Raw genomic sequence first — 144,179 nt, forward strand, 5'->3', positions numbered from 1 at the left:
ACATCGAGATCGTCGAACCCTACACAGCATGAAACAGCGAGTGTCTGATTTATACAATGTCCAACAATGAACAACATCGTGAACCCAATAGTGAACCCAACACTGAACAACAACGTAAACCCAACAATGAACAACATCGTGAAATATTCCCTCAATCTGTACAATGCCGAAATTGCAACGTTTCAATCATCGAACCCCACACAACATGAAACAACAAGCCTCCGATTGACGGGTGAACCAAAATCTCGATCTGCGATGCCTATCTGATACAGACTCTTCCTCTGCTAGAAGTTCGGCGTTTGAATTCCGGCAGTACAGCATCGAGATCGTTGGAGGCCCAACTGGGTTTTCTCAAAGCCCATAAAAATGGCAATTTCGATGACTCTGCCCCAGAGGCTATCTTGTAAGTCTGGTCTCTGTTGAGTTTACATTCACTTCCGAATCCAACGAACACCAAGGATTTGGGTTTCTGTTCATCCAGTCATTCAAAGATCTTACTCTTCGAGCCATCGTATACAGCGGCGATTCGGGTTTTGTTTGGTTTTTCCGACGGAAGAAACCCAGTGGGAATCACCGGCTTATCAATATCTTCCTAAACAAATCGAAGTACTCACCTTCGATCTTCAAAGTTACCAAAAGTGGATAATTGTAACAAAATGTAAGGCCCTTCACCACTGATTCATCTTTCCAAATGGGAGATGATTGCCCATCTATAAATATGAATGCAAAAAGTAAGTTGGATTTCTGGGTTGGTGGGTTGAGTCACATGAAAACACACCCCCCAACGTGACATAACCCTACTCACTTCATCTATTTCACATCCCACATCACGCAGCTGTAACCCACACCATCAAAAAAGAGTACTATTACCTTTTTTTTGGAACGTGAATCTCACACACCCCTTCCTATAAATACACACGGGTCTACAAACTGAAATTAACATTTTAATGGCAAAATAGTAAACAAATAATCCTAAGGACTAAACGGTTTAAAAGAAAAAAAAAAAAAATAGGACCACATGATCTACAAGATGACAAAATGGGATTTACTGGTCAATTTCCCAAAATAAACAAACAAACAGCTGAGGTTAGGGCCATGATTGGAGAGTTTCTAACGGGTTGTTTGGGGTGTTCTAAATAAGTGTATTTTTTTTTAACTTTTTAGACTAAAAAATAGAGAAAAAAATGGTTGTTTAGGATACTTTTTTGACTTTTTACGAAAAAATTGTATTAAAATATTATATAAAATAGCAAAATTACCATATTACCCCTATATATATAATTGCCTACTGACAGTGATGGTACCGTCATGCATACAGTTGGTAGCAAGATGTATAGGACTAGATTGCCTATGGTGCTGTTCGGACTGGACAGTGTTGTTCGGCCCATGGGGGCCCACCACGTGTCCCATTTTAATATCAAAATCGTTGAATACGTAAAACTTGTCGAGTACTGTATATTTTTAAAAAATTACGTTGATCGGATATCGATAGCTATCTGATAAGATTAGTTTTTTGTCAATTGTTACTTTGTGTACTGTCCAACTTTTTATACAAAATTGAATAGATCATATAGTTGTCGATATCCGATCAACGTGATTTTCATAAGTATATAGTACTCAACGAGTTCTATACATTGAACGGTTCAGATTATCAAAACGGGACCCGTGATGGGTCCCCACAGACCGAACAACACCGTCCTATGTAAATTTTGTGTGCACCCCCTTGACGAGTTCGTACCATCACTTCAGACCAAAACATTACTTCAGCCAAAAAAGTTGGCTTGTACTTTTTTTCAGGAAATTTGTTTTATATATATATATATATTTTTTTTGTGAGTAATAATAACTTTTTAACTTTTTAAATATTTTTTTGACTTTTTGACTTTCTTCAAACATGTCAAACCAATCCTAAATATTTTCATCAATAATACACTTATATGTACAAATATTTTTACTAAGATACAAACTTTAAATATATATATAATGTGAGTGTTTGGAAAATCGCTATTTTAGTAGGCTATTTTAGTTTTTGACTATTTTAGTAGGTTAAAATTTTTGTGTTTGGGAAGATAGTTAGATTTTTTTATAGTTGGATATAATGTTTGTGAGAGGAAAAGTGAAATAATTATGAGTTTAATATGACATTCTATCTTATTGACTATTATAGCCTATTTTACCTATTTGTGAATTTTAACTTAAAAAATCAAAAAATAGCCTTTGCCAAACACCCTATTAGGGGAATTACAGTTCAATAAAATTTTTAAAAAATATTTAAAATTTTAATTATTAATATTTATAAACTAAACGCTAATAATTTTACATTTGTATTACCATTTCATTTCCCTGATCCTTATTTTTTATGCCTTCCATGCATGCATGCTTGCATTTGGAGACATATAATAAAAAATTAAGAAAAATATTATGAATTTTAAATATTTAATGAAATTTTTTATCAAATTTTTTTAAATAAGTGTGAAACTCACAAATTTAAATCCCCCGTTTATATGAAAAGTTTAATTAAAAATTTAATAGGTTATTTAAAATTTCTAATATAACTCTAAAATTAATTTGACATAAATTTAGTTTGGATGTCTGTTCCTCTCACGGGACTGGACGAAGAGAATGAAAATTCCACGTGTAAGTATTCTATTAGTGCAGTACTGCTTATTCCGATAACGCGGTGCGGTGGCCCACTATATTAAAACATGCCAAAGGTGTGAAGTGGGGCTGGCGAGGAGTGTAAAAGTTGGCGGCGAATGACGTGGCGCTAAGGCAACCAAGATCTTTTTGGTTCCTATAAGCACAGACCACTTGTTTTGCGTGGCTGAGACATGACTTTGAGAATTGAGACTCTTCTAACTGACCTAAATCCAACCCCCTCTTCACTCATATTTGACGAAAATTTGATTCAATGGATGGGACTTGGAAGTTGGGATTCCTTTCCTATTGACTGTGTTTTTACCCCCTCTCTCTCCTTTTTCAGCCGGCTTCTTGGATGTCTCTCGACTGGCTAGAGGACATTCGAATTTCACTTGCATCATTTTCATTTTTAAAAATAATTTCTCCACATAATTTTCCTCAACACAATCTCTTCCCGTGAGAAGTAAAATTAAAAATGTTGATTTTCATTTAAATATTTTTCAATATTTTATCTTATCACTTCATTAAAACAATTAAAAAAATTATAAAAATGTAGCACTAGTATTTAAGTTTATACGATTTAAATATTTAAATATATATTATATAAAGCATGTGCATTTACTTGAGGCTTCTTTTATAAGAAAAGGTACTCCATAAATTAGTGAGAAGTAAAATATATATAATTTGGTGAAATATTCTTCAAATTATAATAGAAGTAAGATGAAGAAAATATTATAAATGGATAAAACCTTTTTTTTGAATTGAGTAAAATATACTTTCTCATCTCTTGGGTTCTTGGTATTTTTGTTGTTTTGTCTTTTTTTCAGGTCAATCATTTCTTATTGACTTTCTTCTCTGACAGTAATTTTTTAAAGCAAAATTTAAAAAAATCATATTAACTCTTCACATTTCATGTTAAGATTAGCTTTACAGTATTATGTTGATTGAACCAATATTTGAAACACCTCATTGCTTCACATTCACAACCAAAAGAAGATGAAAAAAATAAAAAGAAGAAAACAAAACAAAACAATATAAAATAAAAAGGTCGTAGAGCTTGAGCTATAGCTAGCTCAAAGATAAGCTGCCTCATATCATATGCCACACGTGAAGCCGGGTTATAATGGACAATAGAAGCATATGCATTGAAAAATACATCAAAAAGTAAGTAAATGGTTAAAAGACTTGGAAAAAATCAACATGCAACGACGTGGAAAAAATCAACATTCAACGTGGTTACACGGATAAAGATAACAACAATTATTCATCTCACTAAAAATATCACTATTAATAGTATTAATATATTAAAAAAGTAAAAAAAAAAAAAAAAAATACAATTCCAAGATCAAAATATCACATCATTAATGGTGAGACCCACTGCCCCCTAATTAGTGGGAGCACTAATTAGTGCTCCCAAACATTTTTCTAAAGATAATATGTCGTTATATTCTAAAAGCGAAAAGACAGTTTATACAGTATATAAAAAAAAAAAAAAAAAAAAAGGGCAAAAACAAAATAAAGATAAATTAAAACCTCAATCTCCTATAAATCCCAAAACACATCAATATGTTCTGAACCCAAAGCCAGAGGACCATGGCCGTCTCTACAAAAAACAACAACAGGATCTCTCTTGCCATGGAAAGGACTGGCCAATGGTAATGCACACAAAAGATTATTCAGCCCATTATCTTCAATCTCCTTAGTTCTTTAAAAAAAATTTCCCTGCTAATTAATCTTCAATTTGCAGGGTATTCTCTCAAGATATTCCAACTGATGTTGTGGTCGAAGTTGGTGAGGCCAGTTTCAATCTTCACAAGGTATGAAAAGTGTTCAGATTCTAGTTAAATTACTAATCTCCGTGTTCATTTGCGTTAATTCCAATTTCATTTGTGGTGTGACAGTTCATGCTTGTTGCTAAGAGTAACTACATAAGAAAATTAATACTAGAATCGAAAGAACCTGATTTGGCAAGAATCGATCTCTCGGACATCCCTGGAGGCCCCGAGATCTTCGAGAAAGCGGCCAAGTTCTGCTACGGCGTCAACTTCGAGATCACAGTTCACAACGTCGCAGCTCTTCGTTGCGCCACTGAGTATCTGCAAATGTCAGATAAATACTCCGACGGCAACCTCGCCGGCCGAACCGAAGAATTTCTCTCCCAAGTCGCCCTCACCAGCCTCTCCGGCGCTGTCGTTGTCTTGAAGTCGTGCGAAGATCTTCTTCCAATGGCCGAAGAACTCAACATCGTCAAGAGATGCGTCGATGTCGCAACCAGTAAGGTACTTACTCATCTTCGTAACCTCCATTTTTCACATATTATTTACCTTTAAAAAGGAAAACAAAACTTTCGGCGTGGTGTTGATGTGCTTTGAATTACGCCGGCATACCAAGATTTTTGAATCTAGGCCAAGTTGTAAAATTTTCACTTAATTGAGTATGGTAACGAAGATGAACCACTGGCTCAGTCAAAATTATCTATGGCAATTCTATCACTCATAATCATACTTATTTTAATTTTTTTTTTTACAGGCGTGTTATGAGGCGAATTTTCCTAGTCGATCGCCGCCAAATTGGTGGACAGAAGAGCTATCGATCTTAGATATAGCTTTCTTCGAGGAAATAATTTCAGGAATGAAATCACGCGGCGCGAAAGGCCTAACCATAGCGAGCGCGATAATCACCTACGCAGAGAGATCGCTTCGAGATCTCGTCCGAGACCACTCCGGAAGCGGCACGAAATCATTAGATTCCGACAACTCTGACGTCAGAATCCGGCAGAGAAAGCTTCTCGAATCGATCATCTCTCTCTTACCGGCCGAGAAATCTGTGTTTCCGATTAACTTCCTCTGCTGCCTCCTTCGAACCGCGATCTTCCTCAGATCCTCCAACAGTTGCGAGAAAGAGCTCGAGAAGCGAATCTCGGCGATTCTGGAACACGTGACGGTCGAGGATCTTCTGGTGCTATCGTTCACTTTTGATGGTGCGAGGCTGTTTGATCTAGAGAGCGTGAGGAGGATCATATCGGGGTTTGTGGAGAAGGAAAAGAACGTGGCGGTGTTCAACGGTGGTAATTTTAGGGAAGTGTGTTCGACGGCGATGTTAAGTGTTACGAAGATCGCTGATGCATATCTGGGTGAGATCGCTCAGTATGATGAGCTGAGCATATCAAAATTCAACGGAATTGCGAATCTCGTGCCTAAGACAGCCAGGAAGGTCGATGATGATCTTTACAGAGCGATCGATATCTACTTGAAGGTGATCCAAATTAGCCTCATTTTTATTTTTTATTTTTAGATACTGTATATCATCAAATTTTATTTTTTTTTGTTACGATTGGATTAAATATCAGCGGACACGTATCGTATTATTGCAGGCTCATCCAAACCTAGATGAAATCGAGCGCGAGAAGGTATGCAGTGTAATGGATCCACTAAAACTCTCGTACGAAGCGAGAGTTCACGCTTCGCAAAACAAACGATTACCGTTACAAATAGTACTTCACACTCTGTACTACGATCAACTCAAATTAAGGAGTGGCAGCGACAATAACAACAACGATCGCCGCAACATGCAACCCGATAATGCTATAACAATAAGGAACCAATTACAAACTGATGTGTCACTAGTCAAAGAGAACGAGGCGTTGCGAACTGAGCTACTGAAGATGAAGATGCACATAACTGACTTGCAGAATAATCAAGGAGGCGGCACGTCGTCCAAGGGCAAGGGTGGTGGCGGTCATCGGAGGCCGTTCTTTTCGTCCGTGTCGAGGACGTTGGGGAAGTTGAATCCATTCAAGCATGGATCTAAGGATACTTCGAACATTGAAGATGCTGTGGATATTACCAAGCCTAGGAGAAGAAGGTTCTCCATCTCTTAGAGAATGTGAAATTTAATTTAATTTGTGCGTTTGTATAAAAGTTGGTGTGTTTTTATCTTCTTTTTTTTCTTCTTTCCAAAAGATGGTTTCGTGTCCTTGTGTTGTGATTTCTTTTTGGATTCTTTGTTTGGTGGTTGTGTTTGTAAACATGACGCAACGGAATATACGGGAATTAAATATTGTTTTAGTAGATGAAAATAGCTCTTGAATCCACGAAAAAATAGAACTTTGAATCTAGAAGGAAGAGAAATATTATTGAATGAATGAATAAAAGTTGTATAAAAGTTGTCTTTACCTTTGCAAACTCGATAATCTTGTAATCCATTCCACTACTTCAATGCAATTTTATCAAGTTTGTAGGATGCAAATATAACCTTCTTTTCATGAGAAATCTTCATGATTTTAAAGAAATTTTCAAGATCAAGCAACCAATCAAGAAAATCTTCTTTTTGAAACTTACTTGAACCGTTAACATATGAAATTTCTGCAAAATAACGTAAGCTAACAGGTTGGCCTCGGGTGAATCCTCCAGCGCAATTGCTATCAACTGTTGGTTGCCTCTGGTTGACGATTAGTCCCAAATCGGCAAGTAGATTACAAATCTCATTGCGAAGTTCGTGCACCTCTAGTCGATGTTCCTCAATCGCATCCCATATGGCTTCCACCCTACAATCAACGTCAATAGGAATTGTGTGTGCTCCATTGTCTTGTGTAATTGAGCTAGGCGAATCCATGCTCTGATACCACTTGACGCAGCAGAATAAATCACACGAGACTAGATATCGTTCTAATAAACGAGAATTCTTGAATCCACAAGAACAATCTTGAATCCACAAGGAAGATAGAAGAAAGCTCTTAAAAATATTATTGAATGAATGAATAAAAGTTGTATAAAAGTTGTCTTTGCCATGAGGCTTACATAGCTATTTATAATAAACTAAATCTAATACTTGTAGGAAAAATAATTCTAAAATAAACTAGGAAAGTTAAATCAACATAAATTAGGAGACCTAAGAGAATAGGAAACTAGAATTCTTAACTATTTAAAATCCTAGTAAAAATCTAATTCTAAAATAATAAAATTAAGAAACCTACTAATTCTAAATTATTTATGCTAAATTACAAGATTCCTAATAAAATAATTTATCAAAAATATTAAAACTAAAAATACAAAAAGTCTTAAAATCTTGTCCTACATCAGTCTCCTCTTCTTTGAAAGAACTCGCCCTCGAGTTCATATTAGAGATCTGCCATCTTCCATGCCAAATAAACAGATATTTTGAATTTTTTAGTTGTTTGCCCCTCTTCCAAAAATTGTATATAGGAAAGTTTTCTTTCTGAAGGTTCTTCTCTATATGCTTCAACTGGTTGACAAAATTAATTAGACAAGCATTGAAAATCAAATTAAATTGCTCTACACCAAGAAAATCAACCAAATTTACTTTGTGTAGAACTTGCATGCTCTCTTGATGTTGCACCATCTCAGATTCAATTGATCCTTCAACTATCAACCTTGGAATATCAAGTGTAGCATCAACCAATTTCTTTTTTGCACACAGCGGTTGAATTATCTCTTCTTCTGTTTTCTCTTTGTTACTGGACTCAATCAGATCTCCTTCTTCTTCAATATTTTTATGATTTGTTTGTAAAACTTTCTCCTCAATATTCAAATTACCATGTGTTGATGCATTATCAACGCTCGAACAAGATTTTGTATCTTCTTTATTAGTTTTACAACCAATATCACCACAAATAATATTTTGATGCGAATTTTTTCTTTTTCAACTACAATTTCATGGCAATGTTTTACCAACTCCATAGAAGTATCTTGATTTGTATATGACAATATATCTTCATGATCATTAAAGTAAAATTTTGTTGCCAAAAACTTTTTCATTGTTAACCATGAATGAAATTTGTCTTTACCTTTGAAAGCCAGTCAAGAAAATCCTCAATATGTAGATTTCCATTGAACTGGGAAAGATCTATCTTCATTCGGTACTCATTGAACCCTTGTTGTTGTTGTCTTCGGGGTTGGTAGTTGGCTGGAAGTGGTTCAAAATCTGGCTCAGACTCCTTCTCACTATCAGATGGACAACGAAGGGGACGTCTAGGAGCATTCTGAACAGGTTGACCTCGGGCAAATCCTTCGGTGCGCACTCTATTCTGGTTAATAGGTTGGCCTTGGGCAACTCCCTCAGCACGAACCCTATCAACCACTGGTGGCCTGTTGTTGGCATTGAGATTCAGGCCAATGAGCAGATCACGAATTTCGTTCAACTGCTCTTGCTGTTTCTCATATGCTACCCACAGGGCCTCGACCCCACGATCACCGCCAGTAGGGTTTACATGATCTATTCTGTCTTGTGCCATTGAGCTAGGTGAATCCTCGCTCTGATAGCACTTGATGCAGCGGAATACACGGGGACTAGATATCATTCTAATAGACGAAAGGGGCTCTCGAATCCACGAGAAAAATAGAACCTTGAATCCACAAGGAAGAGAAATATTATTGAATGAATGAATAAAAGTTGTATAAAAGTTGTCTTTGCCATGAAGCTTACATAGCTATTTATAATAAACTAAATCTAATACTTGTAGGAAAAATAATTCTAAAATAAACTAGGAAAGTTAAATCAACATAAATTAGGAGACCTAAGAGAATAGGAAACTAGAATTCTTAACTATTTAAAATCCTAGTCAAAATCTAATTCTAAAATAATAAAATTAAGAAACCTAATAATTCTAAATTATTTATACTAAATTACAAGATTCCTAATAAAATAATTTATCAAAAATATTAAAACTAAAAATACAAAAAGTCTTAAAATCTTATCCTACATCAGTCTCCTCTTCTTTGAAAGAACTCGCCCTCGAGTTCATATTAGAGATCTGCCATCTTCCATGCTAAATAAACAGATATTTTGAATTTTTCAATTGCTTGCCCCTCTTCCAAAAGTTATATATTGGAAAGTTTTCTTTTTGAAAGTTCTTCTCTATATGCTTCAACTGGTTGACAAAATTAATTAGACAAGTATTGAAACCTAAATTTATTCCGTTTAAGAATGGTTGTGTAGTTCGATGATTGGTGAATAGGAAACCTGTCTATTTGTTTGAGAGTTGGGGTTTTATATATTATTTTGATTTGATTTGAGAGGTGAATTGATGTAATTTTTTAGAATCTTAAGGGCTTGGTTGGTTGTTGTTGTTTTTTATTTAAATACAAATAATGATAAAGTTGAAAAATATTTATTATACTCGTATTGTTTTCATTGTCATGCAAACCTTACATAAAAAATTAGTATTATTTTAAAAAATTAGTTTCTTTTCATAAAAAATTTCAAAAATAGTTCATCAAACAATTTTTTTTATTATTTTTTAAAAAAGAAAGAAAGTAAAACATAACTAAACAAATTTATTTACAAAAACTGTTTTACTTGTCAAATCTTATAATGGTGGTGCTGCACGCACTAATTAGTATATTAAATATTCAAAAATTTTAAAATTATGTTATATTATCCATTAGTACACTAATTAATATATTAATTAGTGCATATAACATTATTCATCTCATAAACAGGAAATAGAGGAGGATCAATGGTGTGATTTTAATGTCAACAAACATTTCGACACCCCACCGCCCAGAGTAAATTTCAACATATGTGTGGTGGGGTTCTCTGCAAATATGCTATAAGTGCTAAGGGGCAATACTCTCTGATGAATATGTTAGATTAGCCTATCTGCATATCCATTTTATGAATTAAAAAAAAAATTCTCACATAAATTACAAGATTGTTGTGATTGTACTTTCTTTTTTTTTTTGATTACTGGGCTCTCTCCAAATCCATTAATCCAGGTGTTATTGGCCCTGTTTGGTAGAGCTGTGGGAAAGCGCTTATAGCTTATGCCTTAACAGCTTATAGCTTATAACTATGAACATAAGCTGATTTCTGACTTATAAATTAAGCATCTCCTGCCCTACTCAAAGAATAAGCTGATTTCTGACTCACAAAAAGCTATAAGCTGTATTGTTAAGCTAAACCAAACACATCAAAATAGCTTAAATTAAGCTGAAACCTGAAATGAGTAGCTTTTGAGCTGCACCAAACAGGCACATTGAGTCTTGTGAGACTCGCAATAATTTCAATAATATGACTCAGTCATATTATTTATGAGTGTATATTAATTATTTATTTAAAAATTTAAATTAATGAAATAATTCTAACTCATGATTTTATTAGATTTGTCTAAAATATTGAACAATTTATTTTTAAAATTATTTTAGTTGTTTTGTTTTGTTTTTGTTTACAGACAAATATTATCAAGACATGTTGATGTGTTTATGTTTCATAAATGATGTACAAATATAAGAAAATAATATGAATGATTCGTATTATCAAAAACATCTTCAGTATGAATATCCAAATCTCTTATTTTTATATTCAAACATATGGAAAATCCTATGGCACACACTCCTCCCATATGCACCATATTATAAATTAGCGTATTTTTATCATTAAATTTTGTAACATTAATTACAAAATGTGTAATATCGCCACAAATTAGCATAACAAAAAATGTTGTAGCAAAGTTACATACTTTTGTAACATGAACCATACAATTTTGAACATTTTATTACGTTAATTTGTGACGAGGTTAAGCATTTTATGGTTGATGTTATGAAATTTTGTTATAAAATTACACCATTTATGATAGGGTGCATATGGAGGTATGTACCATAGCATTTCCCTTGTACTATTAGATATGTGAAGGTTTTACATGGGGTTGAAACAAAATGTCTTTGATTTTTGAAAATGTCTTTATAACATATTTTAAAAACAAAATTATATAGAAAGGAGGCCGGTAAGAGTTGGAACCGAGACCATGGGTCTATCAAATAACACATTCTATATGTGCATTTTTATTATAATATTACTTTGTTTCAAGTTATAGAAGCATCACGTAGTGTATATATATATATAAACATAGTGGGTTTGTAGAGTTCACATTGTATTCATATGTAGAAGTTATCTAGTAGGTTAGACTTAAGGTAGTTGTGTGTCTATCTTATCGCGTGTGCATATAATCAAAGTGGGTGTGTGGAGCTCACATTGTATCCATATGTAGAGAAATTATTTGGTAGGTCGGACCTAAGGTAGTACATGATGTCCGAAGAACTTTCTTAGCCTATCAATATCCTTTTAACAGTGAATTCCTGATCTGCAAAGTTACTACCAGAACACTATTGTGGGATGATGAACCCATGTCAAATCTTTGTCGGAGAATGCGATCCTCAATTTGGAACAATGCATTCTTTTGGTGGGACTTCTGGTAAAGCCATCACCTCTCAATGATGTGCCCACCTCCTTATTTCTTTTATTTTTTGGCTTGTTTGCCTTTTTAGAAGGACTGAATATATCATGTTGATAGTTGCCATCAGTTGTCCGTCGCCACCTTTGTCCATTCATTTCTTTTTTCAATCAAGGAAGTAGTCGATATAAGATTCACTACAACAAAAACATACTTTAGTGGCACTACACTAGTGGCATATTTTTAGAAAATGCCACAAAAATTGATATTTAGTGGCACGTTTTTGAAAAATGCCACAAAACGACAAACATAAAAGGCTCTAGTGACATTTCAATGAACAAGTGTCACAAAACTACAACAAAAACATACTTTAGTGGCACTACACTAGTGGCACTACACTAGTGGCATATTTTTAGAAAATGCCACAAAAAATGATATTTAGTGGCACGTTTTTGAAAAATGCCACAAAACGACAAACATAAAAGGCTCTAGTGACATTTCAATGAACAAGTGTCACAACACTACAACAAAAACATATTTTAGTGACACCATACTAGTGGCATGTTCTTAAAAAATGTCACAAAAAGAATATTTGGTGGCATTTTTTAGAAAAATGTCATAGAGCCACAAACATACAAGGCTCTAGTGGCATTTCAATTAAAAAAAGTGTCACTTCACTACAACAAAAATGTCACTACAACAAATTTACACTTTAGTGACACTACACTAGTAGCATGTTTTTAGAAAATGTCACAAAAATAAAAATTGGCATTAAATGTTTTAGAAAAATGGCATAGAACCACAAAACATATAAGGCTCTAGTGGCATTTCAATAAAGAAATGTCACATCAATTTTATGACATTTTATAAAATAATGACACAAAAAATTATGTTCGTGACATTTACCAACAGATGCCACTAAACTTTAGTTGCAATGGCATTTTTTAAAAAATGTCAGGACACTAGGTAGGTGCAAATTACTTTTTATGGCACTTAGGTGAAAAGTGTCATAAACAAATATTTTATAGTATTTTGAGAAATGCCACTAAGCCAAAAACTTTCCAAGCTTATAATGACATTTTTGAAAAAACAAAAAATGCCAATATATTTTCTAAATTTTTAAAATGCAGTAAATGATTAAAAATAAATGAATTAAACTCAATATACACTACAGGAAAAAGCATATTCGGCGACTAAATTTCCTGACCAAAAAAATTTGGTCGCTGAAAGTATAGCTTTCAACGACCAAAACAGCATTAGTTGCCAAAAGTAAAGCTTTTTGGCAACTAAACAATTTTAGTAGCCAAAAGTCTACAATTGGCGACTAAAATTAAGTTTGGTCGCTGATTATATGGGTTTTAGTGACTAAAAAATTTTTAGTAGCCCAAAGTAAAGCTTTTTGGCGACTAAAAAAATTTAGTAGCCAAAAGTCTACAATTGGAGACTAAAAATAAGTTTGGTCGCTGATTATATGGGTTTTACCGACTAAAAAAATTTTAGTAGCCAAAAGTCTACAATTGGTGACTAAAAAATAATTTAGTCGCCAAAAGTGGTCATTTTTATCGCAAGAGAACTAAAATCCTAAGGCGGGAATAAAATTTTTTGGTGACCAAAATTTTGGTAGCTGAAAGTGCATCTTTGGTGACCAAATCCGATTTTGGTCGACAAAAGTTAAGTTTTTTAGCAACTAAAAAAATAATTAGTAGCCAAAAGTATAGAATTGGCGACTAAAAATAAAAAATATTTTTAGTCGCTAAAAGTGGTCCTTTTTTTTTATTTTAGTAATAAATAGTTTATTTTACATAAATTATGTTCAATAAAATAATTATGTTTATACATATACTTTTATATTAATATGGATGTATGTACTATATAAATAATATATGTTGCATATATAATCATGTGGTGGTATAGAGGTGTAGTGGGAAGAGTGTGGTGTATAAGGTTTATGGTGCGGAAGGTTGGCGGTTCGAGTCTCCGCAAGAGCGGATCAAATTGTTCTACAACGAATTATCGTCATGAATGGCACTTGATAGCGTCACGAATAGTGCCTACCATGACATTAAAGTGTCACTGAAAGGTTTTAGTCTTGATGGTGTAATGACACTTATAAGTGTCACTAACTCTTTTTTTAATGGCGCTTGATAGTGCCACAAATAATATCTACCATGACATTAAAATGTCATTGAAAGTTTTCAGCCATGATGGTGCAGTGGCACTTGCAAGTATCTACCGTGGCACTCGTATCTACCGTGGCACCGATAGAAGTGGCACTTGTTCAAAATGCCACAAGACCAAAAAATGTCATTAGAAGAATAGTTTTGTGGCACTTTCAAATGTCACTAAACTAAGAAAATGTTGTAGTGATTGTAGATGCCCGTTTTGTGTCAATACTTCCAGAAACTGCTTTAATGCTTTGCAATATTTTGTAAGATGTCCGTAATCTTTGTGATAGGAACATCGTAACCTATGATTTCTAAGAGATGGATCCCCGATTATCTTTGGAAGCCAAGAGAAGTAGGGCTCATTCTGGATTTTCGCAATCAAATGGTATATTGGTTCGGTGAAAGTGGTGATGATTGCTCGGAAAGCCTCTTTCCTTGATTTTGATTATTTGGCGATGGCGTTTGATTCCTTTCTTTTGATGTCGGCAGGCTTCTTTTTGTCCTTTCTTGGAACTCTTAGAGGGAGTTGGGTAGATCTTAGCTCTTCAGTCCTTCGTAGGTCATCTTCGATCTTGCAAAGCTGTTCCACTCGCCTTATTAAATTACCCACGCCAGTAGGTGGCTTTTTTTATTAAGGATTGTTGAAGCTTACTTATAGGCTGCAATCTTAACTTGAATAAGGCAACTGCTAACTATTCGTTGTAGTTATCAATCTCGCTATATGTTGTCCAATACTTACTGGCATGCTCTCATAGGCTCTCCATGTCGTCTTTTTTATTGTGAGGAGTACATCTACTGCTTTTGAGGGTCGACTGTTCGTGATAAAGCGTCAAATGAACACTTGCTGCAACTGCTTCTAGTCACTGATTGATCGGGCTTCTAGTTTGTAGTACCATCAAAGTGTAATTTCACCTAAGCTTAAGGAGAACATTTAGTACATAATTGGACCATTATTGTTCCATAATGTCATAACTTGAGTATAATTTTGAATGTGGCTAGTCGGATCCCTTTTACCATCATATAGGTTAAATTTTGGTAGGGTGAACCTGTTCGATGGGTCGACACTATCTATTGCTCAGGAGAATGGAAAAGCTAGTTCTTTAGTGAAGAGCTTTATTTCAATGGGCTTAGGATTGCCCCCCGTTCGTCTATTAAGCTAGCTCCGCAAGTCATTTTTCTGGTAATCCTAGCAGTCCCCTCTTCTGGTGACCTGATGCTTTCTTTGCATTAGATCAAGGTGGCTACTGGTTGTTTGGCTGACGGTCCCCCTAGAGACCAATCTTCCTGTGAATGTTGATAGTCTTTACTAGGGCGCTAGATTTACTTTGGGTAAAGCGTAGTTCTTCTTTGAGGGCTTCCATTTGTGCCACAAACTGATCTATGAGTTGAGTTCGTTGATTGTCATCATCTGGCAGGGGGATTATTTTTTCTAAGCCTTCAGGTGTCACTTCAGAATCATGGTCGAAGTTTAAACTGGCCATATTCCTAATTGGTGCGTTTTGATGATCGCTTGGTATCTCTTCTAGAGAAGAATGGGTACTCATCTTCTTGTCGTTCCCACAGACTGTGCCAATTGTGGAAAGTAGAGATAAAGTTCTTTTTCCTTTACTTTGCAAAGAAAAACCAACTTGTCAGTGATCACTCTCGACCAGGGATGGTCGGGAGGACCCTTAGATGGTTAAGTCAAAATGATGACCAGACATATTGTAATTTGTTAAGAAGGAAGACTAATTTTTGTTTTTGTTACCTTCTCTTGATTTTCCTTATTCCTCATTTTATAGTGCTATTGTCATGGGCCGATCGTTGGATTAATCTAAGGGCTCTGCTTGCTACTAGACTTTGGTTAGGTAAGTAGCTAGGTTGTTTTGATCCTTTACCGCTGGATCACCTTGCTATGGGTGTCCTAGATCAGTTCAAATGTCTGTGGCCAACTTACCAAATGCTTCGTTTGTTGGATTTAGATCATCGGATGGTTGTGTTGTTTGGGTAGACTCAACTCCTTGTTGTCGATTAAGAATGGATCTAAGGGCTTCCATGCATTCTGCAAATCTTCTTCTAGAAGGCGGTTCTATTCAGGCTATGGTCACGTGATACTATCTCCTTATTTGATGGATCTTTTAATGGTCTGGGCTTTTCCGTTGGGCCATCCTGCTTGGCTGGGCTTGGATTTCAGTCCTATGCTTTATCCTTCTACATCTATAAAAACAATTTGTGAGGCTGGATTGTTTCCCATTAGTTTGGCCAATTGAACTGTTCAATAGCTGGTTTCAATCTTATTCTTCTCTATTATTTATTTATTTATTAAAGCAATTTCAATTTATTTATTAAAAATGAGTTTTTTTAATTTTTTTATTTTTAGATAGCTTAGTAAAAATGACTTTAAGTGGTTGTTATTGTGATTTTTTTTAGTAAATGCTTTAGGAAAATATTGGAAAAGTTCTTTTTTTTTTGGTTAAAAAAGTTGATATATATATATTTTATACTTTTTCAATTGGTTTAGTCATAAAAAAGGGGTGAAACACCAATAAATCTCAAAATATGATTTTGTGAACTGTTTAGTCTTCCATTTTTTCTTATGAACCCAAAGGTTCTATTAAAGTGGAAATTACACAAAAGGATAATTACTACATGTTTGGGTTTAATTTTTTAAGGATAAAAGTGGGTTTCTCAAAATGTAAAATAACACATTTGGGCAATCCATACTATAGAAGTTTTGGATTTTCTCTCATTCTGGAATAAATCTCACATTACGAACAAAAACGTAATGCACTAATTTAACACTTCAATATAATACACTAAAAAACTCCTTAATATACTTTTTCCAAATGTAACAACTTAACACTCAAAAAAAAATTCATTGGCATGTATTTTCCAAAAAAAAACTCGTTAGTGTACTTTGTCAAAACGTAATACTCCAATCAATGTAATCTCAAATATAACACTCCAATATAACATACTCCAATATAATATACAAAAACATTAAAAAAACTCCCTAGTGTACTTTTTCAAACGTAACACTCACAGTTTGAAATTATACATTATCCAAAACTTACTAGGAAATATTGGTACTTCTTTTGGAATGATTTGAAAAATCCTACATCCTTTTTTTTTTTAGTATTATATTGGAGTGTTACGTTTAGAAAAAATACACTAAGGGTTTTTTTGTATGTTACATTAAAGTGTTACATTAAGGTGTTTTTTTGGAGTGTTATATTGAAATGTTACGTTTGAGAAAAGTACATGTAGACACCCCATTTTTGACCGACCTTAAGACTCAGACATCACCAGTTGAGCGCTTGGTGATATTGCATAATGTGCTCGTTCAGAAGTTTCAGAGTCTTGGCTGCGAGCCCTGCCTCCAGACTTCCGAACCCTCTTCTGTGCCTTGCCTCGATTTGCGAACCAGACTCGGTTTTCTCTGTTTCTTTTCCTGAGGGGAGGGAGAGGTCCCGTAGACCATCTCTCAGTGGCCGTGGGCTACATTTTGTGGCTGTAGGCCATTTTGCCCATTTCGGAGCCCGGTTCTCGGTTTTCGGTTTTCGGAGCCGTCAGGCCGTGTGCCTCGGTTCGGGACCGCTTAACCATCTCCACTTGCTCTGATTTTTGGCATACATCTTATTTGCTCCCTTTTGAGGGACACTGGGTCTGAGAAACCCACTTCGTGGCCGAACGCCACTTTCGGTGCTTAACAGGCAGTTTTCGGGACCCCGAACTGCGTGTTTCGGCCCCCGAGCATTCGTTTTGCATCGGTTTTCGTTCATTTTTTGCAGGTACCTCTGTTTTATCACCAGGAAGGTCACTGGAGGGTGGGAGGCCAGCAATTATCTTGGCAACCAGTTATATCCCATTTTCGCCCTCCGACACCCGTTTTTCTCACTTCCGAGCCAATGTTGAACACCTTGGGGCCACTTTCTTCAACCCCAAACCACATATTTGTGTTGTACACACATGGGAGGATCCTAATATCATATGGCCGGCCAGAAATTCCATTTGACCCTTTTGAATCCCTCTTAAAAATGGCTTATTCTCTCTCCTGTTTTACAGTTTCCAAATTCGAACCATAGAGTTGTGATGAGGGGACCTTGGAGGACACCTTTTTGTAGTGGCCGGCTAGAAAATCAACTTGACCTTTTTGACCCCTAGCCGGCCGGCCGGCTAGGGGGGGTGGCCTGCCGGCCACCTGCAGCTTTGAAACTTGGCCGGTCATGATCCTCACAAAGTATACTTTACAGCTGTATAGCTGTTGTCCCCCAGAAATATCTAAATCCGGGGGACACCTTTTGGGGGAAAGCCTTGGTCCTTTTCCCCTACCCTTTCCTTCCATGCTCCCCCTCTCTTTGGTCCATATAACCAGCTGCCAACATTGGTCTTAGGGGTTAGAAAAAATTACCTTCAAGCTTGCATACAAAAATCCCCCTCCATCTATCTCTTTCAAGCAAGAAACTTCCTAAGTTCTACCACCATTTCTTCTACACCACCAACCCCCACCCTTCCATCCTCCATTCCAGAAGTTTGAAGGTGTTCTCCAAGGCCCAAGGGTGCTACAAACTCAAGCCAAGAGTTGCTAAAGACTTGTCTTCAAGGGTGAGTTTCATTTCCCCTTTCTTGGGTCCATTTCTTGTATCATTTGTAAGCCATACATGCTTGCTGTTTTGAACTCCGGCCCTAACTGAAAGTGGCCTTATTTTGAGCTCTTTTTCACTTTTGTTGAAGGGCTCAACACTGTTTGAGCCCCCCATCTTTCACTTGCTTCAATATCTCCTTGTATGTCAATATTCTTGCATGCTTCACTAGCCTATCATTTTTCTATTTTTGGACCATGATCAGAACTGAAAGTGGCCTTATTTTGACCTTATTAACATGTTTTATTAAGGGTCTTTGCTTGTTTGGTGAATGCTTTGTATACCTCATGTTATAGCCACTTTTGAGCCTCATTTTGCATTGCATTTCTAGCATGTTTGTATACTGATTTTGGGGCTTCCATAAACTGTAAATGTGCATATTTTTGGCCCCTCTTCAGTGTTATAGAAGACTCTTTTTCTGTTTGAGCTTTGCATCTACCACTTGCTTCTTTGTCCATTTTTCGGTCCAATTCTTGCATAAGAGCTTAGCCATACCTATGTTTGTTTTTGGGGTTTTTACAGTTCTGTAAAGTGGCTTATTTTGGGCCCCTCTTCAATGTTGTTGAAGGGCCCTAACCTGTTTGGGGTCAGCAGCTGTGAGTTGCTTCATAACCTCATATTTAGGGCCATTTTTGCATACTAGTTTTGCCCTATTTATGTTTGCTGTTTGGCCATGCTTTGAACTGGAAAAATGCTTATTTTGGGGCTTTATTACTACTGTATTTTCATTCCATGTACCAATTATGCATGCTTTGTATAGCTGTAAGCCATTTCACGTACTTAATCTTGCATTTCGGGAGAAATTCCATGCATTGGGTATCATTTCGCCTCGTTTCGGGGCTGTTTTGCCCCTCATTTTGCTACTGAAAATTGCATGTTTGCATATCATTTTCCATGTCTTTGCCATGTCTCATTAGAGTGGCATTTCGGTGCCTGAGGGTCGGTCCTCGGTTTGCGTGCACGCGTGCACGCATTTCGAGTTATCTTGTTTTCATCTGATGGCCTCCTATGTGAGTGTGGCTGAGGCTCTCTCATGTTGGTGTAAGCCCATTATTGCATTGCATATGCCATTGCCTCGATTTGCGTGCCCGTGTGCATGCGTTTCGAGGCACTTCATTTTCATCCATCGGCCTCTTATGTGAGTGCGGCTGAGGCTCTCTCATGTTAGTATAAGTCCATGTTGCATTCTACATGCCATTTTAGCCTTATTACATTGCATATGCCATTGCCTCAATTTGCGTGCCCGTGTGCACGCATTTCGAGGCACTTCATTTTTATCCATCGGCCTCTTATGTGAGTGTGGCTGAGGCTCTCTCATGTTAGTATAAGCCCATATCACATTTCCATGTCATTTGCATTGCGTATGTCATTTTCTCGGTTTGCGTGCCCGTGTGCACGCATTTCGAGGCATCTCTTTTTTACAGCATAGTGCATACTAGGTTGTATCTTAGATCGCATTCTGTCATTTTCTCAGTTTGCGTGCCCGTGTGTACGCATTTCGAGACATCTCATTTTCATAGCATTGTGCATACTAGGCTGTATCTTAGTTGCATTCATGCATATCATGCATATTGCATCATGTTCGGGATAGGAGTTAGCCCGGGCACGGGAAACGAGGTATGTTCCGTACTCCGAGTGACGGAACGTATCTCAATTCCCCAGTCACTGACACTCCGGATCATCTATGATGGAGTTAGGTCTTGTTGTGTTTTCATGTGCATTCATCCCATATTAAATTGTGCAATTCGACTCATCGGCCATCATGTCTTGATATGCGTGATTGGTGGCACGAGGATCGAGGTATGCATATATTTGTGAAAATACATTGTTATGCCCCTTTCCTGCTCTCTGTTGCAGCAAAATGAAGAATCAACAACTTTTCGAAGTCTGGCACGCTTTCCAAAAATAACTGCTAAACAGAGGCTAATTGGGGCATCCCGGTGGATTTCCGCGCAAGGCAACCCAGACATGCATCATTCATCAGAAGCAAGGCAGTCCCTGGCTTGCACGCCAGTTTTACAGTTTTTCTTAGTTAATTTGTTAATTAATTAGGAATTTGTATATTATTCGGACTGTAATATTTTGACTGTAATATTCTTTTATTCGGGACTGTATATTTATTCGGACCCTCTGCGCGAGGGCATAACTGTAATAAGTGTGCGCGTGTGTGTTGTATGTCTTCCAACCCCATGTCTTTCTCCCTTTTATTTATCCGCTTATGATGGTTAGATTAGGGCATATTTCAATTAGCATACAGTATGATAGCATGTTTGCATTCATTCATCTGTTTTGCATGCACCGGGCTCGGCGCACCATACTAACTGCATCATACTTTCAATCCCAAATTGAATACATGTTAGTTGTAGCATTTCATATGCCATGTTTAGAATAGCCGAGCCTGCTATAGTTGCATTTTTGCCTGTGTTGCATTAGGCATCTCTGTATACTTAAGATTCATGCATGATTTCTAATGAGTCTTGTTTTGGCTTGGAGTACTCGGTGAGTTTTATGCTTTAGCATCCTTGCATGCGTGTGAGTGACTGCCATAAATAGCATGCTTACCATGAGGCTATATGCTTATGTGATATAACTGCCTGAATGCCTGTGGGTGAAGGTTGGGTTACTTGGATTGGAATAAATTATCAACTGTTTGTTTTAAGCCCACTAGATAGTGGCAAAACCATCTTCTCTAAGCCCACCCGAGGGTGGCAAAATCTGCATTTTAAGCCTACTTGCGAGTAGCAAACCATCTTTCAAAAACAAACATGAAATGTTTTCTTCCAAATCAGGCGATCCAGCCTATACTTGTATGCTGTGCGCATCACATAGTAACCTAGGCTAAAAATCGGAATAAGAACATACAATGTTTTCAAAAATAGATGTCATGGTTAGTAGAGGCCGGTCTCTGACCGGGCGAGCGGGGGTGCTCACGAAGTGACCTTCCCCAATCGTACCCAAGTTCCCGAGCCGAGGCAACTTTGGTGATGACGGACACGTGGCCTTAGGCAACGAGTCAGGGTTTCCTAAATTTCCCAAAATAAAATATTTAGGTGGCGACTCTGTATCTGGCAAAGCAGTCCATGTTTGGCACTTCTTTCAAAATCTGTTTTCTCAAAACGATTTGCCGGATTTAGACTCTTTGGTTCAGATTTAGAACCGTGACACGAATCGAGTCCGAGCTGTAGCGAGGTCCCCCGCGGGCTTGTTACATTTTCTGGCGACTCCGCTGGGGATTTAGAGAACTTGACTCGAACTCATGATATCTGTTTTTGACTACACTTGTGTGTTTCTTTGCATTACATGTGCATTGGTGCGCCTAGGACACCGTGTTTGCCATCTGCTATTCCTGAACGGTTTGCCGAAGGCTTGTCTTGTCAAGGCATGACCATGAGGCTGACCGGTTGTGGGCTCTGCCAGTATGGGAACACAAACCCTGGTTTTACCGGGGCACCCTTTTTGACCATTCGACCTAGTGCATATTCGGATCCATAGTGACCATTCCAAACTAGGACAGGTTGCTTACCCGTTTATAGGTTGTTTGAAACCGCTGCGTGCGTAGTGAAACCCTAGCTCCTGACAAAATAGGACAGGGAAACCTTACCCCAACATAGGGGTGTTTTGGCTCCCACTTATCTGTTATGTGCTTTAGAGTGCGTCTCTACAAGAATGCATGTATCAGTTTACAAGTTTGGGCATCAGGCCTGAGGGCACCAGTTCAGTATTTGGGAGTCAGCTTTACCTGTGGGTATCAGACTCAGATTTGGGGCAGAATTTTGGGACAGAATTCAGTAGAGGGCACACTCATTCAACTATGCTCGTATCTGTTCAGATGGAATCAGGCTGAGATGCTGTCTGTTTTCTCTTTTGCTAGGGTAGTCTGGGAACCATAGCTTTAGAAGGCTCCGATATCCCCCGAGGTTCATCGAACTTGTGCTGATAGGCTTTGTTAGGTCAGGGATTCAGTTCAAGGGCAATCAGTGTTCCTCCGCCAGAGGCAGGGTAAAGAGGGCCAGTCGGGCACAAATCACCGGTTCAGCAGTTACCGGATCAGTGGCCCTTATCCACCCTACCAGTGAACAGTCAGGATGATGTCTCAATTTCTGCTGCAGAGATAGATACCAGTCAGCCAGATGGATCAGCAGAATACGTCAGGGATGGAGGCAATGATGCGCCAAATGCAAGAAAGTATGAAACTCATGCAGCAGGATGCTGCCCGTCAGGAGGAATTTGCCAAACAGCAGGCTGCGATCATGGCTCAGCAGGCCGAGCTCATCATCAAGCTGCAACAACAAAGCGGCGCGTCCGCTTCACAACAAGTTCCTCCCCCAACAGGAGCTCCAACACCTGGGGAGACGCCAAACGTCCAGGATGGTACGGACATTCCAGGCGGGCCGGCTCCGCCCCCAATTTTACCTCAACTATCCAAAACACCTACCAATCTACCGAACTCTCCCTTCGAGTTCGAGGTCGACCCCACAGCGTTGAAGTTGAGCAAGCTTGAAAAGCTGTTCAAGAAATCCCAGGGGGTAAAGTCCATCCCAGGCATTGAGGACGGGTACACCGACGCTGCTGTAACTCTACCGGATAGGTTCAAAATGCCTCACATCGACCGTTTTGATGGGTCAGGAGATCCCATGGTCCACCTGAGCTTGCTTTCAGATGTTTTGCGCCCGATGGGCTTGACAAGATTACAGAAGCTCTCCCTTTTTGGCAGGACCCTGTCGGGTATTGCGGTCATCTAGTACGCCAAATTGGAGGATTCAGTAAAACGAAGCTGGGAGGAGATGGTCGAGGCCTTCGTCGCACAATATTCATACAATACCCAAATCGAGATTACGACCCGTGATCTTGAGACGATGAGGCAGGAGCCGAAGGAGAGCTTCTTAGAATTCGTAGCCCGCTGGAGGGCCAAGGCTTCAATGATAACCCTTAGGCCCACTGACAAAGATCAAATTCGGATGATTGTGCGCAATCTCCAGCCCAAGCTAATGCAGAAAATGATCGTGCTCCCCTTCCCTACCTTTTCAGATTTGCATGAGATGGGAGTACAGATCGAGGACGCTATGAAGCAGGGCCTTTTTGACCAGGAGAAGGAGCAGCCCAGGAGGGCGTTTTCCCGCAGTTCGAATGTGACCACCAGTGGTGATGCAGCGGCAAGATCTCCTGATGTGGGCATGGTTACTACTACCGTATCAAAAACAGCTACCCCATTCACCGGTGCATCCAGAAGTAGCCCACAAGGAACCAAGTACCCACTTCGGGTCAAGAGGGTTTTCACACTTCATATGCCTTTGTCAAAGGCCCTAGAGGTCTTAATCCGGAAAAGACATCTGAAACCATTGGAACAACGGCCCTTACCCGATCCTATCCCTGCAAAGCATGATCAGACTAAATACTGCACCTACCATCAACAAACCGGTCATGACACCGACAGTTGCTTTTGTCTGCGCCATGATGTACAAGATCTGTTTGACAACGGGGTCATCCCCGCACCAGGTCCTGCAAAGCCTATCGGCACTTGATCAGTGAATTTGGGGGATAATGTGATGTGATTGGGGGGATGAACCACCTGCGGGCAGCGCTCAGTTTACTCCAGATATGGTGGATGGCAGGCACTGTTTTGAGCATTTGCGAATGCCAGTTTCTGACTCGGGTATTGGGTCAGTCTTGTTGTTTTGTTTTGAGTCTGTCTTTTTGTTTTGAGTCAGTATCCTTTTGTTTTGGGTCTGTCTCCTTTTGTTTTGAGTCAGTCTCCTATCCACTTATATAGCATATCCCAAACAACCAAGTAGTTTTTATATTCTTTTTGAAATGTTTGAAGAATCCTACATCTTTTTGAAATGTTTGAAAAATCTCGGGTGTGTTTGGTTTGGATTTGAGAGATAAATTTTTTAAAAAAATCTTGAAGAAAGAGTTTAAATTTTTTTTTGGTTTGTTTGGTTGTGTATTTTGGAAATAGTTTTGGATTATAGGAGTTTGGGATAATTTGATACTTTGTTGTAGTTGAGTAGATATGTGTGAGAGAACAAGTGATTGAGAATGAGAGAGGAGAGAGAAAAAATGATTTTGAAATTTTTTTTCAAAAAATTTTCATCCAAGCAAAATTTTGTAATTTTTTTAAAAAAATTATATTTTGAGAGTTAAACCAAACAAGACCTTCATATTTTAAGTCATTTTTCCACTTATTTTGAAATATTTCCCATATAAAAAAGATTTTCATATAAAAATTCATTCCAAATTTGATTATCATCCATTGTGTACCTTACCTTTGTAGCAAAAAAAAAAAAAAAAAAAGAGGAAATATAATAGAAATGAAGTTATAACCGTAAATTTAATTTTTAAATAATATACCAAATCTACCTTCTCAAAATTATTGACGCGAACTGGTTTATTAAAAAAAATTTAGAACTAAGTGGATTACTATTTCTCAAGATGGAATTTTTCTATAAAAAATGTAAAGTTTTTTTAAAATAAAAAAAAAAATTATTAAAGATGAACAAATTTAGATAAAACAATTTTTTTAGCGTCCCCCAGACGACCCTATGCTTCCAAAACACAAATTTTAATAATTTTACAAACACACATTACAAACTTCCAAACACAATTTAAAAAAGAGAAAATAGTAATTCAGTGTAAAATTTTATACTTTTTCCCATATTTGTAAATACATTTTTCAAAAGCCCATGTAATTCCCCCGTTAAAAAACTCGCTTGAATTTGAAGGATTAAAAAGCTTTCATAAAGGTCAGTATTGACGATTATGAGCTTGGAAAGAGCTTCAATGGCGAATTTGGAGCTCTACATTCCACGTTAAATTAGTCGGAATGCTTCGAGGTTTGTTTCCTTGCCTCACTGTATTATCGCTTTGTCAATGAATTTGTATATATATATATGCTTTCTGGGTTGGTTCTTATTTCTTAAGCTTTTGTTCGATTGAAACAAGGTCTATGGCAGATCTAATCTAAGTATATCCTCACAGAAATTTGGGATGTTTACGGTTGTTGTTGAGAAATTTGAAATGAGTGCTTTGTCGAACTGGTGATAATTTGAAACTTCATTAGATTGTAGACGAAGTGTATGACGAAATGTTGGTGTGAATGAATTACGTAGGTTGTATTTTGAAAAAGCAAAGTAAGGTAACTATCAATAGGCCTTAATAGTTAGACTTAATTCTCATCAAGTTTTATTGAAAATAAGTCCTATTAAAATCGTTGTTAAAAATAATTTTTTGTGATGATTTTTTACATTTGTCGCTAAAAATTGACAATTAGTAACGGTTTTTTGTCATGATTTTTATAAATTGTCTCTAAAACTTACAATTAGTAATGTTTTTCTGTGATAAATTTTTCAAGCTATCATTGAAATTTAAAAATTAGTGATATTTTTTTGTGACGAGCTTTTTAAACTATTGCTAAACTTAAAATTAATGACATTTTTTGTGATAATTTTTAAAATGTTGCTGAAAATTAACAATTAATGATTTTTTTTAATAGTATTTGATGAAAAATGCCATTACTTATCGCAGGACCTATTGGACAGTAAGTTCACCTATTAGGACCAATTGGATAATAAGTACACCTATTAGGACTTACATATAAGTCTCTCTCAAAGTAATCCAGATAATTCAATTGTAGTTTAAACTACTCCAACCAATGCGAAATCTAAAGTGCATATATAAGTGTAGGATGATTTGCTATGATTTTTGGAGCTGACAGCAAATTCAATTTCCCACTTAGATTGCAGCAAGTTTGATTTTGGTGAATTTAATCTACTACCCTCATTTTGTTTGTGCAGAGGTGTAGTTTTGTTGACAAAATTTGGGATGATGTGTTAGTTGTTAAATTCTAACAAGTAACAGCTATAATTTATTGCGTAGAACCATATATAATCATGGGTGAGTCAGTCTCCCAACTTGCATTTCCGATATCGCAGAAGCTCAAAGCTGTCATATTTTGTGGTTCACTTAAAAATGTATCCAAAGCTGCTTTGATTTTCCTAAAAATATGAGTCCTGTCTGATTTGTCACATTTTTTAAAAAAAAAAAACTCGGCCTTCTATCCTCAAGGTTGAGGGTTCGAACATCAGGGCAGTCACTTTGTGCAAATTATGCTGAAAGTTAGAAGGTTAGATCTGTATCCAATGTACCCTTCTTTGGCCCCATCAAATGGGGACCGCCTATTTTTTTACTTCTTCATTTAAGAAAGAAAATGAATTAAAGGAGTTAGTATATGGGCCGAGAATTACAGGCAGTTTATTCAAATGTGTGTAGATCATTTTTTGACATGGCAAATAGGACTATGGGAAGAGAGGCGGCGGTTAGCTCCGGCGAAGTTTGTTTGTGGGTACGAGGAACAAAGGGAAAAAATATTAAAGCTAAGGTGTCTAAACAGAAGGGTTAGTAGAGGTAAGAGAATCTACAGAATTTGTAGGATAAAAGACTTGGAGTGTTTTATAAAAAATGGAATGAGGTATGAGTAGCCAGTATTGGACTCCCTTTGCGTACCGCTGGTCAAGGACACCGGCGGCCAGTGGATATAAGCGTAGTTACCGTGGTCGTGCATCTTTTAAGGCGGCATACATTCGCAGATAGTATGTGTTGGACAATTTTCACTGTATTTAAAAATAAATTCTGTTTGTGTACTTAACAACAAACGGAATTACAAAAATCAAACCAGAAAATAAAATAAAATAAATAAAACAGATTTTTATTTTGTTACAAAAACAAAATCAAAATTTGAAACAGAAAAAAAATTGTAAAACAGAAAAGTAAATAAATTACTTACCAAATTAATTTATTGATCAAATTTTCTGATCAAGTCCAGTGTTTAACATTGTGTCCTTAAGACAGATTCGTCCTCTCCACGGTGCTTTCAGATTGTGGACGTCTATCTTCCAGGATAAAATGATCAACTACGAATAATTGCAGCACTACAAATTATTCGCGCAACGAACACACTTTGTGTTTACACTCTTTCTCACAAGAAAATAATACAGCAAAATGCAGAGAGAACAGGCAGAGTTAGGGACAAAACTTAGAGTGAAAAAACCAAATGAGGGACTGCCTATTTATAGATAGAGTGGTGGCTATTCGGTTTGAATTAAACAGGTACAGTACCTGTTCAATTTAAATTAAACAGATACAAATCTGTTTGAACAGGTAAGGCACTGTTTGGTTTGAATTTCAAACAGTTAAAAGACCTGTTTTGGGTGGGTTTGAATTTGAACAAATTTGGATCTGTTTCGACAAATACGAAACTGTATAGAATTTCTGAAGAGGTACAAACCAAAATTTGAATTTATTTCCAAACCAAAATTTGAAATAAAAAACTGACAGATTTAATTTCTACATAAATAAAATAAATTCAAATATTTTTTGCTCAAAAAGATAAGTATTGGGCCGGACAAACCCAACCCAACCTCACACCACGCATCAGCGCCCATGTCCAGCCCAATCCGCCCGATCGACCGGACAGGCGGCGGTGCGCGTGTGTTTATTTTGGGTCCAATGAGTCTAATCCACTTTGCCCATAACCTCCATTTCTACAAAATTTGGGTGCCCTTTGAGACCTACCCCAAGTTCCAAACTCAAGCCATATAAACCCACTCAAAGGTTGCCCACCAAATCAATGTGGAACAAGTCTTAAACTAAACTTCTAGGAAATTTCACCAAAAACACCATTTCCATGGAGTTCTCTTTGGCTTCAATTTCCCATTCACCTGATAATGGTTTTGAGCAACAAAATATACCACGTGAATCACAACACGGCATAGAACGCGTTACCGCTTAGACTCGCCAACTTTGGCACATGGGGGTCCCACCTAAAAATTAGATCAAAGTTGAGGAAAAATTCTGTTTTTCCAAAACTTTCAAAACTCATTTCTAACAGTATGTTCAGAATATTTCTCGATATATTAAAAAGACTAAGAGGGGAGTAAGGAAGTTACAACTGTACGATGAATAATTAAGGGACGTTAAATTTGATAATAAAGGTGTAGCGAGATTACTTAATGGTATTGAGTTGGGTAATAACAGATGTGACCGTCAATCAGACAAGATCATGGTTAAGAGTATAAAATTAATTGAGAATGTTCAATTGGGACAAGACGCTAAAGACAAAGCTGTGGTCCACCACATTTTGTTTTTCGTCATAAGTGATAATAGTTCGTCAGATTCCGTCCCCACACCTGACAAGAAATTTATTAGCGTTGGAGAGGGTAATCTTGAGACCTAGATTGTTGATCCTGACCAGTTCGACAGGTTTCGGATGCTAAAGAAAATGAGATTCAAGCTCGTTGGTGGCAAGGACAAAGAGTACGTTCGTCACGGGATAGAAGTTGTGGACCAGTTCTTCCCAGTTTATGTTTGGCCGAACTACAAAGATACGATGCTAGGAAATGTTGAAAGTATTCAGAAGGATGCCATATATTTAGTGGCTACTACTGTTAGTGGAAAAAAATACAAAATTACATTAAGAAGTCAAATATACTTTAAGACTGTTTAGATTTATAATTTATGTATTTTTATTTGTAATGTTCAGATTTTGAATGGAGGTGGACGATATAAAAACTGGTGTTGTTGATGGTGTTTCAGCAAGTGATTTCAATTGTATTGAACTTGCGTTGCCTAATTTATTTTCTCAGTTGAGATTAAGATACAAACAAAAGAGTATTAAGGTTGATAAAATATTGATAAAATATTTCCCTCTTTGCGCACCCAATGCTAGTGGGTTGGTCAGAGTAAATGTTTATAATCGGAGGTTAGATGGTAATGACAGTCTGCAGGCATGGTTTCTTTTTCCCGTGGATTGTCAATGCGAGTTGGTCTATTATGGAAATGGTTATTGTTCAATTAATGATAAATAGGTATCATGGATGGTGAAGTATGGACTTGAAAATTTGAATATTAAAAGGGGGATTTCATATTGTAAAATGAAGGGGTATCTGAAGTATTCTACGAGTGACATGCTAGAAGATTCGCAAATGAGGGCCGCATCTATTGTTGTGTTATCTAAAAAATATACTAATGAAAATGTTGATGTTTGGCATTGTCCTCCAACGAAGGCCATTCCAATTCTGACACGGACTAAGTCTGTGGGTTTACCGGAGAGGCGAAGAGATTTGTTGTTATGAGGTTTTGGGAAAAGTGGTGCAGTTATTCATGAACACAGAGGTTGGTGTTAGCAAAGATGAAGTTTATCGTAGAGGATCAATTGTTATGGACCCCGCAGAATTTTTTAATGTTTTACGAAATGTAATTATTAGTGTAAAAAATAGTGATGTGACTCACGATGTAATAGTTGATGCTAAGGGAAATGTAGTAAGTAAATAAAACTTTGAGTGGTTTCATAAATAAAATTAATAAATTTTTTTATTAATCATAACAGTGGTTACATTAACATCAAACTATTCTCTCATTTTTTGGGACATTACATCTAACCAACTATTGTCCCCATTAGTTAATATAATACAAGGGATTCATCCTCTAATAGTGAGATCTGGTTGGAATTTAACAAATACATGGTAGTCTCTCTGGCAACCTACTAAATTTTTCATTAATTCGGTAGGGACTGTCGAGTATTTGATGTCATCTATGACGTTGTAGACGGCGTCTTGGTCGTAGTCGTTGAAGCTTATTCTGCCAGAGAAGTAATTGTGTCGTCTGAGACTTCCCACAATCCTACTTGCCACGCCCTACTTGCCATAGTCTTATTCTACCGCCGCCTCTCTTCCCACAGTCCTACTTGCCACGTCAAAAAATGATCTACACACATTTGAGTGAATTGCCCGCAATTCTCGGGATACTCTTCTAAGATGTACAACATTGTATACCAAAACAATCAACAAAAAAAAAAAGACCGAAAAAGAGGGACGAAACAAGGTACTAGAAAACAGCTTCACTACAATAGTTATCCCACTGCAAAAGCATATTCCTCTCTACCATAAAATGTTTTCTGGTACCAAATAAATAGCCAAAGTGGCCCGCATGTAAGGACGAAGATAACCCATTCAAAATAATTGAAACACATTTATTTTCTCACATTTCCTTTATGTTTATCATTCTGCAAGAATATTTACTTTACAATCACGCAAACCACCAGAAAAGTGACAGGTATATAGCACTCTCTGGCAAATGAATCAAAAGTACTCACACCACTCACACTTGGGCCCGGGTGTGACTTCCTTTTAATCTCATCCATACACGTGTCCATAAGTACAACAATGGACGGCCCAGATCAGCAGGAAGGGGGGCGCTGGTAATATTAATACAGCGCCCCCCCCCCCCGGTCACACCACTCACACCATTCACACTTGATTTTTTAACTAATAGGGAGGTCTTGTACAGCTAGTGTGAGTTCATTGTTTATCACTACAAAATGCCTCGCCAAGCCTCGTTCCGTTTCTATGCTAAGAATGTTTTCTTTACCTACCCAAAATGCCCATGCCTAAAAGAACAACTCTTAGAACTCCTCCAATCCCTCCTCTAACTAGCTTGTTAGTCATACTATATACTTGTCGCAAGGGAGCTCCACGAAGATGGAAACCCTCACCTTCATGCCATTGTTCAATGCACGAAGAAGATCCAAACCTCCAACCTGAGATTTTTCGATCTCACTAGAATGAACGGGAGGATTTATCATCCAAATATAGAAAAACTTCACTCTCCAATAGTAAGTTGACAGTATATAAAGAAAGGGGGCGAGTTCGTCGAATGGGGACAATTTTCATTGAAGGGGAAAAGTCCTTCGAAGAACAGAGACGAACTATGGAGGGGAATACTTACAGAAGCAGAAGGAAGCGGAAACAGAGGAACAATTCTTTGCACTCTGCAAAGAAAGATGTCCCACCGATTACGTCACAAAATATCCCCAATTAAAAACATTTTTGAGGGATAATTACAAAAGAGAGAGACTCTCATATACTAGCCCCTTTAATTCACTTCCTTTCTTAAATAAAACAGTAAAAAAATGGGCAGAAATTAATATTTTGTTTGAAAGTCGAAATTTTGTCCAATACGAGTTATGTCAAAATTGTTGTCTCTCCATTTGGAGGGAAGACAACTGGATTAAATTAGAGGGATACACAAAAATAATATCAACAATTTATATACTGATGAAGAACTCTCCTCTTCCTCTGATAACAGGAACTAGAACAGCGGCCTATCCGCCCAATCTGCCTCTACCTCGAAGGACCCTCAAGAGCAGGCAAAACCGCCTGGGCCAGAAGTCTCGGGCAACACAATTACTTCTCCGGCAGAATAAGCTTCAAGGACCACGACCAAGACGCCGTCTAAAACGTCATAGGCAACATCAAATACTCGACAATCCCAACCGAATTAATGAAAAATTTAGTAAGTTGCTAGAGAGACTTCCATGTATTTGTTAAATTCCAACCAGATCTCACTATTAGAGGAGGAATCCTTTGTATTATATTAACTAATGGGGACAGTAGTTGGTTAGATGCAATGTCCCCAAAAATGAAAGAATGGTTTGATGTTAATGTAACCACTGTCATGATTAATAAAAAAATTTATTAATTTACATTTCCGTTATCATCAACTATTACATCTTGAGTCACATCACTATTTTTTACACTAACGATTGCATTTCGTAAAACATTAGAAAATTCTGCGTAGCCCATAACAACTGATCCTCTACCATCAACTTTCTTTTTGCTAACACCAACCTCCGAAATCGACGGACCAAGATCAACATCTCTAGTGTCATCACCACCTTTGTGTACATCAATCTCAGACAAACTCAAACGGCCTTTGCGTTCATGAATAACTAAACCACTTTCCCCAAAACCTCCTAACAAAAAATCTCTTCGCCTCTTCGGTAAACCCACAGACTTAGTCCGTGTCAGAATCAAAATGGCCTTCGTTGGAGGACAATGCAAAACATTAACATTTTCATTAGTATATTTTTTAGATAACACAACAATAGATGGGGCCGTCATTTGCAAATCTTCTGGCATGTCACTCATAGAGTACTTCAAACTAAGCGTGCAGAGTTTTTTTTTTTTTTGGGAATAATTCCTCAATAGTGTGATATCTATTTCCCACTTCTTTGAGTTTCGTAAATTACACTAACAGTTCCTATAGTTTAGGACTCTTATTATTTTGGTTCCTGACTTTTCAATTGTGACGCATTTGACTCTAAATTTTAAATCTTGTTCCAAATAAGGACAATTGAATATATCATTGCTTAATTTCAAAGGTAAAATTGTCAATTTGATAAAACATAAACTAATTTGACAAAAATAAATGTCAAAAAAATATTTTTAAATTTTTAAAAATTATTTCTACCAACCAAAGATAAAATTATGTAAAATTGATAAATCTTTTAAACATTTATTTATTTTTTTACCAAATTAATTTTTATTTTGTGTTTGTATGATGATCATGTAATGGATGGTTGTTAGGATTTTAATGTGTAATCAATATATTTAATATATGAATTATTTTTAGTTTTGAATTTTTTGATTTAATGGATTGGTTTAATAATGATATCAAAGTTGTCGTCATATTTGACTTTTGGAAAACTAGAAACTAATTTAATGAAAATAAAAACAACCACCTATTATATGATCATCATCCAACTACATAATAAAAATTAATTTGGTAAATAAATAAATATTTAAGAGATTTATCAATTTTACATAATTTTATCTTTAGTAGTCAAAAATATTTTTTGACATTTATTTTTGTCAAATTAGTTTATATTTTATCAAATTGATGATTTTGCCCTTGAAATTAAGCAATGATATCTTCAATTGTCCTTATTTAGAACAAAATTCAAAATTCAGAATCAAATGTGTTACAATTGAAAAGTTAGGAACCAAAGTGACACAAGCTCCAAACTACAAGGATCATTAGTGTAATTCGCCCAATATATTTTGTATTTTTTTTTTGGCATAAGTTTTTCTTTCTCAACAAGGTTGTTAAGATCGCGATCCGAATCGTAGGATCGTACGATCCTATGACCCAATATACAGCATTCGATCCGACTCGCACTTTGGATCGACTCCAGGTCAGGATCGTGGTGGGATCGTAATAGGGTCGTTGGGATCGGTGGGATCGTTTTTGGATCGCGACTCTGTGTGATCCAAATTTGAAGCTATTTTTTGCAACTTAAAAGCAAAATCGGGAGTACACAGACAGCGGCGCAGAGAAGCAAAGCAAGCAGAGAAGCATACCTTGCGATTAGGGCAAATTTCGGAATTTGAAGCCACAATCAACCAGGTACGCTTCTTCCTTCTTCTTCGAATCTTCTCTTCCTCTCTCTTCATTGCTTTCTTTGCTGTTTCTTCCTCTCTCTTCACTACTCTTTTCGTTGTTCCTCTGCTACCTCTCTCTTCGAATCTTCTCTTCCTCTCTTTCTTCGTTGCTCAGTTCTCTTTCTTTCCCTTCACTGAGCTGCTTCCCTTCTTTTTGAGCTGCTCTCATTTTGTGGTTCGAATCAAACTTTTTTTTTTTTTTTCTTTCTGTAAAATATATATTAGTGTATATTATATATATATATATATATATATTTTTTTTTGTTCTCATTTTGTTCTCTTTATATATATATATATGTTTATGTTTTTTGTTCTCTTTTTTTTCTGTGACTTTTTTTTTGTTCTCTTTTTTCTGTAAAAATAATCAAACTCTTTGCTGTTTTTTGTTCTCTTTTTTTTTGTTCTCATTTTGTTCTCTATATATTAATTGTTCTCATTTTTTTTTTTGTAAAATATATATTTTGTTCTCTTTAAAATATGTATCAGGACACCAACTTATGCACTTGTGTATTCAACTCTCTTCCTTTATGCTCCTCCAGTCTCCTATTTATGCACTTGTGTATTCAACTCTCTTCCTTCATGCACTGCTGTTTTTTTTTTATTTATTTTTCCTTCGACGACCATGATGACTTTATTTAGTCTTTTATTTGTTCTTCCTTTATTTAGTTTGGCTTGTTTTCATTAAGAAACAATGACAATGGTGTGCAAGTGTTGGTATTTGTTTTTATTATGCTTTTTACTTCTTTTTTTGGAAAAATATGTTTGAATGGTACCTTGAATTGTTATATTTCTTTTTTGGGGGCTTATTCTATATATATATTGATAGTATTACTTAGTCATATAAAAATTATTGCATTTTTTTATTATTTTAGTAGGATCTTATGATTCTCGATCCGATCCTACTATCCGATCCGACAGACCCCCAAAACGATCCTATGTAGGATCCCGATCTTAACAACCTTGTTTCTCAAATGTCTCCACCTCTTGCTTTTGAATTTTGATTACTTTCTTTCTTCCTTTCTAAACATTTCCATCCCCACCCCCAGAACCCACCCCCCCCCCCCCCCCCCCCCAAGAGAGATGTGATATCCTTTGCTTTTCTTCTACAAAAGTTGAGAAAATAGTTGTTAAAATAAATTATTAGTTGAAGATGTTTCAAAGCTCAGTGATTTTGATGCTTCAAATTTTCAGTCCTCTGGCTTGCCAACCTTACGGAAATTACCCTAGTGTGCTTCTGTTTTGGATGTTCTGCTCCACAAGTGCACATCTATTTAAGTCGCAATACGATTATATACATATAAGTAATCTAAGTTACAACTTACAAGTCTTCCCTTTAAGAAAAGTTCTATATTGATTAAATCCTAGCTTTCACTGTTCAACGGAAATCTTCCTTCTGATATCTCCTCCCTTCCTTCCCTACTATACTACCTCCTACAACATAACAACTTCTCTGGTGACATTCCAACCTCCTTTTTCCCCAAACTCAATGTTTCTGATCTCTCAGTTAATTCCTTCACAGTTATCATTCCATTAACAGTTCAGAATTTGACACAGCTCACTGGGTTGAGTCTCGAGAACAACTCCTTTTTTGGACCCATTCCAAATATCACCCTCCCAACGCTCATGCATTTGAATTTAAGCTACAAGCATCTTAATGGCTCTATTCCATCTTTCCCTCCAAACGTTCCCTAATTCTTCATTTGTGGGTAACTTTCTCTTATGTGGTCTGCCTCTAAATGCATGCCCTCTCGTAATTCCTCCGCCTTCTTCTCCTACATACTGTCCTGCACACGGAGTCCCTCAAAACAATGCTCAAAAAAAAAAAAAAAAAATCACTAGCGGAGGTATTATTGTCATTGCAATTAGAGGGTCTGCAGTGCTTTTTCTCGTTGCTCTAATTATTTTATTGTGTTGTTTGAAGAAAAAGGATAGTGAGGGCAGCCGCATGTTGAAAGGAAAGGCCTCTAGTGGATGGGAGTAAGAACCCCAAGGACAAAGAAGAGTTTGTGAGCGGGGGTTCAGGAGCCTGAAAGAACAGGCTTGTTTAGTTTGAAGGCTGTGATTATAATATTGATCTTGAGGATTGATTGAGGTGGGTAAGGGAATGGGACCGCATATAAGGCTGTCTTGGAGGAGGTGACAACAGTGGTGGTAAAACGATTGAAAGAACTTGTGGTGGAGACGAACTTTGAACAGCAGATGGAGATTGTAGGGAAAGTTGGGCAGCACCCACATGCTTTGCCTTTCCATGTTTATTATTATTCGAAGGATGAGAAGCTCCTTGTTTTTTTATTATATCCAGGGTGGCAGCTTGGCTACACTATTATATGGTAAGCATTTTCTTCTCATTTTCTTTTTCTAAACAATACACAAATTACGTTTTAAATGGGGGCAAAAAAAAAAAAAAAAAAAGAGGTCTACAAAATGTAAAAATGTAGCTTCAAGTCTAGGCATAGTCACTTCATGCAAATAATACTGGAGGTTATATACTATGAAGCATGGATACAGCAAAATGGAAGCTGTGGCGGTGTCGGATACGGGGACACGCGGGGGACACGTACGGGACACGGCATCTGGCGTGTCCCCTTAATTTAATTTATTTTTTTGCAGGGGACACGCGTGTCCAAATCTGGACACGCCATGGACACAGCGAGAAGAGTAAATGAAAGGGAAAACGAGTACAAACCTGGTCGGCGACGATCCCAAGCCCTTCGACTTCGATCGACGATCCAGAGCCCCATTCAACTTCGACGATCCAGCCCCTTCGACTTCGACGAGCTCTCTCTCGCCTTTGCCTTCGCAGAACTCTCTCTTTCTCTCTCTCTCTCGCCTTCTCTCTCTTCCTCGCAATCGCGATCGTCTCCCTCTCTCTCGCTTCTGATCACGATCGCCTCCCTTGCTTCTGTCTCCCTCTCTCTCGGTTCTCTCCCGTCTGTCTTCTTGTCTTGATATTATAACTATTATAATAACTATTATTATTATTATATATTCATATATAATATATATAACTAATAACTATTATTATTTTATTATATATTATATAATAGTTATTATATAACATAAATATACTTATTAGATAATGGATAATACATATTATAAGATAATATATACTTATACATATTAATAAATAAAAAAATAAACACATGTATGTAAAATAAAATAAAATAATTAATTACAACACATTATTTAAAAATATAATAAATAAATAAAATAATTAATATGTATTAAAATAAAAATATTTATAAAAAAATTAAAAAATTTGCCGTGTCCCCTGCCGTGTCCGTGTCCGTGTCCGTATGCGTGTCCGTGTCCGTGCTTCATAGGTTATGTATGCGCTAGCCAACCCTCTCATTACCCCCAGATTGGTGTGATCAACATTAGGTAATGAATGAAGTGATTGCTATCACTTTTAATTTTTTGATGGTTTATATATTGTACGGAGGACATTTATACTTGGTGAATTTTTAAGCTCCTATTGGTGAAACATAATTGAGTTAAAATTTCCAAGCGTTTAAATCATTAGAATGCACAATCTCATCAATCTTGTGGTCTTGCCTGAATCTGCAAGTTCTGATAGTTCTCTTATTTTGTATACATAATTGTATTCAATTTGCTGAAAATCTATTACATTGAATTAGCTATTCTTATTGCCCCTTACACTGGATTTTAATGAAATCACAGGAAACAGAGGTGATGGAAGAGCTCCATTAGATTGGACTTCTGAGTTAAGACTTCCCTTGGAGCTGCAAGGACCATTGCTCATATTCATTCCGTGGGCAGCACAAAATTCGCCCATGGCAATATCAAGTCCTCAAATGTCCTCCTCAACCAAGATATTGATGGCTGCGTCTCTGATTTTGGTCTAGCTCCCCTAATGAACTTCCCTCCCACTCCATCTCGGCATGTAGGATACTGTGCTCCTGAGGTGATCGAAACAAGAAAGCACACTTATAAATCAGATGTGTAAAGCTTTGGTGTCGTGCTACTTGAGATGTTGACTGGATAACAACTGCTCCAATCACCTGGGCGTGATGATTGGGTAGATCGTCCTAGGTGGGTACAGTCAGTTGTCAGGGAAGAATGGACAGCTGAAGTTTTTGATGTTGAGTTGATGAAATTCCACAACATCAAAGAAGAGATGGTTCCAATGCTGCAGATTGCCCTGGTGTGTGCAGTGAGGATGCCACGCATGCGACCCAAAGTGGATGAAGTTGTTAGAATGATTGAAGAGATCCAGCGATCCCACTCGGAGAACCAACCATCTTCGGAAGAGAACAAATCCATGGATTCAAATGTGCAGACCCCATGATTACATTGTATGTTCTTCTTTCCATTCCTCCATAATCAATTATCAATGATTTATCTGATTTTGGATACAAGGTTGAATATTTCTAAGCCTACATGCTGAGTAAGGTTTTCCCCCCAAGGGCATGGCTTCAAAGAGTGTGAATCTATTCAATTGTGATGTTTATTTATTTGAAGAGTGGGTAAGCATGAATGCAATGCTATTTGGAGAGACCTCATTTTTATAAGTCACTCTAGTTTGGTTGATATAATACATAAATCTCTCTATTTTTTGCCCATTAATTTTGAGTTGAACGTCTTCTAAAATTCTAACGTAGTATCATGTCTGGGTCTAGCGTGCCAATTGAGTCACCCCAGGTATGATTCTCTCGAGACTTTTCTAACCTTCTTTACACTTTGCGAATCACTAATTAGTTTTGGATTGAATGCATTAAGTGGGATAAATGTCATACACATTTTCAGACACTAGTGAAGATTTTGTTTTCTTAAATTTTGGGGGCATTTTCTCTATTTTAAGTATTCACATTGACCTGGTCAACCATTTAGAACCATTACCAACTATAGATAGAAGGTCATCCTAAAATTCAGAACAAGCAACAAATATCAAACATTGTTAAGTATCAGATCATAGAACCAAACCTCACCTGTCATCAAAAAGCAGAAAACAAGGACCAAACCTCACCCCCTTCTTTCTTCCTCCATTCAACTGGGAGAGAGAGGGGTCCTGCCATCCTGGTCCACTTGCAATGGTGGCTGGGAAAGGGAGAACCAAAGACAGCAAGGGCCCAGTCATTCCAATATCACAGGCCCCTAGCAGCAGTGCTGCAAGCTCCCAAACAACCCCTGACCACAAAGCCTGCTTCTCTAAACACCAGAAGCGGACTCAATGGGAGCCCGATGAGGATCCAAAAGAACGCCGCATCTGTGGATTATGCTGTGCCTGGTCTGCTATAATCATCGGTTGTTTCATTATGGGGGTCTTGGTGGTTGGAGGAATGTACTTGTCGTTCCTCCAGAATGCTTTGCCTCAATTCTACGTCAAGGCAATGAAGTTCACGAACCTCAAGGTTAACACCAAAAATCTGCAGACCATGTTGACTGCAGACCTTGAACTGCAAATCAACGCCACGAACAAGAATGACAAGTATGATTTGTCTTATGGATTGTTGAAAGTTGAGGTTTGGTCGGATGATATTAAATTGGGGACGACTGAGGTTCCGCCATTTGAGCAGAAGGCTCGGAAGATGACGGTGGTGAAACTGAAAACTGGGGTGAAGAATTCTCTTGTGAATGGAGATGATGCGGATGAGTTGGTGAAGAATTGGCAAAACAGGCATCTGACTCTGAATATGGTGTTCAGAGGAAGCATTAGTTTTAATTTTGAAGGACGGCATGTGAATGACTTGCCGCTCACGGTGTCGTGCGAGAAAGTTGTCATATCTGAGATTGACGCTGGACGCCAGCCCGTATGCCATGCCAAAATGTTCAAATTTGGGTAAGTTCCCTCCCGACATCTATGATTATACAATTATTATTCATTCATAATTTTTTTGAGAAATTATTAACACAATGCTTTGTGGATGTGCAGTTGACACAAAAGGAGTTTTGACTTATAGACAATGAGAGGCTCATGGGGGTGCTAGAATGAAGATTTATTATTAGCTTTTTTGTGGAAATCCATTTTTGTTGTGAGAGAGGGCCTAAATTGTGGACCGCCTATTCTGGAACTCGGCTGAAAATCAGCTTTTTGATTTTTTTGGTTTTTTTTGTGTTATATCACCTCTTTATTTTTTTATACTGTTTTTTTAAAAAAAAAAATCAAAAAAAATCAAAAGTTAGTTTTTAATCCACTTTTCAAAAATTTTGGAACTTCTTGTTTGCTTTTAAGCCTTATGCTGTCTATTATCATTTCTGTGAACGGAAATTTGGTTGTATTTATGATTATACCTTGTTTGGTTAGTTTTGGTAATTTGGGTTATTTATTTATTTATTTTTGGTATACTTTTTAATGTTTAAATTATTTTTTTTTCCCCGCAAATTTTTTGATAGTTTAGTTTTTGAGTTTGAAAATCAATCAAGAGGATTGTGTTTTGGAGGTGAGTATATTTTCTCCACAAGCTTCTATTCTAAAAAAATTGTGTCCCAAATGTGTTCACAATCAAATACTACTGTGTGATATAGACAAAGCAACTCTCCAAATGACAAAATAATTTGAAAACGGCAACCCTATCGTCTTCTTTTTTGCATGACAAATTTAATTAAACAATCATTAAATCAAATTTGGTACTCTCTTCAAAACACGACAAATTTATCATGTTAAATCTCAATTAGTATATGAATTTTTAATTAAAATAATAATATTAGTGGGCACGTGACATCTATTCAAAAGTAGGCGAGTGAGAAAAACTTTGATCTTTAAATTTAAAGTTTTGAATTCAAGTTAATTCACGATAATAATGAAAGTTTGTTGTTAAATTCTTATCAGTTAAATTAAATCATATTATGATATAATATATTAAACTATTTAGAACATATTAATTTAAAATAATTTGTTATTAGGTCTGGTATTTATACTTTTTTGAGATTCTAATACATTAATTTATAACAATTGATTTCTTCTTTTGTTTTTTTTATCGCTTTATTTAACAACGCGAGCTCAACTCCAAACTTGGGCTCAAAACTTAGATAGACAAATTATGTAGGTCAAGTGTTAGATTATATTTGGACAAATCTCTCCACTCTTCGAATTAAGCTTTGATGGACTTTGGGCCTGATTAAACTGGCACAGATGCATCTCTATTCGCAATTCCAAAAACCATACGAGGAGTCCATTGCATTTTGATGGAAATAGGAAATAATAATAACATAATAAATTTTACTACAACTGTTAAATAAAAAATGTAATAAAATTTATGATGATCACCATACGCACCTCATAACTAAAAAGAAAAACGACATAATTTTAATTTTCTGAATTATAACTAAAAAAGAGAAAAAATATTATAACTAAACACAGCATAAGGTATAATTAAAGAACTGGTAAGTCATAACTAAAATAATATCATAACTAAAGAAAAATATTAGTCATAATTAAAGAAGAAAATGACATAATTAAAGATGTATATGATATACTCTTTTTAAAATGGTGTATATTATAATTTCCTATATTTTACTACCCATATTGTCTAAGATAAATATTTCTATCAGCTTCATCCTCATTTTTTTTGAAAGAAAAATAATAAAATGACAATAGTAATTGCTTTTCTAGCAGATTTTAATTATTTATTTATTGTTTGTATTTTTTAAAAAATATTTACTTTTAATTCTTATTAAACTAGAAGGATATGAAAAGAAAAAAAAAAACTTGTTACATTTACAAACTAAATTATCAACTACCTACATTAGGAATGGCAACAGGACGGGGCGGGGGCAGGGACGGGGACTATCCTCCCTGTCCCCAATCCCCGAAGGCTAAAAAATTCCAGTCCCCGCCCCCGATCCTCGGCGAAGAAACCCATCACCCCCCGTCCCCGTCCCCTAACGGGGATCGGATTTCCCCGACCTCGAAAAATCCCCGAGCTTCAACACAAGAACAATAAATCAATATATATCACTATGTTAAATACAGATTTAAATTTAAAAATAAATAAATAAATAATCACAGTGAGTACACCACACACAGATCAGATCACACACGCACACACACAGATCAAATCACACACACACACACACACACACAGAGATCAGATCACACACAGATCAGATCACAGAGAGAGAGAGAGAGAGAGAGAGAGAGCGAGAGAGATAACAGATCTATGCGATGACAGTGACCAAACGCGAGATCGATAGTGGCTGGCTGTGGCGGTGGGTTCAATGGTGGTGACAGAGAGACAGACCTTCTGCGACGGTGGTGGTGGCGGTGGCCATAAGGAGTAGAGAGAGACGAAATAGAGAGAGAGAGGAGGTCGAGGCCAGCGGTGGTGGTGTTGTCGCCGTCAGTGACTGCAAGAGTGAGAGTTGAAAGAGAGAGAAGAACGAGAGAGTGAGAATGAGAGAGAGAGAGAGAGAGAGAGAGAGAGAGAGTTGAGATGAGAGTCAGAGAGAGTTAGACTCTACACAGATATATAAATCTATATAACAAGGAAGCTAAGAGTTTTGAATCCGGATGGGACCTTTGTCCCTTTGTCCAAATTTTGACTATTAGATTGATTTTAATCTAAGGGCTAAAAACATCTCACTCTCACCCTCTCTCAACACACATCCTCTCTCTCCCACACACATACTTCTCTCCTCTCTTCTTGTTTTCAAATTTTGAACACCCACACACACACTCTCTCTCTCTCTCTACCTCCATCAGAGCCCATTCCCGTACTTCTCTGTCGGAGCCCAACCCTCACCGTGCTTCCCTTTCTTCATCTTATCTCCTCCTCCCTCCCTCTCTGCCGGAATAAAATAGATCAACAGGGGAACAAGGGTCGAAAGGGAGTCATCACTACCAGAACCGGACCGAAGTCTGTCCCGCCAGAGCGTCACTGTCCCCGGACCGAAGTCTGTATGTATTTGTGTGTATAATATATATAATTTGCATTTTGGATGTATATATATGTATATGTGTATATATGTATGTATATATATGTAAAAATTTAAAATAACTCTTCTTGCTATGGTTAATTTGAAACATTTAAAATTAATTTCCTGAGAAACATTTCCTGTTTGAATGAGTTATGTTATAAACATGTTAACATTTCAAAACTGTTCTTGAGATACATTTGTGTATATATATACATATGTCCCATCTGGTATGTATATATCCAACAATACGTATGTATATATATGTGCATACCAGAACAGTTTAAATAATGTTTTGTTGCCTGTTCTTCTATTCAGGAACAAGGTATTGTTGCCTGGTGCAATTATTCGGATTTGCTACACCTCACCCAGCAGGTATATTTACTTTCCCTTGCTTAAACCCCCAATTTATTTTCTCTTTGATTTTCTTGGGAAAAAAATGTATTCTGGATTTAATTCTTTTCGAATTTGCATGGTTTGGGTAAAATTATTGGAAAAGTGGAAAACTTTAGTTGTATTTTTTTGTTTATTATTTTATAGGAATTTTCGTTTGTTTGTTGGGTCTGATTGGTATAGGGAATTAGAAAGTGAAATTTGATTCCCAATTTGTTGGAATTGGAATTGTGATAGTTTTACAAAAAAATAATGATTGTGTTTTCTCACTATGATGGGATATGAGTGCAATTTCTTTTATTTGCTTTGTATTTTAAGTGGAATCTTGGTATTATAAACATTTTACAACCAATCAACTTGAAATGTTTCTCAAGAATGTTTCTCAAGAACAGTTTTGAAATGTTAACATATAATATCTATATATACACATATACACATACACATATTTCAAAACAGTTTATGGTATATATATGTATGTATATACATATGTGTATATATATATATATATATATGTAAAAATTTAAAATAACTCTTCTTGATATGGTTAATTTGAAACATTTCAAATTAATTTCCTGAGAAACGTTTCCTATTTGAATGAGTTATGTTATAAACATGTTAACATTTCAAAACTGTTCTTGAGAAACATTTTAAAACTCTTCTTGATAAAAGCACACCCTCTCAAGAAGAGTTAACATTTCAAAACTCTTCTTGAAATGTTTCTCGAGAACAGTTTCCTCTAAAAAAATGTTTCCTGTTTTGAAACATTTGAATGAGTTATGTTATAAACATTTCCTGTGTATATATATGCTTTTATCAAGAAGAGTTATATAATTTCCTGTTTCTCTTAATTTGATATGGTTAGTTTGAAATGTTTTATTTTTTACATGGTTTTGATTTATGAAATGGGTTTGATTATTTAAAAGTCAGTATGTATTTATTTGAACACACACTGTACGGGAAAGAAATAAGCCTTCTCGTATGATCCTGTTGGTCAAGTTTGCACTCCTCCAAACAACGTTACTTTGCCACCTGAAAACACAAATGTGAGCTAGCCGGCGGGTGTGTGCCGGAAACCCCTCCGATGCCTAAGTCAGCAACTAGACAATAGACAATAAGCTCTGTGTATTCTAGAATAAGAATTGGGATACCTGTCCATAGGTCTGGTCATGAGCTTTTATAGACTTTACTTTGGCACAATCCTAGTAGGATTCCAACTCTCCCTATGAGAGTCCTCCTAGGAATCACACACCCTACTCACTACCAACCAAGTGAGATGGTTTACACAATCCCAGTAGGACTCTAACTCTCTTTAGCAGAGTCCTACTAGGAGTCTCATTACTGCAAGCCAAGTGAGATGGCTGAACCTTTTACCTCGGTTATACATTCCTGCCCGAACTGATTTATCTCGGTCCCCTGCCCTTCGGACCGTGTGATCGAAAGCCGATCTAACGGATGCCACCCTACCGAGCTATACACAGCTCGGCCCTCGCCATTGATACTACCTCTTTTTAATAAGCTGCTGCAACCACACCGAGTGAAGTTACCTCGGTCACACGCTTAAGTAATGATGTAGATGGCGCCCGGCCGAGTTATACCAAGACCGGCCGAGCTACACCAAGCCCGACATCCTTTCTCACCAATACCTCGGCTAACCACCAGGCCCACTTATTTCGGCTGACATCTTTACCTCGGCTAACATTGCGGTCAGCCAAGTTACTTCGGCTCTGTGATACTTTAAGCACTACTATCAGTCTTGACTTCGAGATGACGCCCTGTAGAGCTATCGTTTAGCTCGGTCCTCTTTCTACCGATACCTCGGTCCATAATTCGGCCCAAACCCAAAATATGAGATGTCTTCTTGGCCTAAAACCGAGCTACACCAGCCCTTATCTCGGCCCATTACGGGGTCTAACTCCCAAAGAAGACTCTTCCTAGCTCGGCCCAATTTGTTTACAAATTATCCTCTCAATTGCCCCTTAATTCCATCTGCGTAGCATGATTGGGATTATTTTTCCTTCAGCTGAGCTAAGAAGTTGTTCGGTTTCACGGCTTGTTCGGTCCCAATAAGCCTTGTCAGTTGCTTAGCATGTCCTTCCACTAATCTGGTACGACGTTATTTCCAGGATACATGGCATGCCCCTAATATCCTTGTTCTCCTTGTTACCATCGTCATGCCAAAAATTTGAAAACCCTGATTTTTTGCCTTTAACGTATATATCCTTCGAGTTTGTATACGTCGAGTCGTTCTTTCTGTGTCTTGTCGAACAGACTAACTCGGTTTATACGAACCTTGCCAACCTGTTTTGGCCGAGGTAACCATTATCCCGGTCAAAGAGTTCCAAAAATTTGTTGGTCAAACCTGCCAACCTACTTTGGCCGAGGTAACCATCATCCCAGCCAAAGAGTTTCAAAAATTTTGTTGGACATACCTACCAACTTCCTGCAGCCTAGATCCTTATCTCAGCTTAGGAGAAGTAAGTTTTGATTTTTCCAGCCAATCTCTTCAGTTTAGATCCTTATCTTGGCTGAAAAGAGCTCAGTGTTGGTTATTCCGGCCAACTTTGAGTGGAGTGTTTGGTTATTCCTGCCAAACGTCCTGTAGCCTGGATCCTTATCCTGGGCTTAGGAGAAGTGTTGGTTTTTTCAGCCAACCTCTAAGTTGGTTATTCCGACCAACCTAGAGTAAAGTGTTTGGTTATTTCGACCAAACGTCCTGCAGCCTGGATCCTTATCCTGGGCTTAGGAGAGGTGTTGGTTTTTCCAGCCAACTTCTAAGTTGGTTATTCCGGCCAACCTAGAGTAAAGTGTTTGGTTATTCCGACCAAACGTCCTGCAGCCTGGATCCTTATCCTGGGCTTAGAAGAGGTGTTGGTTTTTCCAGCCAACCTCTAAGTTGGTTATTCCGGCCAACCTAGAGTAAAGTGTTTGGTTATTCCGACCAAACGTCCTGCAGCCTGGATCCTTATCTTGGGCTTAGGAGAGCTAAATGTTGGTTATTCCGGCCAACATAGAGCTAAGCGTTTGGTTATTCCTGCCAAACTTCTTGATTGCCCCCCAAGTTGGGCAAAGACTTGTTGGTCAAACCTGCCAACTTTCTGCAGCCTAGATATCCTTATCTCGGCTTAGGAGAAGTAAATGTTGGTTATTCCGGCCAACATAGAGCTAAGCGTTTGGTTAGTCCTTCTTTCCAACCGTGCTAACTTTTGCTGAACGTGTTCTGTCCGATATCACTGTTTGTATAGAACTCTACCTTGGTGTGCATCTCATCTTCCTCTACCAAGATGTGTTGGTGCACTCGCTCCATCAGGGCTTCCATAGTAAGAGGTGGCATCATTGTTATTGAATCTCTCAATTTATGACCCACTAACAGACATTGCTTGTACTGTGCAATAGCTAGGTTTGTAGAACAATCTGTTACTTGGTTGAAGGTCTCCCAATACCGATTGTCGTAAGACTTCAATGTTTCCTTCTTGCCCATGCTGATAGAGAGAAGCTAGTCAATCTCCACTGGCGTCTTGGTGTTTGTTCTGAATCTGGTTACAAATGCCTCCGTTAGTTGCGTCCATGAGGCTATACTACCTTCTGGTAACCTTTCAAACCATGCTAAACCCATGTCGCCAAGGCTGGACGGAAACATGATACACATTAAGGGCTCGTTTCGTCGATACACAGCCATAACCTGGCGAAAGTGGCTTATGTGTATGTAGGGGTCTGACTCCCCCTCATAAGTTATGAATTTAGGCTGATGGAAGCCTAAGGGTAATGGTGCGTCCTCAATTGTCGGGATGAACGGTGAGCTCTGCAACCTTGCTAATGCTTTGTCTGCTGGTTCATAGGCGAGGCGTGGTTCTGGAATTCCAACCTCGACACTCCTATGTGTTCTAGGAGCCAATCGTTGTAGTGCGGAGACTCTGCAGGGGTCACGAGCCTAAGTGTCTTCTCTCCTTCGAGCCCTTTCAGTCTTCTTTCTCTCAAGTCTAGAGTAGTGTGTCCTGGAAGTCTTTGATTGTGTATCACCCGACCTGAGGCTTCTACTTTCAGTTTGTGATAGTGTGACTTGTCTGTCATGATCTTCTGAGTGGCAAGAGTGTGTGTTGCCTCTGCTCCTTTCTTTTGTTGCCACCCCTTTGCTTTTTATCTCGCTCTTCATAAACTCTATGTCAGCCGCTATTCTTCTTATTACTTCGTCTTGCTCCCTTACGCGATCTTCGAGAACCTGATGATCCATCTTCCGCCTCTGTCTATCAGGGCTCTGAGAGCGGTGTGGACTTGAGCCCTGTCTTCTTCTTGTTTCTCTCCGCGGATTCCTTCGCTGGGGATCTAATTCCGCCATGGGTAGGATAGAAGGTAAACCTTCGCGCCTCCCACCCCCTTCCGGGGTTTGCCCATCTATAGCAGATTGCGGCAAGTCTTCATTGTGCGCCATTGCTTTCAACTAGAGAGGAAAACTTGATCAAGAGGTTTTGCTCTTTGTGAATTTCCCACAGACGGCGCCAATTGTACGGGAAAGAAATAAGCCTTCTCGTATGATCCTGTTGATCAAGTTTGCACTCCTCCAAACAACGTTACTTTGCCACCTGAAAACACAAATGTGAGCTAGCCGGCGGGTGTGTGCCGGAAACCCCTCCGATGCCTAAGTCAGCAACTAGACAATAGACAATAAGCTCTGTGTATTCTAGAGTAAGAATTGGGATACCTGTCCATAGGTCTGGTCATGAGCTTTTATAGACTTTACTTTGGCACAATCCTAGTAGGATTCCAACTCTCCCTATGAGAGTCCTCCTAGGAATCACACACCCTACTCACTACCAACCAAGTGAGATGGTTTACACAATTCCAGTAGGACTCTAACTCTCTTTAGCAGAGTCCTACTAGGAGTCTCATTACTGCAAGCCAAGTGAGATGGCTGAACCTTTTACCTCGGTTATACATTCCTGCCTGAACTGATTTATCTCGGTCCCCTGCCTTTCGGACCGTGTGATCGAAAGCCGATCTAACGGATGCCACCCTACCGAGCTATACACAGCTCGGCCCTCGCCATTGATGCTACCTCTTTTTAATAAGCTGCTGCAACCACACCGAGTGAAGTTACCTCGGTCACACGCTTAAGTAATGATGTAGATGGCGCCCGGCCGAGTTATACCAAGACCGGCCGAGCTACACCAAGCCCGACATCCTTTCTCACCAATACCTCGGCTAACCACCAGGCCCACTTATTTCGGCTGACATCTTTACCTCGGCTAACATTGCGGTCAGCCAAGTTACTTCGGCTCTGTGATACTTTAAGCACTACTATCAGTCTTGACTTCGAGATGACACCCTGTAGAGCTATCGTTTAGCTCGATCCTCTTTCTACCGATACCTCGGTCCATAATTCGGCCCAAACCCAAAATATGAGATGTCTTCTTGGCCTAAAACCGAGCTACACCAGCCCTTATCTCGGCCCATTACGCGGTCCAACTCCCAAAGAAAACTCTTCCTAGCTCGGCCCAATTTGTTTACAAATTATCCTCTCAATTTAAATGAAGTAACTACTCCCCGTGCCTTGCACATATTGTCCGCTTTGGCAAAACCCGCCTCACGGTTTTGTTCCTCCCCCACTGGGGGAAAAGGCCTATGCAAGGTAAGAGGAGCCAGCCTGCTTATAAGGTGGGAAAGTAGTCCCTCACAGATCGATGTGGGATTCCCCGCACATTAGCCCCCAGCCGCGCTGGCTCCGGTACCGGTGCAATACCTCCAGATGCCGAAGGGAGTTCCCACAGACGGCGCCAAATGAAGCAACTACTCCCCGTGCCTTGCACATATTTTCCGCTTTGGCGAAACCCGCCTCACGGTTTTGTTCCTCCCCCACTGGGGGAAAAGGCCTATGCAAGGTAAGAGGAGCCAACCTGCTTATAAGGTGGGAAAGTAGTCCCTCACAGATCGATGTGGGATTCCCCGCACACACACCCTCTGTTTTTGTCTCTTTGTCAAAATGTTTGAAAATGTAATATGATGGCTCTGTTTTTTAACACACACACACACACTCTCTCTCTCTCTCTCTCTCTCTCTCTCTCTCTCTCACGTACTCCTCTCATCTCTTTCAAATTTTCTTTGGGAAGACACTATGCTGTGTTTGGCAAATTAACAATTTTCTTTGCATTTGTTGCTTTTAGAACTTCAGGATTCAGTACAAACTTTTTCCTCACAGCTCTTCATACCTTTCGTTTGAATCCTCTCCTTCTCTTATTTGTAAGCGCTCTCTCTCTCTCTCTCTCTCTCTCTCTCTCTCTCTCTCTCTCTCACACACACACACACACACACACACACACATCTTGCACGGATTTTCTTTGGAGAAAGTTTTTTTGGTCCCCTATGACTCTTTATTGAAACACCCATTATTCATCTTCTTGATGTAAAATTTTTTGTTATTGCTCACTTTTTCAAATTTTGTTTGTTGTAGTTGGTAATTATCTTCTGAACCAATAGGATATTCTTGATGCTGTGGCTTTAATTCTTGATAATCTGTGAAAGTTTCTTAGACCAATCTTTAATTATCTTCTGAACCAATAGTTGGTAAAATAAACATCTATAGTGGCAAATAAACATCTATTGTGGAAACATCATCCAATGGGTTTGATTCTTTAATGGGAAATAGGTGTTGATTTTCTATGGTTTTGAAAAGCTTTTGATTGATAAAATCATTGGAACGAAGACTTAAGTTGGTCTTTCTGAGTAGAGAATTCTAATTTTGCATAACGAAACAGAGGGTGTTTTTTTTTTAAAAAAAAAATTGGAAATTGGAAGAAGAAAAGAAACATACATTTTTTGTGTTGGATGGGTTTATTTTTTGTGGGTTGAGAAAAGAATGGGTTGGTTTTTTGTATTATTTTTTGACTTTTTAGCTAATATTTCAAATTTAACCAATATAGATAGGAGTTAAATTAATCTTTTATTTTTATTTTTATTTTTATTTTTATTTTTATAAATGATTATAGATGTACATATATCTATATATATGATTCCAAACCCCAAACCCCCTATTCATGTATGATTCCAGTATATATATATATATTATTCAGAAGCCATATCTAAGAAAGCCATGTTTAATAAAACCTGTGCCAATTAATTAACAAACTGAAGTGGGTTTCTGCTTTCTAGGCAACGAAACAGAAGGCTTTTTTTTTTTAATAAAAAAATGGAAAATTGGAAGAAGAAAATAAACATACATTCCTCTGCCTCTTAGGGCATGTTTTTTGTGTTGAATGGGTTTATTTTTTGTATTAGTTTTTGACTTTTTATCTAATGTTTCAAATTTAACCAATATAGATAGGAGTTAAATTATTCTTTTTTTTTTTTTTTCTTTTCTCCTTGAATGGCACTTAGGGCATGTTTGATTAGTAGTATTAATGGTACTATTTTATTAACCTGTTAATCAAATAAGGCCTTAGTTTGAGTTTTATTTATTGCATAAAACACCTGTTTATTAGTTTGTATAGCATTTTGATAACATTTGAATTTTATTAGTTTGTAAAATTAATCTATTAGGAGTTAAATTAATCTATTATTTTGAATTTTATTAATTTTATTAGGAGTTAAATTAAAATTTTTTTTTTTCCTTTTCTCCTTCAAGGACACTTAGAGCATGTTTGATTAATAGTATTAATCACTGTGTTTGGTTTGAATTTTCTGGATTAAGTTTTTTGAAAATTGACTTTTTTGGTTTTTGTGTCTTTTTGTATTTAGTGAATATTTTTAAAATTTTAAACATTTTTTTTTTACTTTTTTAGATGCACCTTACTTAGATGTATTTAAAAAGTAAAAATATTTTAAAAAATATTTTAAAAAATTAATAAATGCATAAAAATACAAAAAATGTACTGAATTCTTGTATTTTTTTTTTTGTATTTTTGGTATTTAGTGAATTTTTAAAAGATTTTTTTTACAATTTTTTTACTTTTTAGGTGTATTTATGTTAGGTGTATCTAAAAAGTAAAAAAATTACTTAAAATATTTTAAAAATTCAATAAAAACAAAAAAAAAACACGGAAAATAAAAAAGTAGAATTTTCTGAAAAGTGTTTTGAAAAACTGGAAACCAAGCAAGGTGAGATGGTACTATTTTATTAACCTGTTAATCAAAGTGGTACTATTTTTATGAAATTATTTGTTGGCTTTTTGACTTTATGAAACAAAATCTTGCAATATTTGTTGTCTAAATATCTCAAAATAGAATGATTATGGAGGATCAATAGATGTATTCCATTCCACTGCATTATTTTCTGTGAGTTAGAGAGGCATTTGAGTGCGACAAGATGAAAAAAGAAGAAGAGAGAATGTGATAGTGCTATTCTTATATATAAGATATATTACATTTCTTGGTAAAAAGTGTCATTGTCCACATGAAATCACTCTAATATTTTAGGCACCAAAAAATGCCATCACACATGAGAAATGTGTTTGGGGCTTCAAGAATATATTTTTTGCATTTGTGTATAAGTGGCTTCTTATTTTGTCATTGTGGCCAACCACAATCACTCTTCAAAATAGGCAATGGCTTTTTTAATTTTTATTTTTATTTTTATTAAACTAATTTTATTGTGTACATTTTTATTTATGCAATCGATCCCATTTGATGGGACTTAAAGCTTGGTTTAGTTTAGTTTGGTTTACTCATCTAAATTTGATTGTTTTATTTTTAGTTTAATAGTGATTACTAAAAAGTTATATTTGTTTCATCTGAGATGGTCCTAGAACAATTTGTGATCAATGTAACTTTTGATATAGTGATCTTCCTATGATTTTTTTGATATACTATTTAGGGCTATGTTTGTTTGGGTATGCTACATAATACATAATTTTTTTTAAAGTTTTACGAAAAATCATCTAGCCTTTGTTGGTTGATTGATTGATCCTAAACATTTTTGGTTGTTTGATCACAACTTTGAGACACTTTTCATAAAACATTTTTATGGTCGTTAACATTTTTGCAACACATAGATTGTAATATAAGAATTTTATTAGATAGTGCATTCAGGCACGGACATAAAACACCTATTTATTAGTTTGTATAGCATTTTGATAACATTTGAATTTATTAGTTTGTATAGCATTTTGATAACATTTGAATTTGATTTACAAATAATGAGGAAAATGAAAAACTGAGTTTTGATTTTTTCTTTAGTATTTATATTTCTATCTTTGGATACAAGTCTATAATTGTATTTTATGTATGTATATGTATGTATGTGATACAAGTCTATAATTTTATTTTATTTTTTTGTGGCTTTTTAAATAGAGAAAATGAGTTGATTTTATGTGTTAGTTTTTGGCTTTTTAGCTAATTTTCCTATTCGCAAACAAATTTAACCAAAATAGATAGGAGTTAAATTAATCTTCTTTTTTTTGTTTTTTCTTTTCTCCTTGAATGACACTTAGGGCATGTTTGATTAGTAGTAATAGTGATACTATTTTATTAACCTGTTATTCATTTTATTAACCTAATATTAATTTTATATTTCTATCTTTGGATATCTTTTGTTTCAATAACTTTCAAAATATTAATGAATTGGATATCTTTAATTTTTGGATATCTTTAATAATCTTCAATAATCTTTTGTTTCAATAATATTGACAACAGGTTTGAAGCGTTGAGTCTGAAGCATTGTGGACTTCCTTAATACCTGTCATATCGAAAAAGGTAAATTAATCTTTTATTTTTATTTTTATATATGATTATGGATGTATATATATCTATACATATGATTCCAATATGTATGTATATAGATCTATATATATGATTCCAAACCCCAAACCAATCCCTTCTCTATGTATGATTCCAGTATGTATATATATTAAAAAGCCATGTCTAAGAAAGCCATGTCTAACAAAACCTGCACGAATTAATTAACAAATTAAAGTGAGTTTCTGCTTTCTAGGAAACCAAACAGAGGGCGTTTTTTGTTTTTTTTTAATAAACAAAATGAAAAATTGGAAGAAGAAAATAAACATACCATCCTCTGCCTCTTAGGGCATGTTTTTTGGGTTGAATGGGTTTATTTTTTGTATTAGTTTTTGACTTTTTATCTAATGTTTCAAATTTAACCAATATAGATAGGAGTTAAATTAATGTTTGTTTTTTTCTTTTTTCTTTTCTTTTCTCCTTGAATGGCACTTAGGGCATGTTTGATTGGTAGTATTAGTGTTACTATTTTATTAACCTGTTAATCAAACAAGGCCTTAGTTTGAGTTTTATTTATCGCATAAAACACATGTTTATTAGTTTGTATAGCATTTTGATAACATTCGAATTTATTAGTTTGTAACATTTGATAACATTTGAATTTTATTAGTTTGCAAAATTAATCTATTAGGACTTAAATTAATCTATTATTAGTTTGAATTTTATTAATTTTATTAGGAGTTAAATTAATTTTATAGATGTGGTAAGTATGGAAATCTAAACCACATTTCGTATTTTTCAAACCCCAAACCCCCTCTTTATGTATGATTCCAGTATGTATGTATATATATATATATATATTGAGAAGCCATGTCTAAGAAAGCCATGTCTAACAAAGCCTGTGCCAATTAATTAACAAACTGAAGTGGGTTTCTACTTTTTAGGAAACCAAACAGAGGGCGTTTTTTTTTTTTGTTTTAATAAACAAAATGAAAAATTTGAAGAAGAAAATAAACATACCATCTTCTGCCTCTTAGGGCATTTTTTTGTGTTGACTGGGTTTATTTTTTGTATTAGTTTTTGAATGTTTATCTAATGTTTCAAATTTAACCATTATAGATAGGAGTTAAATTAATCTTTGTTTTTTTTTTTTTTTCTTTTCTCCTTGAATGACACTCAGGGCATGTTTGATTAGTAGTATTAGTGGTACTATTTTATTAACCTGTTAATCAAACAAAGCCTTAGTTTGAGTTTTATTTATCGCATAAAACACATGTTTATTAGTTTGTATAGCATTTTGATAACATTCGAATTTATTGGTTTGTAACATTCAATAGCATTTGAATTTTATTAGTGTGTAAAATTAATCTATTAGGACTTAAATTAATCTATTATTAGTTTGAATTTTATTAATTTTATTAGGAGTTAAATTAATTTTACAGATGTGGTAAGTATGGAAATCTAAACCATATTTCGTATTTTTCAAACCCCAAACCCCCTCTTTATGTATGATTCCAGTATGTATATATATATATATATATATACTGAGAAGCCATGTCTAAGAAAGCCATGTCTAACAAAACCTGTGCCAATTAATTAACAAACTGAAGTGGGTTTCTACTTTCTAGGAAACTAAACAGAGGGCGTTTTTTTTTTTTTTAATAAACAAAATGAAAAATTGGAAGAAGAAAATAAGCATACCTTCCTCTGCCTCTTAGGACATGTTTTTTGTGTTGAATGGGTTTATTTTTTGTATTAATTTTTGACTTTTTATCTAATGTTTCAAATTTAACCAATATAGATAGGAGTTAAATTAATCTTTGTTTTTTGTTTTTTGTTTTTTTTTTCTTTTCTCCTTGAATGACACTCAGGGCATGTTTGATTGGTAGTATTAGTGGTACTATTTTATTAACCTGTTAATCAAACAAGGCCTTAGTTTGAGTTTTATTTATCGCATAAAACACATGTTTATTAGTTTGTATAGCATTTTGATAACATTCGAATTTATTAGTTTGTAACATTCAATAACATTTGAATTTTATTAGTGTGTAAAATTAATCTATTATTAGTTTGAATTTTATTAATTTTATTAGGAGTTAAATTAATTTTACAGATGTGGTAAGTATGGAAATCTAAACCACATTTTGTATTTTTCAAACCCGAAACCCCCTTTTTATGTATGATTCCAGTATGTATATATATATATATATATATATTGAGAAGCCATGTCTAAGAAAGCCATGTCTAACAAAACATGTGCCAATTAATTAACAAATTGAAATGGGTTTCTGCTTTCTAGGAAACCAAACAGAGGGCATTTTTTTTTTTTTAATAAACAAAATGAAAAATTAGAAGAAGAAAATAAACATACCTTTCTCTGTCTCTTAGGGCATGTTTTTTGTGTTGAATGGGTTTATTTTTTGTATTAGTTTTTGACTTTTTATCTAATGTTTCAAATTTAACCAATATAGATAGGAGTTAAATTAATCTTTGTTTTTTTTCTTTTTTCTTTTCTTTTCTCCTTGAATGACACTTAGGGCATGTTTGATTGGTAGTATTAGTGGTACTATTTTATTAACATGTTAATCAAACAAGGCCTTAGTTTGAGTTTTATTTATTGCATAAAACACGTGTTTATTAGTTTGTATAGCATTTTGATAACATTCGAATTTATTAGTTTGTAACATTTGATAACATTTGAATTTTATTAGTTTGCAAAATTAATCTATTAGGACTTAAATTAATCTATTATTAGTTTGAATTTTATTAATTTTATTAAACCACATTTCGTATTTTTCAAACCCCAAACCCCCTCTTTATGTATGATTCCAGTATGTATGTATATATATATTGAGAAGCCATGTCTAAGAAAGTCATGTCTAACAAAACCTGTGCCAATTAATTAACAAACTGAAGTGGGTTTCTACTTTTTAGGAAACTAAACAGAGGGCGTTTTTTTTTTTTAATAAATAAAATGAAAAATTGGAAGAAGAAAATAAACATACCATCATCTGCCTCTTAGGGCATGTTTTTTTTATGTTGAATAGGTTTATTTTTTGTTTTAGTTTTTGAATGTTTATCTAATGTTTCGAATTTAACCATTATAGATAGGAGTTAAATTAATCTTTGTTTTTTTTCTTTTTTCTTTTCTTTTCTCCATGAATGACACTTAGGGCATGTTTGATTGGTAGTATTAGTGGTACTATTTTATTAACCTGCTAATCAAACAAGGCCTTAGTTTGAGTTTTATTTATTGCATAAAACACATGTTTATTAGTTTGTATAGCATTTTGATAACATGCGAATTTATTAGTTTATAACATTCGATAACATTTGAAATTTATTAGTTTGTAAAGTTAATCTATTAGGACTTAAATTAATCTATTATTAGTTTGAATTTTATTAATTTTATTAGGAGTTAAATTAATTTTACAGATGTGGTAAGTATGGAAATCTAAACCACATTTCGTATTTTTCTATTTCAACGAAAAGACCCTTATAGAATTCATGAGTTAATTTTTTAAATTCATACAGTGGTATCGTACTGTTTGATTTCTTAAATGCATACTTTGGTTTGAATTTGTGGTATTATATACTGTTCAAGCTTTAATAAATTCGAAATTTTTGTGTCAAATTGTTTTTGGGCATTAATCAATAAATCGGACAGTTTCCGGCCAATAAAGGGTTGTTTTTGGCCAATAATGGCCTCCATATGTGTTTGTGTTTGTGTTTCTAAGGATTTGGAAAATATTCTATTATAACGACCCTCACTTCAACTTAGTCATACTTACATACATTTATGTATGATCTTGTTTTGTTATGTGCATTTGCAAATCTTGTCTTGTTTTGCTCGAGTGTTGCTTGCATGCCTTGTTTTTGCCGGGTGTGTTGCCGAGGTCATCTTAAGCCTAGACACCTTGGAACCTTTCCACACTTAGAACTATCTTGGAACCACTTCGGTTGACCTCCACCTTCACCCTGGCATATTCGCCGAGATGTCATCATCTAGGCCGAGGTGTGCGTCACCTAGGCCGAGAAGTGCATCATCTGGGCCGAGATGTTATTATCTAGGCGTTCTAGATCCTTGATCCTCACACTTAGTGGTTTTGTTCCTGGAATGGCATGACCAAGACCGAGGTATGGCACATCTAGGCCAAGGTGTGGCACAACTTAGTCAAGTGTTGTCCTTCCAAGCCGATGTCGTCGCCACCCTACTTGCCGAAGCTTTGCTCTTAGCCGAGATCATCACTTGCCGAAGTGCTCTTGCCGTCTAGCTTGTTGAACACACCTTGTCATGGTCTTGTCTTGTCGGTCAGTCACATTTTTTAGTAGAGCCAAGCAGCCGATGCCACGTGTCCCAGCAGAGGGTTAAGTCAGTGACTGTCGAGAAAAAACATATCATTTTGTATCAAATATTGCCTTTTAGAGAGAGAGACTCTAGGAAGAAGAAGGTGAAGCCTTTGAGTAAGAGAGTGAACTTCTAAGCTTGATCGTTGGAGTTTGAACCATTAGATTCGGGTTTTGAGGTTAGAATCTTAATCTACTCTTGTTGTTCTTATTGATCATCTAGCTGCATTGCACGATCGAATCTGTTCCGCATGCCATGCATTGATTTAAAGTTGGTTTTAGAAAGAGAAAATGGTGTTCATGTATTATTGAAGAAAAGTCTTGTTTTGATCCGAAAGTTTGCATCTAGAACCATGTTTTTGTGTTTGTTCTCACAAGATCTTTGAATATGGGTGCCCAGGTCCATGTTTTCGAACTCATAGCATGAAATCTCAGATTTTGTAATAACAAGTCATGATTTAAGCATGCATTGTTCTTCGTGTTCTTCATGTTCTTCAAAGGGAAATCCAGATTTTCCCAACTTCGCTTTTGAATGTAGCCGTCAGAACCACACCTCAGCGAGAAGGTGTGAGACCTCGGCCAAGACCTGGTTGGTGCCCAGCATTTTTCCCCGAGATGAAAAACAGTGTTTTGTTTTGATTTAACTTGGTTTTGATGAACGCCGAGATCATTCGGTTGCATGTGAAGCTTGTTTGAAAGTGCATTTAATAGACTTTGCCATGTGTTTGTAGGACTTGGACTTGCCTTGACCCCAACGTTTGAAGAACTAAGTGAGTGGTATTTTTAATAAAGCTATGTTATCAAAGTTTTGATAAGCTTTGCTTCGCCTTGTTTTGAAAAGTATTTGTTAAGCATGAATGATTGTTCCTATTTTGTATATCAAGCATTATCTTGTTTTGATGACATTTTCGGAAAGTCCTTAGTGCCAGGGGACTATAATGCAACTGCACATCTTGTTTTGAAAGTCCCTTGTGCTGGAGGACTCTAAACTTTCGCAGTACTCTCGCGTTAGGGGGCTACGGGCCCTTGTAACATAGATCCTTTGTGCTAGAGGACTCTAAACTTTTGTAGCACCCTTGTTTGAGATATCTCCCTTGCTTTGTCTTGTTTTGCCACTGACGGTTTACCGCGTGGGTTTGTTTGTCCGGAATGTCATCATTTGTAATATGTTGGCGCTAGTAAGCATCCCTTGAAACTTTGAAGTTTTGTTAGAAGGACGAGGTCCATCCCTTGTTATATAAAGTTTTGATATGTATTGTTTTGAAAGGACTTCGACTATCATTCATGCAAACCCCTTTATTATTTATATCATTCACTGAGTATCCAAGCTCACCCTCTCCATATATATATGTAGGTGATGAGCAAGAAGACGGTGACGCCTAGATGTGATTCGCGAGCCTTTTTGGGATTTTTGCGTATGTCGGCTTGACATGTATTCATGTCGGGAGTCTTGAAAATTATGCTTCTCGACTTGTAATACTTATATTTTGCATACGTCGGCTTGAGAAGCCTTTTGATCAAGATGTAATTTGTACTTTACTTCATTTGTAACTAAGCTGTAACCCATGTGAAGATGAATGCCATTTCATTTGACTTATGCACAGCTTTTATGGACTAATTAGATTTATATGTATTGCTTCCGTACTTGTGAGCCCCATATATCTATACTCTGTTGTGTGTGAATTTTGAAAGTTGGCCTTCGATAATCTCGAATTACTGTCCATCATGGCACCATCCTACTAGGGGCGGTTTGGGGTCGTGACATCTATCCTATTTGGTAATAAACCAAGGGAATCTTTTATTTCATTTTATTTATCAGCTCAGGAAATCGTACAGTATCACTACATTTTTTTATTTTATTTTTAAAACAGTTTGGTTTGTATACACTGTATTGGTTTCATGTCTTAGATGTGTTCCAGTTCTTACCTTTTCTATAAGATGTGTTCCAGGTCTTAGATAGCATCAGTCGGATCTCAAGTTCTAAAATTAATTAGCTTTGTTACAGGAATTCAACCAATTTTAATTTGAGTCTGATTGTGTTTGGAAATGCCAGTAAGACTTATGGTAAATATAACATATCTTTTGGGATTGGCTTTATTTATTGTTGTTCATGGGGATTTATATGGTTTCAATGCCTAACGCAATGTATCATAACTTTTTTTAAATTGAGGAAGCAAAAAATAAATTAAGGTTATGGAAGAAAAAAAAATTAAGTAAACCAATTTATTTTTTATCTTTTCCGCTTCTTTTTTGTTTTTTCTCACAAAAATGAAACAATCTTGGAAAGTCAATTCTTATATCTTTTAAGGTTATTTCTTATGTACATTGAAATATTTCTTTATCATATCTGTCTTTTGTGAAAAAAAAGTTAGCCTAGTTATATCTTGGGGACATTTTAGTGGTTGACCACCTGGTGGATGAATTATTTTTTATGAAATTATTTGTTGGCTTTTCGACTTTAGCAGTTGACTTTAGTGGTTCATTTTGTCCACTTTAGGTGCAGAAGTATATATTTTCACCCTTTGCTAATAGATATATGTCTACTCATTTGCACCCTTTGCTAAGAAAAATTGTAACATTCATTAATTTTTCTTTTGATGTTGTTTGGAGTCAAATTGTGTTACCAGTCCCTGAAAATGTCCTCATACAGACAGATTTATTTTTTATTTATTTAATGTTTAGAGTGAAATTATTATTTTAAAACTATGTAGATGTGCAAAACTTTTGTTATTTGTTAATTTTAATCAATAGATTCTTGGAAGCAAAGTACTAAGCGTTTGATGTGTTTTATTGATAGTTTTCGTTGGAAACACAACTCATTTTGATAAATTGTTTAATTTTAGTAAAATTTGGTGGCGAAAAATGATTGGTAGGTTATTAGTTTGGCATCTGCATATCTACGTGATTTTTTATTAATTTCTTGAATGAGCTCAATACAATTCAGTAGAGCTTAAGCCATCGATATGTTTGATTCCTAACGATAATGTAGGAGCCATTGATATGTTAAGTATCTATTGATTGTTTCGTTCGGTTTGACTTGGTGAATTAAAATATGCTATGTATTTAATATTTATTTAGTTAAGTTTACTTTTGTATTACAGGTTTTGACAATACTAAGCCGCATCAACCTCTAAAATTTCTAGCCATTTGTTATATTTATATAGATTTACAATCTAAATGTGTTGAGATATAGTGGGATTTAATTTTATGAGAATATGTTTCAAATATAATGTGTTCAATATGTTTCGAATAATGGGTCTCAAATATAATGATAATGTGTTTCAAATATAATTTTAAGTTCCAAGTTATCCTCTACTGTCTATAACTAGTTGTTGAGTGGATGGAGCTCTCAACTTTGCTAAATAAACTTTCAATAGGCTTTGATAATCAAATATGCCGGTTTTTTGACTTTTTTTGGTCCTTACTTTGCTAGTTTTTGGATTTTTTGGGTGTTTGATTATTGAAAAAAATAGAGGATAATTGTTGACTTTATTAAATTACAGAGGATAATTTCAGAGGATAATTGAGATTGGGGGTGGTTGAGTTTGACTTTATTAAATTACAGAGGATAATTTCATAGCTTTTGAAATTGTGAGATTGAGTTTGTCCACTTCAGGTGCAACAATATATATTTGTTGATTTTACTACTACACATGTTTCTACTCATTTGCACCCTTTGCCAAGTTGGGATGATGTGGCATCTTAGACAATTTTAATATTTATTAATTTGTAAGAAAAATAGTGAGATTCATTACTACTTTCTTTTGATGTTGTTTGGATTCAGATTATGTTATCAATACCTGAAAATATTTGGAGTTAAATTATTATTTTCAAACTGTGGATTTATTGCAAATCTTTTGTTATTTGTTAATTTCAATAAATAAATTCTTGGAAACACAACTCATTTTGGTGGCGGAAAATGATTGTTGGGTTATTAGTTTGTCATATGTGTGATTTTTTTTTTCCAGTGTGATTTTTTATTAATTTCTTGAATGAGATATTTTGTCATATGAATTAACTGTGGATTTCAAAATGATTGATGATTTTTTATTAGTTTGTCATACGAATTAACTTTATAAATTTTGCAGTTCCATTTAAACCTCTTTTAGTTCAATTAAATTCAACAAAGCTTAAGTCATCGATAGGTTTGATTCCATTTAAGTATCTATTGATTGCTTCGTTTGGTTTCACTTGGTGAATTAAAATAACTTTTGTATTTACATAAGTTATGTATTCCAAAACCTTTACAGGTTAACTTTTGTATTATGTATTACTGGATTAATATGTATTTACTGAAGTCAACTTTTGTATTACAGGTTTTGGCAATACTAAGCTAGAACGACCTCTAACATTATGGATAATGTAAGTTGTCTTTTTTAAAAAAACTGGTACATAGATTTAAAAAAAACTTTTGTATTATAGGTTCTGATTATAAAAAAAAAAAATTCCTCATTTTTTACAGCTAGATGGAGACTTACAACGAAGTGTAATTTTCGTTCCCTTTACTCGTCGTCTTATAAAATTTCATTTTGTGTACATATCAGCTACGTATTTGTTTTTGTATGTATAGGTTCAGTTTCTTCAACAAAAAAATGTCGGTGTAGTGATTCGTGATGAGCATGATTTCAATGTTGTTCATATTTCTAATGTCAGCCCAAAAATCACTTTCTTATCATTTTTTATTTATTTTTATTTATTATACTTTGGTTATTTCTTAGACTTTGGTTATTTTTTATAGGCAATGGAAAAGGAAAATGCAAAGGCAATGTCGAAAGAAAAAGAAAATGTGTCTTATGCTTCCAAGGGCAAGGGAAAGGAAAATGCATGTCCAGCGATATAGTTCTTAATGGTTTTTGTAAAGTGTTTTTTTTTTTTTTAAATTGTTAGTTTTCGTATGTTTGTATTTTAAGCCATAATTGTATATCGAATTGTTTATTTTAAGCAATAAATAATTGTTTATTTTAAGCCATAATTGTGGAGTGTTTTTGAAAATGCATGTCCAATTACTTATTTTAAACCATAATTGTATTTTTATCTTTTAAACTGTGTACTTTTTTAAGTGTCTCCTGTATATATGTGTAAATATGCACCACTTTTCAATGTAAGTGGGCAAAAATTTTGAGATAAAGAGAGGAGGGAGAAAATGGGCAACAATTTTTTTTTTCCCAGCTATGTGAATGGGGATGCTTTATGAAGTTCATAAGTTGGCCGAACATTTGTTTGTTTGTATAACAAAACCACACAATTTATTATATAGATTATAAATGACAAAGGTGACTGATTGCAAGGGCACGCGAAAGGAAAATGCATGTTTAGCGGTATGGTTGTTATTGATTTTTGTAGAGTTTTTTTAGTTTTTATTTTTATATCTTCATATATTGTATTTTATTTAGCCATAATTGTATTTTATTTTTGAAACTATGCACATTTTTTAGTGTCTCTTGTATATTCTTAGGAAGAAAGAAATATATAGGGGATACTTTATGAAGGAATATATAGTGAGAAAGGAATATATAGTGTCTCCTGTAAGTGCATGGGCCCTACAAGAAATGGAGATACTTTATGAAACTCATCTGCTGATCGAACATTTGTTCATCACTGTTACAAAACCACACAATCTGCTGGTCGAACGTTTATTATTCTCATAAGTTGGTCGAACATTTGTTCATTAGTGTAACAAAACAACACAATTTATTATTATTATTATTATTATAAAACTAATAGTCATGGGCAAAAGTATAATACATTTTCTCTAAATTCTTGGTATTTTCTTTGGACAATGGAAAATGGTACTTGATAATATTTGCATTTTAAGCATCCAATGATTTAATATTCATATTTTAGGGACCCAATGGTTATGTTATATCACGAGCTGTATTAGCTTAACGTGCACGACGAGAACGTGAAAGAAATGAAAATGCATGCTCTGCATATCAATCAGGACAACGCTTGCGACAAGAACGAGAGAGATTAGGAGCATATGTTAAAGACTTTCCTTCATTAACACCAAGTCGTCGCAGTCATGCTTGCCTAGAACAGGGTACAAAGACACTTGCGGATACTTCGTTGGCACAGAAACAAACAATGGTTACATATGCATCCACATGTTCGTTCTCCATGGAAAGTATATCTTTAGCTCGGAATTGGTAAAACATGTTTAATTCTTTAAATAATACTCTTACTTTTACATGTGTATAAATTTTAATTTATGCACAAAAAATATTTGTAGGCCTAATTCTACAGTCACATTTCTTCAAGATGATCTATGTACAGATGATGAATTAGAAGATATGACTATAAGTACTGCGATTAATACTCAATCACACATGAATTCATGTCGTCATTCTCTCGGCAAGATGGATGTGTTATGTCCTTATTGTTCAGCCTTACATTGGATGGACAAAAAATTAGCACAATCATCTCGAAAGTATCCCTTATTTGGAACTTGTTGTTTAAAAGGAAAGACTAGGCTACCTCTGCTTATGACACCCCCTCCACCGCTTCAAGCATCATATGATGAGGATGATGATCAAGCAAGATCGTTTCGACGTTATACTCATGTATACAATGCAGCCAATGCTTTTACAAGTCTTGGTGCTACATTGGATCCAAGAGTATTAAGTGGAAGCGGTCCTAAACCATTTATTATCCATGGGGAATTGCGACATCGAACAGGATCACTTCTACCACAGCCAGGTCAGGATGCGACTTATGCTCAGTTGTACATTTATGATCTTGATTCAGCTTTAGAAGTTCGAAATCGTAGAAATCCTCACTTACAAAGGGATGTTCTCAAAACTATTCACGATAGTTTATTGCAAGTTAATGCATTTGTAGACAAATTTCGCCAGGCTCATGCAATTTTGAATCAATTAGCCTTCACTGGACAAAATCTACCTGCTTATCTTCACTACAGTTCAGCAACAGACTGACGACGGTATAACCTACCAACTGCTGATGAGATTGCAATTGTAATACCAGGTGATGGAACTGAGGTTACTGGAATGAGAGATGTTGTTTTACATCTATAGGGAGATAATGAACTGATGCAAATTAATAAATGTCACCCAGCGTATTTGTCATTGCATTATGTTTTATTATTCCCGTATGGTGAGCTCGGATGGGAACCTGAGTTGAAATTGTGGGACGTTAAACATGATCGCCCTTTAACTGATCGACTTACTCAAATGGATTTTTATAGTTATCGTTTATTTGAGCGGCCTACAAAGCATTCAACAATTTTGAGAGGTGGAAAACTATTCCAAGAGTTTTTGGTAGATGCTTGGGCTGCAACTGAGCAAAATCGGTTAACGTACTACAAGCTTAATCAAAAAAAAAATTTGGGCTGAACTTTACCAAGATTTAAGTGATATTGATCCAGATGACTTGCGACCTAATCAAATTGGTCAAAGGTTTATTTTGCCATCTTCATTTACTGCTAGTCCTAGACATATGTTTGAAATCTTTCAAGATTCAATGGCTATCACACGATACAACCAGCACCCAGATATTTTTCTCACCATGACTGCAAATCCCAATTGGCCAGAAATTACTTCAGCATTATTACCACACCAAAAAGCTACTGATTGTCCGGATTTGATTGCCCGTGTTTTTGAGCTAAAAAGAAAGTGTTTGATGAAGGAGATAGAGACAAACAAAATGTTCGGTAATAAAGTTGCACATGTTTTTACAATTGAATTCCAAAAACGAGGCCTACCACATATGCATGCGCTTCTCTTTCTTAAAGGTCCAGACAAAATTCGAACATGTGCTCAAGTAGACAAATTAGTTTGTGCAGAATTTCCAGATCCAAAAGATGATTCTACACTTTTTGAAACTGTCAAGTGTTGCATGGTACATAGACCACGTGGTGCTCGAAATCCCCAAGTACTATGTATGGAAAATGGTAGATGTACTAAGAAATACCCTCGCGCCTTTGAAGAATCAACAACTATGGACCAAGATGGATATTCAATCTATCGTCGTCGCAATAGTGGTCAAGTATATACTGTGAGAGGACAGGAAGTTGATAACAGGGATGTGGTACCATACAATGCATAACTTTCTAAACGGTTCAACTGTCATATAAATGTAGAAGTTTGTGCTAGAGTGAGATGTTTTAAGTATATACATAAGTATATTTACAAGGGCTATGATCGCACAACAATGGTTTTGGGATTGATTAATGAGATCCAACAATATCTTGATGCGAGGTATATTGGACAACCAGAAGCTGCTTGGAGAATATTCGGTCATCATTTGCATGCAAAGATGCCAACAGTTGTTCGCTTGGCACTTCATCTACCTGGAATGCATCGTGTTTTTTTCAATCCTAATGACTCATTGGAAATGATTCTTTCTAGAGCTATGCAACAAAAATCGACTCTTACTGGTTTTTTTGATTATTGTGCTTCCAATGAAAATGAATGCTAATTCATTTACCAAGAATTTTCGCAACATTTTGTTTGGCTCAAGTTAGAACATAGATGGAAACCAAGAGAACATGGATATACAATTGGTAGAATGTACTTTGCTAGCCCTAACTGTGGTGAAAGATTTTATCTGCGTTTGTTGTTAACTGTTGTCAAATGAGCAAGATCGTTTCAATGTTTACGTACAGTTAACAATGTTTTCCATGAGACATTTAAATCAACACTTGTTGCAAGAGGACTCTTAAAAGATGATGAAGAATGGATACAATGCCTGAAAGAGGCTACAGTTATGAAAATCGGATATCAATTGAGGAGATTGTTTTGTGTTATTCTGACCCAATGTTTTCCACTACAACCACATGCGTTATGGAATCAATTTTCAATGCATATCTGTGATGATCTTGCACATAAACTTCATACATTGTTTGCCATTTCTAACCCAACTAAGGCTCAAATTGAAGATTATGGTTTGTATCTTTTGAATCAAATGCTTCAAGAATCAGGAAAGAGTTTAATTGACTTCCCGCCCATGCCACAACCTACAGCAAATTGGAGTGCAACAGTTGGTAACCGATTGATATTCGAACATCAACAACTACATAATGAGGCACAACAGACAGATGTGCAAATTACTATTGATCACCTCAATAATGGACAACAAACTGTTTATAACGCAATTACTTCTTCAGTCTTTGAAAGTAAAGGGACTATTTTCTTTTTGAATAGCGGTGCCGAAACGGGGAAAACATTTTTGTACAATACGATTGCATTAAAATGTCACAGCCTTGGCCATATTGTTGTTACCGTGGCTTCATCTGGAATTTCATCATTGCTATTAGTAAGAGGTCGCACTGCACATTCAACATTTTTTATTCCATTGGATGTCTTGGAAAATTCAGTTTGTGGGTTTAGCAAGCAATCATTACAGGCTGAATTGTTTAGAGAAACAAAACTTATAATTTGGGATAAAGTTCCTATGCAACATAGACATTGTGTTGAGGCGGTTGATCGCACACTTCGAGATATTTGTGAGTATGAAAAGCCATTTGGGGTATCACTGTTGTTCTTGGTGGAGACTTTCGACAAATCTTACCAGTTATAATCAAAGGAGTTCGTGAGCAAATTGTGAATGCATCATTGAGACAGTCTGTTTTGTGGAACGATCTACATGTTTTATCTTTAGATTTGAATATGCGCTTGAATCATGCAAACCTTGGAAATGCTATTTTTGCAAAATTCTTGACGGAGGTAATACTCATTCGAACTTTGATTATACCATTTGAGGATACTTTGATTACACCATTTTTTTATTTTTTTTTATTTTTTTTATTAGGTTGGAACCAATCCGCAAGAAATCATTAAAATTCCATCAACAATACACAAATGCCAAGATCTAAAGGAATTACTCTCAGCAGTTTATCTACAATTGGATGTGGCAAATACATCAACCCCATCATTCTTAACGAAACGTACAATTCTTTCTACACGAAATGATGATGTCAGTGTTATCAATATTGCTGCGTTGAATATTTTTCCAGGGAATACATATACGTATCTTGCTGCAGATAAGATGGCTGAAGATGATGAAATTGATCCTTCCATTACAAACAGATATCCTAATGAGTTTTTAAACTCATTGGATCCTCCTGGGCTACCTGCTTTTAAGGTAGAGTTGAAAGTGGGTTGTCCTATAATGTTATTAAGAAACATTGCACCAAAAGATGAACTATGTAATAGCACAAGATTGACGGTATCAAGGTGCGACACTCGCATAATTGAAGCTCGAATCTTAACTGGAAAGAAGTTTGGCAATTTGGCATTTATACCAAGGATATCATTGACTCCGTCTTCTGCAGAAATGCCTTTCCGAATGACAAGACGTCAATTTCCAGTTCCATTGGCATACGCTTTGACCATTAACAAATCTCAAGGACAATCTGTGAAATTTGTTGGGATTGATTTGTGTACACCTGTTTTTAGTGATGGGCAACTATACGTGGCATTATCCAGATGCACATCTTTCGATCGTATAAGTATCCTTCTCCCCAATGATGAGCTAGATTCCACTACAAATATTGTTTACCCTGAAGTTTTGTTATGAAGACCTTTCGGAAATTGATGAGGCGTTCATAAGAATTGTGGGAAAGAACAAATTTAAAGACATTATCAAACACATATTTTTGTAAAGTATATACATTTTGTAAAGCAGACAATAACTATGACCCACTTTTTGTAAAGCTTTCCACCTATGTGGACTTTGTTGCATTTCAAATATTTTTGTGAAGCCTTTTATTCTCCTATGTTTTTGCATTTCCAGTATAGCTAAGTTTGATTTAAGAGTGCTAACTTGATCTTTTACAATTGAGTTATTACTTTGGACATGTAAGTTGATTTATTACTTTGGACATGTAAGTTGTCACTACTTTGGACATGTCAATTGTCACTACTTTGTATACATTTTTTTTCCCCTTTTTGTATAAAATTATGTTCTCTTTTATTTTCATAGGATGATGGAGATTTGCACCAAACTGTTATATGAGCTCTCTTTACTCATCTTCTTATTTTATTGAGAAAATTACAAATAAATGAGTTTTTAAATATTTTGTAAAGTTATCACCTATTTATAATTTTTCTTATTCAATTTACTCTTCTTACTATACATTTTCTTTCAAGTATTGATAGTAGCAATACTTGATGGCTATTAGATGACTTTAAAATCTTCTTAATTTGACTATTTTGTAAAGCAACAATTTGTATTCTATAGTTAATATAATTGATGATTTTCACATTAATTTGACAAACCAGATGAGTTGCAGGAATTATTTTTTTTACCATTTACTGTTGGGATGCTATGGCATAGAGTTGATTTTTTCTTCATGATATGATGCATTTAGTTTTCAATGCTTTCCGGATCTTGATTGGAAAATTATTTCAAAATATTAGATTTCCATATCTTAATTTGTAAACAATTTCTAAAAACTACTATTTGCGAGGTTATGGTATTTATGTTCTGTGTATTATATTATTTCAATCAGATATTTGTGGTTCGGGGTACTATGACACTCACCAATGTATTAGGTGTTAGCCACAAACTAATGGTAGGAGTGCTGACTTGAACTTTTATCAGGTGCTACAAACTCTACAAATTTTAATATGATACGTACAAATTACCAAATTACAACTACATTTTAATCTCAATATTATTTACACCGTACCTTTAGGCACGGGCATACACTAATAAAAAATATAATACAGCTAAATAGATATATAAATATAATACACGAGGTATAAAAGTAATTTTACGTCGGGGAAATTCGAGGATGGGGTCGAGGTTTAAACAATGATCACCGTCCTCATCCCCAAAACAGATCGGAGATTGATTTTCAAATACCGTCTTCTCCTCGTCGGGGGTATTTTTCAGAGAAAAATCGCTTAAATCGGAATCGGGATCAGGGATCCCTGTCAAGTCCGTTTCAGATTGTCATCCCTAACTCACATAAACACTCTCGAAGTGGTTTGAATATAACTTATTTTTTAATTTTTTAATTTATTACGAAAATATATATAAAAAATAGATAAATAATGTGATAAAAAAGTCAATAAATAATTTATTTAGGTAGTACCTAAATCGCAGCCCAATTTATATGTCAAAACTTCAAAAAAAAAATTATATTTTATTATTTTTTCTTATTTTGAGTGCATTCTTTTTTAAAGGATCGAGGAAAGGTTATCCTTTATAAACGAGGGGGAGTTCCGACTATAAGGATTTAAAAAAATAAAATTAAAAAATTAAAAATTGCTATTGCCAAACAGACCCTAAGAAAGACCCGAACTTGGCCCGAACAGGTAGTGTCGGGGCGGGGCAACGAATAAAGTTTGATTGCCGTTAATTGTACGCAACTTTGACGAAAATTCTAGAAGCAGCCTTCGGGCTGTCAATTATATTACTTGCTTCCTCAGGATTGGTTCTCTCTCTCTCTCTCTCTCTCTCATTTCAATCATTCGCTTCGAAGTCCCTCCCCTTTCTCCCCCCATCCAGGTACTCTCTTCTCTATCCAAGTCTGCATACGTATATATATATACAGATATAGATTTGTGATTTTGTTTGGATATATATATATATGTATGAAGTTTAGGTCAATTGTTCCGTGAAGAAATTCCCGGATCTTCAATTTTGGAGTTAGGGTTTCTGGTAGTGATCGGATTGATTGTTGTCGGTGTGTTTGTGTGGGGGCAATTAGGTCTTTGAGAAGGTAATTTATTCACGATCTGCTACTTGTGTGGGTATTTCAGTGAGTTATATAGGTCACGCCTTTGATTTGAAGTCTTAGGTGTGTGTTGTTGTGTTGATGGCATCGAAACGAATTTTGAAGGAGCTCAAGGATTTGCAGAAGGACCCTCCTACATCATGCAGTGCTGGTATGTTTTCTCTCTGTTGATTTTGGTTATGTTTTGTTAATTATTCAATCGATTTAGAAGGTAATTTATGAATTATGCTAGTGTATTGACCTTTTTTTCCCCCCCTAATACAGGTCCTGTTGCCGAAGATATGTTTCATTGGCAAGCAACAATTATGGGACCTACCGATAGCCCTTATGCAGGAGGCGTTTTTCTGGTTTCTATCCATTTTCCTCCTGATTATCCTTTCAAGCCCCCAAAGGTAGAATTTTTATTATACGGTGTAGGTTTTTGTTTTTAAAATTTTATTTTTATTATTGATGACTTCACTCTTTCATGACTTTAATTAGATTACACTTTGTCATCTTGGTTTTGCTAATGGAAAATACCTCGTCCGTTACTATTGGTTAAGAAGCAACAGATCAAGTAGCCAATGTTGTAGTGATAATACCTACTAGGCACAAAAGTTTTGAAATTAAAATTGTCGCCTTTTTTATTTATTTATGATTTTCAACATTTTGGCCATCGAGTTTGTCATTTGCTAGAAGCCTAACGTATTGCTTCCAGTAGTGAAATAGGAACAAAAGATGATATCAGTTTTGTGACAATAGAAAGACTCTAACTTTGAGTGCCAATGCAAAAAGAAACCCTATGAGATGTGGTATTCCTTTGTGTGGAGTATGTATGGTACCATGGGTCGTAAAATGCTATTATTAAGTAGTTATGATCATACATTTATTTACTTATCAGAAAAAACCAAAAAAACAGAAGAGGATCTATCAATTTGAAATGCTCTCGAGATCTGAGAAGGCGGACTGAGTTAATAATGCAGGTAGCATTCAGGACTAAGGTCTTCCACCCAAACATTAATAGCAATGGAAGCATTTGTCTCGACATTCTGAAAGAACAATGGAGTCCAGCATTAACCATATCAAAGGTTTGATCTATCACCTTTCCCTTATTTTGAATCAATCTTCACGTATGTTCTGCCTTCATAATTTTGTTGTATCATGAATAACATGAACTTTGTTAGCCAGTGTGTGATTGTAAATTATAGGTTGAAATAACAGCATGCCTAGAGTTGAGGTTTGATGTTAGCACATGACTTGTGTGAATACAACGTATATTTGTTCACAGGTCTAATGTCATACTAACATGTCATTGACGAAAGTAATAGCCTTGGTGGGTTGTACTGATTCTTTTTTCTTTCTTGAAAGGTTTCAGCTGTGAAACAGCGCTGTGTAAGTTTTTTTTTTTTTTTTGTGTGTGTGTGTGGATAGTGGCTCATGGTGAAGTCGTCACCATTGATAATTTGATTAGGAGGCAACAGATTCATGTTAGTTGGTGTTGTATGTATATGCAAAATGAGGAATTGGTTTATCGCCTTTCTATTCGGTGTATGCTGGCTAGAGATCTTTGGGTCATGCTTCTTAGTATGTTCAGGCTGATACGGCTGTTTGTCTTCTGTAATCTTGGAGGGGGACTATACTGGGGAGAAAGTGGTTTTTATTTTATTATTTTAGGTTAACTTTCCCAAGGTGTCTTCTGTTAAGGTCCTTCAAGGGATCTAGGGCTGAGTTTGGATCTTGGGATGATATTTCAAGTCAGACAATAAAAGAAATATTGACTAGAAAGAAAAATGATATATTTAAAGGAAGGGAAATCGAATACGAAAATGAAGTACAAAAGTAGAGTTTCACCACTATCAGTAGCTGACCAAGCTGCCTGCTTTACTGTCTCTGTTGAAGTCACTATTACCTTGTTGGACCACTATACTCACCTCTGTTATTAGAATCGTACGATTCGATTCAATTTAGTGCGTAATCAATATGAACAAGTTGTGTAAATCGCAAATAGTTATGAATCGGTGAATCATGAGTTGTTAAAATCAATGTTTGGCTTTTTTTTTTCTTTTTTTTTTTATTGTTGGAAAATGGTTCACACAACCTTTTGAAGGTCTTTAAGATTACTATATGTCATCTTTTGACTTTCTTCCTCTCTATTTACTCTTCCTATTCACTCTCAAATACTGAAATCTTAGCGGAAAAAAAATGAACTTTCTACCTCTACAATATTCTAGGCTTACATATTCAATTTTATCTAAGTACTTGCATTTACAAAATGAATTTTTTGAAGGCATCAAGTGAGATTTTAGAAAAAAATTAAAGATTTTGGTTTTTTAACCTTGTAAAAAGTTAAAAAATATTGTTGTTGAGTTATTGTTACTTGAAAATTAAAAGTTTGTCTTTATTTGCTTTCTTTATTAAGAATGGTTGATAAGGAATAGTATCTAAAAGGAAAAATGTGAAGTAGTAAATATGGGAACCCGTGTTAACTTCTTATCTAGACCACGTAAACATTATTTAAAACAATATTTTCATTGATTTAAGTTTAGGGTTTGGTTTGGCATAACCTACAAAAGTTAAAAAATCAAAAAATTATTAAAAAAGTCAAAAAGTCCATACTATTTGGGGGATGCTTGTGGGGGAAGCTTAGAGGGCAAAATATTCAACTATCCAAAAGTCAAAAAGTCAACAATGGTAGAATGGTCATTTTGATTTTACAATGATAGAGACCCCCACAAAACACAACCCCCAAAATGATCTGAACCATTCATGTCACTGGGGGTGTTTGGTGCAGCTTTTTTAAGCCAACTTATGGCTTCTGGCTTTTAAAAAGTTATTTTGGACTGTTTGGTTAAACTTATTTCAAACAGCTTCTGATTCTAACAACTTATTTTAAGTCAAAAAAGCTGATTCTGAGAAGTTGCTCACCCCTTGCTTCTGATTATCAGCTTCTGCTGTGGACATGTTAATTCACGGTTATACTCTTAGATTTTTTTATTTTTTATTTTTTTAAAAATAGAAAAAGACTCAAATGGACTATTAAATATTATTATTATTTTTTATGAAAAATGTAGACAAATAGTGAATAATAAAAAATAAAAATTAATTGAAAAAGCTACTTCACAGCTTATTTAACAAACACTACTCAGCAACTTAAATCTATAATCCAACAGCTATACCAAACAGATTAACCGCTTCTGATTAAAGTCATAATCTATAATCTGTTAAGCTATAATCTATAATCTGTTTTAACAGCTACACCAAACACCACCTATCAGACACAACTCCCAAAAAAATTTCAAACACATCAATGGTCAATACATCAGTGGGGGTTCATGGGGGTTCTCTTTTGTGGGGGTCCTCTTTTGTGGGAGTCCCAAACATTTTTCTTGATTTTATTACAATATTTTATTACACATCTTTTCATAAATAGTCAAAAAGTATCCCAAACATACATTTTTTTTTCCTCTACTTTTTTAGCCAAAAAGTCAAAAAGTGCACTTATATAGCACATCCCAAACAATTTCTAAATATTTCATATTTATTAGATATATTTAATATCTAAGTGTGTAGATATATTTTTCTATATAATTTAAAAAAGGTGACCGAATTTTTACGATTCACGATTCGATTTGATTCGCGATTTGGTACGATATCATTTTGATTCACGATTCGAATTCAGATTTAGAATATTGTAGAGAGAGAAAGTTCATTTTTTTGGGCTAAAGTTTGAGTATTTGAGAGTAAATAGAAAGAAAGTCAAAAGATAGGATATAGTAATCCTAAAAACCTTTAAAATGTTTTGTGAACCATTTTTCAACAATAAAAAAGCAAAAAAGAATGCCAAATATCGATTTTAGTGATTCACAATTCACCGATTCAGTTCACCAATTCATAGCTATTTGTGATTCACACAACCTGTTTGTATTGATTACTCATTGAATCAAATTGAATCGTACGATTCTAATAATAGACGTAATAATTCATTTGTGGAATGTGGAGTGAGAGCATGACTTCATTGTGAAAACATCTTGAGAGTGGGAAAATTCCCAGATTGTGTACATCTCTATATGCAGGTCTATAAATATACAGGTATATACAATTGTTTATGTGGTTTTTAAGTACTTCATGCATTTATTTTATGTAAATTAACTACATCTGCTGCATATAATATAGATGTAGTATGAATATATAAAAAATTCAATTATAATTACAATAAAGGGCAGTCATTAGCTTTCATCATGTGGGTGAAATTGAGTCTTCTAGCTTACAACTTTTCGACATTTATGGCTGGATTTTGCAAGAGCATATGCTAGTTGCTAGGGTTGTAAAGGATGGTAGGGTATGCCTCATTACTCATGAGTTGCACACGTTGCAAAAAATAATTCATCAAAAGTAAATTGGTTAATAATCCATAAATTTGACCAATTGAATTCAAGGATTTGACCTGATTTCGGCCTCAACTCATCAATTGGTGAGTTAGAGAGGCATTTGTCTACTTAGGTGGACAGATTAGATTACTTAGGGAGTAGGTGTGGGGGAATAAATTGTTGTAAATTGAAATTTTAAATGAGCAATAAGTTTGCTGATATTTGATGTAATATTTAAATGATGTCGATTAACTATCGTAACTTTTGTCAGATAATGACGACTTTTGAGTTGTCACTTTTTTGTGGTTATTTTGCTATTTACTGAGGATTGTGGGACTTTCCAGCATAGTATACTGAATGAAATACGTGTAACATTGAGTACATTTTGAGTGAGAACAAAAAAATATTAGAACAATAGCATTGTGTGTTAGAAGTATCAAATTTGAAGGGATGTGCAGTTATTGAGTTTAATGACTAAAATACTCCTTTTTGATTGGTTTGACTTAACGAAAATTGATGAATGGTTTAGATTGAAAACAAATTAAAATATTAGGGTTTAAATTGACAAAATTGAAAACTCATAGTTTATTTTGTTAAAAGGCTCAAACCATGGTTTTTTTTTTTTTTTTTAAATTGTCCCTAATTAGTTTATGAAGTATAATCCCCATGATGCTTAATCTCATTATACAAAGAACAAAGTTAATAATATACTTGAGTAAACCTTTTTAAACTTACGAATAACAAGGAATGAATAAAAAGCAAACACATAAAAGTCTGCATAGTGGAAATGTGGAATTTTTTATTCTTTTATTTTTTTTATTTTTTTTTTATATATATAAGCAAATGAAGAATCCTGTATTGACTTTGTTTCAAGTGAAGGAAATAAGAAAAGCACAAAAGAAAAGAAAGGAGGTAGATGTGAGTGATTTATTATGATATTGCTAAGGAGCTAATGTAATGGAGGACCATATTGGGTTGGGGGAGCCTGGGACCATGGCTCCCAAAACGATGGTGGAAAACCCGTCATAATATTCAGGTGTCTAAGAGGAAATATAGTGTCAAACCTTTTTCTTTTTATTGGCTTCACAAGACAATTGTTGCTATTAATTGGTGAAAGTTGAGAATTATCTGCATAATGTTGACGCTCTCCTTCAAGGAGCCTGATTTGAGTGTTTTTTTAATCTATTTGTGGGGATTTCATGCACTGTCTTGATGTTTGCCCTGCGGCTAAAATACCGAAGAGTGGAAGAAGGTAATAGGGGATATGAAGGTTCTAGGAATAGAAAAAGATAGTTCCTAGAATAAAGGCTGTCCTAGTTTTCAATCTTTCAGTGGAATGAATAACACTTTCATTGAAAAAACTTTTATTTTTAAGAGTATTATCAACTTTCTGGCTACTAATCTTATATATTTGTAATTCATTATATGGACTCTGTTGAAAGAAGAAAATTTATTTTGAACAAATACTGCATCCCAACTAAATTACACCATATTACTAGACAATGGAAATGACAACACATTACTTGGTGGTGGGATGCCATTCACTTCCAAGGTCAAATCATCACCCCAGTTTGCCAAATAAGAAAAAGATGAGAAACACTAGCAGGATCCTATACTACCCAATTTATGTAATGAGATACTGAATGCCCTTTAACCTTTTAGGTACATGGTTCCACATCCATGTGGCTTATACCTGTCACCACCGTGTCAGATATTCACCACTAATGATTGGCATGAGTTTCTAAATTTTATTGTCTGCTACCTTTGCTACACATACTAGAGTGCAGATTTCGGGTGTAGGTAAGTTAATGGTGCTAATATACTCTTATTTTATTTGGAAGAATCCATGTAACATGGAGCATTTCTACATGATGGCCCATTACACATGTTGGACTCAACTCATACTTTTACCGAAGTGTTTAGTGTTCGACATATTTACTTAATATATTTGGAAGATTCCATGTAACATAGCTTGCTATGGCGATTGTTAATGAAGAATGCCATGCTCTCAATTTGCATTATAGTAATTATAAGTTTGATAGATAAATGCATTGACTAATGAATGTACTACTTTTGTTGTTGATGTGTATATATGTGAGAGGGAAGTGAAAGGAGTGTTGATCGAGTGTAAGTGGAAGCAACATAAAATTGCAATAACAAATTCTCTAGAGTTTGATATGAAGAAAAACTAAGGCTGTGTTTGGTTAGGCTTTCAAAGTATGATTCCACCCTTAGGTTTCAATACGGTGCTTGTTTACAGTTTTCAAAAATTGATTCCACACCCATTTTTCAAAACATGTCTACCTGGTCATCCATCCGAACGTTCGGAACAGTGTTCAGGTTTTTTTTGTTTGTTTGTTTGTTTTTTTTTTTTTTTTTGCACTTTTTATTTTTATATTTTAAATAAAAAATATTTTTGGAATTTTTTAATTTTTTTTTATGAGTTTTGAATAGAATTTTGGGTTGTGTGTTTGGTTATGAGTTGTAAATTTTTTAATCAAATATCATATGTCACATCATTCAATTCAAAACTTTTTTCAAAACTCATAACAAAACGAATTTTTCACACTCAAATCATAATTCCAAAACTCACAAATACGACTCTATTCTCAAATTATAATTCTAAAACTCTACCAAACGTAACCTAAAATTCTCCCATAGAGATTTAATGGATTTGGCTTCAATGCAATCTTAATCTTAATTTCTTAAAATTGTGAGTAACATCTATAAAGTTTTGGGAGTTCAGTTTTAAAATGCGATTAACATTTTTTTGTCAGGTCCTGCTGTCCATCTGTTCTCTGCTGACAGACCCAAACCCTGATGATCCTCTTGTGCCAGAAATAGCTCACATGTACAAGACTGACAGGGCTAAATATGAGGCCACTGCTCGCAGCTGGACGCAGAAGTATGCCATGGGATGATGGCAAAAGAACCCCCGTGGCTCTTCTGAAAAAAATGTTACTCCGTACTTTTCCGATGTCCTTGGGTGAAAAGAATAAGAGTGTTGGTAAGGAACTTTGTTTGTTTATCTTTCTTAGACTCAAGCTTGGCAAGAAAGTTGGATCTCTAACTTTGTGAATATCAATTCTAAGGCTTTGGAAGGGGAAAAAGAAATTGTAATGTATTATTTGATGCTTTGTTTTCTAGTGAATGATTTGCTTTTTGCTTATTCTCTTATCAATTCATATATTTTGTGATAATGTTATAAATACTTTCTATCCTTGAAAATATTGATTCATCTGATTCAATTGTTGTGCAATAGCATAATAACACAAGCGTTCTTGGCATATTTTACCTTTTTTGACATATTGAGAAGGGTTTTTGCCAAAATATTCTGTCACGACATCTCTCTGCAGGGTGCATTCTCTGTTAACCCATGGAAATATGTTTAGAGGTAAGTCAATAACAGCACATTCTATGGCTGAGAAATTTTGTGAATATTGACTTGTGTCTGATAAAGTATGATCAGGAATTGCTTCACAATTTCAGATTTTGACCCTGTTTATGGGCTGTTTCTAGCTTTTCCTTTTTTTAATTTTGGAAATCTATGTCAAAACGGGTGGTGCAGTTTTGCGAAAAGTTATATAAACTAAAAAAAAAGCTTATTGTTGAAAACCAAGGGAATGAGTGTTTTTAGTTTATATGTACCAATCAGAGCCCCTTTGTGTGCTTGTTATGCCTTTCTGTGTTCCTTGCCTTGCCGTCCTTGTACCAATTAATAATTCCTGTATATAAAGCGAAAATGTTAGGGACATCAATGCTTTTACAAATAAACAAAATATTAATATATTCACAAGACTTGGAGTGAGTCTTATGTGTAAAAAGTGTGTGCATTTGTAGCATTGTTATTGAGTATCCCTTTCTAGTTTGTTTGTTTTTTTTTTAATCTCTTGCCTTTTCTCCCAACTCATTATTGAGGCTAAGGCTTATCTGTTTTCATATTTGTCTCCTTGTTTCAAAATAATTCAAAATCATGGAATGAGATTTTTGAGGCTGGGAGAAACATAAGTATAGAAGATAGTGACTGTTACTGACTCAGATGTGATAATCAAGAAGTTAAGATATTTCTTGCATTTTTTTGTGTTGTTGCCATGTGTATAGCATGTCAAAAATATCAGCTCCATCAATGATAATTTATGAGGAAAAATATCGACTTTTGATAGAGAGATTTGGTTCAGGTGCAGTGGTGGAATTGGGTTTCTTTTTTTCTTTATTATTATTATTATTATTATTATTTTTTTTTTTTTATAATAATTTTGTGTTGGGGGTGGAACCCATATTTGGACGAGGGAACATCTTTGGCTTTGGTGGGAACACCTGGGATTGCCAGGGTCCCAAAACTAGATTGAGGGACAAAAACTCTTCTTCTCTCTCTAGGCATATCCATCATAACATGATTTCATTGTGCAAAGGGATAAGCACAAACTGGATTTTGTGGATGGTTGAGGACATAATAGATACAAACACAGGTCCTGTTTGGTGGAATTTTTTTTCAGTGAAAAATTGTTAAAAGTATATTTATTTCAGTTTTTAAATAATTTTTTTTTTTCAACTTATGTAAGTTATTTCTATTTAATAAACTATAAGTAAAAGTTGTATCAAATAGTCTGATATAGACTCTCAAATTAAAATAAGTTATAATCACTTTTAAAAGTTGTAATAAGTAGTCCCTCAATCTTAACTATATTTCTAATTTTTTTTTTTTTTTTGGAACAAAAAAAGAAAGAAAAGGAGTGGAATGTTGCCTTTATGAATTAGTGGTACGTAGGTGAATTGTTTCAATTAAAGCCAAGCTTATTGGAATTGGAAGTCTACTGGCTTTACTTTCCAATAAATAAACAATCAAAAAATTGACTTATGCAATGCTGGGAGGTTAAAAGGTAAAAATAATCATAAAAAGAAAAAAATAAATTAAAAAATTAATAAGATAAAGGTTTTTTTTTTTTTTTTTTAAGAAGATTGTAAAAAGACTTATTTTGAAAAGATGGTTAAAAGTAGGTTTTTTAGTTTTTTTTTTTTAAATATAAAATTAAAAAAAAAATGTAAGAAGATGTAACCTAACATTAGTTAAAAACTGATTTTTGACTTTTTTAGCTCTTCCCAAAAGAGTTACTTTTTTACTTTTAACCTATTTTGAGTGGCATTATCTCTCTATTTTTTTCACGTTTTTTTAAAAAAAAATCAAAAAGTCAACTTTTAATAAACTTTCCACAGCAAGTCAAAATGTCACATACAAACTATAATTTTATTTTTTTTTACAAAAGTCAAAAAAATCAAAAAACCTAATCCAAACAAGGTTTTTTAACCTAAACTAAGGCCTTATTTGGCATGTAGCTGTTTTAGCTTAAAAGTCAAAAAATTATTAAAAAAATTAAAAAGCCTATAACCAATATCAATAAGTTAAGGATTCTTTTTTTTTCTTTTTTTTTTTACATATCTTTTCGTAAAAAATTAAAAACTCATTCTAAACATACTAATCTTTTTTACTTCATATTTTAATCAAAAAATTATTAAAATAACTTATTCCCAAACGAAACTTAAAAAATCAAAAAATTAATCCACTTTCTAAACGAAGTCTATGTCTAAAAAATTATGTAAAAACATTTGTTTTTGCCATTAATACAGAGGCACAGTTTTTTTTTTTACATTTTAATTTTTAATTTAATGTGTAACGGACGCATATAATTCAAGTTCTCGAATTCTATGGCTTGATTAGTTATTATGGGGCTCCTTGTATTGGGCTCCATGAATCCCATAGTAGATGGTGTTCTAAGTCCAGTTATCTGGAAGAGTAATGGCGCACAAGTTTTTATAGGTTTTGTTTCAAATTTTAATTTTATTTATTTATTTATTTTTTTGAGGACGAAATATTTAAATTTTATTATTGCATGTCAAATGAGAAAGAAAAAAAATAATTATAATTTATTTAATTTTTCCTTTCTAGAATGGATTAATCAAATCGAAGGACAACCCAAACAAACTTAAAAACAACAATTGTCATTATTTTTGTGGGAAGACACTTTTCAATAATTCACATATAATAACTTACAATCATTTCCTCAATGGAGGGTTTCCACAAAAATTTCACAGTAACTAAAAAATCATCTTTAGTCAGCATCTATTGGCAACAATTACTTTGTGACGGTGGACAATCACCTCCGATTACTATCTCTAATTATTTAAAATTACTTTCAGCCATCATTTTTTGCCTGCTATTTATTTTACTTTATTTTCAAAGTAACTTTTTAACACATAAATATACTAAACATCTTTTTGTTTTTTTTTTCTATCAAAAATTAAATTAAAAAAAAACACTTTTAATAATACATTAGTGTGTTTAAAATAAAAAATAAAATAAATAAATAAAACCTTTACATGTATGTGAAACTTTATGATGCTTTGTTGTTAATAATATAATTATCAATTAGTTGACAAGCAAAGATGAGTGTACATATCTAGTTTCTGAGTTAAATAATTGCTCACGTGGCCGCCCAATTCCAAATGGGGTCTATTTTCTTTGCTTCTTCTTCAAGCCAAATAACCAATCCAACTACCCCTTTACTTTTCAACCCCCTTTGCATTACCTTGCTTTTTTCATAAACATAGAAGTCATCTAAATTATTTCATCTTCTTGCATTATTATATGTAATGGTGGAACTATGACTATCCTCTTTTGTGAAATTTGTGTTCAGAACTATAATAATAACATATTAACAAATCTTAAAAGTTTTTGGGCCACATATTAATAATAGGACAATATTTTAATAAATCTTAGAAGTTTTCAATATACAAAGGTTTATTTAAGGATTGTTTTGGAAATATAGTTAAAAGCTGACTTTTTTTTAAAAAATCGTGTAAAAAATGTAAGAGACGATATAACTCAAAATAAGTTAAAAATTTAAAGATAACTTTTAATTATCTTTTCAAAATAGTTCATTAAACCACCCCTTCACATTACTCAACTTTTTTCATAAACATAAATTAAAAGTCATCTAAATTATTTTGTCATCTTGCATTATTAGTATTATTATTTTTTGGTGAGTGCACTGTTATATGTAATGGTGGAACTATGAAACTATCCTCTTTTGTGAAATGTGTGCTTTGAACTATAATAATAACATATTAATAAATCTTAAAAGTTTTTTGGGCCACATATTAATAATCGTTTGTGCTACATATAACCAATTAGTATATTAACTATCACTCATTATGCACAAATATCAAAAAAAATTTTAAATTATGTCATATCATCAATTGGTATACTAGTTAGTACACTAATTGGTGCATTCATTAATAATAGGACTGAGGCCTCGTTTGGTATGCGAGTGTTTTTGCTTAAAAGTCAAAAAGTTATTACAAAAATCAAAAAGCATATAACCTATACAAAAAAGTCAAAGATTTTATGTTCTTTTTACTTTTTGCACATTTTTTCGTAAATAATCAAAAAGTCATTTCAAGCATACTAGTTTTTTTACCTCATATTTTAACCAAAAAATTAAAAAATGACTAAAATATCATGTTTCCAAACGAGGCCTAATAATCCTTAAAAGTTTTTAAAATACAAAGGCTTATATTTCATTAAACCATTAAAACTATTAAGGATAGTATAAAAATATTCTTCATCAAAAAGAAAACAGATTCAGTTGAAAAATGAGGGTAGAGTAGAATACAAAATATTAATAGATATAGTTTTGGAGGCTTATCAAGAGTTTTTTAGAATCTATTTGATTAGAATAAAAAATACGATGAAAAGTGGGCGATATAAAATGAAATGAAATGAAAATAAAATTTATTCCCAATAGTAAACATGTCATCTAGAACGATTGATGTCCACAAACGTATTTTTTTTTAGTTCAATTGAGTTCAATAGATATATAAAGCCTAACAAAGGCATACAATAGTCAGAGAAAAAATAACAAAACATGAGTCTTATAATAGAAAATAAATAAATAACACAACAAAACTTGAAAAAATTATCAATTTTTTATATTTAGTAAGAATTGATTCCATAATCTCCAATATAAAAGTGTTAAGGAGTGACCCAGTCAACTAGCTCAATTAATTTGTTAGAAAGGTCTCACTGTCTAATATTTATATATGAAAAATATTAAGAATTTACTTTTATGAATCTCGAATTTACTCTGAATATGTTTGTATGGCAAAAATTAAATTAATAAAAAATAAAATGTACATATGTAATAAATATGAGCTATTAATTTATTTATTTTTCTAAATAAACTATGAATTGATAAAGATAAATTTGTAATATTGCTGTTTATATATATTTTTAAAATTATTTTGTGTGATTAGATTTGTCCTGGATTTTGTGTATCTGAATTTGTATTTGCATGATTGAGTCTTGATTGGTCCAATGTTCAACTTGACGACGTGGATGAGGCTCTATTATCATTAGCGGGAGGTTAACGGCATGCACAGTACAAAGCCTGCTCATTACAAGTCAACCCCATTTTTAGGATAGTTGGTTTGGGGGAGTGGATTGACCCTTTAATTTTTTAATTATTTTAGTCTCTGTTTAAAAAGTTGGTTGATTTTTTAATTTTTTAATTATTTTAGTCTGACATTAAAAAGTTTGATTTGGAAAGAATTTTTTGATTTTTTGATTTTTTTTGTGAAAAATGAGTGTAATGATTATGAGTTGGATTTGACGTTTTGTTTTTTGTGGCTAAAATAGTCTATTTTATTTTTTGTGACTATTTTAGCCCCTAACCCACTAAAACCAACTTCCCAAACTATACCTTAGTATGAAATTAAAAAATTTCTTTTGGAGTTTCATTTGAGAATTTTTTTTTAGTTTTTTTGAATTTTTATGAGAGAAATAATGTAATGATTATGAGTTGGATATGTTATTTTGTCTTATTAAATTAAAAAATTTATTTTATCTTTTTGTGACTAAAATGGTTCTAAACCCAACCCAACCGTTCTTTCCAAATGAAGCCATAATGCTTTGTTAATGAAACTAGGATAACTATACATTACAATAAAAAATAAAAAATAAAAAACCGATGGTTAAATGCGTGATATTACTTGGCCTTTTGGGATGTGGATTAATTTTTTTAATTTTTGACTATTTTAGTGCACGGATAAAAAAATCTCCTTTATGATGAATTTTTTGATTTTTTAAAATTTTTATGAGAAAAAAATAAAATGATTATAATATGAATGTGACATTTTATCTTATTAACTTTTTAATATGTTTTATTTTTTTGACTAAAATAGTAAAAAAAACTCATGCCATATATTTTTTTAATTATTAATTAATTATATCAGTTATATATCATTAAATTTAAAAAATAAATTTAGAAAAAGGACTTTATATCATTTTTCTTGTTAAATTTAAGGGGGGAAAATGAGGAAATTAGTATTCATGTAATGTGAGGCTTTCCAAAAATTACAACTTGTAAATAATTTTTTTATTACCACTTGGGGTAATTCTCCCCTCCCCTCCCCTCCCCTCCACAAAAAAAAAAAAAATATCATATTGACACGTCAACGAGGCCAGCTGTAGAGTGACATCCCTCTTTACTTTTCCACTCCGTCACGCCCGAGGCATGAAGACGAAAATGAAATTAAATTATATATATATATATATATATTTTTTAAATATAATTTAAAAAGATATAAATAAATAATATATATTTTTTAATTTTATTTTATATATTTTATTTTTAAATTTTTCTTTAAATTTTCTAACTAAATACAATTCAAAAGAATTCAAGCCCACACACACTACACTATGACTATACTACACTGCACTACACCTCTGTGTTGTCTCATTTAAATTCTCATGTCCAAACCCGTGCACTATAAATACACACTTTCATTACACTCTCTCACCCCCTTCTTCATTTCATTTCTTTCCTCTTCTTCTCCCACCCCACCACCACCATATATATGTATCATTCCATTTCTCTCTCTCTCCCCCTACTGTACTACTACTAAAAGGTTTCCCGCCAAATTCCTCCCTCTCATCTGCCACAGCCTTTACCATTCCAACTACTACATATATTATTATACCACTTTCTCCACTCTCTGCTCCTTACTCCCTCCTTCTCTCTCTAAGAATTTCTTCTCTGATCTGAGTGGTCTAGAGTTTCTCTCTCTACGCTCCCTGTTAATCATTTCCCTCTAAACACAAGAATTTTTCTGGGTTTCCACTTTCGCATGCTTTTTTTTGCCTGACAATCCATCAGATTCCTTCCGATCTCCACTCCTCTACATCTAGCTTCAGTCCCAGGAGGGAAGGTCTCGTCCTTCACCTCCAACATGTCTACTCGCTCGATCACGAAATTCTCAGAGCATGTTGTTACAGAGACTAGGTCCATCCACGGTCACATCTCCACGACTTCCGGCGTTTCGTCTCCAGTTTTCCGGCCAAAAGTCGTGAGAATCATACTGACCGACGCCGACGCCACTGACTCTTCCAGTGACGACGAACCACAGGTCGTGAAGAGAGTGAAGAGACATATCAGAGAGATCAATTTCAAGCAATCGCCTAAATCAGTAGCCAATCCAAGCAGTAAGAAGCGAAGCCACAGGACTATACGGTCGCCGGAATCTGACGTCACTCGCCGGAAAAAGTTCCGCGGCGTCCGCCAGAGGCCGTGGGGGCGTTGGGCCGCGGAGATCCGAGACCCGGCCCGGAGAAAGCGGGTCTGGCTCGGGACTTTTGATACGCCTGAGGAAGCCGCCACGGTGTACGACCGAGCTGCCGTCACGTTGAAGGGTCCTGACGCCGTTACGAACTTCCCCAAGGAGCCTGTAACGGAGACGGCGGTGGACGTTAAAACGGACGGCGAAGGGTTGCTTAAGGTAGCAGCAGCCTCGTCCCCCACGTCAGTACTCCGTCACGAGGAGTTCACGCCGTTCGATGACTTCAGTTATGGTGACGTCGACGTTTTCGGGTTCGGGTTCGGATTCGGATTCGGATTCGACACGGACATCCCGTTAAGTCTGCCCGATTTCGCGTTATCGGACGATTTCGTCGGGGATGACTTCCTCGGCGATAAGTTTAACGTTGACGATTTCCTCGTTGATGGGGTCGTTTGCTAATCCATTGCACGATTTCAAGTCACGATATGGTTTTGGAGCTGAGTGGTAATTTTGAGAACATACAGGGGCTGTTAGTAATTTAAAAGTAATCATTCTTAAGATATTTCGAAGTGAGTGTTGTATAGAATTTGTAAGTGAGCCGATTTTGTCTAATGTGAGAGTGGGATATTGATGTAGAATGTATTTGTTTATTGGTAATTATTATTAATATATTTGTTGTGTATTGCTTCTTGGAGAGAAAATGTGGGCGTGGGTCCGTTGTGACTACGGAATTTTTAATTCGTCATTCATCTGTCAGATCGATAGAATGGAGAAAATTAATCCGCATCTGTCCGTCAATTCGGCAGATGTGGATTTGGCGGATGGATGTGAATCGGTTTGGCGGTTTAAAATTTTATAAATTTTCAACATAATTCAACTTATGCACTTCTTCAAAAAAAAAAAAAGTATTACAGTTAATGATTTAAAAAAATATTACAATCACTACATACTTCATCTAAAAAAGAAAATTTGAAATTTTAGAATATTACAATCACTATATGTCTCATCCACATAAAGTATTACAATATGTGGTTTTAAAAATATAAAAATAATTTAAATCACTAAAATCATGAATGGAGATTGTATGCTTTTGTATTGTTACATCTATATCTATTTTTGAAAACAAAAATAAACTAGTATATATCATTTTTTTATTTATTATTTTCAAAGTTAGATTTAAAAACTAAAAAATATAGATAAATAATACATTTATTTTTTTAAATTGAAAACACAAATAGAATATCTAAACAAATTGAAAACACAAAATTTTACAAATTACTAGAGTTCTCACGGTTTGGCTATTCGGTTGCGGCCAAGGGAATCTTAAATCCGTCATCCGTCCAAAATTAGACGGATTTGGAAAAATCAATCCGCAACCGTCTGTTCGTCATCACGCATTCGTTCAAAATGCGACGGATCGGTTTGGTTCGATCAATTTGAGCGAATCAGTATATCTACTATTCACCCTTATTAAAAAGTGTTCTATCAATTTTCAATTTTATCTTTTTTCGCACTTTTTTTCATGTTCTCCCAATTTAATTTTATCAAATTTTCTAACCAATGGTTTGAGTGAGGAAAATTATAAAATCACTCTTAAAAAATTACTTTAATATATGATTCAAATTTATTTAAAATATTGATACTATTATATAAGAGTTTAACTTTAATTACAAATTATTTTTTGTATATAATTTTATGCATGAATTTTCTTGTTTGTTATTTATAATTTGAACAATTTATAAATACACATTGCTTCTTGTAATTTTAGGAATTACAAATATTTCTTTATTAGAATATTTTATTTAACAAAATTAACAGAGAATGAAATTATTAACTACTCTCTTACACAACAACAAAATTACATAAATAGTCAATTAAAATATATTTATAATATCATTAAAAAGTTAGGGAAAAAAACACTAATAAATCTCAAGTTTAGATAGTTTGAACCATATAATCTTGCAATTTATTTTGTAAACTGAAAAATACTAAGTCAATGTTATTTACACTTAAGCTCACGAATGTAATGCGTGGGTTGGCTCTTTGGAGAGGTAAATTGAGTGTTTAGGTGATATTGTAATTATCAAAACCCCCAAAAGTATACTATAGCAATTTTTTCCTTTTCCCTCCACTGCGAACAAAACGGAAGCTCACAAATTGGAACTTCAATGTTTTCTTGTCGATGTTGCAGTGTTGATCCTCGTTTTGTGTGAGTTGGACACTGGATTTGGCAATGTTGAACCTAACATTTTCTATTCTCCAAATAACATTATAGAACCCTTTCAAAACTCTAGAAAATTCAAAAACCCCTTTAGCAAATTTACAGAGGTGAAGCGGCGTGGGCACTAAGACATTTAGAAATGCGATTAATGTTGTCGACATGACATCCATGATTTCACATCAATCCGTCAATGACAGCGTTGGTCGTGTATTGGTGTGATGACAACAAGTATGAGTGTCTTCGATGTTACTTTGGTTGTTTGTGGAACAATACGACATCAAGGTCGATGCTCGAAATGAGATGTTATTTAAATGGTGCATAATGTGGGGTTTTAGGTGATGTTATTAAAATTGCGGTTTTAAGGGTTACCAGTGACACCAAATGTGATGTTGTGCATGTACGTAATGTGATAGACACATGGTGTTTTAGTTAATGTTTGTATGATTGGTTGGGTCTCGTGTAATGTTATTATTTTAGCAAGTGTGAGGGTTATTAGTGATTACAAATGTGATGTTGTGCATGTATATAATGTAATCGACTCATTATTTTTATTTAATGTTGTTATGATTGTTTGGATCTCTTGAAATGTTAGTATTGTTGGGGGTCAGTGGGAGGATAACATCAATAATGTAACAGCAAGTAGGTAACATCAACAATCCTCACAATCACTCTACAAAATTCCTAAAAGAATAAGAATGTTAAACCATACCTTACCCACGTACATCTAAATCCCAAAAAAATATCAAAACCAAATCTCAAATAGGGGCAAACAAGTAAATTTTAATATTACTAAATCAAATCAATAATACATACCACAAATAAAAAGAACTAATTGGTTTATAAAAAAAAATATGTAGGACTAAATAGACTGACATTTTTCCAAATAAGATTTATGAATAATTTTTCTTAAAAACTATTATATGAATTGATAATTTATTAATAAAATAAAATATTTATTACGTAATTAAAAACTTAAGTAGGTGAAATATAATTTTTTAAATTATAATAAATAACTCATATTTTAAATAAAATTTAGGGAGTAGAATTTACTTAGAAAAATTTAAGTGTACAAATTGAGACACAACCTGTCGCATGGGCTGGCCACCACCAAATGAACCGCAGTGGTCTTAAATGTACCAATTAATATATATATTAATGTATTAATTAATATTATAATATCATTAATGATCCTATTTATTATACAAATTATAAATTTTTAAAATTTTTAAAATTATATCACATTATCTATTAATATATTAATATATACACTAATTAATATATATAGCATTATTTTGGGAAGAAAATTTTGGGGCTTTTTTGACTATTTTAACCACAAAAAACAAAATAGGCTATTTTAACCAAAAAAACAAAACATCACATCCAACTCATAATCATTACACTCTTCTCTCACAAAAAAAGTCAAACAAATCAAAAAGCCAAAAAATCCTTCCCAAACCAAACTTTTTAGCCCAGGCTAAAATAACCAAAAAAATCAAAAAGCTAAAAAGCTAACCTACTTCCCAAACGTAGGCATAATAACTTATCTGGGTTGGAAGTGGGTATAATAGACACGTTTGGAAAAAATACGGAGGCTTCACATCACTCGTGATCACTTGGTGGCTGGCGGGAGGGTGGGCGGGCCCGGGGCTTCACAAAATTATTCATATTTAGGAGTTGTTTGGAGTGTTCTAAATAAGTATATTTTTTATCTTTTTAAATTAAAAAGTTGAGATTGAAAATATGAATGTTTTGATTAACTTTTTAACTTTTTATGAAGAAATGTGTATTAAAAAATTACTCCCTCCGTCCCAAAATAATGGTCCATTTTGAGGAATCCAACTTTTTTTGGTAGTACAATTATTGTACTTTTAAAAATTTGATTTTCCAAAATTACCCTTTGATAGTACACTTTTTTGGGAATATCAATGTCATAATTGTACTTTTTATATTATTTATGAATTTAAAAGAAGGACAAAATGGGAAATTTATATTATTTTTGTACTTGATTTTTAAAGAGGGACTAATATTTTGGGACAATGAAAAATGGAATAAGGGACTAATATTATGGGACGGAGGGAGTATATAAATTAATATGTAGAGAAAAATTAGTATTGGGAGTTGTGCAATCGTAATTATTGACTTTTGATGAATAATGATGTTTTTTTAATTTTTTGAATAATTTTTGACTTTTTAACTTTTTTAAGACTTTCTAAACTTGACGTTAATATTCCAATACTTTACTTTTTCTTCAAGACACAGACAGACACAGTACATGAATGAAAATTTCTTACAAAAAATTTCAGAATTTGGTCTTAGTAACGAAATAAATTTGAAAATTGAAATTTATCAATTTGAACTTTAATTTTTAAATTTATTTTCTGTAAAAAAGCATTTTGTGTTATTCGCACAGTTAGGGTGTGTTTGGTAACGTTTACGTTTTCAGTTTATATTTACAAAAATTTTATAAACTGTTTTTTGTTTATTTTTAAAAAAACATAAAATACAAACGCGTTTGGTAATTAACAAAATGTTTAAAAAAATTTAAAAATATAAAAAAGAATGAGAAATGGCAAGTGGTGGCAAGTGGCGGCGAAAGACGGTGGAAGAAAGTGGTAACGGTGGGTGGCGGGTAGCTGGTGGTGGTGGGTGGGTGGGTGACGGTGGCGGGTGGTGGGTGGTGGTGGTGGTGGTGGCAGGTGGTGGTGGTGGTGGTGGTAGGTGGTGGTGGGTGGGTGGGTGACGGTGGCGGGTTGTGGGTGGTAGCGAATGGGTGGTGACGGGTGGTGGGTGGTCGTGGCAAGCGGATGGCGGATGGCGGGTGGTGGTGGGTAGGTAGCGGGTGGTGGTGGTGGGTGGGTGGGTGGGTGACGGTGTCGGGTGGTAGGTGGTAGCGAGTGGGTAGTGGTGGTGGTGGGTGGTGGTGGCAGGTGGGTGGTGAGTGGTGGTGGCAAGTAGGTGGCGGGCGGTGGGTGGCGGGTGGATGGCAGGTGGGTGGTGGCGGCGAGGGGTGGGTGGTGGTGGCAGCGGTAGTGGTGGTGGCGGCGAGGGGTGGGTGGTGGCGGAAGACGGTGGTGAAAAATGGTGGCGGGTGGTGGCTAGTGTTGGGTGGTAACAAAAAAAAAACTTTAAACTCAAAACGGAAACATATTTTTTGTGCTTTCATTTTTTGGCCAAATTTATAAACTGAGACCACTGATTTATAAATCAAAAATTTTACCAAACAAGTTTTTATTTGAATTTTTAAAATTTTTGTAAATATAAACAGAAAACTAAAAATGTAAGTGTTACCAAACGGCACCTTAGTGTTTTTTTTTTTTTTTTTTTTTTTGGTGGCCTGAAGAACACGTATTAGCAAGACCTAACAAATAACTTAAATTAATTGTACATTCTTTATATGAGTAAATGCGATAAAAATTGTATAATTATTTTAAATTTTTTTATTAATCAATACTTTTAGGACACTTGTTAATAATATTAGGGGTTGTTTGGAGTGTCCTAAATAAGTGTACTTTTTGTCTTTTTAGACTAAAAAGTTAAAGGAAAAAATATGAATGTTTGGGTTAACTTTTTGACTTTTCATGACAAAATATGTAATAAAAAATTGTAAAAATTGGTTTGAAGAGAAAAATTAGGATTGAGAGTTGTGCAGCCGTAATTGTTGACTTTTGGTGAATAATATTAACTTTTTGAGTAACTTTTTTATTTTTTGACTTTTTTTGCATACCCCAAACTTGGCCTTATTGATTATTTTGCCCTTGACTTTGGCTTTGACTTTGGCTTTGGCTTTGGCTTGCTTTTGATGTTTCAACTTCCCATTCATTCAATAATGTCCCTCACTTCACCACTGCTATGGTTACCCCCAACAATTTCATAACCCCACATCTAATCTTTGTTTGCCACATCGTTGGAGAGCTTAGGGGAGAAAAATTAGAGGGATAAAACATTTTTCACAAAAGAAAATCACATTTTAACCTTCTCTATTTGTTTAAAGAAATCATGCAATTAATCTCAGTAATTAAATGATATTTATTACAAGATAAATTCAATCTTTTTTTTTCCTACATTATACCCTACAATTATTTCCTGTATACGATAAGTTTTACGCGTACATATAAGATTTATTGTGTAAATCTATATAGAAGGTGAACAAATTAAAAATTCCATCCAATAACAGTAGTAACCCTTTAAACTCTGTCACATTCTTCTTGTGTTGACACGCCTTTAAAATTTAAATCCAAATTAACTTTTATAACTTTCTTAATTATTAAAAAAATAACACAAATTCTATGGAAATGGTAACATTGAGAAGGTGGGGCAAAGAGTTGAGACAAAAAAAGAAAAAGAAAAGAAGAATAGTGACTCTAAAACCAGGAAAAAAGACATGAGATTGACCAATCCAATAGTTGTAAAAGACCATGAAATTTCACATTATGTGAGAACCCTGTCCACGACGTAGGAAACCTTCTATTCTATGAGTAGGAAAATGAAAAAAAAAAAAAAAGGTAAATTCTAAATACATTCTTTGGGATTTGCTTAAAATATAAATTGTCCCCCTGTGGTTTAGAAAATTACAAATACCTCCTTGTTAGAATTTTTTATTTAACAGAATTAATTGAAAAAATAAAATTTCTAACTATTCACTTATACAATAATAAAATTATTTAAATTATTAATTGAAATAAAATTTGAACATTATTAAAAATTGTTAATTAGTTTGATAATTTATTAATAAAATGACTTATTTGTTATGAAATTAGAAACCTTAGGAGACATAATGCAATTTCTAGAACCACAAGAGATCATTTTTAATTTAAGTAAATCTCAGGAGGTGTGTTTGTAAATTACCTAAAAAAAAAAAACCTTAAATTTTAAAGGATTTTACTAACCTCCAACCTCTTCCATGGACTTTTAGTAATTGAAAAAATCAAAACAGTTTTCTTTTTTCAACACAAGCAGTCTTCTAAGAAGAACATGCAGGTTCATTGAACCTTCTCAAAATCTTCCATGACAAAGTCATTTTTCCTAATATATAAACACACAGACATATTCAATGCTTTTATCAATATATATATATATATATATATATTTTCTATCATAGATATTTTTCGTTTCAATTTTATTGGACCACGGAAGGGCCAAAAATTAAAAGTTGCTATTAGCAAATGAAAATAACAGAAATGAAAACAAATTTTTTTTTTTTTTTAATCAGCAGAGTTTCTAATGACATGGACAGGGGAAGATTCAGAGAAAAGGAGAGGGTGGCTCAAATGTCAGAGTCGCAAAATGATAGTGGAAGAGCCCACCTTATTTGGTTCATGCTTATGCTTACTCTATTGGAATCCGAATTATTTAAAATTGACAAGTCAAGTTTGTGGAGAAGTCTATCCATTATGAAATTAACTTTGCCTAATTTTAATAATCTAAATCGTTTATCTCATATAATTGATTGAGAAAATTATTTTTGTAAGGAATCAAGTTGATCCAATATCAATTGTCATATTATTATATAATCTTTATCTGTAAGGCATATATATTTTTTTTAAAAAAATATTGTCCATTTATTATAATATATATGTAATTCAATTATATGATTATTTATATTTAATTAATATAATTTTTATATGCATATTCTTCTTAATTTATCATATGAAATAAAAATTTAGATGCGCCAAATTAAAATTTTTAAATTTAGCACATTTGAATTCTTTGAAATAAGACTTATTACCATTATATATATAAAATAAATAAGTAATAAAAGAAGAGCCACAAATTACTGGCGGCTGCAAAGTGAAAAATGGAAAATGAAATGGGTTGAAGTAAGAAGCAGAAAGAAAGAAATAAAGAAAAAAAAAATGATGAATAAAATATGGAAATGGGGTTAAAAGGAAATGGATTTAGTGGGACCTACGGTTGGTGACCAAAATAGATACGAAAGTAACAAAAGGTTCCCAAAAAATGGATGAATGATGGGTGATCATCACACCATTCACAACAGGCCTAACTAATCGGACAGCCGCCTTCTACTGTAGCCCAAAATTAATGATAATCCAATTGGTTGGTACGAGGGTCCATCTTAAATTAATTATTTATATTTTAAGATAAATTACACTATATCCCTGATGTTTATGTTTAAGGGATTGACTTTCTTTCGGTCTATGAGCGGATTAAAGAGTGTTGTTAGGCTCGTGAGAATTTATTATAAGTCTCGTTTTAATAATTTAAATTATTTAATGTGTAGTATTCATCGAGTATTATATATTTATAAAAAATTACATTGATTGGATATCGATAGCTATTTTATCGGATCAAATTTTTATCAACCGTTTTTTTTTATCATCCATTTTTTTTAGTACAAAATTGATTTGATCACGTAATTATCGATATTCGATCAACGTGATTTGTTACAATTATATAGTACTCGACGAGTTCTACACATTGAACGGTTTAGATTATCAAAACAAAACTCGTGATAGGCCCTCATAGTTCCAACAATACCCTCAAATCCGATCACGGAGTGGAAGGAAGCCAAACCCTATGTTTAATATAGATTTCCTCATCATATTTAAAAAATTACATTTTCATCTCTAAGATTTGTAATTTTATTATAAGTTGCCTCATGAATTGTTGATTTCATGTCTTAAAATTTTTTAAATGACCATCTTGTCATTTTTTCAACTATTTCTTCTTCTTATCATCATGATTACATTCTACAATTTTTTATCATTAAATTATACCTTAACATATTTTTATTAAGCGATGATATACAAATATAAATTTTATATAAAATTTTCAAACACAATGATATAACTTAATGGTGACCTTTTACTTTAATACAAGGCACTCATAAACATGATTTATATTTATCATAATATCAATATCACAACATTTTATAATAATTTTTATATATGAATATAATTTTTCATTTTTATTTCCACCATTAGATTTAGATTAGCTCAATTTAATCTAGATATATTTAAAAGTATAAAATTTGTACAAATTTTTTAAAAAAAATCCATTAAATACAACTAAATAAGATAATGTATTAAATATTTATATTTTTATTTATTTGGTGAATTAAAAAAAATCACAAAATATTATACTTCTTAAGTATATTTAGATTAGGTATATCTAAAAATTAAAAAAAAAATTACTTAAAATATTAAAAAATCAGTAAAAATAAAAAAGCACAAAAAATTAAAAAAAAAAAACTCAATTTTTTTGTTTGAGTTAAACTAAAGAAAATGATTATTATTTTCCTTAAAATGATATGAACAAAATATCTGTATTATTTTATTATTTTATATATATAAAAGCTAAAAGACAAATATGTTATTTTAATATGTCAGAAAGTCCGTGTAATTTTTCAATTGTGAAAAAAAATCTGTACTAAATAAAAATCTCGGGTGTCAATGTAATTTACCCTTTATTATTATATATATATTACATATCATCCACCTACTTAAAGTATTTGCAAATGGGGACGTCCTTCCATCCAATCATATAATTCAGTAATTTAGTTACCTTTAAAAAATATTTGAAATTGCTTAAAATTTAGAGAAAAATATCTATTAGTGATAAATTGAGAAAAATTATTATATATGTATGGAGAAATTTATAATTTTAATTATTAATGTTGTTAAAATGTACCATTAATTTATAATTATTTTTTAAGTTTTACATTAATTTGAAATTCTCCCTAAAATTTAAGTGTAAGAATTATATTCATTTTAATTATGACCCACACTATATTAGTTTGAAATTTATATGAACATTTTTAGTACATAACATTTTTATAACAATTTAGGATTTTGTATTTGAATAATTTATGAAAATAGTAATACATGACCAAATTAAGTTTTATCAAAAAATTTAAATTTTTTTACTTACATGAATCCACACAAGACAAATATCTTACCAATAATGTTGCTCCCATTAATTTTTATTTTATTTTTTATTTTTATAAATGTTGAGTCCCATGAACACATAATGTCCATTATTAAATGTAATAATTATTATTTGATGGGTGAGTCTAAGTTTCAGTATTGCATCAGAATAATTGTGTTAACAAGTAAAATGATAATAAGTTCTCGTTTAGGAACAAATTTTTTTAGTAATTTTTTAGTTTTTTGGCTAAAATGTGATATAAAAAAAACTAGTATGTTTGGGATGACTTTTTGACTTTTTACGAAAAGATGTGCAAAAAGTAGAGAGAAAAGGAAATCTTTGACTTTTTTGTATGGGTTGTTGGCTTTGGCTTTTTGGCTAAAAAAGTCACTTGCCAAACGAGGCCTAAATATAAGAGAAAATTGGTCTAAGATCCCTTTCTCATTTTTAGTAATGAGAGAGGTCCACAACATTATTTTGTGATGTCTAAGGTCCCTTACCCACCCCCATATATCACATTCACTCTTTTTCATCACCATGAAACTTTCGTTCCTGCAGTGTAATAGTACTACCGCTACTACTACCGCTACCGTTTCTCAGTCTCTCTCTCCTCTTCGTACCCTAACAACAACAACATTTGCATTCTAATGCTCTCTTAAAACCAAAATCCCCAATCTCATCAAGACCACCACAATAAGAATCTCAGCCATAACAAGAGGTCTCCCAGTATGGGACCGAGTCATAGATTTTGGGAGATACAAAGGGCAAATACTAGAGACCCTTCATTGGACCTATCACAAATAGGTCTCCAACAATCTCCGAGCTCGCGACTTGCAAGAGTGGGTTATGCTCATAGACTAAGTCCCCGACGACCCTATTATAGGGATTGAATCGAATGAGAGTTCGCACACAAAGTCCTGAATGGCAACGACGGAGTCGACGACTCTTGGAGATCGAAAACCTCCATCATTGTGACAATCCTCACCACTGTTTACTGATAATACCACTGATTACTGTTGAACTGTGACTGAACATGATTAAGTAACTGATTTGACTAAAATTTTGACTGATTGATTGAGTGTGTTAGTTTGAATACATGTCTATCTGTTTGATTGCTAATGATGTGTTCATGTTTTATGTTTTAAACTGCAAATTGAAGGCTTTATCGGCGACCGAATCCGGAATTGATTAGTGTTTTGTGTTGATTAGAATTAATGTGATTTTATGGTAAATTTAGTTAAAATTTGATTTGGTATGATTAAAATGGGTTAAATAATGTTAAATTGCTTTAGTTTGAGTAATTACCAAAATGCCACTTAGTGGACTATTTCATGAGCTATTTATTTGATTTATATATGTTAGCATTATCACATCTCTTCAGCCACTTCTAGAGACCAAAACGTGAGAGAGAGCTTGAGAGTTGGAAAACGAATTGAGTTCACTTAAGTTAGCTCAGAGACTTGAAGATTTTGAAGAGAGATTGCACAATTGAGCTTCCATTCTTGAATTGAAGACCTCAGGTAGGAGACTCACCCTTTTAATTGTGAGTTTGAGTTGTTCTTGCATGATTCATGATAAGGTTAGTGATTTAAGGCATGAATTAGCTTAATATGTTGAATTGAGTAGGAATTCATGCATGCATGTATACATTGTTGAGTTTTGAGGTTGATTTCATGGAAATCCTCACATGCATGTCCATATTCTAGCTTTGTCCTTGAATTCAACATGTTTTTGGAAAGATTGACTCATTTGTTCTTGTATTAGAAGCTTTGAAGTTGATTAAATTCATGCATATTGCATGTACATCATGTTCTTGAAGTTTTGTTTGGAAATGGGTTCAATTGAACTACGTTTGGGCTTTGATTTTGCAAATTGATCTTTGAAACATGTCATATTATGAGTTTTAAAGTGTTTTCCAAAAAATTAGCCCAAAAGGATCGAATTTGATGCTTTAAATGTTGAGTTTCATGCTTGGAGACAAATCTGGAAATTCCAGATTTTGGATCCACGCTCGAGCGGGGAACTCCACGCTTGAGCGTACACTTTGAGTTCATGTAGTTCGCTCGAGCGGGAAAAGTAACGCTCGAGCGTGAAATGCGTGTATCCAGTACTTTGCATGTGTTTACAGTACGCTCAAGCGACGGAATGCACGCTCGAGTGAGGACTTGTGTCTCACGCTCGAGCGGGGGTCGAGCGCCCGTCGAGCGTGAATTTCATGCATCCAGTACTTTTGCAGTCCGCTCGAACGAGGAAAGCCACACTCAAGCGTAGCTCCTTTGTCTGCATGTCCGTTCGAGCGTGGAAAGCCACGCTCGAGCGAGAACCCTGTTTTCTGAAAATTCTGAAAAGTGTTTTAAATTGCATCTTTGCATCCTCATTCCATCATAGGCATTCTTAGGCCTAGTTTAAGACATCTTAAATGAGGATAATGCTATAGAACCACACCGAGTCAAGATAGGGACTAAGTTATTGTTTCCCAAACGTGCAACTTAGTGTGTGTTCATCGTGTAACTGTGTAGGGTTAGCATCCGAGGACGCTCACTAGCCTATCTGTAACCCAGAACTCTGTGAGTAACAATGTTGCAAAGATATATTCAATCATGAATATTTTCTGAACGGTCAACTGTACTACTTTCTGAAATGATATTTCTTATTGAATGAATGCTTGCCCTATTTGCGAACTGTATTCGTGGCATCCATAGCAATTTATTGTTACTGTACTGTACTGCTACTGTCACAAAGATCTTTGTCGGTTCCCATGTTTGGAACCACTACTATTTACTGATATGATGGCCATCAATTGACTATTCGGTCTGTTAAGACCTACTGTATTGTTTGCTATCGGATGTACCACATATGACTGCCATGGTTTTTAAATGACTGATATGACTGCTTGTTGACTAAAAGGACATTCATTCTTAATCTCTTTACGCATATGTTATTCACTGGGCTTTAGCTTACTGTTTATATATATGTAGGTGTCCAGGCACCAGTTCGGAGCTAGGAACGTTGGGTTAAACTCCCTTTTTGTCAAGTCAACCAACGCACCTCACTGCGAGGTTCCAAGTGTGTTCAAGCTTAGGCTTTTTGGGGTGTCTCAGTTCACCCTTCTGTCTCTGTTTTGTAATACTATATAGACTTGTACTGTATTGTTATGGTAGAGATTTGGTCCCTAACCTGAATGCCTGTATATGATGTATGTACATACTGCTTTTGTTTTGAATGCGAATGTGTTATGAAAAGTCTTTTTGCATACAGAATGCCATAGCTCATTGGACATCTTTTATTACTGTTTTGGCTTTCGCCAGCCCCTGTACTCTGTATTACTGTCTTTACTGTTAAGCAAGCCTTCGGTAATCACGGATTACTGGCCGGTTACGGTGCTAAACCCATAAGGGCGGGTTTGGGTCGTGACAGTCATCCAACCGCCATTGCCCTCTGATGAAGCAAGGAAGGCAAACATGGTTGCTTAAAAAGAAGCTGAAGTTGAGAGTAAAAAAAAAGAAATAGAAAAGTGAGATAGAGGGGCTTTCATTGGAAGAGATTTCCAAGTACAAACAAAGTGCACGACAGAATTCTATGGATGACATTGGGGTTGTTGAAGAGAGGTACGCGAAGAAAACCAAGGAGCTAGGATCTTGGGGCTTGCAAAATGTTAAGGAAAGTGCACAGTGGGTCAATTTTCGGTGAATAAAACCAGAGAAATTTGTGAACAAAGTAAAAAAAATTCAATTTTCTATAGATTTCTCTGGATTCAATGCATCAAATACATTTTGTGCACTACTTTTTAATTAAATTATAGACATACAAACCAGAGAAAATTGGAAGTAAATTAGAGAAAATTGGTCAAAACATATAGAAAATTGTGAGCAAATCATAGAGAAATTTGTGAGCAAACCAGGGAAAATTTTCTCTAGACTGTGTCAATTTTCTCTAGATGTGGAAACGTGTGAATTTTCTCTAATTGTGACCATTACTTGTAATTTTGTGAATTTTCTCTAACTGTGATCACTGCGTGAATTTTCTCTAGTTGTGGTTTACTATATGTAATTTTGTGAATTTTCTCTAGTTGTGGTCATTGTATGAATTTTCTCTGGCTATGGTCACTATATGAATTTTCTCAAACACTATGGGATTGTGATGTGTTTAGAGAAATTTCAGTGAAAATGTCCAGAGAAATTCTAAATATGAACACACAAATAGATATGGAGAAATTTTAAGGGGATTCTGATGTATCCAGAGAAATTTCAAACATGAACACACAAACACAGTTTTCTCTGGAAATCCAGAGAAATTCTTCTTTCTGTGAGTCTCTCTCTCTCTCTCTCTCTATATATATATGTGTGTGTGTGTGTGTGTGTATTGGTTGTGGTTGTTGTTGTTGCTTATTTGGGTTATCGATTTGTATATTGCACATCGTGATTGAGAAGATAGAGAAATTTTATGGTTTGAATCTAGAGAAATTCTTGTGAAGACCAGAGAAATTATCTGAAAATCTAGAGAAATTCTCTGGCTTTCCCAGAATTTATTTGGAGAGAAATTCTCTGGATTGATATTGAGGGACTTTAGATATTATGAAAATATTAGATATCCTTAATATAACGTATAAACTAGTTTTCAATTCGTGCTTTGTACGGTTTCAATTTAGATTTTTAAAATTAATAATTAAATATAATACTTTTATATAAATACTATTATATAATAAATATAAATGTATATACCAATTAGTTATATAGTTAAAAACATAGAAGTATTTTTAATATTTTTTTTAAAGAAAAAAAAAGTACTTGTCAAAGAAGAAAAACTTAGAGTATCTCCAATGGTTTATCATATTTTTCATCAAATTTGAGTAAAAAAAAAACGATTTCCTCTATTTTTTGTCGCCTACTCCAACGGAGAAATTTGGCTTTTCATCAAACTACCGGTCGACCGGGCAGGCGACCGGCCGGTCGACCAATCAATGCAAAAATGTGAAAAAACTAGTTCTAATCTCTCTCTTTTCCTATTTTTTTTTTTTTTACTGAGAAAACAAAGAGGTGGTCGACCGGGGGGTCGGCCTCCTAGTGTAAAATATTCACCAAAATTTGCTTGAGGTAGTCATCTGGGAGGACGTCCCGTCGAACGTCCGGTGGGACCCACTTCCAACGTAAACACATAGTGTTTTGATAAAATCTGTCCAGCTCCTCAATTTGGTGAAATTTTTGGGCGATTCTCATTTTGATATCAGTTTGATGAAACTATTGGAGCCAAAAAAGTTATTTTTTTTCACAAAATTCAAATTCAGTGATGGTTTTGCTTAATCGTTGGAGATGGTCTTATCAACACTTTTTTTGTTATCTCAAATGAAAAGGGCGAATTGCATTAACCGTCCCTATAGTTTGGAACTCATGTCACTTTGGTCCTTAACTTTTCAATTGTAACACATTTGATCATAAAATTTTGAATTTTGTTATAAATAAAGACAATTGACGATATCATTGATCAATTTCAAGGGCAAAGTCGTTAATTTGATCAAATATAAATTGATTTAACAAAAATAAATATCAAAAAGATATTTTTGAATTTTTAAAAATTATTTGTACTCACCAAAGAGAAAATTATGTAAAATTGATAAATCTTTTATACATTTATTTATTTTACCAAATTAATTTTTATTATGTGTTTGGATGATGATCATGTAATGGACAGTGATTTTTATTTTCATTAAATTAGTTTTTATTTTTTCAAAATTCAAATATGATGACAACTTTGATATCATTATTACACCAATCCATTAAATTAAAAAATCTAAAACTAAAAACATTTCATATATTAATATATCAATTACACATTAAAAGCCTAATAACTATCCATTACATCATCATCCAAACACATAATAAAAATTAATTTGGTAAATAAATAAATATGTAAAGTATTTATTAATTTTACATAATTTTATCTTTGGTGGGTAGAAATAATTTTTAAAAATTCAAAAATATTTTTTGACATTTATTTTTGTCAAATTCGTTTATATTTTATCAAATTGACGATATTGCCATTAAAATTGAGCAATAATATCTTTAAATGTCGTTATTTGAAATAAGATTCAAAATTTAAGATCAAATGTATCACAATTGAGAAGTCATGAATCAAAGTAACGCAGTCCTAAACTATAGGGACAGTTAGTATAATTTGCCAAAATGAAAATTATAAAAATATATCATATTGATTTTCAGATAGATTTCATAAATTAAATGTATTTTAATATAAATATAGTTATTTATTCTGATTAAAATCATTTCCTTTTCAATTAGGAACATTTAAATGCGATAGAAAAGTTTTATAAATTTAAGCATAACAAAAATGTCATATTTAAAATAAAATAAAATTTTAATTGTTAGACTTATTTATTTTGATGATTTATTTAATTATGTTTTAATTTATTTGAAAGAGAAAAATAGAATCTAAAATTTATTTTGATGATTTATTTAATTATATTTTAATTTATTTGAAAAAGAAAAATAGAATCCAAAATTTATTTTGATGATTTATTTAATTATGTTTTAAATCCAAAATTTATTTTGATAATTTATTTAATTATGTTTTAATTTATTTGAAAGAGAAAAATAGAATTAAAATTTATTTTGTCCTATACCTTAATCCTAAATGTTGTTAGAATATTTTTAATATTTGATTAAATCAGGAGTTCAAATAGCCCAAAACAGAGGTTCAAACAGCTTAGCACAACAGTAGTTCAAAGGTTCAAGTGAAATATATTCAAATTTGTAATGATGGAGTGGAAGATATTCAAATTAGTAATGATGGAGTACAACAATTATAAACGACTATAAATTCAAATGAATACAACGGCTATAAACGGTTATAAGTTTCATTATATATACCAAAGCCTCTAATGTAAACAAGGTAAAAAAAAAATTAGAAAATATTCTTTGATCTATAATCACTCACATCTATTTTCTGAAAATTTTTCTGAGAAGTGTTCTTCAATTTTTGTTTACACCCTCTTTCAGAAATTATACACTGAGCCTTGTAACATTAAGCTTATCTTTCCTGTGTGAGATTTACAGAAAAATCAAAGTTTCATTTTGTATATCTATTTTTTAGAGATAATTCTTGTAACTTTCTGTGAAAGCAAAAACACATTCTTTTCAATCTTGTAAGAGTATAGTACACTCAGTATTCTTGACTTAGAAAGTCTGTGTAAAATCCGTAGAGGATTACTCTATTTGTAAAGAGATTGCTAGCACCCTCGTAAAGCTAGAGTATAGTGGAAAATCTCAAGTGAAACTTGAGGAGTGGACGTAGGCCGAGTTGAAACCGAACCACTATAAATTTGTTTGCCTCTCTCTCCTTTATCTCTTTGTTTTATTTAAATTGTTGTAACTATATTTCACATTTTCACTGTGCTAAAATCATTAACTGACATAACTGTTAGAACGCTTGTTTTAATTATTTTTATTTCATTAACTATATTTATCTATTGTGCTAGTCATAATTTTTATTAAAGTATTATTAATTTTTAATTATAAAAATCTAATTCACCCCTCTTAAATTGTCTTTTGGGTAACATTAATAATAATGAAGATTATCTCATTATTAAGTTATTATTTAGAAGCGTGATGAAAACATTCTCCGATGAGAATATTTGTTAGAAAATATTTTCTAATAAATCAAAACACAAGGTAGTTTCTCATAAAATGACTTACTAAATAGAATTTATAAATGATTTTATATGATCCAATGTAAAATAATTTGTTAAAAATTATTTTATGAACAGTTTATGTGGTCAAATATCACAAAATGTGAAAATTAATTTTAATGAAAACAGTTTACAACAAATACAATGAGTCTTGGTCTCGTTTGGCAAAAAGTCGCTAAAAAAATTAAAAGCCAACAATTCATACCAAAAAGTCAACGATTCCCTTTTCTTTCTACTTTTTACACATATTTTCGTAAAAAGTCAAAAAATTATCCCAAATACATTAATTTTTTTACATCATATTTTAGTCAAAAAATCACAAAAAAAACCTAATCTCAAACGAGGCTCGTGTTATGATACTTACACAACTTCAATTCCACAATTTTTGTTGTTGTTGTTTCTAATGTGAAATTATTATAAAACTAGAAGTAACAAAATTAATGATAGTCATTGACCACATTTTTATTTTTTTTTACTAAAATGTATTCATCAAAAAAGCGGTTTTTTAAATTAAAATTTACATCATTTACTAAGCTTGTTCATGTACTTCTATAAGTAAATTATCAAATTCCCCATTCTCCCTCTCTGTTTTTTATTTTTTTTATTTTCTTTTTTTCTTTATTTTTTTATAACCACCTCTTACATTTGATTTATCATACTTTTGTAAAAGCATTTCAAAGGTGGAGTAATTCAAAATATATATACAAAATAATACATTTATAGAGAAAATAAGAAAAATCATAAGAGGAATAAAAAAGAAAAGAAAGAGATGATAAAAAAAAATACAAAAGGAAGAGGAAAAACTCAAAAAATAGAAAGACATCTCTCTAATTATAGGAATAACACTTGACAAAATTCTAAGAGACTATACATGACTCATTTCTAGAACTTTCTAAGAGAAGATTCTCCTCTACTTATATAATATATATGATATGATACAATATGACATGGCAAATATAGCATTATTAAATTTGTTGGGTAGATTTAGAGATTAAAAAAAATAATAAAATAAGTGATACATGACTTATTCAAAAATAAAATAAAATAATAAATATAGAGACATGGAGGGAACTAATGGAATACCTATGAGGCATCAGCAATGACGATCACAGGCTACCATTGCCATGGGTTACCGACAACACGTGCTTTCTGTTTGGACTTTAGCAATCATTTTATATATATTTTTTTAAGGGTGGCCATTCCATATGATTTTTTTTTTTTGGGTTGGGGGGGGTGTTGGGGTTGGTGTGTGTAGGGGTGTGCGCGGTGCGGGTCGGTGCGGTTTGAGAGAAAAATGAAAACTGTATGGCGGGTGGCGGATTGATAAAAGTGTCATTAGAATTTGTCATTTTCCTTATCAAAAACCGGTGGTTCGGTTGGCAAATAATGGTGGATTTGCCTTAGCGGTTCGCGCGGATTGGCGGTTTATAAAAAATATAATTCAAATTACAAAACTTAAATCAAAGAGTAAAAAAAAGGCGAGAGATACCGTGATGTTAAGCATCTTGCGAAACTTTCTTCTGATGTAGCAAGTGTAGCAACAACATGATAATATCAACGACTATGCCATTAGTTCATTACAAGCATCTGTGGAAGCTACAATGATCAAATACAATACATAAAATTAATATTATTCAGGGTTTACAATATATTGAAAATGTTTACTGTTGAAAAGTATTTAGATTGAAAAGTGAGCTGATGCAAGTTTGCAACATGGCCAGAAAAAGAAAAAAGATTGAAAAGTGAATTGGAATCCAACTTTATTTTGGATTACTGACATCTTGAATTCCCTTCGAGCAATAATGTAATACTATATTCTAAGGTATAGAATAACAAGCAAACTTAAGTAAAAAAGAATTTTTAGAATATTATAAAACATGATTTAATAGCGGTGCGGGTCGGTGCGGTTTGGAAGAAAAATAGAAACCGGCGGATTGATAAAAGTGTCACTAGAATTTGCCATTTTTCTTACCAAAAACCGGCGGTTCGATTGGAAAATAATAACGAATTTGCCTTGGCGGTGCGGCTCGGTGCGGTTTTGGCGGTTTCGGCGGTATTATGCACACCCCTATGTGTGTGTTTGTTTGAGAGAGAGAGAGAGAGAGAGAGAGAGAGAGAGAGAGAGAGAGAGAGAGAGAGAGAGAGAGAGGGAAGGAGGGGCTTAACCCCCCAAAAAAGAATAAAACTACAAACCAGAACTCGTGGACTTTAGACCCTGAAATAAGTAATAAATAATTAGGGATTATATCAGACAGTATGCTTTGTTTTAGATGGGATAAACCAAAAAAAAAAAAAATGTAATTAGAAAAATGATAAATTCAAAATACACTATGAAATTTAATTAAAATATAAATTATTTTTTATAATTTTAAAAATTAAAATAAATTATATTAATAGTCCTTGTAGTTTGAAATTTTTTCACTTTGATCCTTAATTTTTCAATTGTAACATATTTGACCATAAATTTTAAATTTTATTCCAAATAAAGACAATTGAAGATATCATTACTCAATTTCAAGGGTAAAGTCGTTAATTTGATAAAATATAAACTAATTTGATAAAAATAAATGTCAAAAACATATTTTAAAATTTTTAAAAATTATTTCTACCCATCAAAGATAAAAATATGTAAAATTGATAAATCTTTTACACATTTATTTATTTATTACTAAATTAATTTTTATTTTGTGTTTGGATGACGATCATGTAATGGGCAGTTATTTTTATTTTCATTCAATTAGTTTCTATTTTTTCAAAAGGCAAATATGATGACAACTTTGATATCATTATTAAACCAATCCATTAAATAAAAATATTAAAAATTAAAAATATTTCATATATTAAATGTATAAATTACACAGTAAAAACCTAACAATCACCTATTACATGATCATTATCCAAACATATAATAAAATTTAATTTGGTAAAATAAATAAATGTGTAAAAACTAGATTTTTTTTTTTGAAAAAATTGAAAAAAATGAATTATTTTTTTGTGCAAAACTGAAAATTTTGTCTATAAAGGAGTATGATGATGGAATATTGATGTGCAAAATTTTAAAAAAAAAACTTTAAAAATGAAAAAACTGATAATGTTTTTAGTTTTAAAATTGAAAAAAACTGTTAATGTTCTTGATTTTAGTGGATAACTGAATCAAATCAATAAATAGAAGGACAAAAATAATTAATCTCATGTTCTATTTTTTTTCATCAGTTAGTGAAACAATTATCTAGAACATTACTATACAAAATTAATAATATTCTTAGTTTTAAAAATTAAGAATTTTGAATTTTTTTTATCCAAATCATGATTTAAAAATCAAATCAAATGCTACCTTGATTTTTCAATCCAAAAATTGGGATTGTAGATAAGGAAATTCTAATATACACATTTTTAAAAGGGTATATCATATGCACATTTAGTTATGTCATTTTCTTCATTAGTTAGGGTCAATTTACTTTTTAAGTTAAGATATTATTTTAATTATAACTCAGGTATTTTTAGTTATAATATATAAATTTTTTAATTATATTTCATGTTATGTTTAGTTATAATATTATTTTTTAATTATATTTAAAAATTTTAAAATTATACTACTAATTTTTTCTAATTATAAGGTGCACATAGTTAAATAAATATGGAGACATGGAGGGAACTAATGGAATGAGTAGTGATTGATATCATTAATTTGGTACCATTAAACCATCATTAATGAGATAAAAAAAAAAAAAGCACAACAAATACTGTGGTAATGGGTGGGATCCACTGCCACATCATTGATTAGTGATATCAGGCATTATTGCTTGGGAAAATCGGTCTAAAGTCCCTATCCAACTTTTAGTAATGGATTAGGTCCACAATGTAATCTTTTGTAGTCTAAGGTCCCTCACCCCAACCCCTCTCCATCCACGTTGTCCTGAGCTTGATCACCGCTGGCTCCAAATCCCCAACCCTTGACCAGTTGCTCTCCTTCCTCAACTCCAAATCCTGCGACGAACTCAACTCTTTCTCTTTGCAGCTCGTCTTCCTCATCAACTGTGGAAGTTGGGAAAAGAGTATCATCCATGATTCCAAAAGGTATCCCTTACTGTTCTGAAATATTGATTCCTGTAGAACCAACCGAGCCCCTTTGGATGGAAACTGGTGCTTCGGCTAATTGCAGCTTCTTCATGAAAGTAGACCCAAAGAGTGTTTCAAGTGTTAGATTCTTCCCAGAATGGGGAATACTGTTGGCCTTTTCCTCTCTAGAGTTGTCAGGGGCAGTGCCAACAATTGCACCTTCAGAAATATGTAGTTTGTCAAAGGATCTGCTGTCTAGATTAGGGGATTGTGTGATGTCACATGCTTCCATCTGTGCTTGGAGGGACTCCTCCTCAGAATACTGTTGTTTCTATTGCCCAGGATTCTGCTTTTTCAGACTTGAATCGGAAAGGGGGTTATTCATCCAATTCATTGGAGTCTAGGTTACTCACCTCTATAGTCAATCCTGCTCCCTCTGATTATTCTGATACACACAAAGTGGTTCTTTTATACACATCAAACCTAGAGAAAATTCAGTCCAACAACCCAGAGAAAATTCAGACCAACCAAACCAGAAAAACTGTGAAGAAGGCTATGCCGAAGCCGAGGGAATAGAGAAGATGGCCAATTTCCTTGAGTTGCGGCTGTTTGAAGTGTAATGGATGATTATAGCCACCCTGAAGGGCTTTGAACTAGAAATATATGTATTTATCTGTCTTTTGGTTTTGTTGTGTGAAAACCTCCTTGCACGCTTCTGAGATTGCGACTAACTAGTGTCTTTGGATTGGTGAACTTCAACTTCATCTGTATACAGTGGCTATATCGGTTAGGTATTACATTAAAAAATTATTCAAAGGATCCAGAGAAATTTCAGCTAGTTATCATGCATGTTCATGAAACTTCCAAATCCTCTTGTAAATTTGCAGTTCTTATGTTGATTGATATGCTATACCTACTATTCCTCCTCTGTTATAAATCCTTGAATTTTACAAAATTGTTTTTTAAAAGTATACATACAAATTGGTTCTTATATACACGTCCAACCCAGAGAAAATTTCTCTGGGTTCAACCCAAAGAAAATTCAGTTCAACAACCCAGAGAAAATTCAGTCCAACCAAACCAGAGAATTTTGTAACTTGTTGTTGAGAGTAGGCAGGCGAAAGCTCATGCACAAAACCAACTTGAGCAGTCCGATGCTGAGAGGAAACGGGCATCTGTTCATGATAGAATGAGGGTACCTGTTACTTACGACGATCTGATTGGAGGGGAGGATCCAAAAGACAAATCAACCTGATCTGGGAAGAACTGCATGTTTCTGTGATTTGAACAGTTTTGTGAATTTTTGGTTCTCCAATTTAAATTCCTTTCCAGCATTCTCTTTCTCAGCTACCAAGGTAATAGAAGACATATTTTGCCTATTCTCCAAGAAAGGAGGTGTTTGTATTTGGAACTTTGGATTAGTGCTTTGCTTCTAACTGTCAAAATTGAACTGCTTATACATACTCTCTCTCTCTCTCTCTCTCTCTCTCTCTCTCTCTCTCTCTCTCTGTGATTATTGGGTTTGATTACTTGATTGTCCCCATCATCATACAAGCATTCAACCTTTGCCCTTCATAATCATTTCCTTCCCAGAATTGTCATCAATCTATTCTCAACATTTTCAACTCAGAGAATTTCTCTGGACCATAATTTCTCTAGGCAGAATTTCTCTAGACCAGAATTTCTCTGGACCAGAATTTCTCTGGATCGAATTTTCTCTGGACTGAAATTTCTCTGGATTGATGTTGAGGGACCTTAGATATCATGAAAATAGTTGATGTCCTTTATACTATAAAATCATAATATCAGGGACCTTAAAAAAAATACCCCTTATTGCTAATGGAATACCTATGAGGCATCAGCAATGACGATCACAGACTGCAATTGTTACCGACAGCAACTCGTGCTCTCTGTTCAGAATTTACTAATCATTTTTTGTTTTTTGTTTTTTAAGGGTGACCATTCCATATTAAAATTCACAGAAGTTTAGAGGGAAATAATATTGAAAAGTCAACATACATGGTGTGCCGTCACTGCAGGCTATGAATTTAGGAATTTTTTGGGAAGTGGGTTATAATCTATTTCTTAGATTATAAGTCACTTCTTTCTCATAAAAAGTTTATTATAATAAACTTTTAATTAGTTTTTAATTAAAAAATTGATTACAACCATCTTCTCAAAATAATCATAGTCTGGTTAGGTATGAGTGCCTACTCATAGTCAACCACTAGATCAACACAAAATCAATATAGGAAGACTGAAATAAATAATAATAATTAGGGATTAAATCAGAAAATGTTTTTGTTTTTATTTTTGGATGAGATAAACAAAATAAAAAAAATAAAAAAATTGGTGACACCCTCAAAATATTAACATGTAATAACGCAAATGAACTCATCAAAATCTCCAAGTCTCATTAACCATGAATCCTTTACAACTAAAGAAACATAAAATTTCCAATCAAGCTTCTCATATGTGTATATTCAAGGCATTTATACAAGAGATGAAAGGGTTTCACATACTATTATACTTTCATAATTTTTAAGACAATATTTGGTAGCATGTAACAAAGATTCAATATGTGACGACTCCACCACATATAATGATTAACACTTAATTAATTTAGGATATTTGAATTTTAATTGCCATTGTTCTAATTTAATTTGGGGTTATAAGAATTATTTAGTTTGATTCGTATATGATTCAATTGAGAATTTATTTTGGAATTAGAAATTGAAAACCTACATGGCTCAAGAGAATATAATTGGTAAATTGAATTAGTTAATTTCGAGTATTGTACTGTATGGGAGCTTACTTTTGTAAAATTGAGATTTGATTAATTGGGTCCAAATTGGAGTTAATTAAGTTATGAGAATTGGGAATTAAGGTTGTTATGAGTTAAATTTATTTGTGAGGTATTCAATTGGGGTATTCAATTGAGTATGTAATATATTGACAAAAATTTTGAAGTCTAATATGAAATTGAAGGCCTTAATGTTGTGAGAAATCAAAATTGAGGATGAAAATAAATTTAATTCGATATTCGAAGCCTTTTGGGAGTTTGAGTAAAAATTTGATTCAAATTGATAAATTTAAATATAATTGTGGAGAAGTGGTTTGGAAATACTCCAAGATCCAGTTAGACGTCCTTGATCATTTGATTGCTACCTAAAAAAGAGATGAACACTCCGGTCGGGGGTGCTGGAATTAGCACTCCGACGGACAAGTTAGTACGCTCTCAAGTTTACTTCTATCTAAAGTTATTTTATCTATTCTCACATACTTCTCTTTGGTTGATGTTCCTTTTTTAATATTACCCTTTGGGCCCAAGGGTTGGGCCCACTTTTAATCTCGTACTTGATTGCTTACTCAGCCCTCCGATTGCGGACTGGTTCCCATTCGGCTCTTCATATGGCTGATCTGTATATTCGGTTTCAAGAGCCCTTAGATTATAGCCGAATTAACTTCGGCCATATATCTTCAAATATCTTGGCCTTCCTCGATATATCATTATTCGGCCCCCACAATTGCCCCTCAAACATCCGATTAACGCCAGTTAGTCAGCATGTTTGGTTTTAATATATGGAAAGTCAAAAAATACGGCGCTTGCACTCCTTCTAATACCGAAGCGTCAGAGTGACCATGGTTTAGAAATCATTACAATTTCCCGCCCCTTCGTATGCGTTGTTCATTTAATGCGATATGAAGTTGCGCTGTCCCTTCGAATATATATTTTTTTGGAATTTGCAAAGGTCTTTCAAATTCATGACCTTTGCAACTTTCATCTGCTCCCAATTGTCCTTTTCTCTCTACCCTGTAAGTTCTTCTCTTCTTTGCATTTCTTTCTCATTCCAACTCCCATTTTCTTGTTTGTTTTTAGTTTAGCGTATTTTCCATTCTGATTCGGATGGTGAAACATTTGAAAGCTCTCCTTTTCGCGGACTGTATTTCCGCTTTTCGACGACACTTTTCCATTCCATATGACGTCCATTTGTCACTTGTGGCAGATAACGTACTCAACATGGAGAGGACCGATAAGAGTATGATCTTCTTTCCTGTCCTGTCGATCGCTGATGGTGGAGTCCATTTCCCCCTTCATCCATTTTTTAGGGTCGTCCTTCATTATTGTGGTCTACTCCCTTCACAACCTAACATTAACTTTTACCGAATCATAATGGGAATAGTAGAATTAAATCACCGACTTAGGATTAATCTAGGAATCCCTACTATTCGGCATTGTTATGCCTTGGCGAAATCATTTGGTCGACAGGGATGCTACTTTCTCAGGGCCAAGGACACTGATCACCATCTGGTGACTATGCTTGCCAGCTTTGGTAAGCGTGTTAACGATGTCATAGTCATTGTCCGAGGCAACTGGGAATTCGGCAAAGGCGAAGATGAAGATCGCCTAGATCCTGTGCCTAGACAAAAAGGTGAACCAGGTGGTCATATAGTCCCATTTCTATGCACGTTTGTTATACGTTTATTCGGCTTAGATTCCATGTACTTACCGTTTTATTTGTGTAGGTAACGATTTGAAAAATTACTTGTCTCTGCGGATGATGTTATGCTTGAGTAAATAAAAATTGCACTCTAATTCTTCGACCGTCCAAACCTCCAAAAGCAAGGGAGGGCCGCCACGTCCTATTGCGATATGAGCCAACGTACGCTACTTTTTCGGCCGCATATCACATTTTGACTCCAAAAGGTGAACAACAACTTACGGTACTCATTTTCCCAAATTTCAAGAACCTTAGGGAGATTGGTCTTGAAGTTTCAAATTCAGAGTAGGTCGCCGAGCAGATCGCCAAACAAGTCGTTGAGCAGCCGAATCAGTCCAATTTGGACAGATCTGATAGTCTAGGGGAGGAGGTTGACGTGACTCTTAATTTGGCCTTTGAGGAAGCCGGCTTTAACCTTTCATTCACTTCAGGCCGAGTTGACGTATCGTTAGAAGACAATATTTTCACCAACTTATGAGACCTTCTCGGTACAGATTTTGAGAACATGGTTGGGGAGTCACTCGCACAGATGGCCAGGAGAAAAAATGCTGAGAAGATGGCAGCCCGAAGGAGGGCCGAAGCCACTAGGTCTGAACCCCCACCACCTGCTTCTATTGGGGCTGAGTCTTCTCCGCTTACTCTTGTTGAGTAAACAGAGCAAATTGTTACGACCGAAACGAAGCAAAATGTCATTGATCAATCGGACAATCTGGTAGTTGAATAGAGGGAGGAGAAACGCCCCGTCGAGCACAAAGTTGACTCTTCTGAAAACCTAACTGATAAACAGCCGCGCATAGAAGAGTCGCAGGACTTGGCTATGTCGTTTATCATACAACCTAGAATAAAGAACGTGTCAGTTGCTTCTGATGCTTCGGCTTTGAAGGATTCCACTGTGGCCTTAAGCGTGGCCTCATCAATTTCTCTAACGATTGACAAAGTAGCGTTCCGTGCAGAGCCGGATGTGGTGTTGATAGCATTAGCCACTCAATCGGCGATATTGGTACGTAAATTGAAAAAATATTTTGTTCCTTTTTATGCTCACTATCTTATTAATCTTTTGGTTACAGGCAGCAGACAGGATCGTAGAAATCGGCCATCGTCATCATGACGTTATCAAGCAAATCGGATTGCTCAAAGCCGAAGTCGAAACTGAAAAGAACAAGGCTAAAAAGGAGTCTCTTAGAGCCGAATCCGAGGTGAGCAAAGTGGCAGAAGAGCGAGCAAGGGCCAATGCCGAGGAAGAGAAGGCCAAATGCTCCAATCAACTCAGGTTGGTCATCGAAGAAATGGCGAACGCGAGTGATGATGCGCTCAAGTTGGCCAAGGAGGTGATTGCCAAACTAGAGACCGATTTGGAAGAAACGAAGAAGGCAAAAGAAATCACCGACTCCGAGATCTCCAAGGCGTTCCAAGCTGGAGAAAACACCGCCTTAGAAAAATACGTGGAGGAAGTATCCAAGTTCGAAAATCAGGGCTTCAAACACAGCTGGCTCAAAGCCCTGGCGGCCGCTAATGTAACATTGGAGTAGCCAATTCCATACGAGCAGCTAGAGGTTGAGCCGCTGGAGTTTGACCCTGAAGAATGAGTAGTGTCAATGTAATTTTTCTTTTTGTTTGGTATTTTTTGTACATTGTTTTTGTAGATTTTTGCTTATTTATTTTGTTTAGAAGTTAAATATAGGGCAATTTTCATGTGTAAAATGATGACTGTTTGTACTCAATTTATTAATGAAAATCGCCTTTTTGTCTATCTTCTGCATGTGCTAATTAATAACTAAGTAGGGTGATGCAACTTAATTCAGCGATAGCATAATCGGCTATAACATAATCTGTCGAATTAAATATACAGCTCAATGCGAAACTCGACTGGCCAAGTGGGGTGATGTAACCATATGGACAAGTCGTTCCAAAGCTGAATAATCATGTCTTGTGTCAATTTGAACATTGAAGAGCTGAATAAAACATACAACTTCCAACGTCACATTGAATAAAATTTGCCGATCAGATAGGGCATTGTTAATATATTTATTAATAGAGACCAAACAAATTACTGAATTTGCCCTTGCCCCAGCTGATTAATAAACAGAACCGCCGAATATTTGTAGTTCATAGGTTAGGTGGGGCGCAGTAACTTGTCCGTGCAATGCATTGCAATTAGGCCGACTAGATTAATGAATTTGCCTTTACCCTAGCTGATTAATGAACAGAACCGCCAAATATTTGTAGTTCATGGATTGGGTGGGGGACAGTAACTTGTTGACGCAAAGCATTGAAGCGATCGCTTTGGGAACGCTGCACCCGTAATTAATAAGTGAGCTGGAGGCTAGGTGCTCGTGGGTTCTATGCTGTATTCAAATTCAATAGACTGCGAGAGGAAAAAGAGCATTGTGTTGAATTGAAGAAATTTGGATGTCAAGAAGAATATTCTTCAACAGCAGAGGGGAGGGTAGGACACTAGCTTAACTGGACTTAGAGATGAATCGAGGTGGCGAACCTACGCGAATGGGAAACAGACCGTCAGAGGAGCGTGAGAGGCGTCTCTTCCCTTGTCTTCGAAGTAGGTCTCCAAGAGAGGGCGGGCTAGAGAAGTCACCAAGGAATGAGAGACAGTAGTGAGAGAGCTCCCCTCGTTCGCAAAACGAAACCAGCAAGCCACCACGCTCGTTGAGTTTTTCAGTCTTTGTTGGGAATAAACCGATGACTAAAGCGGATTCGATTATCCGCGATCAAAATATGGCAGCAAGTTTACTCAACAGATTTTTCAGCTCGAAGTCCAGCAATCAATGGTTAGTTGGCCTGATTACGAAGTTTTTCGAGAGGGCGTCCATGGAACGGTAAAGTGACTATACATCTCCTATGAAATTGGCATGTGTCTTCATGTCGCGCGAAGAGAGATAGAGCAGAAAGACAGCTGCATTCGGAGCTTGGAAGCTCGCATAGAGAAAGCCAAGAACAAGCTGAAGAAAGCTAAGGCTTCTAAAACGCAGTCGGCGAGTCAAATGAACCCAATTGTGGCAGAAAGAGTAAACCAGCGTCTTTTGGATCATGCGATTGCCGACCAAGATAAGGCGAGCATGTTTGCAAGAGAAGCAATATGAACGAAGGCCTACGAACAAGGTTTTTATGACAGCCGAAAAATTGGTATTGAAAAGACAAAGGAAAAATTAGCTGAGGATGTCTGTCGGTGCAAAAATCGTGGATTTAAGCATGGATGGATTAAGACTCTGCAGGCCACGGGTATCGATTCGGCGTCACCTCTGTATTAGAATTAAAAATTTCCTTTCGAAGCTTATGACGTCGAGAAATCCGACGATGAAGAGGGTGCCGAATAGATTTAGATATCAATACAAATTATTATACTTTGGAATTCGTCAAAAGCCATGTATTTGTGCTTATTTAATGAAATAAATATTTGTTGTATTGTTTCGATTAATGTTTGTATCTACTTGTTACAATTGTATATTGATCCATGCCATGTTATTGCCAAATTTGGTCCTTTCGAATTCGAAGGATTACTCGGTCGTTCGTGCTTACAAACGATGGGCACTCTGAATTCGAAGACTTATTCGGCCCAAAAGTAACATCCACGAAGGGTGCTCTAAATTCAGAGTCTTATTATGTTGGCCAATAGTGATATTCACGAAGGGCACTCTGAATTCGGAGGCTTATTCGGCCCAAGCGTGACATCCACGCATGGCGCTCCGAATTCGGAGGCTTATTCAGCCCAAACGTGACATCCATGAAGGGCGCTCCGAATTCGGAGTCTTATTGTGCTGGCCAATCGTGATATCCACGAAGGGCGCTTCGAATTCAGAGGCTTATTCAACCCAAATGTGACATCTACGCAGGGCACTCCGAATTCGGAGGCTTATTCAGCCCAAACATGATATCTACGAAGGGCGCTTCGAATTCGAAGTCTTATTGTGTTGGCCAATCGTGATATCCATGAAGGGCGCTCCAAATTCAGAGGTTTATTCGGCTCAAACGTGACATCCAAGAAGGGCGCTCTGAATTCGGAATCTTATTGTGTTGGCCAATCGGGATATCTACGAAGGGCGCTCCGAATTTGGAGTTTTATTGTGTTGGCTAATCGTGAAATCCACGAAGGGCGCTCCGAATTTGAAGGGTTATTCGACCCAAATGTGACATCCACGAAGGGCGTTTTGAATTCGGAGTCTTATTGTGTTGGCCAATCGTGATATCCATGAAGGGTGCTCCAAATTTGGAGGCTTATTCGGCCCAAACGTGACATCCACGAAGGGCGCTCCGAATTCGGAGTCTTACATTTGTTATTAAACCATTATTAACGAGATTACGATAAAAAAGGACATTGCATTGAGAAATTGAAAGATGTATGCATAACATATCAGCAAAAATTCGGAACAAACTAGCACGCCGTACAAGTTGGCTTAGTGATAAAATTTGCGCAAATGTGTGGAATTTCAGGGGCGTGGCAAACTTTTCCTAACCATGTCTTTGAGCCGATATGCCCCAGTTCCGGCTATTGAATCAACCTGATAAGGGTCGTTCCAGTTGGGGACTAATTTTTCATCTGCCGGATTCTTAGTAGCAGAAAGCACTTTCTTAAGGACCAATTCTCCAGGTGTATAACGGCGCAACTACGCGCGTTGATTATATGATTTAGTGAGCTGTTGCTGATACCGCGCCATACAAGCAAGGGCACGATCTCAGCGTTCTTCAATTAGAATCAAGTCCAAGGCCAATATCATGTCATTACGACCCATGTCAAAAATTGTAATGCCCTCAAAACAAAGTATAGGACAACCATTCATATAATCCATGAACATAGAATGAATATTACATTTTCATTCATCAGAGTTTCCTTTACAAAAGATATTACATGCATTATATCTTCATAAACATAAATCTTGAAATTATAGCATGTAGCTCTAACTTTTAAACAACAAAAACAAGTGTCCAAAGGGCTTACAGCTTTCTAAGTTAACACTTGATTACAACAAAAGAAGAGTTCTAACTCTATTCATATAAAGCCCTCGGCTTGGATTTACATTTAACACAAAACTCAAATATCAAAACGAAGTCTTCAACTCCGAAACCTCCCAAGCTAAGATCTTGGAGGCGGCATATCACTTATACCTGAAAAATGGTGTCCTAAGTAGGGTGAGCCAAAGCCCAGTAGAGATATGCTAAATAGTATATGAGAATAAACTAAAACATTAGCATTCTATAAATGTGTAACACTTGTCAACCAACTTACATCTTTTCCATACCCAATCAACATTTTCATCCATTTTTCAATCCACTTCCATTTATTTATCTAACACAATTCATTGACATGGTTCATTGATATCTAAACTTTTCAAAATGAGACTACAACTCATATTATCAACACTTCAATCATAAACAGTGTTCATACACTTCCATTGTCTTGTCATTTTACGAATAGTTCGTCCGAGGGAATCGACACCCATATATATATATATATATTCTCAAATATGCCATTTTACGGATATTTCGTCCGCGGGAACTGGCACCCATGTATATATATATATATATATAATTTTAGGTCTTTCACCCAGAACACTCCGGCCAACTTGCTTTCAGCGGAGTCCATCTTTTTTCTCCTCCCAAATAAGCGTACATATATAGTGTATTTATAAACATAGTCATATGCAATGACAACCAACATTTGATTAGCATTAAATCGCCTAATCCTCATGCAAGTTCTAAAACAATCATAGCTATTCTCCACCGATAGCCCAATACATTTATTTCTAAACAGATATTCAATCTCAAGATAAATAATTTACTCACAACTTCCAAAAGTGTAAGATAATACATATCTAATTTCATCATCTATACCCATAATCTTCCAATTTCACATTTTCAATGCTAATCCTGATTATTTATACAAAAAAATAATTTAATCAAAATTAGGGCAAAATTTCCCTATTTATCAAATATTATACCAAAGACCAAATTTCATCAATCCCTCTCAAGTCATAACATGTTCAAGACCCCTCATGCCCATAAGGAACCCAGATAGAAAACCCCTCTTTTATGTATATAGAAACCAACCAAAGATTCACCAAAAACCTTTCCAAATCACACCATTTATACAAAATGACATTATCTATGTTAAAACCCATATAAGAGAGTAGAATATCCCAACCTCAAGCTTAGGAGAGGAAGAAAGAAGAAAAACCCAAAAGTCGATGGAGGAGAAACGACGTTTTGCTCCGATCAAAATGAAGCCCTCGACAAGCTCTACAATGTATCCTAAAGGAGCAAGGTGAGAAGATCACTCTAGGTGAGTAGATCTAGGGATTTAAGTGAAAACAGTTGAGTTTTAGAGAGAGAAGAGAGGGATCACCGTTTGAAAGGAAAAATGGAAAGAAAATCATGAGGGAAAATATGGTTTGGGCCTATTTATAGTAGTGAGGAAAAGCCCTAAGGTCAAATAAAATAATGGGCCCAAAAACCCCCTTTTATAGGTCCCATTCAGACCTCAAAAATCTGAGAAAAACACGCAGATGTTAACCCTTGGACAGGAGGGGGTCGACACTATCTTCCAGCAACCAACACACAGACATAGGAGGGTTGACCCTCTCCTAGTCTGGTGTCTACCCTGTCTTCCAGCAACTAACACACAGACATAAGAGGGTCAACCCTCTCCCAGTCTGGTGTCTACCTTATCTTCCAGCAACACTTCCAGAACTTCACCAACAAGTAAGGGTCGACCCTAGAATGGAATTTCTAAGTCTCCAAGGAACTTTTGACAATAATAAGTGCGAACAACCAAACCCAACAAGTTTAAATCGAATTGTACTCCTCCAAAACCAACCCAAAACAACACCAAAGGTTCCTAAAATAGAATAAAGGGTTCCAATATACTTACCAAAAGCTTTAAAGGACACAAGTAGTAGCAGGAAGCACTTTCTTAAGGACCAATTCTCCAGGCATATAACGACCCAACTACACGCGTTGATTATATGATTTAGCGAGTTGTTGCTGATACCGTGCCACACAAGCAAGGGCACGATCTCAGCATTCTTCAATCAGAGTCAAGTCCAAGGCCAATATCATGTCATTATGGCCCATGTCAAAAACCTTGGATTTCAGCGTGGGTAGGCCGATCTCCAGAGGGATAACTGTCTTGGTTCCAAAGCACAAAGTGAACAGTGTTTCTCTAATGGATCGCCTTGGAGTAGTGCGATGAGCCCATAACACACTGGGCAACACTTCGACCCATCTACCTTTAGCTTTTTCCAACCTTTTCTTGATGCTGTCCAGGATGACTTTATTGGAGGCCTCCGCCTGACCATTGCTTTGACAGCAAGGAAAAGTAAGGCCAGATACCATACGTGTTACATAATTCTCGGTAGACGCTACAATCAAATTGGGTGTCGTTGTGTGAGACAAGTGCTCTTGGTGTGTCGAATCGTGTGATGATGTTTTCCATACAAAACGCTTAACATCGACATCTCGAATATATGTTAAGGCCTCTGCTTCAACCCACTTTGTAAAATAATCTGTTGCGACAACCAGGAATCGCTTGTTTCTTGGAGCTCGTGGTAGTGGTCCGATGATATCGAGTCCTCATTGAGCGAACAACCAAGGGCTAGTGATAGAATTTAATTCCTCGGCAAGCAGATGAGTTAAAGGGGAAAGCTTCTGGCATTGTTCACATTTCTTGACATAATTCTCGGCACCTGTTCGCATGGTCGGCCAATAATACCCTTGTGTTACGGCTCGGTGGGCCAATGAGCATCCTCTAGAATGGGCACCACAACTATCTTCATGTATTTCAGTTAAGAGTTCCTTAACTTTATCTGGGTGAACACATTCTAAGTACGGCCCAGAAAGGGATTTTTTGTAGAGTTTTCCATGCAGATCTAAGTAGTATCACAGGGCTTTATTTCGCAGTTTGTGGACTTCTTTCTTGTCTATTGGGAGTTGTTCTGCGAGAAGGAATGCAACGATAGGGTCCATTCAACTTGGTCTGGATTCAATGATGTTAATCTGAATTGGTTCAAAAGAGATAATGCTCGGCTCAAGGATGAATGCTACTTCGATTATCCGTTTGATTTCTGAATTGATGGCAAAGGCTACGCAAGCAAGGGCATCCGCATGCGTGTTCTAATCCTGAGTTATTTGATTCAATTCGTGGTGGTCGAATTTCACGAGCAAGGAATTCACCGTTGTCATGTAGGCTACCATGCGGTCATTTTTAGCTGCATACTCCCCTTTCAACTGGTTAATGACTAGTTTTGAGTCACAGAAAACAAGCAACCGCCGTGCACCGAGGTGAAGTGCGTTCCGAAGGCCAATTAACAATGTTTCGTATTCGGCCTCATTATTTGATACATCAAAGCCCAGTTTAACCGCCTGCTCGATTATTGTCCCTTCGGGGGTCATAATTACTACGCCTGCCCCACTGCCACATTGGTTGGATAACCCGTCACAGTACATCTGCCAAATGTCTTCAACATATATTCTCCAGTTGGGTTTAGGTTATACTTGATCGGACTTGAAATCGGCAAGGCATCCCTTGAATTCGGCTACAAAGTCGGCGAGCACTTGCCCTTTGATGGCAGTTCTAGGCAAAAGCTGGATATCATACTGGCCGAGTTCCAAAGCCTATTTTGTAATGCGCCCTGATGCTTCCGCGCTACGGAGCGTCGACCGGAGGGGATAGTCCGTTAGTACACCTATGATGTGCCCCTGAAAGTAATGCATCAGTTTTTTTGCAGCCATAACGAGAGCAAGGATGAGCTTTTTCAGTGGTAAATAACTTGTCTCGGCGTCAGCTATTGCTTTGCTTACATAGTAAACTGGTCGCTGCTTCCCTAGTTTCTCCCTTAAAAGTATGGCGCTGGCCATCCGGTCAGATACCGCCAAATACAAAAATGAGCGGGTTGTCTGCTGAGGGGGTTGCCAAGAGTGGTACTGATCGGAGATAAGTTTTCAGGCCATCCAAAGCGGTCTGGCACTCAGGGGTCTATTCGAAAGCTTTGTCTTGCCGAAGTGTGTGAAAGAATTGTCGTTAGCGATCTACGGAATGGTTGATAAACCTGTTAAGCGCGACGGCCATTCCCATCAGCTTCTAAACCTCTTTGACCGACTGAGGAGAACCAAGTTCTAGAATTGCTGTGATCTACCTCGGGTAGGCCTCTATTCTGCGGTGGTTAACAATGTAGCAGAGGAATTTGCCTAATCCGATGCCGAATGCACACTTTGAGGCGTTCAATTTCATTTTGTACTTTCAAAGAATGCCGAATGTATCTGCCAATTCGGCTAAGTGGGTGTGCTTTTCCTTGGATTTGACCACCATGTCGTTGATGTATATCTTCATGGTGCGGCCAAGCTGTTCCTTGAACATGGCAGGAACCAGTCTTTGGTGAGTTGCCCCTGCATTCTTCAGCCTGAAATGTATGACCTTGTAGCAATAGGTTCTTCATGGGGTGAGGAATACGGTCTTTTCTTGATCCTCCAAATGCATAGAAATTTGATGATAGCCTCTATAGGCGTCCAAGAAGCTTATGCGTTGATGATGTGTCGTTGTATCTATGAGTTGGTCTATTCTGGGGAGAGAAAAACAATCCTTGGGACAAGCTTTGTTTAAATCTGTGAAATCCACACAAACATGCCAAGATCCATGCTTCTTCTTTATAACCATAGTATTGGACAACCATGTAGGATAGGTTACTTCACGAATTGCCCCGGCATCAAGCAATCGATCAACTTTTTCAATAACGGCCGAAGCATGCTCCACGGCTGACCGCAGACTTTTCTGAATCATTGGCTTACATTTTGGATCAACATTAAGCGGTGCCGGGCCACAGATGGATCCACCCCTGGCATCTTGTATGGTGTCCACACAAACACGTCGAGGTTGCCGAGTAAGAAGGATACAAGCTCGTGCCTGTCAACTTCGTTCAAGGAAGTGTCGATCATGAAGAACTTGTCAGGATTCCCATTAATTTCGACCCGATCCAGGTCTTCAGTTTCTTTTTCGCTAGGGATCTTTCCAATGTCCTCGAGGCTCTCCCAATCCGGTACTTCAATCGAATTCACTTCCAGTTCTTTTGGTCTCTTTGCAGCAGCAACAAGGTAACATGCTTGTGCCGATTTCTGAGAACCCCGAATTTGTTCAATGCCATACTCAGTCGGAAAGTGAAGTAATTGATGGTAGGTTCTTGGCACAGCTTGCATGGTATGCAACCAAGTTCTTCCCATGATGAGATTGTATGGTGAAAGAAGTTTGACAACCAAAAATTCTACATCTACTGATCTGGTACCCGCCCGAACTGGTAGTGTAATCTTATCCAAAGGATACTCGGGGTTAGAGTTGAAGCCGAATAATGGGTAATCGGTCGGCGACAAATTCGAGTCAGTGAAGCCAAGTTTAACAAACGTTTTGTAATACATTACTTCCGAAGTTCTTCCCTAATCAATGAGAACACGTTCAATAATGAATCTGTTCACACGTAGCTCGATGACGAGGGAATCAGTATAAGGGAGAGTTATTCCAACTAAGTTGGTGTCGTCAAAAACAATCCTTCTAGTTTTATGGGGCCATTTTGCTGGTGTGATTGGCCTATGCAGGCTAGGTTGTAACTGAATTGTATGTACCTCGGCTGATGAGGGCAGGCTGTATATCATGTGAATTACACCAAGTGGAGGTGAATTTGATCGTAGGGCTACCGTGTTCGATGGATTATTCTTTCAGACGTATTGGGCTAGTCGGCCGTCTTGTACAAGCTCTTCCAGATGGTCCTTCAGTGCATAACAACTGTCGGTTTCATGACCATGGTCCTTGTGGTACTCACATCGCTTGTCTCTTCTCCTTGTATCGGGAGGTCCCATTATTTTAGGTGGCCATTTAAAGAACAGAAGGTGTTGAACTTTTAACAAAATCTTGCTGATCTGCTCTACTAACTCAGTGTACTTCTTGTCCGAGCGTCTTGTGCACCTGTTATCCACTTGATATTGTTCATTTCATCGATGTGAACACTGATCACTTGATCAGCAAGAGTCGCGCCTTTTGTCTTGTTTAGCCTGATTCTGTGATTCAAGGCTCCTTGACGGCACGACACTTATCGGCTAAACGATTCCAGACGGAGCTGTCTTAACGGCTTTTTGTCCGACTTTGACCCGCAGGGCATCGTCTTCCACCTTACAATATTCTTCAACTTTTTTCATTAATGCCCAAACTATTTTGAGGGGTCGTCTGGTCAACGAACTGCAGAGGGTACTATCAGGATGTAATCCCATTTTAAAGGCAGTAATGGCCATGGAGTCATTGCAGGCATCATCTACCAGGTTAAAACATTCCCAATAGCGTGCCGAATATTCACGAAGAGTTTCTTCTGGTTTAATTTGCATTGCCCAGAGAGAATCGCCTTGCTTTGACTAGATTTCATTAGTGATGAATCTTTCCCTGAAGGATTTTTGGAGTTGATGGAAGCTTTTTATTGATGCCGGCTCTAGTTTATAGTACCATCTGACGGCCAGTGGTTCCAGACTACTTGGAAACATTCGACACATGAGGTCTTCATCGTCAGCATGCAGTGTCATCGTTTGTTTATAATGACAAATATGGTCAGTGAGGTCTGATTTTCCGTTATACTGGGTGAACGATGGTGCTTTGAACTTCTTGGGTAGCACAGCCCTTGCGATGCGTCGCACAAAAGGGTCATGCTTGTTTTCTTTATCCGAATTATCACTTTTTTTCCCTCGCCTGTGCCGTACATACGGATTTCCTTCGGATGAGCTGGATATATCGACTCGTCCCTTCTTTCTGGGTTCCTGGGATGGTGAGTTAGAATCACTGTCATTATCGTGTTTTTGAAGTCAACGTCGTCGATCATCCTTCCTTCTTGGGGGTTGACCCAGGTCATGGCATGCGGCCTGTTGGGATTTGGCTAGCTCTAGGGCCAATTCCTGGCACAAGTGCTCATTCTTAGCCATCATGTTTTCCAGACGCTGTTCATTTTGCTTTGCTTGATCCATGATTGTCTGCATTGTCTCTTGCACCAAAGTTGAGGGTGAGGTCTGGGCTATTGAGTCGAAGTTCAAGGCCCATCGTGCGGTGGTATTCTCCGATCCAAGCATGTTTCTTGGAGTGATATCATCTCTTGGCATAATGTCGTCAGCGACTACAGGAGGATTATCTGTTACACTCGTCATGGATATGCTTGAGTATTCCCACAGACGGCGCTAATTATGGAGAAGTGGTTTGGAAATACTCCAGGATCCAGTCAGACATCCTTAATCCTCTGATTGCTACCTAAAAAATGGATGAACACTCCGGTCGGGAGTACCGGAATTAGCACTCCGACGGACAAGTTAGTATACTCTCAAGTTTACTTCTATCTCAAGTTATTTTTATCTATTCTCACATACCTCTCTTTGGTTGATGTTCCTCTTTTAATATTACCCTTTAGGCCCAAGGGTCGGGCCCATTCTTAATCTCACACTTGATTGTTTACTCGGCCCTCCGGTTGCGGGTTGGTTCCCATTTGGCTTTTTATATGGCCGATCTGTATATTCAGCTTCAAGAGCCCTTAGATTATAGCCGAATTGACTTCAAATATCTTGGCCTATCTCAATATATCATTATTCGGCCCCCATAATAATTAATTGGGCTCTAATGGAAGTAAAATTAGATTAATTAATTATGTGAGGTTGTGATTAGTCATGATTAATTTAATTATGTGTTAATCAAGATATATTAAAAATAAGTGTTATTTAATTAAATTAATCTTAACCATAAATTAAATTGTAGAATGATTTAGAGTTTGAGGATCTAGAATTATGGTTGTATGTGAAGTGAAGGTGTGCTGAGAAATCCATGTGGGTGTACTGAGAAATCTGTGTGTGTATGTGAGTGTTGTGTTGGAAGCCTTAGACAATGTGCACGTGTGCATGCGGTGTCAACAAGTATAAGTGTGTGTGTGTTTATTTTCTTTGTGCTAGAGCATTCCTTATGGGAGTATTGAGTTCAAACACACACAAAGAGAGAGAGAGAGTGAGAGAGAGAGAGCTCAATTCTTTGTTGAAGCATGATTCAACTTGCTAGAAAATTTTGAAGAAGCTCAAGGGGAAACCCACTTTTGTGCTAAGAGTTGAACATGAAATAGACAGCTAAGGAAGAAATCAACTAATTTTCTGAAATTAAAACTTAATGTATGGAATTCATATTTAATTGTGTAGAATCTTCACATTATACTTGAAATTAAAGATGAAATTAGAATCATAATCATGTGATTAAAATGAATTAGCAAGAAGATAAAGAAAATTAAGTTAGACTCATGTTTATGGAACTAATTATTTTGAGTTTGATTTTTTATAATCTTGCATGGAATTAAGTTTCATTGTTAGATGCATGAGGGAAATTTATCAGTATTTGAGTCTATATTTACATGCATCTTGGATTTTGCAGGAATTGAGCTATTCAAGTTCATATTTTGAAAAGAAAATGAAATGTTTTATGAAAATCAAGTTTATGAAAATTTGGAATTAATCCTAAAGTTAGATAAAGTTTTGATTTTATGACTAGATTTTTTTAATCCATGCATGTAATGTATTTTGAGAGTTTTATTTAATTTAAATAAAATTTGGAATATATTTAATTAGTTAGTTTTATTTGAATTACATATATTCAATGTTAATGAAGAATTAGAACTAAGATCCAGTTTATGAAGTTTAATTAGAAATTAATTGTTTTGGGTTTAAATTGAAAAGTTATTGTTAAATTAAGCTCCATAAATTACATGCAACAAAGATTTATTGAATATTTTCATGTTTTGATGAAATTTTGCATAAGTTTTGAACATGAAATTGGGTGTTAAAAGCTTAATTCATGTTTTAGAATTTGTGGGTTTGAAATTGGGCTTGATATGAAGAGAATGAATGAAATTTAAATTTAAACAAATGTGGAAATAAATTATAATTTATATTTGAGAATAAAAACATTAGTTTGATTTTGATTTAAATTTCATACATGCAAATATTTTTAAAAAGGCTTTATAGATTCAATTTTAAGTTTCATTAAACAAAGAAAGAATTGGAAAATGAATTTTAAACATAAAATCCAAGGTTTAAATTTGAATTAAAATCATGGAATTAACTTTAAATACATGTAATTGGGAATGTTTTTGCATATTCAAGTAAGCCATGCATGAATTTGGAGCCTCGGTAATGTGTTTTGAAGTTTAAGCAACATTCTGGAAAACTCAAAATTCATCATCATTGCTCGAGCAAAGAAGTTGTCGCTCGAGCGTAGAATGCAAGCAACCAGTATTTTTGTAGACCAAGGGGTCTGCTTGAGCGACCAATGTTGCTCTCGAGCGAAGAGTCCTGTTTCAGAAAATTTTGAAAAGCTGTTTCATATTTTGATTTTCGTTCTCTTTCACTTCTAAGCATTCTAGACATGATTTATGGCCCATTAAAGATTAATAAGCTAACAATCAATATAAATTAGTTAATTAAATAGTGAATCATTGATCTGGTAGTTGTAATTGTTTAAGAAACCAAGTAAGAAATCGGTCTATTGAAGAATGATTTAGTAATAAAAGAATATGTGAATTGAGAACCCGATTCATTTGAATAAGAAAGAATAAGCATAGTAGCACTTCAGACTACTTAGATAAAAAAAAACAAGAAAAATCAAGTTTGATCAAGGAATTGATATTGTGTTTCAATGTGTATATGTTCTGTGTTTGTGTAGGTCATGCGCTCTTGTCTGCCTGATCTATCTGATCTGCTTCTGTAGCTATTTGTGAGTAATAACTTAGTAAAGCTATGTTCGATATGAAATACTTTCTGAATATTATGATATGATATGAACTGTTTTTAAATGATACAAAAAGGCTATTTTGTGATTACATGAATGATTATCCAATTCTTTGAAATGTCTTTGTGGTATCCTTAGCGGAGGCCCTCGTCTGGGGGAAATAATACTGTGACTTATGGCCATAAGGCCCTTGCTCGGGGGAGATAATACCATGGCCCAGGCCCTCACTCGGGGGAAATAATATCGTGGCATAGGCCCTCGCCTGAGGAAAACAATACCGTGGCCCACGTATGAGATATGTTACCCAGTATTGAAGGTTCCATTATGGAACTTGATATGCTTGACCAACATGATTGTTACGCTAAAGGAAGTACCACACATGATTTGAATATGAATATGAATATGACTTTGTTTCTGATACGGATATGTACATGACTATGTTTCTAATTTGATAAGGGATCTAAAATTTGATTTTTGAATTTGATATAGACATCATTCATTAAAATCTTTACTCTGTTATTATTCACTGGGCTCCAATTCACTGTTTATATTTATGTATGTAGGTGATCAGGCGCGTGACTAGGCCTAGAGCTCCTGCTTGGACTTTGTTCTGTCAGGCAACCTATGTGCCTCCCTTGGAGGTTCCTGATATGTCTAGTGGTTATGGCTAAGTGCATAAAGTTTAAGTTTTGTTTTCTTGTTTGGTTAAACAAGTCTTTGCTTATTTTGTAAATAGGATTAAATCCCTTTTTGTCTAATCTGTATATATATGATGACGTAAGGGTGATGTGTAAATACGTATATAAACAGTTTAAAAATTTTCTGTCTCATATAAGTTTGCACAGCTCAATGGATGTTGTATATTTGTTATTTGCTTTCGCTAACCCCTAATATCATGTTAATCCGTTTCAGAGGCTTTCAGTAATCCCATGATTACTGGCCGGTTACAATACTAAACCTATAAGGGCGGGTTTGGGTCATGACACAATAGAAATTAAAAAATAAGATAATGCCCCCATGGGCTACACGTTCCGAAGCTTAAACTTAGTTACAAGTAAATGGCTTTCTAACCCATACAAATATAGCCCTTTGCTTATCAACATAACAACAACAAGAGATAAGAGCCTCGTGCTCCCAAAAACAATTATCCACACCTCTACTTTGGTTGGATCACAACAGCTTTTCTTGCAACAAATCCACTAAGGGTGAGCACAAAACCTAACAGAGAATTCTTAACAAAGTATATATATTTTATACACTCTCAAGAGATGGATGCACAGGACATGCCATGCTCAAAAATAATTTTTCTCTTTTGAAAATCTCATACACAATGCTCGTTCGAAAATATAATCAATCCAATAATTTCCATATATCAGATGGAGTGGTAAATACAACTCAAGCAAATCCCCAGGGCTAGTGTCTGCAAGTAGGCTTATCAAGCACTACCAAATCCTACCGTACCGGCTTTTAACTGAAGGTCTTAGATACCTGCACACGCGTGTTTCTACTCTTACACCAAGGACACTCAGGCTAACTTAATTCTCAACTACATCCCCTAACAGGATTTCCACTATATTTATCCCAAAATGGTTCAATATGATCTTGTTTTACAAAATAATTTCCTTTCTCAAAGCAATACTTTTTCCAATGGAATATTCAAAATCAATTGTATCAATGATAAAATGGAGTGGCGATGCGAATGTCCAGTATAATAATAAAGTTCCATTTAAATATCTCAAAAATGTCAATTCGAAAGGTGATGATGATTAAATCAAGTGCCCATGCAATATATTTCTATATCGATGCCTTGAAATTTCTCAATACTTTCTCATTTCATTCACACAATATTCCATTGTGATCAAGTTCCACATATCTACTCAATATACACGTATACAATATATATTCCAAGAGATAGATAAAAACATATCATCAAACACATTTCCTTCTTCTTTAAACCAAATAATTTTCAATATGAAAATCATCATTCACAATCTTCATCTTTCCAAGATAAGTATAACAACACACCATTCACTATTTTCTCAATATCAATTTCTCTCTTACAAGAGATTTCAACAATAGGGGTAAATTTAACAACTTTCTCATCAATTCTCAAAGAAAAGATCTCAACAATTCATAATTTTACGAAATCCCAACTTTTCTCCAAATTTTCCAAAATCTAGATTTTCACAAGGAAAAACTTGAGTTTCTCTTTTTGAAAGGTTTTATGCAATTAAAAACCCAACTATTACACAACTCATATTTTTCATTGAAACCGTTTTTTCCTTAACTTCCTCAAGCTTAGGATTTTTACAAAATTAGGGTTTCCCCATTTAAAAAAAAAAAGTTTCTACTCATGAAACTCCCAAGCATCCTCATAATTCATAAATCAAAGATTTGATGAAAAATTTGAGAAAAACCCCACTTTGAGCAAAATACAATCTCAAAAAAATTAACCCTAATTCAACATACTCCAAACAATATTAAAACAACCATAGACTTGCAAATATATATATATATATATATGCATAACTCAAAGAAAATCCCTACCTCAAGCTTGGGAGATAAGGAGGAAGAAAACCCTAGAAATCAAAGTCAGCGAAAATATGATCCAATCAGTTATAAACGTAACTCTCATCGCCCTATTCGATTTGGTGTAAAAAGCTCCCTTGAACTCTTGAAGATTGGAGCAAAATCTTGGAGAGAAATTGGATTTTGGTGTGTGTTTAGAGAGGGAGGAGAGAATAGATGCATATAAAGAGAGAGAGAGGTAAAAGAAAATCTGAGCCAAAAATACTTTTGGCATCAGTTTTGAGGAAAAGAGCACGAAAATTGAGACAGACGCGTCGAAATCAGCCCGAGCGATTTCAATTCCGCACGAGCGGAAATTTTCTCTTCACGGGCAGATTGCTCTAGAGAGCTGCCTAGAAAATCTACCCAAAATCCACTCGAGCGGTTTTCTGCCCAGAAAACACTGAAAATTTTGGAAAACTCTGTGAGGATTCACTCAGGCAGATTCCAATTTCGCAAGAGCAATTTTGCCTAGAAACTCAGAAAATGATTTTGCAAACTAAGGCAAGTTCCAATGCCAAAACTCAAAGTTTTCAACTCGAAAAAGTTAAGAGAGGTTACGTAAGAGTAGAAAGAAATTTCAACGACTCGAAACAATGAACGAAACACCAAAAGAAATGCACACTATTCTATTACACAATACTATTCAAACCCCAACATCCAGGACATCACAAAAAAAAAAAAAAAAATTCTATGTAAGTGTAATTTAAAAAAGGATAAATTAAAAATACAATCTCTAAGGTTGACTAAAATACAAATTATCTACTGTGATTTTAAAAATTATATCTCGTCCTTTCAACTTTTTGATCGAAAATAACAAATAACCTATTTATCAATAAATCATCAAATCAATTAATAGTTTTTAATGATGTCAGAAATATTCAATTAATAATTCAGATAATTTTATTATTATATGGGAGAGCAATTAGAATTTTTTTTTTGTTAATTCTGTTAAAAATTATGAAAATGAGATATTTGTAATTTTTTAAATTACAGAAAATAATTCGCATTATGAGCAATAAGGTGTGCTTGTTATTTACCCTAAATAAAATTATTTTTGAGTGTCATGGTCCTTTTTTTATTGCATTATCTCTGTTCGTGACAAGCGCATACAAATATTAATGTGAATAAATCAAAATTACCCATTATTATTATTATTATTATTATTTAGATTTTTTTAAAATTTTTATTCGGATAAATTAATAACAAGTCTTAATAATTGGACTTAATTCTCATAAAATCTTGTTAAAAACAAATTACAGTAAAATCGTCACTAAAAATGATTTTTTGTGACGATTTTTTACCAAAGTCGTTAAAAATTGACAATTAGTGATTTTTTTGTTACGATTTTTATAAATTGTCACTAAAACTTACAATTGATGACATTTTTTTGTGATGAATTTTTCAAACTGTCGTTGAAAGTTGAAAATTAATAACTTTTTTATGATGCTTTTTTTAAACTGTCTCTAAAACTTATAATTAGTGACATTTTTTGTGGCGAAAGTTTCAAACTATCACTAAAAATTAACAATTAGTATTTTTTTTGATAATATTTGATAAAAAGATATCATTAATTTTCATAGAATTTATTAAATAATAAGTAGATTTATTAAAACATAAACGTTAATCACCTTTTTATTTTTATTTGCGTATGTAGAGAAGTGTGGGGAGTAGATGTGTCATCCTCCATAACAGCTACATGATGCTCTTCAATTGGGGGTGGTGGGTGAGCACTGAGTCCCCCCCAAAACAAATGTCTCTTTCTAAATTTTATTTATAGCCGTCACCACCACCTCCATTAATGATAAATTCAGAAGAAAAAAATGAAGAAGGTTTTTTTTTAAAAAAAAAAAAACAAAAAATGAACAAGTTATTGCTAGTAAAATATTATATTTAAATTTATTTATTTATATTCATGTAACAGTGAGTCTTAATTAATTGATTTTTAAACAAATTAATAATTGACATTCAATTATACATGTCATTAAAGATAAAATAAACAGTAATATTTTAAAGATTTTAAATATTTTTCATATTTGAATTATTGAATAAAAGATAGCTTTCTATATTATCCACATGGTGAGGATTTTAATGTCTAAACATGGAAACAGGACCAACCATTTACACTCACAAAGGAGGACATGATTAATTAATTAATGAGTTTGTGAGAATTACTAGATTTAAAATTAAGGCAAATCCCCTTAGATATATTGTTTAATATTATAAAGTGTGTAAAAAGTGTCTTAAAAAATATAAAAATATTAAAAAGTATATTACTTTTAATAAAAATACATTAAATTTATTAATAAGTGTTTTATGTTTTTAATTTTTAAATTTTTTTTACTTGTTTCGTACCTGAGACACTTGTTAGAAATAACCTAAAATTAATTGACTTGACACACACAAGTTGAGTCTTCTTGACCATTTTCTGAGTCATGAGATGGCAGTGGACAACTATACATGGAGCATTAAGTGACTTGGAAGGAATATTAGAGCAATAAGGGACACATAGGAAAGGTCGAATGATCACTTTTTTCAAACAATTTTAAGTTCTGGGTAGTGATCATAAACTAGTGTTTTAAGCTTTCGAAACTCTTTTTAATTAAAATACATCTGACTCATTAAAAGAAAAAAACGAAACCGGTCAATGGAACAAGAAAGAAACAGAGAAAGAAACAAGCCGGGTAGTAGACATGTCTAGTTTGGGCGGCAGTTCAATTCTTTTTGGAGTAGGGACTTGATGCTCTGACTACCTAAATTTTTATTGTTATGAAAGTAGGGAGAGAAAAGAAACTGTATATTGAATTGAATAATGAAATACAAGAAGCTTGTATTCATAAGCTGAGAAGAAACCTAAATTATTATAGAAAAGTAGATAGAGACACATCAAAGATAAGTATAGAAAAGGAGATGAGATACATCTACAATACAGATAGATAAATATAAAATAATAATATATATCTAACGCCCCCCCTCAAACTCAAGGTGGTAAGTCAGATATCAACTTGAGCTTGGAGAGGAGATCAGAGAAGCGTCCTAGAATATGAGCTTTGGTGAAGAGGTTGGCGGTCTGATCAGCAGAGGTAACAAAAAGAAGACAAACATGGTCACTAGTAACATGTTGTCGTATGAAGTGACAATCAATCTCAATATGCTTGGTGCAATCATGGAAGACATCGTTATGTGCAATCTGAATAGCACTCTGATTGTCACAATAAAGATTGGTGGCAACAGAATGAGAAACACTCATGTCAGAAAGAAGCCAATGAAGTTACACAAGCTCCTAAGTAGTGTCAGGAAGAGCATGATACTCAGCCTCGGTACTAGAATGAGCAACAAGGGTTTGCTTCTTGCTACGTCAGGAAATGAGATAGTTGCCCAAGAAGAAGTAGAACCCAGTAGTGGAGCGACGATCAGCAAGATCCCTGCCCAATCAGCGTCAGAAAAGGCATGCAGCTGTAGAGAAGAGTGAGGGGAGTAGTGAAGACTATGAAACAGAGTTCCTTTAAGATAGCGCAAAATGCGAACCAGAATAGCATAGTGTAGAGAGCGAGGAATAGTCATAAATTGACTGACAACGTGAACAACATAAGCAATATCTGGACGAGTAACTGTGAGACAGACGAGACTACCAACTAGTTGACGATATAAAGTGGCATCAGACAATAGGGGACTGTCAAGAGGTCTAAGACGAGTCTGAGGATCAACTGGAGTAATGATAATTTTGTAATCGGTAAGGCTAGCACGAGCCAAGAGATCAGAAGTATACTTGGCCTGGGTAAGAAAATAACCAGAGGAATCTTGAAAAATTTCCAAGCCAAGGAAGTAGCTAAGCGAACCCAAATCTTTCATCTCAAACTGGTGATGGAGAAACTGTTTGAGACTAGAAATACCCACCTTGTCGTCTCCAGTGATAATCATATCATCCACATAGAGGAAAAGGAGAATAGAACCGCGCTTTGTCTTACGGATAAACAAGGCAAAATCATGGGCACTAGAAGAAAAACCAAAGTCACGAATGGTAAAGCTGAACTTGGCAAACCAAGCACGCGGAGCTTGTTTCAAACCATACAAAGCACGACGGAGTTTGCAAACCTTGTTTGATAGAGCAGAAGAACTAGGAGGGGGTTGCATATAAACTTTCTCAGTGAGATCGCTATTGAGAAATGCATTCTTGACATCCATCTGATAAAGACTCTAGTGGCGAGTAGCAATAGTGGCAAGTAAGCTGCGAACTAAAGTAAGACAGATAACAGGAGCAAATGTTTCCTCATAGTCAATCCCATATTCTTGACTAAATCCCCAGGCGACAAGGCGAGCTTTGTAACGCTCAATGGAACCATTAGAATGAGTTTTGATCTTGTAAACCCATTTGCAACTAACAGTACGCTTTCTAGGAGGAAGATCAACCACATCCTAGGTATGAGTTTGATCGAAAGCTTGCAATTCATTAGTTATAGCTTGTTGCCAAAGAGGGTTAGAAGAAGCTTCTCGATAAGAAGTAGGTTCATGAGAGCAAAAGGCAATAGAACCAACAATATAATCACGGAAAAGAACAGAACGGGTAGAATGACGCTCAGGTGGAGGAGGAACCTCAATGGGAGGTGGAGATAAAGGAACCTCCACCGAATGAGGAGAAGACGTAGGGCCATCAGCAGACACAGGATCCTCAGGATGGACGATAGGCATAAGCAGCTGTGGAAGCATAGGGCGAGAATCTGCATCAAAGTCATCAGAAAACGGGTTTATAAAAATATCAGTGAAGATCGATGAGTGGGTAGACTGTGGTAGGTGAAACTTGGAAAGAGTGGAGAACATTTTGTGTTCCCAGAAGACCACATGACAGGAAATACGAAGACGCTTGGAGATAGGATCCCAATAATGATACCCTTTATGTTCTATACCATACTCCAGAAAACAACAAAGACGAGAACGAGGTTCTAGTTTAGTGTGTTCATGAGGCTGAAGTAGAACAAAACCAGCAGAACCAAAAACTTTAAGAGTGGTATAGTCAGAAAGATAACTATACAAGCGCTTGTAAGAAGAAATGTTAGCTATTATAGGTGTAGGGACACGATTGATGGTGTGGATAGCAGTGAGGGCAGCTTCTTCCCAAAATTTTTCAGGACAAGAAGAAAAGAGAAGAAAAGCCCCGGTAGTGTCTAGAATATGATGGTGTTTTCTTTCAGCTCATCCATTTTGTTGGGAGGTGCCTGCACAATATTGATGATAGAGGGTACCATGAACCCGAAGAAAAGAAAGAAAATCGGAATTCAAGTACTCCTTAGCATTATCAGAACGAAAAAGCTTAATAGTATAAGAAAACTGAGTGCAAAACCATAACAGAGAAATCATAGTAAATCTGTTTAAGTTCAAAGCAATTTTTGAGAAGAAAAAGCCAAGTATAGTGAGAAAAATCACCAACAAAAATCACAAACTATCTAGACCCCCCCATGGTCGGTGTGAGAGAAAGTCCCCAAATATCTAAATGCACAAGATCAAAATGAGCAGTAAAAATAGAATTACTTTTATTAAAAGGTAAGGTAGGTTGTTTAACAATTTGACAAGATAAACAATCGACATCTTCAAGACGGACACGACCTAACTAACCACTAGAAACTAAAGTTTTCAAACGACTAAAAAAGATAGGTCCTAAGCGACAATGGCAAAAATGAAAAGAAGACATAGTAGATGCAGCAGCAGCAGTAGATGATTTGTGTGGATTGCGAAGATGTATAAGCTCGAACAAACATCCATGCTTACAGCCTATCCCAAGGATCTGTCTCGTCTAAGGGTCTTGCACCAAACAACCATTAACAGATAAGGTAATAGTTAGATCAAGTTCACATAACTAACCAACAAAGATAATGTTTTGGCAATTATGGATCGTACTGAGAACATCCAATTTGTTTCTGTTATCCTTGATAGGTCCAATTATGTTAGTTGGGCCCAAGCTCTTTCTAGCTTTATCAAAGGCAAACACCTTTAGCAGATCATTACTAGTGCTCTTCCCAAACCCAACCAGAATGAGGATGAGACTGACTCTGTATTCGATGACCGTCTTGACGCATGAGAAAGTAAGAATTATCAAATTATCACATGGTTCTGGGCTACCTTTTAGTTCCTTCCATCAACTTTCAGTTTGGACGCTTTCAGGATGATAACTTCATTGTCTCTCCTGCCAAAGCAATTTGGCATTTCTTGAAGGAACGTTATCAGACCACTGGACATACTCATCAATATCAACTATTGTCGACTCTTCATCACATGCGCCAGGTTCCCGGTCAGTCTCTCAATGACTTCTTATCCCAGATGTCATCTGTTTGGGACTAGCTTGCTCTTTCTGAACCTCCATGGGCTCATTCTGAGGATGCACAGTTATTTATTATTTATCAGAATCATCAGCGACTATAACAGTTTCTTATGGCTCTTCATAGCACTTTTGAGCCCGTGCGTGCTTCTTTGCTCCATCGTTTGCCCTTTCCCACTTTAGAGCAAGCCATTACTGAGCTCCTATCAAAGGAGACTTGTTTTGGGATTCTCAAATCTCAAGACATGGATTATGTTCTTGCTACGCCATCTTCTCAGAGTTCCTCATCTTCATAACCAATCATATACAGTTATTGTCGCAATTGAGGCCTGCCAACCAATCATTCTCTTGTTCACTGCCAAGTTCGCGAATGCTTAACTTGTCACAAGACTGCTCTAGGCCATCTCCAAAGCAATTGTCCTCGAGCTCTCTCTATTACTTCATCCAAGAAAGGGGCTTCTCGTTTTGGTTATCAGCCCAAATCTGGCCACGGTTCTCGCTTTGCTGCTGTTGCCTCTAAGGGTTCTTCTACTTCTTCCTTCTCTATGGATGATGTTGAGTCCATTATCCACCAGGTGCTCTCCAAATCTGGTATTCCTCCCTTTACTGCTCTTTCAGTAACCTCAAGTAACTCTTCATGGTATTTTGATTCCGCATGCTGTAATCACATGACGTCTGACTCCACTCTATTTTTTTCTTTATCATCATTATCTTCTGCTCCCACTATACACACTATTGATGGTTCTCAAATGCCAGTTAGTCATATTGGCCAAATCTTTACTTTCACTGTGTCTCTTTCTGATTCTTACTATATTCCTACCGTTCAATTACTCTCATCGCTCCATACATGTGTATGGAGATGGAAATCAGTGATCAACAGCTAGCACAACCAGCAAAAAAAAAAATTGAAAAAGGAGAAAAATGGCCGTCGACCACCTCCCCTAGCCTACCGACCACTTCAAGTGGCCGACAAGGAGGAAAAGTGGCCGACAAGGCCCTTCCTCTCTCCAGGCAAGAGGAACCAAGGTTTGGTCAAAAAACAAGCACAAAACAAAGAGGTTTAGAGGTTCAAAGACAAAGCATTCCGCTGAGAACTTCGGGCACTCAAAACGAGCACAAACAAACACAATCATCGAGTGCACAAACGATGACGTCTAAGTCTTGAGGTCCGTCAAAAATGGGATGTCTACAGCTAGCAACTCTTTTACAGTGGTGGTATAGTTCAATTGGGCATCATTAAGAGTCTTACTAGCATAGTAAATGACATGAGACTTTTTGTTCACTCTTTGGCCTAAGACTGCACCAATTGCATAGTCAGATGCATCACACCAGATTTCAAAAGGTAAGGACCAATCAGGTGACTGTATGATCGGAGCTACAGATAAAGCAGCCCATAACTTTTCAAATGCAGCTAAACATGCATCATCAAAGAAATTGGGGTGTGTGTCCTTAGCCAGAAGATTGCACAAAGGATGTGAAATCTTTGATGAATATGTGGTAGAAACCTGCGTGTCCTAGAAAGGAACGTACTTGTCATACAGAAGTATGTGGGGGAAGGCCAAAAATTAGATTGACTTTTGCTTTGTCAACCTCTATTCCTTTCTTTGACACAATGTGACCGAACATGATACCCTCTTGAACCATAAAATGGCTCTTCTCCCAACTCATGACAAGGTTAGTTTCTATGTAACGCTTAAGAACCTTAGTTAAATTTTGGAGACATTTCTCAACAGATGGGCCAAAAATCGAGAAGTCATCCATGAAAACCTCAAGAAATTTTTCTAACATGTTAGAAAAGTTGCCATCATGCACCTTTCAAAGGTCGCTGGTGCATTACACAACCCAAATGGCATACGCCTGTAGGTAAATGTACCGAGGGCAAGTGAAAGTTGTTTTCTCTTGGTCATTAGGAAAGACTGGCACTTGATTGTATCCAGAATAGCCATCTAGGAAACAATAAAAACTCTAACCCGCTAACCGTTCTAGAATTTGATCAATAGAGGGCAATGGAAATTGAGCCTTTCTAATAATGGAGTTGAGTTTCCTATAGTCATTACAGACGCACCACCCAATAGTGGTAAGTGTACGAATTAGCTCGCCGCTCTCATTTTCAACCACTGTAATTCCCGACTTCTTGGGTACAACCTGTGTGGGACTCACCCACTTGCTATCAGAGATGGGACATGTAGGGCTAGAAAAGCGGCTGATGTCAACACAGTGGCTGTGATGATGTCAACAGCGAGGCAGTGATTGAGTAGGGTTGACGTCAACAGTTGAGGAGGGTTGATGTCAGCGGCTAAGGAACAAGGAAAATGATTGAGTAAGTCGAGCGGAAGCGGGGGCAGTGGCACGGGGCTAAGAGAAGTCAGGCAGAAGCCAATGGTGATTCGACTGATGCAGAAGCCGATGGGCAAGCCGAGGTCGGATCGGCTGAGGCAAAAGCCAAGGGAAGCCGACTAAGACGACGCATGTGGGAGCTTGCTGAGAGTGGAATTGGCATCAATCGACGAGCCAATCTTTGGGAGGCGCGTAAGGGCGCGTGGGCATTCCGATGGAGGTGAATCTGGTGGGCGTTGGCTTTGTCGTGAAAAGACAAAGAGGTTGGTATAGTTCAAACGTTGAAACAAGGATGGGCTAGATACGCAGAAACTAACAGAGGACAGAAGCAATTTGCCAGAAAAAAATATGAGGAAAAAAAGCTAGGAGAGAACTCTAGGCTCTGATACCATGTTATGAAAGTAGAGAGAGAAGAGAAACTGTATATTAAATTGAATAATGAAATACAAGAAGCATGTATTTATAGGCTGAGAAGAAACCTAGATAAGTATAAAAAAAAAGATAAAAATACATCAAAGATAAGTTTAGAAAATGAGATGAGATACATCTACAATGTAGATAGATAAATATAAAATAACAATATATATCTAACATTTATAATTATATAATTTGATTTTGAATAATTTACACTCATATCATTAACAAAAAAATATTTTACCTAATAAATTTAACATAATTTTATTAATTTTTTTTAAAGTTTTGATTCACTTAGCATTTGACATTATTTTTTATCGATAATGCACTAAGAGTTTATTATATGAATACATAAAATAATTAAAAAGTAAAGCAATAAAATAAATGTGATACTAAGTATCAGTTCTCTTCCCTCTATGATTGAGTGCTTGTTTGGTATACACTACAAAAGTATATTTTTTTTTGTATATATATACTTATTTAGGTCACATCAATTAACATCTATCAACATCTCTTTTCTACTTTTCTACACATTTTTTTATAAAATATTAAAAAATGCACTTATTTAGAACATTTCAAATCACAGTTTCAGAACTAATAAATCAATCATCAAAATTTACATAACAAATGAAACAAAATAATAAGGGAGATTTATTAAGAAATTATTTTTCAAGTATTTATATTTTAATTAGATCTTAACATATTATTATATTTTAATAAGTTTTATTATTTAGATATTTGATCCACCAAATTTTAATTCTTATATTTAAGGTATTTATGGATAATTTTACCTTAACATATAGTTTTTGAGCAGTTAGCAGCTTGGTAATGTAAACATTTATATTTTATAATGTAAATATTCACATTGATGATGTAATGACGTTGTGAACATTTACACTGTCAATGTGAATATTATTATTATGGGTATTTTGATAATTATGTCACCTAAGACTTATTGGAACATAAGAAAATAATTTGGACTAAGTGAAACAAAAGTAGATGAAAAAAGACATTTTGTAAAATTTTTGAGATCTCTAACATTATTTTAAATAAAGGGAAAATTACCCACAAATTCTTTTTGAAAAGTGTGTTTTCTATTTAATCACAAAACCTTTTAGATAGACTAAAAAGTTCTATGCCAATTTATCTTCTCATTATTTTCTACACCTTACTTCTTCTCTTTATCTCTCTTTTTTATGATATCGGCGACAATTACGACCACACCTTCCTTATTTTATTTTTCTTTCTAATGTACAGTCGCCGGCGACCGGCGACCACTATTGATTGGGGTTCACCGGCAACCACCGAGAACCAACTCCTTACTTCGCGCTCATCGACGACGAAAGATATGAGTTTTTGACGGAGAAGATAAGTAGATGTACATCAGATCTAAGTAGATTAATGTTAGATCCAGCTAGATCTAAACTAAAAAACAATTGTCGGAGTACAAATATCTCTCTATATCTATCTCTTTCCTTTGATCTCTAAATTTTTTTACTTTTTCAGTACTACGCACTTCTATTTTTCTGTTATAATGGAGAAAATTTTAAAATTCTAAACAAGTTGTTTTCGAGTTTTAGTTACAGTTGATGAAAATTGTAAAATTTTATAGTTTTAGCCTCCTTTGGGAAGTGGGTTGGCTTTTTGACTTTTTTAACTATTTTAGCCTGGAACTAAAAAGCCTGGTTTGGAAAGGGCTTTTTGGCTTTTTTAGCTTTTTGGTTTTTTGGTGAGGTGTCTTCCTATTAAATTACCAAACTGCCCTTTTTGGCTTTTATTTATTTATTTATTTATTTTGAGTTTGGATTTGGCAAATTTTGCTTAGATATATATATATATATTTTTTTAAAAATTTTCGGTTTGGATTTGGCGTATTTTGCTTAAATTTTTTTTAAATTTTTTTTTTTTTTATTTTGGGTTTGGATTTGGCGTATTTTGCTTACATTTTTTTTTTATTTTTTATTTTGGGTTTGGATTTGGTGTAAGGAGATGTGAGAGTAATTTGGTAAATTTACCCGAAGAAGGATTCCTCTCCAACCCTATCAATCGTTTTTGTCGTCATGTGGCTAAATAAGCCTCTTTTGTCCGCATGTGGCTAATTTAGCCTGAACCATGGTGCTGAAATGAATCATTCATCGGAACTGTAAAATTTGCAGTTTCATAATTTTCCTTAGAACTGTAAAATTTTACAGTTTCATAACATATTTTTCAGTTTGATTAATACGGATAAATACTTAATAGAATCATACTTTGAAACTGTAACATTTACACTTTCAAAGCTTACTTTTCAGTTTGATCAATACTGAAAATCATTTGCTTAAATCCTACAAAAAATCAAAATAACATATGTTTTTTTTCCATTGTTGTTGTTTATTGTTCTTATGTTTTTTTTTCTTTCAATTTATTAATATTTAGCACATTTTACTATATTTTTTTACTTTAATTTCTCAGTTTTTTATTCTTTTTTTTGGGCAATAATCTAAACACTTCAATGAGTCTCCGATGATATTCTTGATGTCCAACGACCATTCTAAACATTCCGACGATTTCCGATGATGTTCAGAACATTCCAACAATACTCCAACGAATTTTCGGTGATATTCTGGCGCTCGGTAATGTTGAAAATTCCAGCGAGTCTCCGATGACCGTTTGACGGAAGTCCAGTAATAGTGGGGTAGTAATGTCTTTAATTTTTTTTTAAAATAAGAAATTAGTAATAATTAAAAATATATAGGGACTAATGGATTTTAAACTTTGTTTATAAAACTTGTCAGTAAATTTCCTATAAATAAATGTCCCAAATAATAATAATAGCAACAATGATAGAGACCACTAATTTTGGAGCTCTAAAAAGGCCACTAATGACATGACACTCAATAAAAAAAGAAAAAAAATACAACACCAAGGTTAAAACATCAAATCATTCCTGATGAGGCCCACTATCACATCATTAGTGATAGCACTAATTAATACTCTCACTCATTTTCCTAATAATAAATCAAAAAGAAATATTATATATATGTAGTTCGAGGGACGATTGGATGATGGGTGTAGACCTAACAAGTTTGACTAGAACAAGGACCATTGACGCTCGTGACTAATTTTGAAAGTGAATGTTATATTAGACTAATGATTTTCCCCCTCTAATAATAGAACGCGTCAAGAGCACTCAAAGCTCGAAAATGAAAGCTAAGAAGAATGGTCTTTGTGAAAGTAGAACCACAGAAAATGAAATGAAGCATGGGTTTGACTACGAGGATTTTAGCCCATATTGCAAGTAAGTGACCCCATAGATTACGTACCACGCCATCATATTACAAGTAATCCATAGAATGGTTCTTTTTTGAAAAAATAAAAAATAAAAAACAAAATCATAAATTATATCTTCTTATGAGGAGGGTATTCACTTTTGATGTGTTTGGTTGGGAGATTTGATGAGGGATTTGGAAAGGGAAATGAAAAAGATAGGTGGAATATGAATAAAACTTGCGTATATTTTACTTAGTTTCACACACATTTTCTCTTTCTCTTTCCAAATCTCTCTCCAAATCTCCCAACCAAACACAGTGTTTGAGTACTTCATTCTAAAAAATTGTCTAAAAGGATCCACAGTGAGCTTCTAAAGGCTTTTTTTTCATTAACTTTGTTAATTTGTGTGTGCAAAAAGTTAACTGGGTGTGTTAATTTAAAGAGTCTGTTAACAAAATAGAGAGTAGAGAGAGAAAGGGAGGTGGTGCATAGCCATCTGGTAGAAAGAGAGGAGAGAGAAAGGGATTGTGACAAATTTTATTTATTTTCCTTTTATATTTATTCTCACATTTTTTTTTTTTTGGATTTAATGGATAGGGATGTCTGAACCAGTTTACACTCATTTCGACTAATCTCCTTCTCAGTCCAGTCAAAGAGAAACCATTCACGCTAGGACAATATTCTTACACATTTTAATTACGACTCCGATTCGTAACTCGAATTTGGAGGCTCAAATTTGGCTCGAATTCGGAGAAGAAGAAGAATAAGGAGAGAAGAAGAAGAAGAAGGAGGAAGGAGGAGGAAGAAGGAGAACTGGAGGGGAGGGGGCCATCAAAATCGGGCTGGAGGAGGCGGGGCTGCGACGATCAGAGTTGCTGCTGCGACGATCGGAGCTGCTGCAACGATCGGAGCTGCTGCGACGATCGGCGGCGGCGGAGGCACAGGAGAGGCCCTTCTCTCCTCTCCTCTCTCTTTCTCCCTCTCTCCTCCTCTTCCCCTCTGTTCTTCTCCTGTGTTCAACGAAGAAGAAGGAGAAAAGAAAAAAAGAAAAGGAAGAGAAAGAGAAAGAAAAAAAGAAAAGGAAGAGAAAGAAAAAGAAAGAAAGAATCGCAAAACAACGTCGTTTTGCGATTCGAGTCAAAATTGGGCCACTTTTTTCAAACTATCAGTCATTTTCCTTTTAATTATATCATTACAACACATATTCACTCTTTAAATTAAAAAAACACTTGATACATAAAATTAAATCTTGCTTTTATCACTTATTGCTAATTAACATACAGTTTTAACTATCTCATTAAAAATGCTCTAATTTATATCCATTTTATCAAAGCAAACCGACACACGGCCCAAAAAAATAAAAATAATGACCACCATTTTAGTCAAACAATTTGCAAACATTAGTCCCCTCCAATTTTAAAATAAAGGTACAGATGATAAGGCACAAATCATAAAATTTCATCTTATGTCAATTTTTTATTTTTTATTTTTTATTTTATTTTTCATCTTTGGGGTTGACGAAACAAATCTCATCCCACTTCTGTTTCCTTGTTGAAGTGGAAAAATCCACAAGGGAGAGACTGAAAAATACTGTCAAAAGACAGGAGTGGAGCAAATTGCTATCTAATTTCAAGAAAGAAATTTTTTTCACACAAGATAAAAAATACACACTATTTCATTGATTGAATCAATAAGATAATCTCACAAAAAATATATATAATGAACTGATGAGGTGATGTGTATTGTTCACATACGTGTGAACAAATTACACTCTAATTTCAATACTACTTAATAATATAATTTACCATTCCCAACCCACCACTTTGCACTATCGTTTACGAGAAATCTGCCATAAAGCAAACCTTCCAAGCCCAATAGGCTTTAGGATTAGGCTTTAGATGAAGTATATCAATCATGGAGCAACTTAGGGAGCATTTTAACCCAGAAAAAAAAAAAAAAAAAAAAAAAGAAGAAGAGAAGAAGAAGAAAGAAAAAGTACTTTAAACACTAACGTTGCGTTTGTTTGAGGGATTTAGAGAGGGATTTGAAAAGAAAAAGGGAAAAGATGTGTGAAATTAGGTAAAATATAGGTATGTTTTATTCACATTTCACCTACCTTTTCTATTTCCCTTTCCAAATCCCTCCTCAAATCCTCCAACCAAACACAGCATAATAGAATTGGCATTTGATAGCAGCCTCAAACATTACTTGACCAACAAAACCTGATTGTGTTATAAATGAGGAATATTAAACAGAGTTTTCAAAAGAATTAAGAAAATTCTTAACACAACATGTATTTGGTTATTCAATAATTTTTAAGAATTGATCAACACAGATTATTTTATTAAAAATATGATTAATTATACTTAACATCTTTTGACTTTATATGAAATTTTATTTTAATCCATCACTTTTAATTGTTATAATTAATTTCTTTTTTTTTATGTTAAGTTAAATTGTGACTTAAAAATAAGCTGCTACTATGTTATTTTTCACTAATTTCGTAAACACAGACTTACAACCGTGTCATATTATAACTAGACTAGAAAGGGAAAAGTTAACGGGAGATTATTCAATATTCTCGGAGCATTACGTGTCCATACTTCAAATCAATCACTAATTAGTTAGTCCAATGTTGTTTCTCCATCCCCAACATAAATCGTGGGCCCTTGTGTCTCTCTACCAATCAAAATCTTATGGAGTACCACGTGTCCATACTCCGGGAGTACTGAATAATCACCCAAAGTTAACTATAATAATAATACAGATAACAAAACTATAATAATAAATAGAAGAATTGACATTATAAGCAAAGCGTATGTTTTTTTTTTTTTTTCGTTAACTAATAAACTCTTCAAGTCTGTATTTCGCCGATTTCGGAATCAATTACCTAATGTGAGTTTAATTGGAGTAGGATAAGGGGTAAACTTTGGGTGTGTGCACTGACTCACAATGCACACATCATTAAAGTCAGAGAGTGTAATTGCCAGGATTTGACCCACACCCAAGCCCTAGATACGCTTCGTTCAACATTTAAACGGTCATTCTAAGACCACTGCACTAAACCCTTAGGAGTTTGTCTTGTGGAGTGTAGAACTTGGGATATCAGGGCTTATGCTCCAAAACCTTACAAAAGTGCCACAATCCCTTGGGTTGAAGTGTAGGTTTACTGGTTTGTTTTGGAAAATGCTAAAAAGTTGGTTTTTTTTATTATTATAAAAATACGTACAAAAAGTAGAGAGGTGATGTGACTTAGGCTTCATTTGGCATAAAGGCTTTCGGCTAAAATAGTCACAAAAAGATAAAATAAGCTAAAAAGTTAATAAGACAA

General features: G+C 34.9%; 7 protein-coding genes, 1 long non-coding RNA gene and 1 pseudogene across 11 annotated transcripts; 7 read left to right on the forward strand and 2 right to left on the reverse strand.

The window, feature by feature from the left end:
- The first annotated feature begins 4,148 nt into the window (after positions 1-4,148).
- Positions 4,149-6,710, forward strand: LOC114280529 (root phototropism protein 2). Of its 2 annotated transcripts, none has more exons than XM_082904512.1 (5): positions 4,149-4,295; positions 4,388-4,457; positions 4,542-4,919; positions 5,170-5,895; positions 5,990-6,710. In XM_082904512.1, exons 1-5 carry the CDS (start codon positions 4,234-4,236, stop codon positions 6,518-6,520), a joined length of 1,767 nt encoding a protein of 588 aa, XP_082760638.1. In that variant the 5' UTR covers positions 4,149-4,233; the 3' UTR covers positions 6,521-6,710. The 2 variants fall into 2 exon arrangements, with proteins under 2 accessions (XP_082760638.1, XP_028078716.2); XM_028222915.2 differs by having other exon boundaries at positions 4,151-4,295; positions 6,014-6,710.
- An 18,432-nt stretch (positions 6,711-25,142) lies between these two features.
- LOC114280485 (uncharacterized) lies at positions 25,143-40,183 on the forward strand. 2 transcript variants are annotated; one of them, XM_082906013.1, is made up of 4 exons: positions 25,143-25,450; positions 31,758-31,964; positions 37,574-39,692; positions 39,786-40,183. In XM_082906013.1, the coding sequence occupies exons 3-4, from the start codon at positions 38,944-38,946 to the stop codon at positions 39,787-39,789; spliced, it is 753 nt and encodes a 250-aa protein (XP_082762139.1). In that variant the 5' UTR covers positions 25,143-25,450; positions 31,758-31,964; positions 37,574-38,943; the 3' UTR covers positions 39,790-40,183. The 2 variants fall into 2 exon arrangements, with proteins under 2 accessions (XP_082762139.1, XP_082762137.1); XM_082906011.1 differs by lacking the exon at positions 31,758-31,964.
- Positions 33,595-38,201, forward strand: LOC145789010 (putative inactive receptor kinase At5g58300; annotated as a pseudogene).
- Positions 40,184-64,642: 24,459 nt separating the features above from the next.
- Positions 64,643-65,227, forward strand: LOC145806996 (uncharacterized). The gene has a single exon (XM_082904887.1). It carries the CDS (start codon positions 64,643-64,645, stop codon positions 65,225-65,227), a length of 585 nt encoding a protein of 194 aa, XP_082761013.1.
- Positions 65,228-65,332: 105 nt separating this feature from the next.
- Positions 65,333-67,699, forward strand: LOC114280483 (uncharacterized). Its single transcript, XM_028222862.2, has 4 exons — positions 65,333-65,558; positions 65,787-66,626; positions 66,695-66,846; positions 66,932-67,699. The coding sequence occupies exons 1-4, from the start codon at positions 65,333-65,335 to the stop codon at positions 67,697-67,699; spliced, it is 1,986 nt and encodes a 661-aa protein (XP_028078663.2).
- Positions 67,700-69,334: 1,635 nt separating this feature from the next.
- LOC114280527 (ubiquitin-conjugating enzyme E2-17 kDa) lies at positions 69,335-77,393 on the forward strand. Of its 2 annotated transcripts, none has more exons than XM_028222911.2 (5): positions 69,335-69,637; positions 69,892-70,017; positions 70,131-70,258; positions 70,829-70,933; positions 76,990-77,393. In XM_028222911.2, the coding sequence occupies exons 2-5, from the start codon at positions 69,948-69,950 to the stop codon at positions 77,131-77,133; spliced, it is 447 nt and encodes a 148-aa protein (XP_028078712.1). In that variant the 5' UTR covers positions 69,335-69,637; positions 69,892-69,947; the 3' UTR covers positions 77,134-77,393. The 2 variants fall into 2 exon arrangements, with proteins under 2 accessions (XP_028078712.1, XP_028078713.1); XM_028222912.2 differs by having other exon boundaries at positions 69,497-69,637; positions 69,735-70,017.
- Positions 71,897-74,249, reverse strand: LOC145807568 (uncharacterized). The gene is made up of 2 exons (XR_014350781.1): positions 73,114-74,249; positions 71,897-72,617 (listed from the first exon to the last, which is right to left on the reverse strand). It is a non-coding gene; the product is annotated as an uncharacterized LOC145807568 (long non-coding RNA).
- A 5,480-nt stretch (positions 77,394-82,873) lies between the features above and the next one.
- On the forward strand, positions 82,874-85,524 carry LOC114280526 (pathogenesis-related genes transcriptional activator PTI6). Its single transcript, XM_028222909.2, has one exon. The coding sequence runs from the start codon at positions 84,497-84,499 to the stop codon at positions 85,280-85,282; it is 786 nt and encodes a 261-aa protein (XP_028078710.2). The 5' UTR covers positions 82,874-84,496; the 3' UTR covers positions 85,283-85,524.
- Positions 85,525-120,435: 34,911 nt separating this feature from the next.
- Positions 120,436-120,972, reverse strand: LOC145806997 (uncharacterized). Its single transcript, XM_082904888.1, has 2 exons — positions 120,821-120,972; positions 120,436-120,595 (listed from the first exon to the last, which is right to left on the reverse strand). The coding sequence occupies exons 1-2, from the start codon at positions 120,970-120,972 to the stop codon at positions 120,436-120,438; spliced, it is 312 nt and encodes a 103-aa protein (XP_082761014.1).
- Between the last annotated feature and the right edge of the window lie 23,207 nt (positions 120,973-144,179).

This window comes from Camellia sinensis, chromosome 14, assembly GCF_055761805.1.
Source record: "Camellia sinensis isolate YWXY chromosome 14, ASM5576180v1, whole genome shotgun sequence".
NCBI classification, from domain to species: domain Eukaryota; kingdom Viridiplantae; phylum Streptophyta; class Magnoliopsida; order Ericales; family Theaceae; genus Camellia; species Camellia sinensis.

What these genes read in the sequence shown, in the direction of transcription:
- LOC114280527 (XM_028222911.2), top strand. Translation starts at nt 69,948, where the DNA reads ATGGCATCGAAACGAATTTTGAAGGAGCTCAAGGATTTGCAGAAGGAC. An exon ending in ATCCTTTCAAGCCCCCAAAG is followed by an intron (nt 70,259 to 70,828) that starts GTAGAATTTTTA and finishes TTAATAATGCAG; the next exon opens with GTAGCATTCAGGACTAAGGT. An exon ending in CAGCATTAACCATATCAAAG is followed by an intron (nt 70,934 to 76,989) that starts GTTTGATCTATC and finishes TTTTTTTGTCAG; the next exon opens with GTCCTGCTGTCCATCTGTTC.
- LOC114280485 (XM_082906013.1), top strand. Translation starts at nt 38,944, where the DNA reads ATGGTGGCTGGGAAAGGGAGAACCAAAGACAGCAAGGGCCCAGTCATT.
- LOC114280529 (XM_082904512.1), top strand. Translation starts at nt 4,234, where the DNA reads ATGGCCGTCTCTACAAAAAACAACAACAGGATCTCTCTTGCCATGGAA. An exon ending in CCAGTTTCAATCTTCACAAG is followed by an intron (nt 4,458 to 4,541) that starts GTATGAAAAGTG and finishes GTGGTGTGACAG; the next exon opens with TTCATGCTTGTTGCTAAGAG. An exon ending in CGATCGATATCTACTTGAAG is followed by an intron (nt 5,896 to 5,989) that starts GTGATCCAAATT and finishes ATTAAATATCAG; the next exon opens with CGGACACGTATCGTATTATT.
- LOC114280526 (XM_028222909.2), top strand. Translation starts at nt 84,497, where the DNA reads ATGTCTACTCGCTCGATCACGAAATTCTCAGAGCATGTTGTTACAGAG.
- LOC114280483 (XM_028222862.2), top strand. Translation starts at nt 65,333, where the DNA reads ATGGTTTTGGGATTGATTAATGAGATCCAACAATATCTTGATGCGAGG. An exon ending in ACAAAAATCGACTCTTACTG is followed by an intron (nt 65,559 to 65,786) that starts GTTTTTTTGATT and finishes GTTTACGTACAG; the next exon opens with TTAACAATGTTTTCCATGAG. An exon ending in TTGCAAAATTCTTGACGGAG is followed by an intron (nt 66,847 to 66,931) that starts GTAATACTCATT and finishes TTTTTTTATTAG; the next exon opens with GTTGGAACCAATCCGCAAGA.
- LOC145806997 (XM_082904888.1), bottom strand. Translation starts at nt 120,972, where the DNA reads ATGATTCAGAAAAGTCTGCGGTCAGCCGTGGAGCATGCTTCGGCCGTT. An exon ending in AAGAAGAAGCATGGATCTTG is followed by an intron (nt 120,596 to 120,820) that starts GCATGTTTGTGT and finishes CATACATTTCAG; the next exon opens with GCTGAAGAATGCAGGGGCAA.
- LOC145806996 (XM_082904887.1), top strand. Translation starts at nt 64,643, where the DNA reads ATGGCTATCACACGATACAACCAGCACCCAGATATTTTTCTCACCATG.